This window comes from Ceratotherium simum, chromosome 15 (genome assembly GCF_057802395.1).
Source record: "Ceratotherium simum simum isolate JZ-2026a chromosome 15, ASM5780239v1, whole genome shotgun sequence".
Lineage (NCBI taxonomy): Eukaryota > Metazoa > Chordata > Mammalia > Perissodactyla > Rhinocerotidae > Ceratotherium > Ceratotherium simum.
Window position 1 is genome coordinate 42899033 of NC_141914.1, and position 144179 is coordinate 43043211.

The 144179-nt window shown below is 36.7% G+C and overlaps 2 protein-coding genes and 1 pseudogene across 2 annotated transcripts; 1 reads left to right on the top strand and 2 right to left on the bottom strand.

The window, feature by feature from the left end:
- Nucleotides 1-4776: 4776 nt before the first annotated feature.
- Nucleotides 4777-24157, top strand: KCNMB3 (potassium calcium-activated channel subfamily M regulatory beta subunit 3). Its single transcript, XM_004424711.3, has 4 exons — nucleotides 4777-4838; nucleotides 15018-15209; nucleotides 18863-19061; nucleotides 24032-24157. The coding sequence occupies exons 1-4, from the start codon at nucleotides 4777-4779 to the stop codon at nucleotides 24098-24100; spliced, it is 522 nt and encodes a 173-aa protein (XP_004424768.1). The 3' UTR covers nucleotides 24101-24157.
- Nucleotides 24158-29216: 5059 nt separating this feature from the next.
- PIK3CA (phosphatidylinositol-4,5-bisphosphate 3-kinase catalytic subunit alpha) lies at nucleotides 29217-101523 on the bottom strand. Its single transcript, XM_087439985.1, has 21 exons — nucleotides 101266-101523; nucleotides 57316-57743; nucleotides 56578-56787; nucleotides 54947-55197; nucleotides 53187-53432; nucleotides 52363-52448; nucleotides 48305-48410; nucleotides 47654-47806; nucleotides 47434-47568; nucleotides 42039-42163; nucleotides 41056-41137; nucleotides 40563-40727; nucleotides 40241-40344; nucleotides 38885-39056; nucleotides 37486-37592; nucleotides 36845-36966; nucleotides 35906-35984; nucleotides 32182-32352; nucleotides 31513-31630; nucleotides 31253-31404; nucleotides 29217-30113 (listed from the first exon to the last, which is right to left on the bottom strand). The coding sequence occupies exons 2-21, from the start codon at nucleotides 57665-57667 to the stop codon at nucleotides 29843-29845; spliced, it is 3207 nt and encodes a 1068-aa protein (XP_087296111.1). The 5' UTR covers nucleotides 57668-57743; nucleotides 101266-101523; the 3' UTR covers nucleotides 29217-29842.
- Nucleotides 69604-69701, bottom strand: LOC147915192 (U6 spliceosomal RNA; annotated as a pseudogene).
- Nucleotides 101524-144179: the final 42656 nt, after the last annotated feature.

Consider the following 144179-nt stretch of genomic DNA (forward strand, 5'->3'; position numbering starts at 1 on the left):
CCTTTACTGCCATATACAGAATAATTTTCAAGGTAGTATCCAGCTTATTCAATCATTTAGGAACTATTTTCCGAGTGTCTATGCTAGGCACTGTTCTAGGAGCTGGCGATACAGTCATGAATAAAACAGAGGCAGATTCAGGCCCTCACGGAGCTGAAATTTTGAGCTCAGAAAGAGCTGACATTAAAGTTGTCTGCCATGCAATCAGGAACCCACTAGCCACAAATTTGTCGAACCTGAAACAGGAGAGTTATCTGAATCACTACTAACCCAGGAAGTCTCCTGGAATTTTATTTTAAAAAATTAAGTTTCTGGGGGCCGTCCCGGTGGTGTAGTGGTTAAGTTCGCAGGCTCCGCTTCAGCGGCCTGGGGTTCACAGGTTAGGATCCCCGGAGCAGATCTACACACTGCTCATCAAGCCATGCTGTGGCAGGCGTCCCACATATAAAGTAGAGGAAGATGGACACAGATATTAACCCAGGGCCAATCTTCCTCAGCAAAAAGAGGAGGATTGGCCACAGATGTTAGCTCAGGGCTAACGTTCCTCACCAAAAAAAAAAATTAAGTTTCTGATATAGGTTCATTTTCCTATTGTTTGTCTTTTTCTCCTCAGAAAGAGAAATAGCACAAAACAAAACAACCAAACAACTTCTAGTTAATTGAGAATTCTGATTATTTGAGTTCTTGTTAACAGAGTTATTCTATAATTTGTAAGGATGTGTTAGAATTAATAACCAGCTATCACTTGCCAAGAAATGGAGACTTGATCAGGTCTGGAACAAGAATTTATCTAAAGGTAGTTAGGACACCCAGACTTAGCAAAATCTACGAACATCCTGTCTCTGTGAAGACTTGGCTACCAGCATTCCTGGGCAAACCCTGAGAATAAGACACATATCCTAAGCCACTGAGTGAGGAGGCAGAATATTATTGTCACTAAAAGCATGGGCTTTGAATCTGATCTGTTTTGGAGTCTGGGACCTGCCCGTAACTGCTGTGGTTTTGCAATTTGGGGTAAGTTACTCAGCCTCTCTAGGCCTCCGTGGCCTCCTCTGCAGAATGAGTGAAGTACCTACCTCCTCAGGTTATGTGGCTGATGGAAACAGTGGTCCCAAAGCACTGACTGCAGTGCCTGGCGCAGGGTTGCTCAGGGTGCCTAAGTTATCATTACTTGTCTAGGAGAAGTGAGGTGAGGGCGGGTTGTTGGGTTCTCTTCTTTCTAGGTGATCACCGCCACTCAGCGGCTGAGATGAGCAGTTCTTGCGTTATTGTAACTCTGGGAAAGGAGATAACTTTTCCTTGCAAACAAACTTATGGTTTCATAGAATACTTTATTGGATCTTAAAGGTGGGAAGTACATTAAATCATCTGCTCCAACCCCTGCGCTGCACAGAGGAATAAGCTGAGTTCCAGGGAGGTCGTGAGATCTGGGACTAGAAACAGTGTTAAGGTTCCCAAGGCCAAGTCTCCAAGACCTAGTTAAGCCAAAATGCAACCCAGGGTTTTCTAAAGTATGACTGTAGGACCACCTGTATTAGAATTTTATGAGGAGCTTTTTAAAATGCAGGTTCCTGAGTCCTACACCCAAACTATTTTATCAGAATCTCTAGAGTTGGGGCCTGGGAATCTGTATTTCATAGGTTACACTTGAAATCAAGTACCACTCAGGTAGTGATCAATGACCTTGACTTACAATATTATAAAATGTGTCCGTACCCAGTGTCACCTGTGGAGACTTGGTCACAGTGAATTTCAAACAGGACCATAAATCAAGGGCTGTTGAACTATCTAAAAATTTCAGCTATCATTTCTATTAATTTCTGCCTTAATTATCAAATGAGTTGTCTCTATGCCAAGATAGGCGCCATTCTGTGGTTCCTGTGAAGTTGTGTAACTCCGTGCAGCTCTCTGCTCTTGCAAAAGCCCAAGAAATGAATTAATATATGTAAAGCCTTAGAACAGTGCCTAGCTCAGAGCAAGTGCTGGATAAATGTTAGTCATTCATTTTATTACTCATCAGAGCAGGAGGAACATCTGCAGAGAGATGATGCTGGTTTCTCTGACATGAGCCTAGACCACAGGGTCAGTGTCCATTTGATTAACAAAGATGCCTGGAGAGAGTCATTAAGTTAAAGGAGAAGGAAGATCCCAGCCAGGACTCCATAAGTTCATGGCGCAAATCATACTCCCTTGTTTGTTTTTTTTTCTCCTGCAAAGAGAATGTAAGATCAGATATGACTTTACTTCTGACAGTTTAAATTGTTGCTTGCATCAGCAAAAACTACTCATACTGAAATGATGGTTCAGGTAGGGGTTTATTTGTTCTCCTACGCACAAATACATAGAGACAAAAAACATAGGCTGTTATATAGTTTTTAGGTTGTAAATGATTTGTGCATCTCTAAATCTGAAAAGAGAGATATAGTTCTCATGAACATGGAGAATTTCAGCTACAAAAGAATTCTTAGCTGTAATAGGTGGTGTGTAATTGAGAGAATGTGAAAAAGAATGAGGAAGTCGTTTCTCCAGCATGGTGAAAGGGAGAGATGAAAATGACTGTGAACTCTGGAGCCAGGAATCCATGATGGCAGCATTTTGCAATAACATCTCCTTTCATCTACAGATCTCACAACAGTTTATGGGCACTAATTAAGTTTCATCATACTCATACAGCTCACACTGAGTTTTATTTCCTCTCTTTTTATTGAGGAAAACCAGGGCAGGGAATGTTTAAAAGGTTACTTGAAATTACAAAGCTGGGATTTGAACCCAGTACCCAAAGCCTCTGTCCCAGAAAGGGAGGGGGCTCACATGGTGGGCTTGACAGTTGACTCATGGCTGATGTTTTGTGGGGCAGGAAGTGATCTCTAGCAACTCTGAGAGGAAAGAGTAAGCTGGGAGCTCACGAAGGGTCAGGGGACCAAGAGTGGGGAGGCATGTGTACCTGGCGTCTCTCACCATCACACTCCTTCTGTCTTAGCTTGCTGTGTTCCTGAACGGACACATTGGGATTGCAATTCATACTGACCCTCTATGTTCTTGAGAGATAGGGTGTGAGCCTTGAGTAGAGTATGTATGTGTAGGGGACTTGCTGTAGGGGCCAGAGGGGAGTGGTCTGGTATTGGTGGACAGAGAGGCTAGTCAGTTACCAAGGGAAGGGGCACCAGGAGGAAAATCAAAGGGCAACAGGTTATGTTACTCCTTCTCCATTGTCTTATTGGCCCTATTTGAAAAGGAAGAAAAGGCAAAGCACAGGTTGGTCTGAGATCAATCTCATATGGCCAACTGTGGCATCTACACCTAAGACATATCCAGTCCCAGACCTGTCCAGGCCCCAAGATCAACCTGTCTGGGCCTATCAGAACTCTTGAATTGAGACTAAAAGTAATTTGAAATAACTCACCTTCTCTCTTCATACCCTTTTAAGATGAATTTTTAAAGATTGTGCATGAGTATTTTCACATAAACGGAACTAGAATCAGAAGAGAGGAATGACCAGGAAGCCCCAGAAAAGGCAGGTGCAAATTCTGAGCTCCAAGTAGGGGTTTCACAGGCTCAAAAATTACCATATTTCTGAGATTGAATCAAACACATAAAACTAGTAACAAATTATTCACTTCTTCAAAGAGTTACATATGAAATTGGCAGGGGAATTTATTAGCACATCTAAATCTGAAAAAAAAATTATATATTTTCAAGGTTAAGTTACTGGTAGGCAGAAGGAAAAAATTCTGGTTGTTATCAGTTTTTAATCCAAATTACATCAGTTCATTAAAAACAAATGGTTTACGAAGGACCTAGTCCATAACTCATATAAAAAAATAATACAAATCAGAAGTATATAAATACATATTTTTCATTAAATAATATTAAAATAGCTGTAAGTAACAGTTATGGCTATATATACATGGATGCTTATAGACAACATTATGCTTACGTTCTTGCTCACACCAACGTTTTGGAAAATGTTCATACCTTTGTTAAAAAACATGGAGCCAAAGTGGGCTATCTGACATTCTATCATCCACATTTCAGTAAACTATGATTTAATGGTAATTGATGTTCAGGATTTGGGGGTATAGAAAAATCCCCAAATGTCTTGTAGGTTATCAAAGAGGGATAAAATGATATTTGATACAGTTTTTAAAAAAAACTTTGATATAGTTTTAATGGTGAGTTATTTTACGGACTTTGAAAACTAATTCTCTTAACTGGAACATGAAATTAACCAGAAAAAACCATTCTCTAAGCTTGCCCTCTAACAGACAATTTGTGAAAAAGGAAACGCAGTCAGTGCAAAACATTTCCTCTTTTTATAAACCTTGAACTGAGTACGGCCCTCACCAATTACACAGGGTCCCTTGGGGCTCAGAACTTTCCACAAGGGTTTAGGTCGCTAGGGCGATGCACCCGGCTGCTGAAGTGGAACACAGGTGACGGGGCGGCCGCAGGCGCTGGGCGACCATGGGGAGAAGTTCTAGCTGCAGAAAACCACGCAGGGTCTTCTTGAGCATCTAGGACTGACTGCTCCGCCTTGCCGGGAATCTGCAGAGCCACCCGGCTGGCCTGCCCCGACTTTCCATCTCTCCAGGAAAGCAGGCACCGCACACCACCAGGTGGCAGCTCTGCAGGTGCCGGTGCTTCTGATGGCTGCCTGCGCCGGGGACTGGTGGCTTCCTCTGGGACACCACTTCTGTTGATGCTTAAGCTTCATCTTGCGCCCTCAGAGGCCATGACTTAGGTGAAAGGAGACCATTTTCCCAGCCCCCTGGTCTCATGCAGCCATTCAGCATTCCCGTTCAGATTACACTCCCGGGTGGCCGGCGACGCCAGGGGAAGTAAGTCACCACCAGAATCTCTCAGCCTGTCATGGGCATCTCGCTGAACAAGAGGCCAGAAGAGCGGCCATAACAGAGTTTGGGGTAGAGTTTGGTCTTCATCCTCTAGGGTGCCCACTTGCCGTGCCTCCCAGGGGACCCTAGAGGCTTCCCCAGCAGCTCTGACATCTGGCGGTTTCATCCTTTTTTATTGGCTTCCTCCTCCAGGTTGCAAGTTCTTGGAGGCCAGGGACCTTTTTAAACTCACCCTTGACTCCCCAGCACGAGAACATGGCACAGCATATATATATGGTGCTCAATAAATATCTCTCGGTTGAATGAAGGAATGAGGAAATTACCACCAGCATTTGGTCCCACTGGTGAAGCATGCTTGGGCCTTGAAGTCACAGGCATGGGTTCAAATCCCAGCTCCACCAGTTAACTAGCTGTAGGACAGTGGGCAAGTTACTTAACCTCTCTCTGCCTCATCCCCTTGTCCATGAACTGGGGATGGTAACAGTCTCTACATGCCCTAGCATACTCGCTATGTACGACTCCCTATACTATGTCATTACACTCTCTACACATTTTAGCCATTGTTATTAACCACCCACCTCTACTCCTTAAGAGGGGAAGTGAGATAGTTAGGCTATCTTGAGGACCTCTTTTCTCCCCAGGGGAATGCAAAGCAGAGGGGCTGACAGCCTTAAGTGAAGCTGCACTCCTGCCTCCCACCCCTCTCGCCCCACCCCCGTTTGGAGCAGTGGAGCAGTCGGAAGTGGGCACCAAAATTGAGAGAAGAGCAGTGCCTGAGGGTGTTTGAGGAATGGGATGGTAAAATCTCACCAGCTGACTCCCAGAACAGGTACATTTCACAGCCAAGTTCCACAACCTGTCTGGAAACCTGGATGATTGGTAATGGCTCAGGTGGAGTCGGGAGCTGAGAAAGTGGAAACGGTAAAGGTCACAATGGTCATCATGTTACCCACTTCCATCATCCTTTAACTACAGTCACTGGTGTTTGAGAGAAAGAATGACAGAGGGAGACGCAGGGGTTTGGACAGAGGTGGGGGTTGGAGGAGGAAGGAACAGACAGACTAAAGAGGAAAGAGAGGCAGAAACACTTCTCTCCTGGAAATGAACTAATGCTTTTGTGAAAAGACAATTAAGTGAATCACTGTATGGCAGAAGATCAAATGACAAACAAGCAGGGGAACAGGTTTCAATGCCCCGTTCATGACATAATTAACTAGATAGAAGAGCCGTCGTGTTCTCCCCAAAGCATTACAGTATCCCATTTTCATTTCTGAAATGCACAATTGGATTTTTGCGCTTTTCTCTTGCCAAACTCAGTGAACCATGTTGACTTTACTCAGCCTCATTTGGTGTTTCAAAAGAAGTTGTTAAATAATTTTGTAATTAAAAAATAGAAGGATAAAAATAATTACCCAAATTTCCTCTGCAACACAAATTACAGGGAAATATTAATTTAACATCCCAATGTTTAGAAATTACATACACGTGAAACGAGTGTCAAATGAATTATCAAGCTTTGAAGAATGGCAGCATCTTCCTACGGAACACTTGCACAAGTTACAGTGTTGGGGGGAGAGGCTGCTGGCTTTGTCAGAGATCACACCCAGATGAGCGTGTTCTAGCTCTTTGAAATTGAGCTTGCCTCAGGTTAAGCCAGAAGGTGCCTGTAGCAATGTGTGGTAGTCAGAGATGGTGGGAAAGTCAGATCTGTCTGCAGGGGAGCAAAAGAAGGGGGTAGGTACTGCCTTGACTGTGAATAAAACATCTCCAGGTAACACATTGGTTAGAAGTGGAGATTTATCACTGGCAAAAAGGAATAAAAATGCTATTTACGCATCTCACTGGCTAGAGAGCAAAATTAGACCATTCTTAAGTGCTTTGAGGTCCTTGGATGAAAGGTGCTCTTAAATACAGTACCACAGAGTTAATTATAGGGATGTTTATGGTTGCAGAAAACTGGAAGCAACTTAATATTCAACAATAAGGAAATGATTAAACAAATTATGGGATATCCAGTTGATGGAATATTATGTAGCCAATAGAAGGGTTACAAAGATTTGTAAATGACATGGGAAAGTGCTTATTACGTTAAGTGAAAAAGACAAGACTTAAAAAAAAAAAACTATTTCCAGTGTGATCTCATTCTATTTAAAACTATATAGAGGAGGAGAATAACCCAGTAAGTGAATAGCAATTATCTCTAAGTAGTAGAATTGTGGGTGATTTTTGTTCTCTTCTCTAGACTTTCCCATATTTTCCAAGTTTCATAAAATGAGCATACAAAAAGTACGTTACTTTTTCAAATTCTCTGATATTTGTTGAGGCTTCTTTTTTTTTTTTTTTAAATTTTTTATTGCAGTAACATTGGTTTATGACATTGTAAAAATTTCAGGTGTACATCATTGTACTTCTATTTCTGCATAGATTACATCATGTTTACCACCAAAATACTAATTACAACCCATCACCACACACATGTACTGAATTATCCCTTTCACCCTCCTTTCTCCCCCCTTCCCCTCTGGTAACCACCAATCCAATCTCTGTCCCTATGTATTTGTTTATTGTTGTTATTATCTACTACTTAATGAAGGAAATCATACGGTATTTGACCTTCTCCCTCTGACTTATTTCACTTTGCATTATACCCTCAATGTCCATCCACATTGTCACAAATGGCTAGATTTCATTGTTTCTTATGGCTGAGTAGTATTCCATTGTGTATATATACCACAGCTTTTTTATCTATTCGTCCCTTGATGGGCACTTAGGTTGCTTCCAATTCTTGGCTATTGTGAATAACGCTGCAATGAACACACGGGTGCATGTACCTTTACAAATTGGTGTTTTCAAGTTCTTTGGATAAATACCCAACAGTGGAATAGCTGGATCATATGGTAGTTCTATCGTTGATTTTTTGAGGAATCTCCATACTGTTTTCCATAGTGGCTGCACCAGTTTGCACTCCCACGAGCAGTGTATGAGAGTTCCCTTCTCTCCACATCCTCTCCAACACATGTTGTTTCCTGTCTTGTTAATTATAGTCATTCTGACGGGTGTGAGGTTATATCTCATTGTAGTTTTGATTTGCATTTCCCTGATAGTTAGTGATTTTGAACATCTTTTCATGTGTCTGTTGGCCATCTGTATATCTTCTTTGGAGAAATGTCTGTTCAGGTCTTTTGCCCATTTTTTAATTGGGTTTGTAGTTTTTTTGTTGTTGAGATGCATGAGTTCTTTATATATTTTGGAGATTAAGCCCTTATCAGAAGTATGGTTTGCAAATATCTTCTCCCAATTGTTAGGTTGTCTTTTCGTTTTGTTGATGGTTTCCTTTGCTTTGCAGAAGGTTTTTAGTTTGATGTAGTCTCATTTGTTTATTTTTTCTATTGTTTCTCTTGCCCGGTCAGACGTGGTGTTTGAAAAGATGTTGCTAAGACCGATGTGGAAGAGCGTACTGCCTATGTTTTCTTCTAGAAGTTTCATAGTTTCAGGTCTTACATTCAAGTCTTTAATCCATTTGGAGTTAATTTTTGTGTATGGTGTAAGGTAAGGGTCTACTTTCATTTTTTTGCATGTGGCTATCCAGTTTTCCCAACACCATTTGTTGAAGAGACTTTCTTTTCCCCATTGTATGTTCTTGGCTCCTTTGTCAAAGATTAGCTGTCCATAGATGTGTGGGTTTATTTCTGGGCTTTCGATTCTATTCCATTGATCTGTGTGTCTGTTTTTGTGCCAGTACCATGCTGTTTTGGTTACTATAGCTTTGTAGTATATTTTGAAATCAGGGAGTGTGATACCTCCAGCTTTGTTCTTTTTTCTCAGGATTCCTTTAGCTATTCGGGGTCTTTTGTTGTTCCATATAAATTTTAGGATTCTTTGTTCTATTTCTGTGAAAAATGTTGTTGGAACTTTGATAGGGATTGCATTGAATCTATAGATTGCTTTAGGAAGTATGGACATCTTAACTATGTTAATTCTTCCAATCCAAGAGCACAGAATATCTTTCCATTTCTTTGTGTCTTCTTCAATTTCTTTCAGAAATGTTTTACAGTTTTCGGTGTACAGATCTTTCACCTCTTTGGTTAAGTTTATTCCTAGGTATTTTATTCTTTTTGTTGCAATTGTAAATGGGATGGTATTCTTAATTTCTCTTTCTGCTACTTCGTTGTTAGTGTACAGAAATGTAACTGATTTTTGTATGTTGATTTTGTATCCTGCAACTTGACCATATTCGTTTATTACTTCTAAAAGTTTTCTGGTGGATTCTTTAGGGTTTTCTATATATAAAATCATGTCATCTGCAAATAGTGACAGTTTCACTTCTTCCTTTCCAATTTGGATCCCTTTTATTTCTTTGTCTTGCCTGATTTCTCTGGCTAGGACTTCCAGTACTATGTTAAATAGGAGTGGTGACAGTGGGCATCCTTGTCTGGTTCCTGTTCTTAGAGGGATGGCTTTCAGTTTTTCACCATTGAGGATGATATTAGCTGTGGGTTTCTCATATATGGTCTTTATTATGTTGAGATACTTTCCTTCTATCCCCATTTTATTCAGAGTTTTTATCATAAATGGATGCTGTATCTTGTCAAATGCTTTCTCTGCATCTATTGAGATGATCATGTGATTTTTATTCTTCATTTTATTAATGTGGTGTATTACGTTGATTGATTTGCGAATGTTAAACCATCCCTGCATCCCTGGAATAAATCCCACTTGATCATGGTGTATAATCTTTTTAACATATTGTTGTATGCGATTTGCTAGTATTTTGTTGAGGATTTTCGCATCGATGTTCATCAGTGATATTGGCCTGTAATTTTCTTTTTTTGTGTTGTCCTTGTCTGGTTTTGGCATCAGGGTAATGTCAGCTTCGTAGAATGAGTTAGGGAGCTTCCCCCCTTCCTCAATTTTTTGGAAGAGTTTGAGAAGGATAGGTATTACGTCTTCTTTGAATGTTTGGTAGAATTCACCAGGGAAGCCGTCTGGTCCTGGACTTTTATTTTTGGGGAGGTTTGTGATTACTGTTTTGATCTCCTTACTGGTGATTGGTCTATTCAAATTCTCTACTTCTTCTTGATCCAGTTTTGAAAGGTTGTATGATTCTAAGAATTTATCCATTTCTTCCAGATTGTCGAATTGGTTGGCATATAGCTTTTCATAGTATTCTCTTATAATCTTTTGTATTTCTGAGGTGTCTGTTGTAACCTTTCCTCTTTCATTTCTGATTTTACTTATTTGTGCCTTCTCTGTGTTGAGGCTTCTTTATGGCTTAGTTTGTGGTTAGGTTTCATAAATGTTCCATCTATGTTTGAGAAGAATATATATTCTGCAGGGGACAGTATTCTATATTATCATTTAGATAAAGCTTGTTAATTGCTTTGCTTAAATTTATTTCCTTACTGATTTGTTTGGTTGAGCTATCAATTACTGAAGGAGTATGTAAAAATATCTCATAATCTGATGGTGAATTTTGTCTATTTCTCCCTATAATTTTCGGTCAATAGGGAAATGCTATTATATACATATAAATTAGTATTGTTAGATCATCCAGGTGAATTGAACCTTTAATCAATGTTATTACCTTCTTTACTCCTAATAAAACTTTTTAACCTTAAGGTTCATGTCAGCTTGCTTTTCGTTAGACTTTGCCTGACAAATTTCAACCTTTCTATATCTGTGTGTTTAGATGTATCTTTTGTAAAAACATATATGTTTAAATCCAGTCTGACAGGGCCGGCCCCGTGGCTTAGGGGTTAAGAGCGCGTGCTCCGCTACTGGCGACCCGGGTTCGGATCTCAGGCGCGCACTGACGCACTGCTTCTCTGGCCATGCTGAGGACGTGTCCCACATACAGCAACTAGAAGGATGTGCAACTATGACATACAACTGTCTACTGGGGCTTTGGGGAAAAAAAGCAAGGAGGAGGATTGGCGATAGATGTTAGCTCAGCGCCGGTCTTCCTCAGCAAAAAGAAGAGGATTAGCGTGGATGTTAGCTCAGGGCTGATCTTCCTCACAAAAAAATAAATAAATAAATAAATCCAGTCTGACAATCTTTATCTTTTAACTGGATCATTTAATCCATTTAGATTTATTGTAATTATACTTGTGATATACTTGGATTTATTGTATCATGTTTTTTTGCTTTCTATTTGTCCTGTCTTTTCCATGAGTTTTTTCCTCTTCTTTCTTGCTTTCTTTTGGATTGATTTTTTTTTCCCTTCCATTCTTTCTCCCGCTACTAGTTTGGAAGTTATATCACCTATTTGTATTCTTTTAGTAGATATTGTAGAAATTTGAGCACGCAGACTTGAACTTATTAAAGAGAAATCAGTGTCTTTATTTTCCTCTTAAAAAATATCAGGCATTTAGAACGCACTAACACTGTCACACTCTTTAAATTATAGGCTCTTGTCATGTATTTATCTTTTCTTTTAACCCCATAATAATAATAGTAATTTTAATTATTTAAAAATTAAAAAAATAATTTATATTTAAATATTTAATTATTATTATTATTTTATAAGGTTGATATCTTTACTTATCTATTTACCCCTGTACTTGCTCTTCATTTGTGGTTAAATCTCAGCTTTCTGTCTGGATTGTTTTCTCTCTGCCTGAAGTAAATACTTGACCTTTTCCTTTAGTGAAGGTCTATTGGGGGCAAACTCAGTTTTGTGTGTGTCTGAAATGTCTTTATTTCATACTTATTCTTGAGAGATTTTTGCAAGGTATAGAGTTCTGTGACTACTTTCTCTCAGCATATTGACAATATTCCTGTCTTCTGGCTTCCATTCTTGTTATAGTGAAGTAAGCTCTCAGCCTAACTGTCATTCCTTTGAAATTAATCTATCTTTTTCTGTGGCTACTTTTAAGATTTTCTCTTGTCGTGGTGTCTGTGCAGTCTCTCTGTGGTATGTCTAGTTGTGGGTTTCTTTTTATTTTATCCCACTGGGTTTCTAGAATCTGTGGACTGGGTCTTCATCAATTCTGAAATTTTATCATCTTTTTAAAATACTATTGCTTCTGACTTCTCTTCTCTTCTTCAATTTCAATTGTTTTTCATTTCTAGAAATTCTATTTGATTCTTTTTAATATTGGCTTGGTCATATTTTAAAGTCTTTTGTTCTTTCTGATATTTCCAATCCTTCCTTTATTTCTTCAAACATATTACAGATGCATTTTTATATACTGTCCAAATATCTGAAGTTTTTTGTGGATCTGATTCTGTTGTCTATTTTTTCTCACTCAAAGGCCCTTATTGTGTGTTTTATGACATTTGAGTGAGAGCACACACTCCTTGAAACTTTATAGGATTCTTTGAGGCTAGGTTGGAGGTGAGCTCCACCAGGGAAAGCCAGCTGCCAAAGAGCACTACCTACTTGAGATCATATTAAATGCAATTCTTAGGTTAAGGTTTTTGGATTTTCCAGCTAATGTGAATTCAGGCTAAAACTCTCTTGAAGATCACCTTAAGGTTACAAAATCTCAGGGGAGATTGTAATTTTCCTCCTCTATTCAGTGTCAAGGTTTGAGAAAGGCATTTTCCTTGCAATCTCCTATGGAGCTGTGTGTGGGAGATAGTTATTTCTAGTTCATCCTTATGCTGAGTATGGGGTCCTTTGTGGTTCCAGTTCTAGTTGAGTGGTATATTAAACCCCATACTTGGATAGGCCCTGGGCATTGTCTCCTGTCCCTGTGCCCTCCCCTCTAAACTGTGAAACTAAGGCTCAAGGTCACCAGGCTGTGCAAATGCCCTCCAGCTAAAAATTGACTTCAGTTCACTTTCCTCTCTGGGTTCCTACTTTCACATAGTGTTTGTCCTTTGAGTATTTCTAAGTTTTTTTAAGCTTTGACCAGAATTTTTAGTTATTTGCTGTTAGAGTGGGTGTCCAGTCCACCACGCTGGTGAAACATAAGCCTATTACTTTCACAATATAAAAATATATGTGTACTCATTTTTAGTGATTATTTTATATTATCCTTCTCCCTAAACTTGAAATAGCTTCTTCACAAGGGATCTATGAGGTTTTCAACTTTTCATAAAGCCTTGGAACAAAGTGGACAGAAATACTAGAAAGAGAAAATATAGTCTAGTAGACCACCAGGTCTGTCTTAATCCTAAATTAGATCAGAATTAGGTTATACCAGTTTTGTATATCATACCATTATAATTGAGTATGTTAAATCAATATATCAGGGCCGGCCCCGTGGCCTAGTGGTTAAGTGCTTGCGCTCCAATGCTGGTGGCCCGGGTTCGGATCCCGGGCGTGCATCGATGGGCTGCTTCTCTAGCCATGCTGAGGCCGTGTCCCACATACAGCAACTAGAAGGACGTGCAGCTATGACATACAACTATCTCCTGGGGCTTTGGGGGGGAAATAAATAAATAAATAAATAAATAAATAAAATTATTTTTAAAAAAATCAATATATCATAAATGTCAGAGGCCACATAATAAGCCTCTTCATGCATGGATATCTCACAATAACACTCCAGGATACTTTATAATACAAAGAAGCTAAAGTTCAGTTTCAGAGCATGAGGGAAAATACAGGGTAGAGGGTCTTGGAAACCTACACAATATCGAAACCTTACTTTAGGGCTAAAATTCTTTTCTTAATTAATCTATCACATTTGTTGAGCAATTACAAAATGCACTGGCTCAAATTTCATTAGATTCTTTTTCCTTGCCACTCTCTGAGGGTGGGATGATAGAGGGTGAGTAAAACATCAAAGGAGACTAAAAATCCCCAAACCAGGTCCTTGATTCCTAAAGTAGTGTTAACCAGAGAGTGCTGCCATCTTCTAAGGTTGACGCCTCCCCGTTCAGGCTCCTGGGACATCCTGGATTGCCTGACATTCTCCTCACTCTCTGTGGAGTCTGAAGACGTTGCCAGGGAGCTAGGGAGAAAAAGGGGGAAGGATGTGGGATAAAGTATAAAGTATGCTTTTGGAAGAAAGCAACTAGTAATTCCCTTGACAGGATTTTTGCTTGGCTTCAAAAATTAGTTAGCTTTTTACGCAGCTTGATGGAGCCTGAGTTTCTACCATTACAGCTACATTTGTTTGGCTTAAGTTTTCGTTAAACTCTTAAAATGGAAATACCTCTGAGACTCAAATGCCCACTAAGCAGAGAACAGCAAATCAGTGACATTGACTGTAGGAAGTGGTGGGACTGTGGCAAATTGGAGAATACACCCCTGTCCACAGAGGCAGCCTCTACTTGGCTCGGCCAGCTGTTCGTAGGCAGGAATGTGAGCCTTGTGATTTTTTCCAAAGTCAGCATCAGCATTTTTATGAGAAATTCCATGATTTTTAAAGTGTTAGCAACTAATCCCACATTTTAAAAAAACCGGAGAGAAGGCCAAACAAAACATATCTGTGGGCTGGATGCTGTCCACGGGTCACCAGTTAGCAACCTTTGTGTTGGACTTTGCTGTTCGCTGGACACCCCATTGTGAAAGAATTTATCACATCTTTTGCTGGAGCAGAGCAGAGAGAGGGAGAGAAGAAATGTAAGGCCATTCATGCAGAGCTGTGAGGACGGAGAGGAGGAGAAGTAGGGAGAGGGAGAGAAGACAGCAGGGAAGCCTTCACTATTCTGAATGGACTGGGCCATGGGCCAGAAAACCCTATGGTAGATGGGCTGCCTTTCCAACAGCTGGATTTGAAAGAACAAGTGAAATCCTACTATTTCAGGATGCTGTTAATTCCAAATGTGAACTTTTTGAGTCATTCTTTTTATATGGAAGTCATTAAAAAATGTACAAAATATTTTCAGGAGGAATGTGCAGGATCCCTGAGAGATAAGTGGGTTCATAACACTTATCCACATAAAACAAATGAAAACTACTTATAGGTAGTTCTTTTCTAGTCATTGATTAAACAGATCTCTAAAGACTTCCACCAGGCAAACATTCCTTAGTAGTGTTGGTTACTTAAAAAAAAATATTTTATAACACATTGTTTTAGCTTGTTTAGAGAGACTTTCCACCAGACTTTTCCCTCTGAATGTGGGACCTCATTGCGTTGCACTGAACCTGCCCACAGCCCTCAGGTGGGCAGCAAATAGGATCATGCCTCCACTCCCCATGGGTTGGTAAATGTCCCCACTTCTTTATGAGCTTATTGAGATCTCTCCTTCCCATTTCCCCTAAAGGGCGGCCTCTTCTGCCTCAGAGAGGAAGAGAAAGGTAGACCACAATGATGGAGACCCACCAGATGTGCACAAGAAGCTACCGTCCAGTGCTGGGGAGGACCGAGCCATGCTGCTAGGGTTTGCAATGATGGGCTTCTCAGTCCTGATGTTCTTCTTGCTTGGAATAACCATCCTAAAGCCCTTCCTGCTCAGGTAAGAAACAGAGAAAGGAGACCCAGAATTTGCAATTCAGATCAGACACAGGTACCATAGCAGAAGGGGGAGGCTGGCTCTGGTTTCTCCAGCCCTCCTGACCACTGTCTGGGACACGGAAGATGGAATCCTCTGTTCCTCTCTCAGTGCTGGGAGGCAGCTGGGTGTGGAGGTGCTGCTCCACCCCTCCAATCTCAAAAATACTTCCAACAACTAATCTACACATTCGATATTCATGTAGGTAATACATTCTTCCTTTGACAGCACATATTCCAGGGAAGGGTTAATTGAAGATATCACAAAAGTTTTTTAAGTCTGGGCTTTTTGAGGTTGACGATGCCTACCTGGCACATAGTAGTTGCACAATACGTGTTAGTTTCCTTCCTTTTCTTTTAATTAGTTTACTTATTAAATACGTGTAATAACAGTAACTATTTATTAAATATATACTATATGCGAGTATATACTATATTTTATCATATTTAAGCCTACAGCAAACCTATGATGGAAGCATTATTTTATTATTTTAATTTTCATTTTATAAATGAGAAAGCTCAGGGGCCGGCCCAGCGCTGTGGTGGTTAAGTGCGCGCGCTCCGCTTCTGGCGGCCTGGGGTTCGCAGGTTCGGATCCCAGGCGTGGACCTGCACACCGCTTATTAAGCCACCCTGTGGCGGCGTCCCACATAAAGTAGAGGAAGATGGGCACGGATGTTATTCCAGGACCAATCTTCTTCAGCAAAAAAGAGGAGGATTGGCAACAGGTGTTAGCTCAGGGCTAATCTTCTCACCAAAAAAAAAAAAAAAAAGAAAAAGCTCAAAAAGGCCAAGTAACTTGCCCAAGGTCACATAGCCAGTAAAGAATCTGCCTGTCATTCTGACATAAGACTCCTGGCCTGCTCATACTGACGTGAAGTTCGCTGCAGTGAGGAGGATGGGTTTTGATTAGGGCAGGGGAGAAGCTGTTTAATTTTGGAGGATGGCTCACACAACATGGGGTAGTTTGGGGGAGGGCAGTCTTGGGTAGGGGGACAGCAAGGGACATTTTCCCTTTGGTTAGCCAAAGAGCAACATCAGGCCCTCGGGGGAATCGGAAGAGGGAGGCCTAGGAGCTCAGTGAAGAAAAGGTGTCAGAGAAAAGGAAGTGAGTGGCCTGCTTTTGTTATTTATCAGGTTCATCTCCCACCATTCCTGGGTTACTATTGTTAGGGCAATAATGTGGAGGTCATCATCCACCACAGCACACAGTGCCACTATTAGAAGTGTCCCAGGGGAATTTTCTCTTGGGTACTAGCACCAGGAGAATCTGTTCTGCTCCTGATCAACCAGCTTACTTTTATTCAATGGACACCAGGAATCTTGTATCTGGTTGTGTTTCTTTCATTGCTTTGGCTGCTAGGAAGTTCAGAGCCAAGTTTGTGGCCCAGTTCTCATAACTGTAAGGGATCTTATAGTCCGCAGGTTACATGTTCGTATCTCACTTGACTTCGTTCTAGCTTTCTACCTTCCTTTTCCTGTTACTCCATTTTCCATATAAATATTTATAAATATATAATATATATTTATATATATTTATAAATATTTATTTTATTTTATTTATATTATATATTATATAATATATATTATAAATGTATAAATATATTTATAAATATTTTATATATAGATATAAATACCTGCATTACATATATCTACATAAGTTGAATAAATATGTGAGTGTCTGTGTTTGTGTGCAGGTCAAATTATTTTTAAAAACTGTGATATATTTGTGAGATATTCTGCAAGCTGGCACCAAACTGTTGTTCATATTTAAAATTTACTTTTCTAAGCGTTTCTGGAAATTATTTGCTTAAAGTAATTGAGTGCTTGAAAGTGGTGAGTTCTCATCTCTCTCTTGCCTTGCTATCTTGTGCCACCGGAGAGTAGTTTTGCTCCATGAAAGATGATGGTTAAGAGGCTTGGGCCACTTGTACTTATCTCCACTCCCTTAAACTCTCATCTCTCGATCAAATGATGCATTTTGTCTCTTTGTAGACGTATTGATACACAGTGATATTGCAAGAACATGCTCATTTTTTCAGCCCTAAATACAGCTCTGGTTCCACCTGAAAGGCTCTGGCCTGGCCCTTGTGCACAGGAAAGAACGTTCCACTCTCTGTAGTTTCCTGAAATCTGCAAGGTTCAAATCATACTCAGTGTGGCACTTGGTTAGGACTTAGAGAGCTTAAGTTCTAATTCAGATAAGCAGACAACTCTAAATGTTTTAAGGTGCCTAGTCTAAATAAGTATAGAAATTAATTTTGTGAAAAAGCAGGCCAATGCTAAACCTATGAAAAACCTTATTTTCGACTTTTGTATTTTTACTTGCCCAACATTTATTCTCCTAAGGCCATATCCAGTGATTTTTTTTTTATACTCTTGGTCTTGAGATTGTAATAAACTGCACTGTGTGTCTCAGGTTTGTTACAATAATAAAAAACGATGATTACTTATGGTCAAAGATCTTAATGAGTATGCAGTATGATGCCTTTCAAACATTCTAACTTTAGCATTTGCGAGTCTAACTTGTGTGTAAGGCACCAGGAAATAAACACAGGAACCCACCTAGATGTGAGTGAGGGTACATGAGGAGCTGGTCCTGTCCATTCCATCAGAGCATTTCCTCTCACCCTCATTTACTTTCCCTTGGGCTTGTTCTCCAATTATTTCATCCATATATGTCCTTTATCTTCAACATCGCCACAAAGTCTTCACGGGCAGGAATTTTGTCTACCACTTCTCATTGCACCCATGACTTTCCGTGTATGTAGTACAATGTGTGCAAATTCTCAAGGAATGTTTTCCAAGTAAAATTTAGTTCCGTACAACACTTATGGAGCCTCCACTATGTGAGGGCCATGGTGCTTGACGCTTTGAGGAATAAAAAGATGAACTGGATGTTGCTCCTGACCTCGAGGAACTTCCTAATAGCAAAACCATGGTAAGTTTGCTAATGAGAGAGTCCTTGTATGGTTTCCACTTGCCTCTCTGGAAGTAGAGTAGGTGAATGGAATTGTATGTACCTTGTTACCAGAACTTTTTGGAGACTACATTGACTAAGAGCCCTGTAGAAGGCTGCACTCCTTCCAAAGTCACATTTTCATCAGGACAAGCCAATGGTGCATCTGGAGATGATGAGGCATGAGAGATGATAAGATTTCTGAGTGTGTGTGAATCTCGGTAGTTATAGTATTTAGGGTAATATTGCTCAAAGTATGGTTCTCCAAATACCTACATTTTAATACTATTAATTATAGATTCCTGAGCCTCAATTCAGATCAACTGAAGCCAAATCTCTGGGCATGAAGCCATAGAATACACATTTTAATAAATTCTTCATTCTAACAAACTCCCTCAGGTGATTATAAAGTTTGAAAATCATTGATCTAAGGGTTGGTGTAGTTGAGAAATATGCCAGGAGGGTCATAATTGAGCTGGAACTTGGCAATTTGCTGCTGTTCATCCCGTTTCAATGTCCTCCATGCTCCCTACTCATAACATGCCTTCTGTAATGGTCCTACATTACCTTGAAATAGACAAATGCCTCAGGTTACCACACTAGAAATATAGAACTAAACTTTTTATAGAGTGAAACTCATTTATTTTTTCAAATTGAAGCACTCAGAGAGAAGAATCAAACTGCACTGTCGTCCACACGCATGTCACGGATGACTGGGTGGCCTGGGCTTTCACCTGTGGCGTGGACTGCCAAGGTCAGGGCCAGTACCCATGTCTTCAGGTATTTGTGACCCTCACCCATTCAGGCCAGAAAGCTCGCCTACATTATAACGAAGAGGCTGTCCAGATAAATTCCAAGGTAATGTAAAGTTCATGTAATTAAAGAGTTCTTTTTTTAGATTTTATTTATTTCTTTTTTCCCCCAAAGCCCCAGTAGATAGTTGTATGTCATAGCTGCACATCCTTCTAGTCGCTGTATGTGGGACGCGGCCTCAGCATGGCCGGAGAAGCGGTGTGTCGGTGCATGCCCGGGATCCGAACCCGGGCCTCCAGCAGCGGAGCGCGCGCACTTAACCGCTAAGCCACGGGGCCAGCCCTAAAGAGTTCTAATTACAGCAAACTTTCCACGCCAGACTGTCCCTAGCGGGGTGCAGTACCCACGGCCGTCTCTAGGGATAAATCTGTTTCCTTCCAGTGAACGTTTTGACAGTGGTCAAATCAGGATAAATGAAGCTAAAAGTATTCTTGGAGGAAAAATGGGGTATCTAGAAAGGAGAGGAATTATTCCAATTTCACAAATTGGTGTCTGGACTTTACGGGCTGAGCCAATGAACAGTCGTTTGTGGCCAGTATTACTTTTGGAGGTCCCACTCCCCATCATATCAAAAATGTTAAAATATACTCACAATCCACCTTAGATCAAGTAATTTTCCTTATCAAAGAAATTTAAAGGATTATAATTTTGATTTTAATAAGCTACTCAACTGGTTCATATGATTTGAAGTGTACATTTACACCTAACTATAAAAGTTGAGTTGTATTAGATCGGTTGACATGTTACATTTTGTTGTCTTTACTTAGGCAGTAATTTCAATCTGATGATTTCTGTTTTCTATTTTAGCTGCAATAGTTTTTAAGGTCTTAAACATTTTTGTAGGCCCTTGGGACAGTGCCTTGAGTGCCTAGTGGATATGATAATAAACCTCAAGATTTTTGAAAAAATCACCAGCTGATAGAGCTCCCTTCTCTCCACTGGTTCTGCCTCCCAGGAACCAAATCTCAGGTAGGGCTGCCGCTCTGTGGGCCTAGGGCAAAAGCCTCAATATGCTATCCTTTAGGGAAAGATTTTACTACAGGAAATCAAGACAGAGACAATAGAGGCATTAATAGGTATTGAAAGCACATAGAGGACTCAATAAATGACAAATGGATTTATTGAGTTGCTGCCCAGGAAGAGACTGATGACCTGCACGTGGGGAAGAGCATGGTCCTTATGAAGTTGGTCACTGCCTTTTCTGTAATGTCTTTATTCTAAGAATTCCTTCCCACATTCTTGCTTAGTGCCTGGAAATGGCCATTTCACTCTGTGCCCTCCTGCCACCCTTTTCCCCGTGAGCTATGTAATAGGATTCATCACCTTCTGAGATTGAAACTCCTCACTAATAGCTTCAGTTTGAAGCTATATTTCAGAATTAAAACCGTTGTTTAAGTGCTTGGTCTTGGGGACAGTGCCCTCTTCTTTCTTCCTCCTCCATATTCCTAGTGCTTCTATACACCTAAGTGCCACCGAGATAGGAATGATTTGCTCAGCAGTGCTCTCGACATAAAGGAATTCTTCGATCACAAAAATGGGACCCCCTTTCCATGCTTCTACAGTCCAGAGAGCCAATCCGAAGATGTCATTCTTATAAAAAAGTACGACCAAATGGTTATCTTCCACTGTTTATTTTGGCCTTCCTTGACTCTGCTAGGTGGTGCAGATTGTTGGCATGGTGAGATTAACACAGTACCTGTCCCTACTCTGTGAAAAATATAGCACTGCACTCAGACATGAAGCGGGTGGCAAAGTTCCTCATGTGGGACAGCATCAGTTCAAACTGGGGGGTGTAGGGAGGAGCAAGGGAAGGAGCGGAGAAGTCTTAAGATGGTGGCCAAATTCAAGTCCTGGCCTTCAGATACCTGCAATTTCTGCACTTGAGGACCTTGCAAACTAACCGTGTAGAAGCAAACTTAAACATGGTATTTCATGTGGGAAAGAAAATTAAAAAAAAAATTATGTATTCTATTTATTCTATAAATACATACAAATTCACTATCTTTTCTACTTCAAATCTCTTTCCACATGAGCCAAGGAAGCATTTTTTGCTTTTACGTAGCAAAATGAGCTCCAGGTAGTTGTGCTGTATCTAACTGCAGCTCTAGTTAGAACTTGTCAATGTGGAAATAAATGTTGAAGGTATCTAACCTATTGAGCACTGAACAGCCAGCCTAGTTCTACACAATATAGTTCATATGAAAACATTTCTCAAGAAAATTCTTAGTGAAGAACAGTTCATTCACTGTAGGAAGATAATAATCTGGTAGTTTCAGAAAATGTGGACCCACCATTCTACTTCACCATTCATGATAAAAGAAGAAAGCCGCTGCCTAGAAAATTCACTAAGCTTCGAGTTATTTGTATGTAACCTTGTCATGAACCATATAATTTTTCTTTCAGCAACATTTTTCTAGTTAATTATGCTTTCCGTAAGCTCATTTTATTCTTGTGCACGTTCTGGTGGGCGTGGGAGAGAGCGCTAGAAACGTGTTGTGAAGTAGAGAGAAGCTGTATTGGACGGAATTTAACATTCATCTCAGATAGTGCGCATTGTAGAGCAGTCCCAAGTGGATCGTCAGCAATTGTCCATACTTTAATTAATGAATCAACCATGGGTATTAAATAATGAATGTCACAACTCTCCCAACAAGTGCTTTCCAGATTAAGCTGAATATATGACTTGAAAACAGAGTTTGTTCTGAAAACCAGTGTGCCTCAAAGTATCTTTAAAATTGTATTAAAAAATTTTACATCATGGGTAATAGAAAGAACGAGACTTTTGAAGCAACTTTTATGTGTAGATGTAATCAAAACAGAAACTTTGATTCCAAGTCAATTCAATGCCTTGTAGCAAGTAATTTTGCCACAAATTATTAAATAAACTGAATAATTAAACAGAGCAACCTTGACTTGACTAGTAATGAATAATTTTGTTTTCTCCTCTTTCTAGTGTGAAATAGTGGCGAGAGCATCTCTGAGTAAGATTTATTTGAATTTGTAGGCCATAATTGTAACTTTTCAGATATGTATCCTTGGGCAATTCAGCTGACCTGTTCGAGCCTCTCTCTTCTCATCCAGAAAATGGGGATAATCTCTTCTTTCATGGGTTATTTTAAGGAATAAACAAGGCAGAGTATGTGAAACACCTAGCTTAGTTTCTGGCACCTAGTAGAGGTGCTCAAATATGTTAGTAAGATAAAAAAATCGTCGCTAAGTTTTAATATTCAGTCAGCCTTATCCCTCTTCTGGGTATATACCTGAAGGAAATGAAACCAGTATCTCCAAGCGATATCTGCACTCCCACATTCACTGCAGTATTATTCACAATAGCCAAGATATGGAAACAACCTAAGTGTCCACTGACATATGAATAAAGAAATTGTGGTGTGTGTGTATATATATATATATATAATATACATATATATATAATGTGTGTATACATACATACAATGGAATATTATTCAGCCTTAAAAAAAGGAGATCCTGCCATTTGCAACAACAGGGATGAACCTGGAGAGCATTATGCTAAGTAAAATAAGACAGACACAGAAAGGAAAAAACTGCATTTCACTTACATGTGGAATCTAAGAGTCAAAAACGTAGAAGCAGAGAGGAGAATGGTGGTTACCAGGGGTGGGGAGGCTGGGGAAATGGAGAGATGCTGGCTAAAGGGTACAAACTTTCAGTTATAAGACAAATAAGTCTAGAAATCTAATGTACAGCATGACGACTACAGTTAATACTGTATTGAATAACGGAAATTTGCTAAGAGTAGATTTCAGGTGCTCTCATCACACACACACACACACACAAGGTAACTGTGAGATATGTTAATTAGCTTGACTGTAGTATTCGTTTCACTGTGTATATCAAATCGTCATATTGTTAACCTTAAATACATACAGTTCTTATTAAAAAAAAAAAAATTCAGTCAGCCTTGGCACTTTTACTGGACAGCGGGTATAGGGATGAGGGTAGGGAGCTGTAGAGGAGGATTCCTCCCCACCTTCTCTTGGCTAAATATGATATGCATTTAAGGTCCAGAACATGCTGTTTAAAAGGTTGTGGTAAATTGTTTTGTATACCGAAGACTTCCCTGTAATAAAGTATATGTATGCATACACATTTTAAATCATTCTACAAATTGAGATTCTATAGATTTCTTAAATTAAAGGCACATCACTATTCCATTTCTTATAAAGTTTGACACCCATCTAACACTATGCAACTCTTGGGGTTTTTCTCGTAACAAATTCAAAACAATTAACTTGAAACCCAGAGTGTGTGAAAGTGTGAAACCGAAACTGTTTCAATTGCTACAGTTTTCCATTAATATAGTGGCTACTTGGTTCATCTCAGCAAAGAGTGACATTATGCTTGGAGAACAAAGTCAATTTAGAACAATGTTAATTCAAAGTCACTCAAAGCATTTGGCAGATAAACAAAATTTAAGTAATTATTTGCTGTTAATTGCTTAGAGGTACTAAGTATCATTGCCCATGTGCATTACTGCTCCAAGAAAAGCCCATACTTACCTTTTGCAAGCTTTACAATAACTGAAAGCAAAACCAGTTTGCTTCTAGCCTAAATTTGCTTTTAGGTTCTGGTATTAAACTGACTTGAAAAAAAGGCCATCTACACATACACATTCACACGTGTGTGTGTGTGTGTGTGTGTGTGTGTGTATATATTTCTACTTAAAATACAAGCATATAATTCTTTATGCTTAAAGGAAGTTAATATTTAAACAGATATTTCTCTAATATTCATCACTTTACCGGGGCAGAAAAACTGGCTTTTAAGGCATAATACTTTTATGTTTTCCATCAACTATTCTTAGTCATTATTGATAAGAAGTCAAATTCAGCTAAATTTTGATTATTAGCAACACTGGTTTGCTTTAAGTATTCATGACAAAATATAATTATCACAGTTTTTTCTTTGTATATATATAGTACACTAAGGATTGTTTGGACACAAGTCAAAGTAATTTTTTTTTTTTTAATAAACAGCATGATGTTACAGACTGCAAAGTTCAAGAAAAGCAGACATTGACAGTTTCCGATGAGCACAAACAGTAAGTGCAGTCACAGGCCAAACTTCTTGCTAGGAACAGCAAGACTGGGAGGTCGTCTTAAATTGAGTGACACTGGATTATTCTATATTCTCAGTACAGGAACACATGCATCTTGCTGTGTCAAATACTTTTTGGGCCATCATTAAAAGAACATTGAAAGACATTTTTCTCCTAATTAATGCAGTATACCACAGGACTTCAACTCACTGAATGACAAAATATAGAGAAATAGATCTGCTACAACAAATGGGGCTAAAAAGGGTGGTGGGAGCTCCTTTTTGAAGCTTCTGAAGTCAACATTTGATGTGTTAGTAGTCTTCTTTTGGTAGTGCCACATTCCTTAAGATATTAAAGTGTTATGTTCCAGAAGGATATATTCTTTTAGATTTTATTCAACCCAATTAAGTCTGAGGACTGAATCACATTGAAACTATTAGTGCATTTGAAACTTAGGTTCCATAGCCAAAAATATTTCTAGAAATCAGAGGAAGGCCAAGCTCTCCAACCACTCTTATGAGCATAAATTAAATCTGATAAGAGGCTTTTTCTTATAAAATCAATAGATGACCACATTTGGAAATTCATACTAGAATTAAGTAGTTTAGTCTTATTAAAGATATTTTGAGAAAATATAAAACAATGGTTTTCTGCCTCCTTGCTAACCTAGGATTAACAAAAATAAGAATCACCTAAAAATATACATGGCTCTTAGCATAACCACAAAATTATTGCAGTGACAGATTAAATAAGGTTTCAGATAGATTCATAGACTTAATTGGCTTACAAAACACATTAAAAAACTCTTTCCATACTTACCAACGTGAGGAATGGAGTCTACTGTTGGTAATAAAATTCAGTTACCCAACTACACTAAACGTGCAATGGATTGATTCTACTTTTTTTCTCCCTGCTAAAACTCTCTATGTAATTGTGTAAAAGTTAAGTCAGAAAATGTCCTTTCGGCTCCTGTCACTTTATGCTAACTAGCATGGCTGTAATATTAATATCTAAAACTAAGCAAGATGAATGGTGCTACACTGATAAAAAGGAAGTGCAAAACCTTCATCAAGTGGAATACTTGAATGAAATAAGCTTATTTAAAAACTAACATCCCAACTTGGGAAACTCCTAATAAATTCTCAACTCTTCTGAACTTTAGAACCTTGATGTTTACACCTTTTATGAAATATGCCTCTTGTCCAGGGCTAGCAAGCAGCATGTATACAAATAGAAATGTGTGGAAATATACACACATCTATTTCACTAATAAAGAAGAAAAGAGAACAAACCTAATTTCAAATGCCGAATTCAAGAATCTAGTACCATGAACCTCCTGGCACTATATAGCCTTTTCCAAATGGCTCGAGCAATGATTAAATTTTAACCAAAGAATTTTCTTAATGTCTTCAACACCATTAAAAACAAGGCATGCCAACTCTGACTTTATAAATCTAAAATACAGTTCTCTGCAAATTTCTGTAATATCAGAGCCTGAAGTATTAAATTGTGACTCATCTATTTTTTTCCGTACTAACCTTCTGAGGTAGAGTTACCAATCCAATTTTATCAGGACCATAGTTATCTTGAGCTAAACCCTATATATCTTTTCAGAAAGTGAAAATAACTTTTAAGAGAAAAGAAAAAACGCTTCCCAGGCCATAGCACGTAAGATACATTTACAACTTTTAATGTAATAGTTAAAAAATAAAAATGGTTTGTGTTTATATTTTAAAAAACAGCCCAGCTGTATTATTCTCTGTCACCAAGAATTATTATCTGAGGACCCTGTCAATGCTGAATTTTATGGTTCAGCCTTCACAATCCCGTCCTTGGTGAAGAGTTAACTCCCTCACGGTATGCACAATATACTCTCACAACTTTCAGTCTTCTCTTAGTGCCCCATCTGAGCAGGATGGATAAGAAGAATGTAATTCATTCAAACAACTCCTCCTTGTTCTGCCCCTCTCTCCACATTCCCCTCTTCTCAAAAACATCTGCAGTACGAAAGTTGTTTCTAAATAGTAGAAGCACCACAATCTATTAACACCACATATGGTCTTTAAAGTGAAATATTTTAGTGATGTCTTGGACATCAAAATCAATTTTTAAGGTGGATTCTGAGTGTGTGGGTCCAGCCCAGGTCTGCAGTTTATACAGACACACAAAAAGAACTTATTCAGAAAAAGTTAAACTGCTGGCTTTAAAATAATGCTGGAAATTAAATTTCTTCAAGAGTTGGAAAGCATGGGCTATTGGGCAGAATATGAATTAAATGGATTACAAAATCATTAAAAAACAAATCCCAGTTTATGTGCTATGAAATTTCCATGGTGCCCTTAAAATAGACAGGCTGCTCATAATTTTTTTATAATGCCAAATTACTCAATTTTTGATGGAAAAAAGAATACAGATGGACTGTGTTTTACCTATGTGAAAATCACCAATCAATTTAAAATAAAATCCAAGGTGGTATATACATTCTAATCAAGTCATTGATTATTTTCCTAGTTAATAAGAACTACACTTTACACAAAATACTTTATCAGCAGCTGTTTTCATCAAAAAACCAATAGTCATAGTTTCACAGTTGAAAAAGTTACACATTAAAATATTTTACAATTCATTATATATTCACCAGGTTCTCATTTTCTAAAGGGCTTGTAATATAAAGCAGATTAGAAGGGAAAACTTCAAAGTTGATTACTTTGACACTAAGTTTTACAGAGGACACTAAGAACCACAAAAAGCTTAGGGTCTATCGTAAAATAGTGACCGAATTCCATTCTTGTTTAAAAAATCCAATTAGAAACATCTTTTTTAAAAAACCAAATTCCACAATATGATTAACAGATTTCAAATTAACAGCAGTCTAAAAATCTTCAAAATAAACGATTTTCTATAGCTGAGAATATGATAAAAATTTAAAGCATGATTTTCAAAGTTATTTCTTGCTAGAATGTATTTAAAATTGTTTTATTTCCCTGCTTTTCTTTCTCTAAAATATTCATTGAAGGAAATATTGCTCAAATGACCAAATGAAATTGTAGAGCCAATAGTCAGTTAAACCATATTTAATGACAAGGATGGTTGGCCATAGGAACTGACCAATTTTGACCTCTGATACTGAAGTACTTGGAATCGGCTATATATATCACTAACTTGAAACATATCTTAGTCACCCCATGTAGATTTAATTCAAGTTTTGGTTCTTTGCCTTCTGAACACCACCTGTCCCTTTTTTCTTATTTTTAATGTGGTCTGCTTAAACTCTGCTTAGATTTGTTTAAAATTTACGTTGCTTTTAGCTAGATCATTTAATCCATATTCTTAATAAAATTTGTCTATACTTCTTCAAATAGAATTAACTTGGTTGTAACCTTTGAAAATAAACATAATGATGAAATAAGCTATGTGGCTCGTGTTTTAATGGTGGAACAGGGCCCAGCGGAAGGGGACTATATGGACTTGTGTGAAAAATGCAAAAGTTGTGTAAATTTTGTGCAAGAAAGCTCAAAGCTTTTTTGGCATTGGGTAAAACACGGTTCTCTGTTAAAACTTCAGTTACCATCAAAGTTTCAGATTTGTACCATTTCACTGAGTTTTCCTGTAATCAATCCCTGATATAGAAAAGACTGGGATGTTATTATGTATTAACTAAATATATCTAAAAGACACAAAATGTTAATCATGAAGTTTTAATAAGTTATGAAATCTTCTATATCTGCAAAAGAATCTATCTGGTTTCCTGCTTAAAACAGAGTTTAAATTCTTAACTATTCCCAAAGACAGTTTAGAGAAGTTCCCCTAATCTTCAAATTTATTTTTCTTGTTGGCAATATTATATACATGCTTTAGTGAAGTACCTAAATCTTCAATAATTATGCCCTTTAAGGGTTCTAAAATAGCCAAATATTAAGAGTATTTGTATTAGAGTCCCTTGTTCACTATTCAAGACTTCTACTAGAGGTAACTGATATTTCATAAATGAATATTTTTTAAGTGATGCTGTTTTTCTAGAATATACAATGTGCACTCTTTATAGAAAAGTTGAATTCCAACATATGCCTAATCTAGAAAACTGTCAGTAAATTATTGCACTTTTCCTGGTGTGGCACCTGGACATTTGCTAAAGCTATTTCCTAGGGCATTAATGATTCATTTCAAATACTGAGTAAAATACCAGATTCTAGAGTGATGACTAGCATTAGCCCCTACATCTTGGGTTAATGTTTTTCAAAATGTTTAAGAATGTATCCTTTGCTCAAATGCAATTTAATAAAGTTGGAGAGTGAACCCTGACCACTTGGAAATGGGACATGATCTTAAAATGGTTTAAGGTCCTACTTGTATTATTGCGATATTGGGTAAATAGCCTAAAAAGATAAAAAGTTCATGGTTTCTATTCCCCCATATTATAAAGTATTATTCATGAGCATACCTCGGTAGAGGGTTTAAGCAATCAGGAAGATACTCTAAGTTGTGTTAATTTTGGTAAATAATTTCATATGATTGAGGTATTCTCAACTATAAAAGAGGATAGAAGATGGGGGATTCACGTGAAATCAAAGAAATAAAAGGAAAGAGGATAAACTTAAATCTGTGTTCCGTAAGTAGTTACACACTAAGCATTGGTAGAAATGGGATAGTGCCTGAGCCTTGCCACAGACCAAGAGAAAAGCTGACCAAGCTGCTACGAACAATAAAAAATTTGGGGTGCAAAACAATGCATGACTATGGGACAGATCATGTAAATAAAGAATATATATTAATGATAGGTTCTATAATATAAATAGCCTTTAATAAAAAAAATAATCTTTTTAATAACATTAATACTCACTTCTATTTTCTGGAAAACATGCATGAAAAATGTATTCAATTCAGTTGCAAAAGGAGGAAAAAAAAAATCAACCTAAGGTGAATACTGTACAATTCTGGAGCAAGAATTATTCCTGCTCATACTTTCTCTATGATGATTATTTTACTTTGTGGGAGCCCAGATTTTCCCTGGGAAATAAGAATCAGATTCTTGTAAATACTGTCCAGAAAAAAACCTAAAAACACCACTTTATAACAGGTCTCATTTGTGACAGCTTCCAAAACTTTGCAGATATGACCCCAAATTGTCAAAAGGTTTGATTTATTAAAAAGGAAAAGTCTCTGGTGAAATCTCAAGAGTCCCTTCCACCCCAAGCATGTTTCTTCATTAAACAAGGAGTCAAAAAACCCACTTCAAACTATAAATTGAACAGCAATGGAAAAATAAGAAATTTTCATTATTTTCCAATCTTAATGTAATTTAACATTAAACTCCAGTTTACTTGGACCTAATGCAATAATAGACTTTGTTGTGTCCACATTTTAAAACATAGAACATTTGCAAGACAAAAAAAGAACATCATTCTTTTTCCTTCTCCATCATTTCTATATATTTTGGGGTTTTTTTGTTTCATTTTTTAAAAAAAGATACAAACAATCTTCAAAGTTTACCTTTTTGGACTTAAGGCATAACATGAAATTGCGCATTATTCTAAAGCTTAATTTTGAAATGAACTAGTTTAGTGCTATCAAACCCTGTTTGCGTTTACATTATTTAAATTATATAGTATTTTATTTCTGTTCTTGCTGTAAATTCTAATGCTGTTCATGGATTGTGCAATTCCTATGCAATCAGTCTTTGCCTGTTGACAGTTATTAACAGTGCAGTATAGAATCCAGATATTGAGCTTTCAGTTTCTTAGTTATCATTTCAGTTCAAAGCATGCTGCTTAATTGTGTGGAAGATCCAATCCATTTTTGTTGTCCATCCACCATGGTGTGCATCATTCATCTGTTTCATGAAATATTCCAAGGCCTCTTGCTCAGTTTTATCTAAAGCTAGGGTCTTTCGAATGTATGCAATATCATCAAAAGATTGTAGTTCTGGCATTCCAGAGCCAAGCATCATTGAGAAAAGATTTATGAAGAGATTGGCATGTTGCCGAATAGCTAGATAAGCCTTGTAACACATCTCCTGAAACCTATAAGTAATGAGAATAGCTTGGTCAGTATGGAGCAAATGGCATTAACACCTTCAGGTCTCTGCTCAAATCGCACATCAGGAGAGAGGCCTTCTTGGACAAACCTATAAAAAATAGCATTCCTCTCCCCACTCCCCTTACCAACACTTTCTATTCCCTTTACCCCACACTAGAATGTAAACTCTGTGAGTCCATAAGGACTTTGTTTACTGCCTTATCACCAGCACCTAGATTAATGCCTGGTACATTAGGAGTTTAATAAGGATTTATTAAATGTATGAATTGGTCCACACTAAAGCCATTAGGATTTAGGCAGGGCCAGGATTGAGTTACAGATAAAATGGAATTTTATAAAAGGTTTTTAAAAGTACTTTAAGGTTTAAGATAGACTAATGATATACCATAAGGTGGCAAGAAAAATTGTGAATAAACACGGTAATTATAGTTGACTGAATTCCTCAAATTAAAAAATGTTCTCTTAAGCACTATACATTATTTGTCAATAGAGAGAAGGTGGAGTCCAACTATTTAAACTGCACTAAATAAAAACTTTTAATGTATTATGAAGTTTAAGGATCACTTTCTTTTTAGGACTTAATTGACTAAATAAATTAAGTTGGTTTTTCTTTCCATTTTCTTCACAGCATTATACAATAAATAAATAAAAACAAATATATTAAAATATTCAGTTTATGCTATAATGTTAATACAACATGTATTATTTTATTTAATTAATTAATTAATTAATTTATTTTTTGTGAGGAAGATCAGCCCTGAGCTAAGATCCATGCTAATCCTCCTCTTTCTTTTGCTGAGGAAGACTGGCTCTGAGCTAACATCTATTGCCAATCCTCCTCCTTTTTTTTTCCCCCAAAGCCCCAGCAGATAGTTCTATGTCATAGTTGCACATCCTTCTAGTTGCTGTATGTGGGATGCGGCCTCAGCATGGCCAGAGAAGCGGTGCGTCGGTGCGCGCCCAGGATCCGAACCCGGGCCGCCAGTAGTGGAGCGCACGCACTTAACCGATAAGCCATGGGGCCGGCCCTCATGTATTATTTTAAATTGCTTGAAAAATATCAATTGTTTTTGATAGAGTAGCAAGAATTCTTTATTATGTACTTTTGATTTCTTGAGCTTACCTCTCAAATTCTCTTGTCTTTGTGCATTCTTGGGCTCCTTTACTAATCACTATTAAGAAATCTTGTGTCAAAACAAATGGTACACGCTCTCGTTTATAACCAAATTTTTTCTTCTTGTGATCCAAAAAGTGTCCAAAGTCTATATGAAACAGCTTTCAAAAATAAGAAATTATATTATAGTTTGACAAATGCAGAAATGCAATATCCTGAATTAATACATTGAAGAATGCCAAAACATTTTAAAAAGAGAAAGCTATTACTTGTCCATCATCTTTAACCATGATGTTACTATTGTGACGATCTCCAATTCCCAAAATGAAGGTAGCAACACAATACCCAGCACAAGAACGTGTAAACAGATCAATGGCTGCATCATATCTACAAAGAAGAAATAAACACCTTATCAGTAGTGTGGAAATAAAGAGTGATCCAGTCCAAACTGGGAAAAGATGGTCAAAGTCTGTATTAAAACAATGAAAACAATCACTGACATTAAGGGAAGGAAGTAATTATGTCCAAAGATCTGAGGAATTTTGAGATTCTGAACTTTTCAAGGGTTTCCAAGGAAATTTCTAGTTATTCTTTGACCAAAGCATAATTCTTATTATAGTGAAAAAATACTTATCATGTCATTAAAATAAATTTTTTTCTCATCAAGTAAAATTTTGAATGTGCAATGTTAATTTTTTAAAAAAGAATAAGCAATAATAAAAACACATTTTAATACCTACGTTGAATGTATATGATTTCACCAAATTATAAGCAATTCTGATCATTTAAACACAATAATCTCAAATATTTCAAAGGTTGAATACATTTCTTTCCAAAGTAAGTACAATTGTTTTCTCTAGTCTAACTCAGAGAAATACACACAACCATTAAAAGACTTGTCTAACAAAAACTTAGATTAACAGAGGAAGAAAACTCACATTTCTCCTTTGTTCTTGTCTTTGAGCCACTGATGTAGCGTGTGGCTGTTGAACTGAAGTGCACCTTTCAAGCCACCTTTGCACTGAATTTGCATAATAGTGTGAGAATTTCTCACCACCTCAATAAGTCCCACGCAGTCACCAATTGACAGACAACCATACGGTAACATTCTGAAAAAGGATCAAGACATTTGCGATTAAATGATGGAACTTTGTGAGGAAGATCAGCCCTGAGCCAACATCCACGCTAATCCTCTTTTTTTCTTTTTTTCTTCTTTGCTGAGGAAGACCAGCTCTGAGCTAACATCTATTGCCAGTCCCCCTCCTTTTTTTTCCCCAAAGCCCCAGAAGATAGCTGTATGTCATAGTTGCACATCCTTCAAGTTGCTGTGTGTGGGACGCGGCCTCAGCATGGCCGGAGAAGCAGCGCGTCGGTGTGCGCCCGGGATCCGAACCCCGGGCCGCCAGTAGCGGAGCATGCGCACTTAACCGCTAAGCCACGGGGCTGGCCCTAAATGATGGAACTTTGAAATAGCAAATATTTTAACAGGCTAACACAGGAATATTGTATTTGCAAATTTGTCATGCATGACCTTTACTCCCTTAACCTAATTTTAATTTTCTTTTATTATACTATGACAAATATTCCTAGAAAAATCCTCAAAATTATCTGCCATCATTTATTATAACCTTCAACTAATTTCAACCTTCAACCTAAACTATTTAATTGTATTTAGAAAAGCATTAAGAAATTTATTGTGGCAATTAAAATTTTATAAACACTTAGGACTTTAAAAATATGGGCGAATTTAAAGATGTTTAACTGACACTTAAATAATACTTTAGGGCAGCGGTTCTCAAATTTATGGTCTCAGGACACCTTTATAGTCTTAAAATTATTGAGGACACCAAAGAGCTTTTATTTTTATGTGGTTTATATCTATTGATATGAGAAATTAAAAGGGAGAAAGTAAAAAATTAAAGCATTTATTAATTCATTTAAAGATAATAAACTATTATATGGTAATATAAATAACATCATTTATGAAACAAAAAACCCTATATTTAAAAGAAAAACTTAGTGAGGTGTCTGGCTTAATAATACTGAGCAGGATTCTCATATATGTTTCTGTATTCAATCTAAGGCAATGTTTTAACTGAAGCGTATGAAGACAATCCGGCCTTACACAGACATGTAGGGAAAGAGGAGGAGTGCTGTAATCACTTTCTCAGTTAACTGTAGATATTTGCCTTGGACACTATTCCAAAATTTGACAAGAGAGAATTTCTCAAGTTGCAATATAGAATCTGAAACCATATAAATAAACTTTTCATCCTCTGTTACATTAAAATGCATTTGTCTATCTTGCCTCTGAATAGAACTTTACCCATATATGACTATAATATCCTGTATTGGTCATTTGGAAGGTATTATTTCACTGAGTTATGGTGATCTTTCAAATGTTGATATTTTTCATTATACCAACTAAAGAATCACAATTGTTAACAATACCACTGATCTCATCAGAAAAGTCTTTACTTTGGGAGAAGCTATTATGCTCACAGCAGTGGATACTAGTTTTTCAAAATTCTAATTTTTGCTTGAAAGCTCAAATTTTATCATTGACAACGAATACTGTCAGTTATTCTCCTTGAGCAGAGAGGCTCATATTGTTCATTTTCAAGAAAATGGCTGCCAAACAGCCATGTCTGGTTAACCATAGCTTGTCTATTATTTATTAAGTAAAAAAGATGTTCGCTGAAAAAAGCAGGTAGTTCACCTCACAACTCAAATAACCCACAAACGTTTTTCCTTGACACAACCAGACTTTGATATGCAGCAGAAGTGCTTTATGGGTACTTCCCATTCATCACAGAATATTAAGGAGGACATGTAGTCAAGGGTGGAGATGTGAGGATTCAGAGAGAATGAAAAAAAGAACCTACCACCCCAACTGGCACATAAGTACTAAAGGGTGGTTTTTCATGCTCTGTTGTTCTCATAAGCTACTGTCCATTCTTTCCACTTTTCCTTTACTTCTGAAATTCCTAAAAGAGTAACAGTCTACACTTATTTTCATTTTCTCACTTAATTCCTTGTAGCCTAATTTCTACGCCTACCACTCTACTGACTCAACTCTTCTTAAAGCTAATCATGAACCATCAAATCCAAGGGCTTTTCCATAGTCCTTATACCCTTAAACCCCCTGAAGCATCTGACACTATAAATTGTGAATCTCTCTTCCCTTTTGGGTTCTATGAATCATTTGCTCTGTGCCTCCTACGCTTTCAACCATTTCTCTTATGGAATCTTTTCTTCTACCTGCCCTGGTAAATACAGGAATTTCTTAAGGTTATACTCCTGCCCATTCTCTCATTTTACATTATAATTTTACTACTGTTGAACATGCTCATAGTTTAAAGAGTCACACAGTCCTAATAAGGCTTGTTATTAAAAAAAAAAAAACAAGCAGAGTTATAATAAACCTGAATCTAAGTTTTGCCAAGTATAAATAAAAATGCTATCATTTTACTTAACTTTTTATTTAAAATTAGACTTTAAATAAAAATTTTTACTTAAATTTATTTAAGTTAAAAGAAAAATATTTAGAAAATATTATAAGACTTAAGAACTTTCCAAAGATCCAACTTACTTTCCAATGACTTAGCTTAATTTTAGATGCTTTTTCGCACAGCCACTAATTTATAATTAAATATTGTAATTACCAGAGTTATATAGTTAAATCCTTTTCTCTCCTATGCCTGGTTCTGCATTCTCTTTTGTACTCTACTCCCCTAGGGGTGGTAATAGTAGTGGCACGTGATCTCTCACGACACAGGGAGTGATACCAAAAAGGGAAACTTGATTTGCATAACATTAATTGTTTTTGGAAAGCAGCAGGAATTAAGCAAAGAATCAGGTGTTAAGAATTTGAAGTTGATGACTTAATTTTATGCCTTAGTAGTTATTTGAGATGTTCATTTTTCTTCTTTGCAACAGAAGGGTTCTACAACATTTGTCACCGATACATTTTCATATACTGGCTGCTCTTAATCTTGAAAAGCCATACAAATAAGACCCTAATCCACTCTGCTGTTGCAGCTAGAGTTGACTCCTATGCTCACTTACAGACAAAAGTACCTTTGAATGAATCCGGATTTGCAAGGAGACGAGTAAGAGAAGGAAAAACTATTAGAAACAAAAATGACTAGAAGAAGATGAATCATAAGAGGAACCTTGGAGATAATACTGATAATTGTGGAAGGTTGGGCAGAAACCAAAAGAATGGCAAAAACCTTATTTAAGATTAGTTGCTGTCAAAAATTTTGCTGCAAAATTGATTCAAGATTAGAGGATTTATAAAGTCTTAGAATTAGAAAATTTATATTATGAAAGAAACTTTCTTTTTAAACTCTTAACTTCTGAATGAACACAGGGGCCTTTTGTGTCTCCTATGTCTTGTTCCTAAATAGTGACACTCTGGAGGCAGGAGCAGAGTCTTTGCCAGTTTATCAGAGATAGCTCTTCTTACCTAGCCGAATCTTATTAGCTATTCTAAGCCAAGGAAGAGGAGGACAAATGAAAGTACTACAGTGTAATCAACTAGTGTTAATTACTATTCCATACATTCTTTATAGATATATGTTTCTATAAATTAATATTTACTAATAGTTTATTTTCAGAATAACTTGCAACATACAGGTTGCTTTATTGGTTACCTACCGAAGATCAAGACCTTGATTTTGCCAGATGTTTTCCATAATGCGAATAATCTGAAGTGTTAGCATATCTTGCCGTAAATCTGAAATTCAAATAATACATACCACCACTTAATGCCACAAATGCAAATTTGGGTACCATGTCATCACATTGTTTTCACACAGAAAATAAATAGAGCTATATTTACTCTTCCAAATAATCTATAAGGAAGCAATATTCTGATTCTTTAACCCATTTCTAAAGTATCTGCATAAACACATCTGTAGAACAATGTAGGATAAGGTAGCATGTTATTTCATAAAAATTTTATATTAAAATATTTAGAGTACTTATTTTTCTGAATCCTTAAATTTGAACGTTTATATTAAAATATTGGGATTAACAGAATTTAGTGCTAAGATGTCATTTCCCAATGGAAACCCATCAATGATACATTTTTTAGTATATAAAGTGTACTTTATATACTAGCCATAGCCTGTTCTCCAAGTAAATTAGGACCTTCTTTTATATGATTCCTTAGCAGACTACACTTTTCCTTTGTACCACGGTTGTAATTTTATTTTTGTAATTATTTGTTTAATGTCTCCCTTTTCCCTGTTAGACTGTAAGCTCCAAGAGGGCAGGGATTCTGTTTTTGTGTATTCTTACAACCCCAGGGCCTAGCACATCAAATATTCATGGAATAAATGGATACTCACACAGCTAAGCAAATAAGAGTTAGAAACTGATTTCAGATCTTCTGATTCTAAACCTAGTACTTCTTTTCTTTTCAATAATTATACATACATATTCTAAAGGTTAAGACATTTGCTTAATATTGTATATTTTACTGCATGTGTATTCCTTAAATGGCTTCCAACAGTCTTCATGGTTCATAAATATCCTGTGTTTAAAAAGATAGCTAAATTCATGCATCATAAGTTCATTAATACTCTTTCTTACCATCCCCATTTTTAAAGATGATCTCATTGTTCTGAAAGAGTAACTCTGACATGATGTCTGGGTTCTCCCAATTCAACCATAGTGGCCTTTTTGCAGAGGACATAATTCGACACTCTTCAAGCCTTTAAAATAGTTAAAAACTTTACTAGGTACCTTAGCTTTGTTATTCTTTTTGCCCTCAAATTTATTTTATATATACATATACAGTATAGCTTTTTGAAGTGTTATAAAAATTTTAAACTTTCTACTCAATTTTATTTATGAATTCATTTCTAGGGGAGTATAAAGAGAAAATAAATATTAAGCTTAAAAATTTCTTATATAATAGCATATGATTTTTCAACAAATATAGGGACAAATCATTAGTTTTATAGATATTACATTCCATTTCTTATCCTGTGATTCCAGAAGTTCTGGCCATAGAAACTATTATTAAAGTAGTAAAAACTCATTCTGAATAAATACAGTTCTGAACTTAAAATTTTACTACTCTTATTTTGCAGGGTAGGAGAATGGGAGAGGGAAGCATATATAACTTAACATTCTAATTATAACAGACATTTTGACTTTTCTCAAGATTTTCTCCAGAAAGAATCTTGTTTAAATATATCAATAAAACTTCCAATAATAAAGTACCTTACCTGAGATTTCCTAGTTGATGAGCAGGGTTTAGAGGAGATAGAAAGCCCTGTAGAGCATCCATGAAATCTGGTCGCCGCATTTGCTCAACTAAAAACTTCATCTGTACCTGATAAATAAGCATAATCATGGTTGAAATTGATTTCATAAAAGGTAAAACTAACTGGTAATCTCTTTTACACACTGGGAACTTAGTGTTTTGTAGTCTTGGAATCCATATCTTGGATTGGCTGTATTCTAATTAGAAGGGTTTCTGTAACACAGAGCAGCACAACTCGGGCAGAGAGGCAAGAGTGACAGCACTGTGCACCTTCCTGTGAGAACTCTGCATGCTGACAGAGGCAATGTTTTGGCTCTAGAGCAAGGCTCCGCCAACTATGGCCTGCAGGTCAGCTGCCAGTTTTTGTAAATCAAATTGTGCTGCAATGCAGGCATGCCCATTCCTTTAGATATTGGTTGCTTTCACACTAGAATAGCAGAGTTGAGGAGTTACAACAGAGATCACAAAACTTGCAAAGTCTAAAATATTTACTATCTGGCATTTTAAGAAAAAGTTTGCTGACCTTTGTTGTAGAGGAAAAACTGTGGAGACATCATGTTAGCTTAGCTTAATAACCTTACCTTTAAGCTTTTCAGAAAACACATTTACTCTTTCTCTGTTGGGATTTTACCTTTTTCAAGGTCTAGTGAGGCTAAAAGAAATTGTTGGGAAAAGGACTTGTAAGGACATTTGTTACACTAAGTTTCAGACTAAACTCAGGTTCTAGTCTATAGTGAAGAAACATCCTTTTTAAATCAATTCAAACCAGAGCCAGACTGCTGAGCTATGAGGCAATAACTGCCACTTCATTCTAGGAAACCTCCATCTAGCGAAAATATAAAATGTGAGTCAGGAAAGTTAGCCACTAGGAATTCATAATAAATTAATTTTCATGTTGGAATTTGAATAACAAAGTTTTGTGGTTTTTTTTCTTACTATGTATATAAGTGAGCAGCTAGAAAATCTAGTCATCACTGACTAGGGCAGCTCTTGCTCATGTAAAGGCATTTCTTTTTCTATCACTATCAACCTTAATGTTAGCACACTACTTCCTACACTTTATCATTGTTATGATAAAACATGAAACCACTCAAAGTAACTGCCTTTGTTCCTACAACTGCAATTTTTGTTTCCTATCAGAATCCTATTTAAGCCAATAGTGATCTCAGTAATGAATTTCATGTTTCTAATTCATCCATTGTATCATAGCCAACCTGTGATATGAAAACTCCAGCTTAGAAGTTGGATGAGAGCTTGGATTCAAATCCTAATCTGCTTGATTCTAAGGCCCATAATCTCTCAAATAACCCTGCCCCATTGCAATGAAGAGAGTCTCAAAAACAAACCAAAGAGTCACATACCTTTTGTGTTTCATCCTTCTTCTCTTGCTTGAGAATGTCAGTTAAGTTAATGAGCTTTTCCATAGCCTCAACTTGCCTATTCAGGTGCTTTAAATACATTCCGCATGCACGACAATAGGACTCCAAAAGCAGGCCAAACCTCTGACTAACTGTTTTATTGTGCATTTCAGATCTAAAAGAACAGTGCAAGATTAAAACATAAATAAATATATAGCCTTAAATGAGTTATACATAGAATCTTTTTAAGAAAATAAGAAAACCTATTTTCTAAATCCAATGAATGTTATAATCATACTAACAATAAAATGATTTAAAACCTATCATTTAGAAGTAAAACAATCAAGAGTTTCAGGTAGTTCCTGGAAACGTAAATTTAATAAACTAGATTTTAGGTTTATTTCAACTACTTTTCATTTACTAATCTCAGCACAAGATATATGTACATGAAAAAAGGGAAATTAGGCACAAAAATAATAAAATGAATATGGAGGGAGCAAAGAGTTCAGTGAGTACTATTTGACTCTTCTGGCATACCTGTCCCTTTTCTATGCTGTCTCTGAATTCAAGTTATTTTAAACCTAGCTTCTAGATTCCATTTTTGACTTATTTTAACATTTCAAAAATCATATTAGAGATCTGTTTCTAAATTTAGAAAAAATGCATAGTTTATGACCTCTAACTTTGAGCATTAGACAGATCATATTCTGCAAAATACTTTTTATTTTTTACTTTTTTTAATTTTTATTTATTTATTTTTCCCCCAAAGCCCCAGTAGATAGTTGTATGTCATAGCTGCACATCCTTCTAGTTGCTGTATGTGGGACGCAGCCTCAGCATGGCCGGAGAAGCAGTACGTCGGTGCGCACCCAGGATCCGAACCCGGGCCGCCGGCAGCGGAGCGCACGCACTTAACTGCTAAGCCACAGGGCCGGCCCATACTTTTTATTTTTAATTAGCTTTTTTTCTAGTAGGAAACTTGGGATTTTATTATTATTGTTCTGAATTCCAAGGCAAGATTTTTTTTCTTTATTTTGGGGTATTTTAATCCACACATACAGTGAAACCAACAGCAACATTTATCTAGATCTAGCAAATTTTACTTTGCTTAAAGTAGATTCAAAATCTTTAAAAGTATTTCAGCTCTCATTCCTGCATAAAATTCAGTTTTGAATTTTACTGCTTATTTAATGTTAAAGAGAAAAAGCTGAGGGAGGCTCATCACTGGTACAATATACTTTCAGAATGGAAAACTTCCAAACAAAAACAACAGTTTATAAGTAACACATATTTATACATCTGTAAAGAAAGTAAGTAATACATATCTAAATAATTAAATGGGAAAATAATTTGACTTACTTTAAATGCCAAAAGAAGAAGTGCCCAATCCTTTGATTAGTCAATGCTTTCTTGAGTAAAAATCTCACAAGCAGGTTATCCAAATACTGTTCATATTTTAGGACCTATGTGATTAAAAACAAACAAACATAAAAAAAAACTCTACATCAACTGGGGTCAGTTTCTGCATGGCTGGATTTAAAGAAATTTTTTAGAAAGAAAGTAGATACGACTGGTAATAAAACTGATTTTTAAAAAAGCATAAAACCAGTTAATACAGTAGGCTTTGGAAGTTGCAAGGATTTAAAATAAAACACCATTTTTTTACTTTACATTATTTTACCTGCACTAGCTGAATTAGGTACTGAGAAAGTTTGTCATCTGTTAAATATTTTTCCAAGCATCGAACAGCAAAACTTCGAACCATAGGATCTGGGTAATTGCAGTCCAGAAGCTCCATAGCCTGTTCAGGTTTGATGGGAGGCCAATCTTTTACCAAGCAGTACATCTGTGTTTGAAAAAGATAATAAATCATATTTAAAAAGCAAAGATAGTTGTGAATGAACCCTCTAAGACACTGTTTTAATTTCTTATTTTAAAATTAGTTTAGATAAAAGTTCCCCCTTATGAATTCAGTGCTTAATATTTTTAGTTCTAATTAATTTTATCAGTGGAAGTGGTGTGAACAATATTTTTCTCTACTATATTACCATTATTAATTAGTTTAAAACATACTATTTCATCTCTTATACTTATGCAGACTTTCTGAGAGAAAACAATTTGAGCGACACACCAAATCTGTGCCACAGTTACTCAGAAATCTCAAACGCATTTACCTGAGCTACTTCATCTCTCGAATTCCATTTAACGGACAGAAGCAATTTGGGTAGAATTTCAGGGATAGTTACACAATAGTGTCTGTGTGGAAAAGACAAAACAAAATAAAAAACATTCTTGTGTGTTATTCAAAAGGCCTAGATGTCTAAATTTTCAACTGCAATCTTTAAGAGGTTCCAAATATTTTTAAAACTTCTTACCATTACTAGCCTTCTGAAAAATCAAAAGAAATCAGTGTTTAACACTACAGTTGTATATACATGTACATATATACTTAAGACACAGTTGAAATGGCATGAAAGACAAAAGGAAAATCCAAACGGAGGTCAGATACTTAGGAAAAATTATGAATTTATGTTATAATACTCTTTTATATAGCTCCTATTATTCACCTACTTATTCAACATGAACCACGAGAAGAGTTACAACCTCTACTGTGGTTACTGGGTAAAATTTATGTTTTAATGAACTTTCTGCAGAAATGTACTGCAACTGCTTTATTTAAATAAACTAGTGTACACTTACAAGTTGTAGGATAATTTCTTCATAAGTGAAAATAAGGTATTACATTATTACTTTGAGGAAATGTAAGAAAAACAAATGAAAGGAACTCCTAAAACTTGAAATATCTAGACCAAGTAAACCACAACTAAATTGATCTAAAGCTACTGGGTACTTTTTTTGGATCTTGTATTTAAAAACACAAACAAAAAACAACCAAATCCTAAAAAAAAGTCGTATGAGGGATTTAGAATTTAAAAAAAAGCTTGCAACAAGCAAGGTTAGTCCCGATGAAGCATGATTTTCTAGAAATATTGATCCACATTCACATTTTTGAAAAGGATAATGTTTATAACAAAAAAGTCATGTAAATTATGCTTTCTTTACTCTAAAAGGTACGGCAGAAACATGGCAAGATCAGCCAAAGTCAGTTCTTTCCTCTGTAATAGAAGAAAGAAAGATTCTCCGCCTTAAAACTTACCTGTGGCTCCACAGAAAATCTTTCTCTTGCTCAGTGATTTCAGATAGAGGATCTCGTGTACAAATTGCTCGGAGCTGTTCTTTATCATTTTCTCTTAATTCGTTGTCTCTAGCTAGTCTGTTACTCTGTAAAATAAAGTAATATCTTATATGATTTTCTTTGCCATATTTCCCCCCCTGGATTCATGAGTGATCTATGAAAAAAGAAAATTAATTGTCAGTAAACCTTATATTGCTTAACTGTTGTGAAACAGCTTATTCTCATGGCAAGACTTTATTTTTGGGGATAGGGAAGAACCAACTTAAGATAAATCCAATAACCACCAACCACAGAACAGTAACTGCCAAAGTCAGTCAGGGATAAGACCAGACTGGGACACTAAGGGGTAGCAGTGAATAATTTACTTTTCTTCCTGATGAGCCCCTTCCTAGTATCCTATTAACTAATCTGCTAATGTATCTGGAATAAGAGAATGAGAAATAATAAAATAATAAAATAAAAATGTAAATTCTTTCATAATCTTTGCCTGCGTACATCCTTATAATCACTGCAAAGCTTTCAAATTTGAAAAGTAAAATTAAGGGGAAAAAGGAAAAGAAACACCCCCATTAAAACACTGTACCCTGAATGTTAGGAAACTAAAAAGAAAACATCATCACTTTTGGTATAATCTCAAGATTCCAAGTAATGTATTTATTCCCTTTAAATATAGATATATTAACTGCATAATGAATAATTATGAATGCATATTAATGTATTATGCAAAACAAATACACACCTCTTAGAATAGGTTACACATATTCCTAATGGTTAAAAGCAGACATCCATGCTACTTGGTTTCTATACATTAAAACATTGTTAATTTATTCAACAGCATAAAGAAATATTACTGGCACATATTCATTCAACAAATATTTATTAAAACATGTACTTAGTGCCTTGTCCTATTCTTACTGTTGGGGTCATAAAATAGTAAAACACCCTGCACTAACAGGGCCTCCATTATAGTGGGAAATTAAATGAACAAATAAGAAAAATATTGGAGAGTCGACATAAATACGCTGGGTGATGTGACAGAGAATGACTGAGTGGCTACTTTAGACTGGGTGTTCAGAAATGGCCTCTGAGAAGGTAATATTTAATTTGTGACCCAAATGACAAGAAAGAACCATCCACACTAAGCTCAGAGAAGACTGCTGCAGATGGAGGAAACAGTGTGAGTGAGTGCCCCAAGGAGAAAACAAGTTTGGTGTGAAGGAGGAGCAGGAGGAAGCCAGTGAGTCTGGAGCCCAGTAGGTGAGGGAGGAGTGACAGCAGGTCATGTTCAGAGCATGTCAAATCTGCAGGTCAAGGGAAAAGGTTTGAATTTTATTTTTAGTGAAAAGTATTTAAAGGATGAATACCATGATTTAATTTATGTTTCATAAAGATTATTCTGGCTCCTCTGTGGAAGGAGGGAGACCAGTTAGTGAGGAGGCTATTGCAATAGTTCATGTAAGAGATAATAAATACTTAATCCTCAATTCACCAGAAAAAGTAGTCATTACCATCATCTGGGCCCAATGGACTCTTTTTTTTCTGAGGAAGATTCGCCCTGAACTAACAACTGCTACCAATCTTCCTCTTTTTGTATGTGAGCTGCCACCACAGCATGGCCGCTGACAGACCAGTGGCATAGGTCCACACCTGGGAATGGAATCTGGGCCGCTAAAGCAGACTGTGCCAAACTTAACCACTAGGCCACCAGGCTGGCCCACCAATGGACTCTTAATTCTTTTATATTATTTACTTATTTTTGTTTATATTATTAATATAAAATAATCTAGAGAATAAAGCGATGATAAAAAATAATTTTAGCAGACATGTTAATAAGAATTTAAACATACTAAAACCAAATTTATAATCCAAAATGGACAACATCCTTTGAAGGCCACTAACAGCTTGCTCATCAACTGTCATGTCTGAGCCAGAAACATATCCACCTTGTAAATACTGACTCCAGATTTCAAATACATATCTAATAAGTTCTAGCTTATCCTTACTTCTGGTTTTTGTTCTTGCACTTATATTGTCAAAATGCAATGCTTTTGAAAACTTTGATGGCTCGTAATTTGGTTGAAGAGAAGACAGCCATCTCCTTTGCTTCATAATTGCAGAACATTTCTATTTTTATACTTATAGATATCAATCAGAATAATCAATCCAAGGATTTTTAAAATTTCTACATCACCTTTTGCCTTCCAGTTATCTTTGTATAAACACCTGCCTTCAGCATTTATCAGCTTAGAAAGTGTATCAAGTAAATTTTGGTGCACAACATCATAAAAGATGGAAAGAACACAGCAAAAGATAAGGTGTGGTCCAGAGTCTTATCAAAAAATATTGTGTGATGAAGTCATTCCTGTTGAATGACTAACTGAATGTGAATATCATATTTTCTTTTTGTCCTTGCAAATGTATTGTTCACTCATTGTTTCTTGAGTTTAAGGAAATTCGCACAGGATATTTCCATCTTATATTCCACTTACATGATCAATTTCACCATCACCATTAGAGTCTGGAGTAGTAGTTCTCAACTGTGGTGATTCTGTCCTCTCTACCTCCCAGGGACCTTTGATATTTTTTGGATACACTTTTGACTGTCACAACTTTGGTGGTGGTGCTACTGGAATCTAGTGGATAGAGGCCAGAAATGCTGCTAAACATCCTGTAATGCACAGGATAGCCCCTACAAACAAAGAATTATTTGGCCCAAAATGGCAATAGTGTTAAGGTTTATAAGCTTAAAAAATAATGACAACAACAAAAAACTACAAAGATGGTGTTTGCAGACTTCTTTATGCCTCTGGAAAGATGATGCAAGACACTGGGCAATGCAATAAGAAGAATGAAGGATGATATAATAGTGATGATTTATTTCCTATTGCATCATTCTTCTAGGCTATTTTATTCTTTTATATTTTCATATTATTTTAGTCTTCTAGCATAGTTGGAAGTAACTGACGAATAATGATAAAATAGTGAAATGCTTTAAGATACAGGAAAGCTAAGATCCCATAATGTATCTCAGATTTATAAAAGTTTTCAACAGACCCAATGGTAATTGAAAGAATCAGTTTTATTCTATTATAAGAATAAACAATTTTTCCTTTTTCTTTGGAAGAAAAAAATTCTTCTAAGGAAGAAAAAAAGTCATAAACTATCAATCCTTACAAAGAGTTAGCTCAAAAAAGAAACTCAAAAGCTAAAATTGGCTTCAACAGACTCTGATGGCAAACTGAGTTCCATGACTGAATGTATGAATAAAATAGGAGATAAATGAGTTTTCAAGTCACTTGACTCTGGTAACTCAGTTAGTTCATAGGTATAACTAATTGGATAGGGTTATGGACATTTCATGGGAATGCTCACCAGTATTTTTGTATGTGGATGTGAGGAAGACTGGCCCTGTGCTAACATCCGTTGCCAGTCTTCCTCTTTTTGTTGAAGAAGATGAGCCCTGAGCTAACAGCTGTGCCAATCTTCCTCTATTTTCTATCTGGGATGCCACCACAGCATGGCTTGATGAGTGGTGTGTATGTCTGTGCCCAGGATCTGAACCTGCAAACCCTGGGCCACCGAAGTGGAGCACGCAGACTTAACCACTACACCACTGGGCCGGCCCCCGCACCAGTATTTTAATCCCAATTTCAAAATTAAGGAATTCTTATTCAGTTATAACAGAATGGTAGAGAGTAACAGGCTCAATACTTATTAAACAGTGACACTGGATAAGTTATTTATACTCTTTAAGCCTGTTTCCCTACTGGTAAAATAGGGATCATAAAAGTACCTACTCTCATAGAGATTGCTTTTAGGATTAAATGAGAAAATGTGAAAAGTGATTGGTATGGCATTTGATATACAGTAAGAACTTGATAAATATTAGCAATATCATCATCAAGGAATTAAACTTACAGAACAGTGGCTACATTTTTCAAGAAAGAGAATGCCTTTTTAATGTCAAAAAAGTTAATTGTAAAAAAAAAGTTAATTGTACTTTTAGTATCTGATAGAATTTGATAATGTTTTAAATTAATTTTTACTCATCACAATATCTTCTATATATCTTTGAAAGTACATAAGCAGGAAGGTTATTATTATTCAGTTTACAAAAGGGATTGGTAGACTCCTTACTGAGAACACAGCTGTAAAGTGAGCTGTAATAAAGTTCCTTGCTGCAGGCTTCCAGGCTGCCCCTGGAGCTGCTCTTACTGCTGCTGGGGTGGGCATATTTCAGGACCTCTTGCCCCACATTCATTGGATGGTCTATCTACAACCTACAACCAGGCCAAAGAAAAAGTGATAAATTTGGAAATTGGGGAAAGAGACACCAAAGAACCAAAATATCCTCTTCTCTTAGCAATGACATCTTTGCCCTTGAGAAATAAGGGAGAGTTAATGGTCTTTGAACCCAGTTATATTGTGGTTCCAAAGTTATGGCCATGATCAGACAACTAGATCAATATTTAAACTCCATTTCATATATACTCTTTTCTAGGGGATCTGGACTATGGTGGTAAAGCTATTTCTTCTGCTTCCAAGTTCAACTAACAATATATTTATACTTTGGTTTCAACTTCAAGGTTACTATCTCAGAGAGGTCTTTCCTGAACCCAATATATTAGCCTTTCCCCCCAACCCTCAGCCAGTCATTCTTGGCACACTATTGTTTTTTCCTTCACAGCACTTACCATGACCTAAAATCTTATATTTCTGCTTTTACCAGTTTAATATCTATTTTCACCATGAGATTGTACACTTAATGGAGGTCTCTTTAGGTCACAACTTTATTTCCTAGTACCTATCATACAATAAATACATATATGTAGACAGCATTCAATAAATATTTGTTAGATGAAGGCAGGCTAGGGCTCTGAATAAACTAAAAATAAGCAGAGCTGCAGTAAAAATATTAGCATATAGAGGGGGCCAGCCCGGTGGCGCAAGCGGTTAAGTGCGCACGTTCCGCTGCGGCGGCCCGGGGTTCGCCGGTTCGGATCCTGGGTGCGCACCGACGCACTGCTTGTTAAGCCATGCGGTGGCGGCGTCCCATATAAAGTGGAGGAAGACGGGCATGGATGTTAGCCCAGGGCCAGTCTTCCTCAGCAAAAAAGAGGAGGATCGGCATTGGATGTTAGTTCAGGGCTGGTCCTCCTCACAAAAAAAAAAAAAAAAAAAAAAAAAAAAAAATATTAGCATATAGAGAATTTTATAATATTGCAATACTGTCCTAGAGCCTACAGTATCTATGCTAGTGTAACTAAAACACATGAAACCTTTTCCATACAAAGAGCATATACCCAAATCCACTGATTATGACTCATACTTAAGAAAACTCAGTGATTTGCCTTACCAGTCCTGCATGGGAATAACTAAATCCTGCTTCTCGGGATACAGACCAATTGGCATGCTCTTCAATCACTGACATATCTGGAAACTTTACCACACTGCTGAACCAGTCAAACTCCAACTCTAAGCATGGAGTTTCCTAAGAGATGGAATAAAAGTTATTATATATATTTGCTTGACTGTCATAAAAAAAAAAATCTAACTTATGATAATAAAAAGCTTACTTTATTTGGATTTGACCCAGTAACACCAATAGGGTTCAGCAAATCTTCTAAACCATGAGGTACTGGCCAAAGATTCAAAGCCATTTTTCCAGATACTAGAGTAGCTGTATAATCAAACAAGTTTATATTTCCCCAGGCCAATGGACAGTGTTCCTTAAAAACGAACATAAAAATATTCACCACTCTATGGATTAAATTATAAAATGCATTTCAAAACCCTTTTCTTTCCCAGAAAGGAGAATTCAACAACCGTCTCTATAATGACATCTATAACAAGCCACATTAATTTTTTCAAAGTATAAGTACTTTCTTTCCTTTTTCTTATTTGAAATTACATGTATTTTCTTTAATTATAAGTAGGAAATATGAACCAAAGCAAGCAAGACAGATATTTGCATGGAGTCACTTAACAGATATTTGTGTGTAGTCACTTTGCATGTATCAACTGTATCAATATGAACTGAGGACATACTTACTGATCATAAATAAATTCCAGAAGCTCTCCCAAGGTATTCTTCTATGATATATTATTCATTAAATTTTTTTTAAATAAAGAAAAGAATAATATCCCTTTCTTGATAAAAATTCAATCAGCAGTATAATTAGGAGTTTTTAGAGATGAATATAATTGTTCCTTCTGAAACACTTTACCTCTTTAGCACCCTTTCGGCCTTTAACAGAACAAATGGAAAGGCAAAGTCGAGCAGCACGAGGAAGATCAGGAATGTATATATCGTAATTCAGCCATTCATTCCATCTACGTAAAATTTTAAAGAAAAAAGAATTTACAAAAAAGAAGCTTTATCCAGATTATATAAATGTCTCCTACAAATCATCAAGAAAAAGATAAATCAAATGAAAACCAGGCCATAGATTGACAGGAACAGATACTTCACAAGATCATAACCAAATGACTAATAGACATGAAAAACTAGTCAATATCATTTGTCATCCAGAAAATGCAAAATAAAATCTCACGGAGGTATCACTATACAGGAGAATGGCTAAAACTATAAAGACTGATGATACCAAGGGGTGGTAAGGATGTGTAGTAACAGGAAATCTCATATACTGTTAGCGGAGGTGTAATTTGTACAACCAATTTGGAAAGCATAATCTACTAAAACTGACCTATGACTCAGCTCCACCTCTAGGTATAAAACCACAAATATGTGCACATTTGTGCACAGAAGGTTAACAGAATTATTTATAGTATCCCCAAACTGCAAATAATCCAGACGTCCAACAGCAGAATAGATAAGCTGTGGTATAGTCATATAATGGAATACTACACAGCAATGGGAATGAACACCAGTTACTTACAATATGGATGAAATCTTACAAACACAACATTGAGTGAAAGAAGCTAGACACAAAACACTATCTACTCCTTGAGTCCATTTATATAAAATTCAAAAGCAGTCAAACCTATCCAATAGTGTTAGAAGTCAGGATAGTAGTTACCTTTGGGGAGGACCGAAGGTTAACAGGATTGGGAAGGGGGCATGAGGGAGGGCTTTCGGAATGCTGGTAGATGTTCTATTTCTTGACCAGCATAGTGGTTATATGGGTATTCACTGTGTGATAATTCACTGAACTGTACAACTATGATTTGTATACTTTTATGCATTTGTGCAGTACTTCAGTAAAAAAAATTAAAAACAAATTAGCTTATAGAAAAGGCAAATAGAAAAGGGAAACTAAACAAGATAAAATAAGATTTCCTATTATGATTACAACTATATTTAATTACATTTAAATATGATGTAGTTTTATTCAGAAGAACCCATTAATTTACATAAGTCAGTATGTAAATAAAATGAAGGATATGTAAGGAGAAAGTAAATTTCAGAATAACTACTTCACAAGAGGTAATAAAACTTGACATTCATAATAAAAATAAAAAGTTGCTACAAAAAGTGACAATAAAAATTTTTTTATGATAAATTGCCTTCAATTTACTGGATGATACATGTGAAATTATGTCTATATTGGTGGATATATTTGTAAAGAGCCAAGTACACTAAATAGTCTTTTTTAAAAAAATTACAGCAATGGTTAAGAGTATGGACTCAGAAGTCAGACTACCTGGAGTAGAATCTTGTTTCTACTATTTTACTAAATATGTGACCCTTGCTTTGTCTGTGTTCTTATCTGTGAAATGGGACTAATAACAGTTCCTACTCTCATAAAGTTGATGTGACGATTAAATGAGATAACATAAGTAAAGCAATTAGAGAAATAATTGGTCCACAGTAAAAGTTCAAGTGCTAGATGCTAACTTTGAAAACTTTTCAAATGGCTTCTTCATAATTCGATTCTATTTTTTTATTATAAATAAAACAAGACAACAATAAAATGGTATAAAAGTTCTATTTTTAATTAGCTAAATTAAGGTATAAAACTTCACCAGTAAAATAAGTTCTACTTATTCTAGTATCTTTGATTATAGACAAAGATAAAAAGAAATATATGGCCCATTTATACAGAGAAGACTTACATTTAAAATGGGAGAACTTAGCAAGAAGGAATTATAAAGAGAAAAGAAACAATTAATGCAAGGAGAAGAAATACTGTGGGACTAGATATACATTTACTTAAATGTACTTATGACTTTTTTTTTTTGTAAGGAAGATCAGCCCTGAGCTAACATCCGTGCTAACCCTCCTCTTTTGCTGAGGAAGACCAGCTCTGAGCTAACATCTATTGCCAATCTTCCTCCTTTTTTTTCCCCCCAAAGCCCTAGTAGATAGTTGTATGTCATAGTTGCACATCCTTCTAGTTGCTGTATGTGGGACGCGGCCTCAGCATGGCCGGAGAAGCGGTGCATCAGTGCACGCCCGGGGTCGGAACCTGGGCCGCCAACAGCGGAGCGCGAGCACTTAACCGCTAAGCCACCGGGCGGCCCCAGGACTTTTTATTACTTCTAAATCTTTAGAATAGCTCTAATTAGTGGGAAGTTTTCTACACATTTTCTAGGAGAGCTATGTCCTATGAATGTAGTTGTTCAGTACTATGCTAACCGAATAAGGCATTTTTCTCTCTTCTTCTAAAAAGTCCATACATACAGACACACACAACTAAGTTCTTTATTTTTATGCAATGGTTTTATACCTATAGTCCAAACTGGTTCTGAGTTGGGAAGGTAACTGGTAACATTCTTATGAAGAAATCATAAAGTATGTAATTTATCTAGCATATGGAAAGCACAGATTTATGGAAAGCACAGATTCAGAAAAATCTATCTCAGCAAGAATTTTTAAAATCTACTTCTCTATCTTTCTAATAATTTCATATTCTTTTATCTATGACTTTTTTTGGTAAATACAGAAAAGTTAAACATTTACTTAAATCCTCATACTACTACCATAGAGATTTTACCTTTTAGACTAGAGAATTCTTGAAAAGATAATCAAATATAAGTCCTTTCTAAATAGCTACTTTAATTTACTAAAATTTTGCCATTTTAATCTTATATTATTAAATAAATTTACCTCTTACTTTTATAAAGCTAGTTTACTTTTAGTACTTGAAACAACTAGGATAAATCTACCCAATATTATTTTGAGGTCTTTGCTTGGGGCTTGTCGAACTCCTAGCTGGTTTTATAGTTTTCACCAAATCTGTAAGATTTTTGGCCATTATTTCCTCAAATTTTGTTTTTCTGTTCCCTGCACAACCACCCCATCCAACCTGTGACAGATAGGCAGTATGAGTGGGGAATAAACTTCTGTTGTTCTAACAAAAATTTAAAAGATCCTGGGGTTGTTTGTCGCCACAACATAACTTCTAACCCGAATGATGTACTTTCTGACCTACAATGGTTCAGGTAGGGTGAGGAACTATTATTTCCCTTCCTCTTGGTAGAGAAGGCCACCATCTCTTTGAACTTTACCCAGGCTCTAGATGGGCAGCCACCTCTAGTAAGTAACTTAATTACAAGACCAGAAGTATTTCCTGACTCTCCTAGAACTCAGTCTAAATTCATTATGAAATTTTCTTCCGGAGGATTCACTAGTTAGCTCTATTGCTAGCCTACAAAGTCTATCTTTAATACCAATTTGAATTCTCTTTAAAATTTTACTATTATATTTAGGGTTAGACTCTTATTCCCAAATGATCCTACAGAGAGAGGCAAAGAAATGGCAAGATGACAAGCTGTTGAATTACACTACCTTTTATTTCTTCATTGTATCTAGCTAGTAATAATTTAAAATGCTCCCAATAACTCCCCCTCCCCCTAAGAAATTGATTTGTTCCCAGAGACTCTTTATTTGAATGTCATAAATATCTATTCTTGGGAGTGATGTAAGGGAAACTGCTTCAGAGTAGTCTGGCTCTGCAGCTGTTTGCCAACTCTCACTTCCTAATGTAAATGAAAATGGAGATAAGAAAAGAATAAAACGCTAGGTTTATGGATCTAATGTGGGGACTCACTGGCACAAAACTGTAACCATATTCTGTTCTCTCCTTGATAAAATGGGAAGAGAGAACCAGAAAAACCCTTCCAATAAAATTTGAGAGAGAATCAATAAAGTGATCCTGTGACTGATACTCATTTGACAGGAAGTCCTTATATTCTATATGTAAATGTCTAGTAATTTATATGACTTGTATAAAATTAATGATGTAAAATATACTACTTTTATTGATTACATTGCTAAACACTAATATGACTTTTGGAAACATAAATCCATATACCTGCTTACCTGGGATTGGAACAAGGTACTCTTTGAGTGTTCACATTATCACATAAGGGCTCTCCTCCATGGTAGATACCTGTTCGAACGTAGATCTAAAAAAAAAAAAAGTATGTGTATATAAATATATACACACATACATATACACACGCACACACACATACTAGATAAAACCAGTATTAAACAATATCAAAATAACGTAACTGATATGAATGAGAGAATAATTAAAAGTTTTTCTTTAGAGGTAGCTTTTCCGTTCTTCTTTTCTTCACATATATAATAAGTTAACACCGATGCAGATTCTTCACCAAGATCCGCTGCTGCTTTCAGGGGGACATCAGACTATTAAAGATCAACATAAGCCTACAATCCCTTTAGGCTAGGTGTATGTGTGTTAATTCAGAGTTTTTCATATTTTAGAAAGAAAAATTGCCACATATACTAAATATTACTTAATATTCTTAGCAGTTAGAGTAGCACTCCATAAATATTTCTGCAACAAAACTCATGAATATTTACACTAAGTGGGGTAAATAAAGACTATAAAAAACCTTATTACAGGTCGGGTCAGGTTTTGCTGCCAAATAAATTCTGTAAAACTTTTGGTTTTAAGAGCTTAGAATTATGGATATTAGAATTATTAGAATATTAGAATTAGGGATATTAGAATTACAGACAGAAGACTGTAAGCTGTGTAACAGCTAAGGTAGATGGGTGGTTTTCTAGCCATCTGAAAACACACTGCAGGTCAACAAATTATTATATAGTTCAATAAAAAAAGGTTTATATAAAATAATTTATACAAAATAGTAAGTATCAACACTTGACCTTACCTTATCAATGTCTCGAATATTTACATTCACATAGGTTGCACAAAGAATTTTTATTCTGAGTGCACTATTTATAACCCAAAGGGATTTTGTAGATGTTTCTCCATTCATATATGGTGTAGCTGTGGAGATGCGTCTCGAATAAGATGGCATTGTAAAACAGTCCATTGGCAGTTGCGAGTACAGGCTTTCTTTAGCCATCAACATCAAATTGGGCATCCTCCCAAGCATTATGCAGCTTCTTATATACTGTAAGAGATTAAGGCGGCAGGGGAGAAGCCATTTCTTGTAAGGTTTTTCATTTTAAAAGCAACGTATGAGTATGATGAGAGAATTTTCAAACTAATTTGCAAAGGTGATAAAAACAATCAAACAGAGACCCCATCTCTTAGCAGTTGCTATAGTCATAATATTTAAAATACGAAGATTTGGGAGTTAGTTATAGCAAAGGATCAATCAAGCACCTCTTGGAATATAAACTGTATGAAAGAAAAAAAAAAATAAGGTCTGCTTTTGACACTATAGTTCTACCTTTAACTAGAAGCAAAGAAAAAAAGGGAATTAAAAACAAAGATCAGAGGATACTCATGATAACACTGTACTTGTTAAAGGAAAAATAACAGTGTTTAAGTCATTCAATCTATTAAGTCAGATTGATGTCAAATCCAAGGGGTTCTGCCCACTTGCTTTTCTGTCCCAACATTTTTGAGAAATATTTGTTTTCTTAAAAAACAAAACAAAACAAACAAAACACAAAGAGAGGAGACTGATAAAATTATGAGATATATTTTTATAAATATATTAAAATGCATTGGTTTCAACTTAGAAATGGTAGTTAGGATAGAGATTTTTAATATAAGTGCTACTGTATACAAATTTTAATAGCCTATTTTCCTACCCATAAACCCCACTAGCCTGTAAGCAACCAAAGGCCAAAACCATGTCTTGCTTGGTATTGTAAAATCAGTACTTGGCATATGCTTGGTACAAATATAGTTGCTTCTTCTAGGTATTTATTTAATGAATAGAAATAGAGAGTAGGAAGTATTAACAGTACATATTAATTAACAGTAGATCACGGATTTTTTGAAATGTCTGTTTTAATTCCTTCTAGTACCATTGCTTGAGAGGGAATAAAAATTATGAAATACCCCATATTTTGGGGTTAGTGTAACTGCCAACATGGCTTTTTTTTTTTGACAAGGGGCACGATGACTTGATTGCTTATGTTGCATATTCAAATGAATACAAAAACTCCCTTTTAAAAAAGTAAGGCACATGAGAAGCCATCTGTGCAAGATCCATATTATTTAAAATTCCTATGGGCTAATAAAAGTATTTCCACTATAGAATTGAAACTATCCAGAAAAGCACATGATGCATTTTTTGCATGAAGAATACCTGAAACATCATTATCTCTTACCTTATGGCACAATTAAACAGACACCATATCAAATGTTTGTATCTCAACAATGATATAACTATTGTTACACTGCAAAAACATTAATCAGCTTATCAGCATATGTACAATTAGGTCCCTAAATATTAATTATATAAAATCTAAAGGAAGAACAGCATCTGTTCTCTCAAATTAAATTCATCATCAGTCTCTCAAATTAAATATAATATAAAAAACAAACTTATGAATGCTATTTACTAATATTATTTAATTTTCAGAAAGTATGTCCTAAAAATATAGATACTAGTCCTCAATGTAATTACTTTTTAAATTTAAAATTAATATGTCTGAAACTTTTACTCACCTTATACTGACTCAGAGGATATTTTTCTAAGAAGTATTCATCACATCCACACACTTTTAAAATATACTTGCCCTGATATTCTAAAACACAGAGTTTCAGTTGTTCAGATGATAGCAACATACTTCGAGTTTTTTTCCTGATTGCTTCAGCAATTACTTGTTCTGGCACACAGTCATGGTTGATTTTCAGAGTATACTTTTGCTTGTCATTATTTGGAGAAACTATTACCCAAATCACCACTATTATTTGCCCTATAACAGGAAAACAATATAGGATGCAATCACCACATATATTTCATTTTTCAAGAGCCAAATTTCAAAAAGCATGCACTACTATTACTCTAACCATAATCAGAAATGACTTATAATCAATCTAATTAAATATAGATAAATATCAGGTAGAAATAGCAAATCTTCAAATCTGATAGGGCTGCCAGACTATGACCAAATCTCATGTTTTATGGCAAGCACGCAAAACTGTGACTAGGGGGTCACAAGTACCTGAGACCAAGCTAATTTCCATTCTAAACTGCATGACATGCTTCATGGATACAACCCCTGTGAAGAGTGACTCATGATGGTACCAGAGATTCAACAGCACCAAAGTAGAGGAGTTTCTGGTAACTATGGGAAAGAATCATGGAGACTTAAAGATGCTGAATCAGAATGAGAAAAGACGGGGGAGGAAGGGCAAAATGAATTTTCCAATCTTTTCCTTTTAAGATTAATTAAGCCAGGGGACAACTAAAAAGGTGATGAAAATGGAAAGATTAAAAGTATGTTAGTGTGGTCTGGATGTTCACAGCACAATTCTTTTAACTTTTCTATGTGCTGGAAAATTTTCATAAAGAATGTTAGGGAAAAATGAAAAGAGCATTCCATTTTAAAAAGTATGCTAGAGTAGAAAAGAATTTCAAATAAAGATCTTATGTTATATTGCATCAAACTACTTTGAATAATATGAATGAAATAGTAATAAGAAGTCTTAACTTGTCTACTAACAGAATTTTATATTTAACAGTGTGTAAGAGTTAATCTATTCTGTAACTTTGAATTGAAACCTTCACTTTGTTATTCTGAATAAAACAGATATTTATCTGATGCAATGATATTTTCATTTCCAAAACAATATAGTTTATTTATTTTCATGTTAACTTAATTCTAGAAATTGATATATTGTCAAAAGTCAACCTATATATTATCACTCATTATGATCAGATTTAATTATTGCATTTAAGATGAAGATATTTATTTTTTCTTTGTATATAACAAGAATGTGTAAAGTTTTTCCAAAATTTCCTAAAATGTTTCTATTTATACTTGTTTTTATTTGTAAAAAAATAATCAGCTGTAATTCTGTAATAGTGAATTTCAAACTCCAAGTTCTTTAGTTTTATTCTGAGATAATTCACCAAGCGATCAGCACCATATGCACACAATTCATTCAATCAATAAATGTTGATTGCAACAAGTTGTGTATTTGGCACTCAACTATATCTTGTCAGTATAAGCAGTCCCTGCCTTCAAGAAGCTTTATCATCTAGCTGGGATAGAAAGACTGTACAAAAATATAGGCAGAGACAGAAGTTTTCAGTACAGCAACCAACTATGGTAGACTAACAATTTTCTTACCTTTATCTAATTTATTATATATGTGCTTTGGCAGTTCTGGCGAAGACTCTACATTTGGAGGATAGACATACATTGCTCTACTATGAGGTGAATTAAGATCCCTAAGATCCACAGCTTCTTTACAAACATTGAGAATATTTCTTCGGAAGTCCTGCACTTCTGGATCTTTAACCATATCAAATTCACACACTGGCATGCCAATAGCAAAACCTTAAAAAAATTACATACAGAATATAATATTCTATTAAACACACAGTATGAACATGTTTCTTACAAATAGGGAACTTGGTAGATTCAGAAGATCACAATAGAGTAAAGAAGTTTTTCTAGGTTAAAAAATTTTTGATGAATACATATAGTAAGAGTTGACAAGGACTCAAATATTTTTAATACATAAAATATATTCAGCAATTTGGAGCAAAGGCATCAAACTTTATCCATATTAATTATTTTTTTAAATAATAACAGGACTGGGATATAACAAATCTAAGTCATCTCTATAAACGACACTTCTTAAAGAAAACTTTATAGAATACCAAAGTGTTAAAAATAGTTCCTTGGTCCCACAGTCAAAAAATACTTAGATTTGTAATGATTTTTATTTTGAAATCTATTTAAGATTACAAAGGTAATTGATGCAGAGAGAAATATTTTAGTAATGAGAAAATAGTTAAGTTTCATAGTTATTTGCATTTAGAATAGGACGACAATGCCATTTAGTCAAAAATTGTACCATACCAATTTCTCGATTGAGGATCTTTTCTTCACGGTTGCCTACTGGTTCAATTACTTTTAAAAAGGGTTGAAAAAGCCGAAGGTCACAAAGTCGTCTTGTTTCATCAAAAAATTCTTCCCTTTCTGCTTCTTGGGTAACACTTACGAAAATGTAAGAAGATTCATCTTGAAGAAGTTGATGGAGAGGGTACTTTCTTGCTTCTTTAAATAGTTCATGCTTTATAGTTATTAATGTAGCCTCACGGAGGCATTCTAAAGTCACTATCATTCCATTTGGTAGTAAACATTCTACTAGAATTCTTGGGGGCATCAAGTGGATGCCCCACAGTTCACCTGATGATGGTCTTGGAGGCATTGTTCTGATCCTTTACAAGTCTTACACATAAAACTACTTTAAGGAATTAGATGTGTGGCTGTCCCAAGGCACAAATCTAAACCAAAGAGAGAAAACACATGTTAAAAGAGAAACAACTATAGAAGAATACATTTATGGCAATACTAAACGTAAAAATTCATTTTCTGGAGTTTGAATTGATTAAGGTAGGTAATAGTAATTCATCTTAAATATTTTGAAAGAGATTGTTGCTCCAAATTAGGCTGAAAAAATTGATTCCAAAGTCATTTAATTAAAAAAAAAAAAATCCATTCAAATAAAATTTTTTTTAAGTCAGGTCTTATCAAGACTGAGCTGAGGCTTTGCTAAGAATAAACTGTAAGTTGTATTGAAACCAAAATTCCCATCACATATCATCTTTGTCATTCTCTTCTATTTTATAGAGCAACAGAATTTGGGCTGGAAAGGATCTTTTAGATCATGGGTCTATTGCTCTCATTTTAAAGATGAATAAAGGCTAGAGAAGTCAAATCCTTTTCCTTACCTACCTACCTGTGGTAATGAGAAATTACATGGCTTAGTCTTTTTTTTCTTTCTTAAATCAATCTTTGTAATTTCCTTTTTTGTACTGATTACTGTCTACGTGATATCTTAGACCATTCTGTTTTTAAGTATAATTTATGCATATATTCACTATAGTATAAAGTGTTATCAATACATTTTCCTTGAGATATGATGAATTTGCAATGATTCATCCACTTTATCGAATAACCCAGTCCTAATACTTCTGATTGAAATGAATTGATCTACATACCCATTGACTCTCTTTGTAAGTACAATGTTCCAACCAACTATGTTAAGCACTTGTGATATTTTAAAATATATTAAGTACGATTACAATTTGAAGCCCTCATTTTTTTAGGCAACTATCTTGGGGGTTCTTTTGGAAGATACTGTCAAAACCCACAAAGCACAAGTTTATTTCTTGCTGTTTATGTTTACATATTCTTTTATTCAGTAAGTAAAACTGTAAAGGTATAAGAAAAGCTAAAGTGAGAGATATTAAAGAAATAAAAAAGAAATGAAAGTTAAGCTAGAGAAATGAATCAAAAAGGCCCAGATAAGTTACTATATTTGATTACTCTAACAGGCACCGTGGACAATAGCAATAAATGACACTTTGTTTATTCACCAAAAATGTATTGCTGTTCCTAAGACCATGTTAGGTGGGAATATAATGATGAATAAGACAGACGTGGCCCTTGCCCTCACAAGACAAAGTCAAGAGTATGAAGATTATGTGTATGATGGATGTGAGGTAGTTATAGTCACAGGTATAAAACAGAAAAAATGCTCTCATGGAGAAGTGCCAGGTGCCATGAAAGCATCAAGGGTGGTCACCTAAGTCAATGGAAGTTGGAGTGGGAAGGTTTTCCACAGGGGGTAACATATACACTGAATTCTTTAAGGTTAAGCAGGAGTTGAACAAACACAATGAGAAAGAGGTGAGGAGCACGATGCACCTCATCCAGAAACCTGCTGTCTCTGACTCGTCTATGTCATACCCGTCAATATCTAATCTATCAACAAATTTTGTTAATTCTCTCTCTTGAATCTGTCTACACTCTTTCACTACCACTCTTAGTACCTTGGGTCAGGTCACTACTATTTCTTGTCTGGACCACTGCAAAGGCCTGAATGGTCTCCCTGCATCTATGTTTTCCCCCTGCAATCCATCTTTCACCTCATGGCCAGTGTGACCTACAGAAAACAATAGGGCCTACCTACTTTGATCAGACATTTCTCCTGTACCAAATCTCAGTTGCAAACAAGTGTTTATCGTATGCTTCAGAGTTATAACATACGAAGGAGGTAAGAAGTAGAAATAGCAGAAATTTCAAGCCCTCCCTCTATCTCTGGAAATATAGAAATCAACTGGAAGATAAAGTATATAAAATTATTTTTTAATAGTTGAAAATATTTTTCCTCAAATTTATAAAAAGAGACTCACTAAAGTTATAGGATTTAAAACACAATAATCCTATTTCCTATACTTTTAAAAGAAAATTCATTGGCTGGTAAAAAGACCAGATGGATCAACCTGTGTGCATAATTATAGAAGTGACTTGAGCTAAACTTTTAAAAACACACACAAAAATTTAAAGAACGCAAGGGAAAATGCCAAATGACTACTTTTAAATGATGATCTGCCTGCATAAAAAAGTTCAAATGAAAACAAAACCAAACCACAAGCCACACCAAAACAGCAGCTGTGTTTACAGTTTTCTTTGTTGAATGGCACTAACAGGTCTATTTTATAGAATCATGGGGGCAACTATTTTATATAATAAATAACAACCCCCAGAGTCTCACATGTTCCCTAAGAATTCACAAAAGAGAAGTCTAGTACAGCAGACAGATCACTGATGCCAATCCTTATTCTACTATAGGATATTTATGGGCAATTAATAACTATTAAATACTCAAGGCAACCCTTCTCATTAAGAGAATAAATGCACTCATAGCCATAAAACACTTGGAGATCCCAGAAGGCAGGCACTGGTTGACATTATGGTAGTACTACACAAAAGAGAAAGGATGCTAACTTGCTTATTTGTCTTCTGTACAAACCATTACTTCAGAGCTCACATGAACAGACGTGTAGAAGAGGTGAACGGAGCTAACATTTACTATTTAGTATATATCATGCGCTTAGGCAGGCAATAACCCTTCTGGGGTAGGTACTACTATTTTACATATGAGGAAACCGAAGGTCAGAGAAGTAAAGTTTATTCGCCAGCAGTAAATGTTAGATATGGATTTTGAATCCACGTCTAGATGATTTCAAAGTGCCTATCACAGTCATGCTGCTATTTGGGCTTCAGTTATGGCCAGGTAATACTCATTGGTGGTGAATAAGAGAATGGATTCAAATTCTGGCTGCCTTAGTTTAAAGTTGTGTGGCCTTGAGCAGTTTAATTCATCTCACTGAACCTCATTTTTCCCCCATTTGTTAAGCTGGGATAATGACATATACGTACTTCATCAGATTGTTGTTTTAGATGAGGTAATACACGAAAAACACGCAAGCAAAGAGATTGGCACGCAGTAAGCACTCAATATATGTTAAATATTAATAATAAACCTGTAAAGTATACCCATATTATCCTTTCAAGCTATTAGGAATTATCCAGGACTGGCACCAGAGAGTGATGGGAAAAGGGGTTTGGGTTCTTTTACAGAGGGAGGTAAGTAAACAAGGAGCTTCATAAAGTAGTGCCAGTTTCAAGCGCTGAAACTTGAAGGTAGCCTTGGTAACGCAAGGCTCACAAACTCTGGAAAGTACTGAGTGCTCAGATGTTGACTCTTTTGCAGTTGCTTCTAGTTCTCCAGACTCCTAATACTCCTATTTAAATGGTACAGGTATCTACTGCTTAGGTGTGAGGAATCCCTTGCTATTCCTTTTTTTTGGAGAAATATCTGCTGCTGCCAGGCTCTAGGTTAAATATGTTATGAAAACAAAGGTAAATAAGATGCTTTCCCTTCAGTTGTTGAGGGACTCACAGTTAACCCGGGAAAGACAAGATACAGCAACAACTTTAACAATGGAAAACTGTTATAAGACAGAATAGAAACTTGAGAAAAGTCACAGGAAATCTCCAACTGCCTGAGAAGTTAGGGAAGGCATCAGAGAGGTAAAGTTTCAGTAGACTAGTATAGAGTAGTAGGGATTTCACAGAGAAGGGGTAGCTTGGACATGGGAGAGCTGGATGAGTAGGGCGGTTTAGACTGCCACACGAGTATGTGTGTAAAGTCACAGACCAACCATGAAAGAACAAAGCCTGTTACCAGCAATACAAGGTATTTTTTATTACTTGAGTCTGAAGTACATGGGAACAGGTAGGGTGTGTGATAATGAAGGAGGGTGAGAGGCAGGCAGGAGCCAGAAAGGTGGGCAGACTCCAAGTTAGGGAGTTTGAATTTTATGTAGCACATTATAAATAAAAGAGAGTCTGAAGTATTTTGAGCAAAAGAACGAGATGACATTTTTTCATGATTTTTAAATTCAGATTTCTTAAAAAATTTGCTTTTCAAATATAGGATATAATCAGGGGCCGGCCCAGCGGCACAAGCAGTTACGTGCTCGCGCTCCGCTGCGGTGGCCCGGGGTTCGCCGGTTCGGATCCCGGGCATGCACCGACGCACCGCTTGTCAAGCCATGCTGTGGCAGCGTCCCATATAAAGTGGAGGAAGATGGGCATGGATGTTAGCCCAGGGCCAGTCTTCCTCAGTGAAAAAGAGGAGGATTGGCAGATGTTAGCTCAGGGCCGGTCTTTCTCACACACACAAATATATATATATAGAGGATATAATCCAACAGTAACCAAAGTATAAAAACTATATCTTCTCAAATCCCTGAATTTGGAGAAAAATCCCTAAAAGTTAAGAAATCAGAGTACATAACATTTTAAATAAAAGTGCCTTTACACTACAGAAAAAATTAAATGTTGATAAAGAAGGTAGAATTATCCAAAATTAAGTGCATAATCTATTTACAAAGAAACAGAAGTTATTTGAAAGGCAACAGAGGGGAATAGATCACTTTAAAGTTAATATTTAAAATACAAATCTCTGCAATTTAGAGGTTTGAGGTCACAAAAATATATTTGCTAAAAAATAAAACACTTTAAGAGTCAAGGAACTACTCTATTGGGTTTTTGAGTTTAGAATGCCAGGACTAAATATTCATCTAATGACAAATCACAGCTATTCAGAAGTCTTAGGAAGTAAATTGGCTTTGCTTATCCTAATTTTTTATATATTTAATGATAAGTTATTTTAATTGGGCAGTCCTGGTTTCTTAAAAGAGTATATAAAATTCACAATTTACCCTTTTCTTGATGAGCTACAGTCCTCATTATAAAACCAATTACTGTGCTATACTAAAACACAATATAGAAGGCTCTTCAGTATTACTGAGGAGTCTGAGGGTATTTTTGGCCCTAAAACCAATGACCCCAGGTTGGAGATGGTGCTTTTTACAATGCTCCATTCCCCTTGTTTTCTAGCAGTCAATGGTCACTTCTCAGCTGTGGCCAGTCTGCCTGATGACAGTAGCCTCCTCTTCCTCTGCTATTCATTTCTAGTCAGCAACAACACTTGACCACCATTTTATAATAGTCTATAAACTAAAGGCCAAGAAACCAACGATGATGTGAGAACCTCTGCTGTATGAGCTTAGGAACACAAAATATGGAACCTTGCTGATTGGAGATTTTTGTTTACTTCCCTTGTTCTGGTATGAAAATTACTGTTAAAATTTACTGTCTTTGGGCAGGAGGCACTGAGAGCCTTTCAGTTCGTAGAAGGCCTGAGCCTGCATTTACTTCCTGCTAAAGGGTTGGGTCTGCATTAGCAGTCCAAGGGGGTAGATGGTATTGCTCAGCAGGAGTAAAGACACCTTTCAGAACAAAATCAGCAGCAGAAATGAACAGTAGAAAGTAGCCTCAGACTCTCCATTGTCGCTTGACTTTTATAGTGGAAGGTTTCTCAATTCTTTGGGCAATTCTTTATTTTTAATACTTGATATGCACTCTTTCAGTCTAAGAAGACAATGACGTGTTTTTCAATTCATAAGTTGAAAGCCTTTCTCCACTTACATTAATTAGAATGGTATTTCCACATTTCATCATTTAAGGCAAGGGTAGTCAAACTATGGCCCACAGGCCAAATCCAGCTCACCACTTGCTTTCGTAAATAAAATTTAATTGGAACACAGCCAATAAACTGTCTTTACATATTGTTAATGATGCTTTCGCAGTACAACAGCAGAGTTGAGCAGGTGCTATAGAGACCATGTGGCCCGCAAAACCTAAAATATTTACTATCTAGCTCTTTACAGAATGCTGACCTCTGATAAGGTATCAGAATTACTTCATATCAACTGGAGAATTTTCTAAATGAACATTGGCTAATAAGTCATCCCCAATCCTGTCTTCGCAACCAGAATCTTAGACACTAAGTCCTTTGAAAAAAAAAAAGCATTCATTTTAAGCCAGTTAAGTTAAAATCTTGAATAGGAAAGTATCTCAGAAGTCACTTAATTGGATATTTTCAGTGTTGGGAACTCACTACCTGATACAGAAGTTTTTGTGGAGCACTTCTAAAGTTATCCCTCAACTTCTTCATTCCATGCATTCTGCCCTCTCCATCTCTTCACACACTTGCAGCTATTAGAATTTTCCCTAGGTCTTTTTACCCCAAAACCCTTTAACCATAATTCAAGCGAGATAGTTTACTGTCATGTTCTTTGGGCTATAGTTTGACTACCCTTGCCTTAAATGATGAAATCTGGAAATACTGTTCTAATTAATATAAGTGGGGAAAGGCTTTCAGTTTAGGAATTGAAAAACAAATTGTCAAAATGTCATTGTCTTCTTGGGCTGAAAGAGTGCACATCAAATATTAAAAATATTGAATTGCCCAAAGAATTAAGAAACCTTCCACTATAAAAGTCAAGCAACAATGGAGAGTCTGAGGCTACTTTCTACTGTTCATTTCTGCTGCTGATTTTGTTCTGAAAGGTGTCTTTACTCCTGCTGAGCAATACCATCTACCCCCTTGGACTGCTAATGCAGACCCAACCCTTTAGCAGGAAGTAAATGCAGGCTCAGGCCTTCTATGAACTGAAAGGCTTTCAGTGCCTCCTGCCCAAAGACAGTAAATTTTTTTTTTGTTTTTTTTTTTTGTGAGGAGATCAGCCCTGTGCTAACATCCGCCAATCCTCCTCTTTTTTTGCTGAGGAAGATGGCCCTGGGCTAACATCTGTGCCCATCTTCCTCCACTTTATATGGGACGCCGCCACAGCATGGCTTGCCAAGCAGTGCGTCGGTGCACGCCCGGGATCCGAACCAGCGAACCCCGGGCCGCCACAGCGGAGCGCGCGCACTTAACCGCTTGCGCCACCGGGCCGGCCCCCAAAGACAGTAAATTTTAACAGTAATTTTCATACCAGAACAAGGAAGTAAACAAAAAACGATGGATTTCTACAACTGTACCTTGATACATTCTTATTAAAATTATCTACATCCAACTTTGACTTCCTGCTAGACTGTGAACTTTTCTAGGATAGGGTCTTCTTTTGGGTCACTACAGTCCTAGAGCACAGAGGAGTAAGTAGGAAAACTAAATTGTTGAAATTATCCCAGAGAAAATGTAACAAAGGCCTGAACAAAGAGAGGCAGCAATAGTAATAGCAAGAAAGAGATGGCTGAAGATACCTTACAAAGGAAAATCAAAAGCACTGAGAGACCGATTGACCTTGAGGTGTAAGAAGTTTTAAACAAACTGCACTGCAGTGGATGTGCATGGGAAGCAAGTGTCTTTCAGTACCATTTTTTTGAGCCCCAGTTAGGGCCTCTAAAATTTTCTTCCTGTAAGAGTCACTGAGCTGTTGGAGTGAGTCCAAAGGGACAGCTGTAATATACACTAGCTCTGGAAGGATGCATATTATCCATTTCTTTCAAAGTGCTGTCCTTCACTGACCTTTACAAGCTGCCCATGAGAAAACAGATTTAACTCACTCCTTTAGTCATTCAGAGACCTTCACTCCAGGGTGGAAAATCAAGTTCTCATGACCAGTATGTAGAAAATTCAAATTCCTTTGGTAGGGGATGCAATTCAATTTCAATATTAAATTCACAGTGCGATGAAAGGTGTTATGAAACTACGTTTCAGAGATTTAATGCATTATTCAAGACAAGGGTTCCCTAATATGAGGTCCACCGATGGGCTTAGGAAGGGTCTGTGCTAATGGGTTTTTAAAAATAATGACAAACAGTTAAGGTCTAGGTCAGTAATGTCTATACGAATGTAGACTTCTGTTTATCAATAAATGTGAACAACGACTTTATTAAGCTGGGTTAAAAGAATCTAGTGTGAGTAGCAGAAATGTGGTAAACAAACAAAAGAGCCATTAATGAAGTGCAGATTAATAAATACTTGATCTTAGATTGTTAAATTATGAATTTAAATTCTATATCTTAGATATATAAAGAAACTGTACCAAATATCAAAATATCTAATCACTAATTTTCCCAATTTGAAGTTTAAAAATTCAAATTTTAGTGTGTGATAGGATAAATTAAATTTTTTAAAATTTAAGCTGAAAAGGAGACTATTAATAGGTAGAGGTGAAGGTTAGAGAAATAGAATTATGAGGAAAGGTAAATGTAGTTAATATGGAAAATACAAGAGATATTTCATAATATCATACAATTTAACAAGACAAATACTTCCACAGTGACACAGAGTTTTCCGGGAAATATTTCTTTTCTCATCTTTGTGAGGGAGTCAAGGCAGATTTTCATAGCTTCACATAAAACAAGCAGCAGGGAGTCAGAAGTAAATTGTAAATCAGGCAACTCTAGAAACTCCATTTACTTTTTCAGATCAAGATGGTAGTATTTGATAAATTAAGATTTCAAAATACAGAACTAAAAGAATGACTACTTCCAATGAAAAAATACATTAATATTTTGCCTTGTTTTTTTAGTAGTAGATAAGAGTAGTAGCTCTAATTCTTTGATTCCTCTTTATTAACCAGCCCACCCGGTGACTAATGGCATGCATTGTATTACAAGTGGACAGGATTAAGGGTGCCTCCTTTTGCCCAAAGAAAAGGACAAAGTTAACCATTCCATAAAAAGAATCTAATCCAGTGACTTGAGGTTTAACATTTTAATGCCTGTAGCAAATGAACAACTAAGGGACCTGAAAACATTTTGGAAACCTCTACATTTTTTCAACTATGGTATTATTCATTATTTAGTAGCAAAGAGAACAACATATACGAGCCCAGTCTAGTTCTAAGGGTAAAGCAGAAATTGTCTAACCAGAGTGTTTTTGCTTTGGTTCAGATCACGGCTCCATCATCCTCAGTTCTACTGACTCTAGGGAGGACTCTGCAACTCTTAAGACTTCCTCAGGAGGGGAAGTTTCAAGGAGTTTCCTTATTTGCACAAGGTGAATAAAAAGAGTTACTACCTCATAGTGATGTTATAAGAATTAAATGAGATATACATGTAAATCCTTAGCATAGTGCTTGGAGCATGGAAATTCAATAAAGCTTCCCTCTCTCTTATCTATTGGATCAATGCTATCTAGATCCATGTGTCCAGAAAGGGGCCAGAACTTTATTGTTTCAGGCTTGCTGTAAGGAGATGGTAGATACTAGTATTTTAAAAATATTTATATATATTTTTTGATGTAGAATATTTTATTTATGTATTTGATATCTGTACCGATATCTCTGTCTTCATCTTTATACATGTCTCTGTATTCTTATTGAACCACAAAATTCCCAAAGGATGTGGCCTTTATCTGTTTAACTCAGTTTGTACACTCTCAGCAGAGCATAAGCATCAAATGGACATCTGCCATATGTCAATAATCATAAAACACAAGAGGAAACAATCAAATATAAGTCAACAAGAGACATAAACAAAAAGCAGATGGAAATACACACAAAAATTCTTATTTTAGAATTATGCCGTAAGTAATGTGTAAAATCTACTTCCTTAAGTTTACATGTGAGATTATATTGGTTTTCTTATTTAAAGAAAAAGGGGAAAAACTGCAATGAGTAATATAACTAAAAATGCAAAGTCATGGTTACAAATATTTTTGGCTCTTGGATTGAAAAAAATAATGACCAGTGAGAAAAAGCTAGCAGTGAAGGGAAACGAAATAGACCATACTACTGATTTTCTCTTCATGTTAAAATAATGCCTTTTAATTATATTTGAATTGACTGGAAGTAAGCAGGAATGATCTTTCTGGGCTAAAAACCAATGACACAGTTCTCTTCTACATTCAGTAAGACATTATTTAGTTCACTGAAGCAATACTTAAAGGAAACTTGGTATAATGTGGAGGATAATTTTTCAAGGAGAAAAGAGATAAATTTCCCTGTAAAATGGTAACAAAGTAGTATCTTTTATATAAAGAGAGAAACAACCCTAAGGTATTTAAGGGTTGTTTAAGGACCAAGAGTATACTTCAACAGACAGTGAAAATAGAAGCCTCGTTATATACCTGATTGCCTCTGGGAAAATTTAATCAATATGAGATCAATGAAGAGACCAGCCCAGCAAGGAAGCATGGCTTGCTATAAAGGAAATGCAAAATATGGAGGGGTTCCTGAAATGTTACTCTAATTCCCTGCTAAGCAAAAATTTTAGCTCCCATGGAACATAAAGAGAAAAGGTCCTGAAAGCTTCACTTTTTACAAGTAAAAGTTTATAACCAAAGTTAGTAATGATGATAACTAAAAAATGGGGATCACAGTCCTTTGTAATTCCCCTGTACAAATGAGACTCATGTCCCATATACTTCAGGAAGAAAATCCATTTATTACTTGGAATTACAGAGATGATGCCAACCATTCATTGTTCCTTTCACTATTGATGGGTTCACTTAAGAAAAATTACAAAAGGGCTCTCCTTTTCTGCTTAAAGTCAGTATTAAAACTAACTCTTTTTCTTTCAAAAACCTAGGGGTTTCACCAAAAATAATTTCCTGCCCTAATGAAGCTAACACCATCCTGGACTTGGCTGATTTCTAAAACAGTTATTTCCTGGCTGCTAGTGATCTAAGGAGATTTGAGACAGAAGAGTACCTCACTCTGGGCCCAGACAGATAAATTCATTAAAGAGCTTAAGGACATCTAGATTCAACATCTTAATTAAATTAAGAACATCTAGAAAATGGTAACAATGTGTCTTCCAGCTCACTTGATTTGGTTCTTTTCAAGACCTATAATAAACCAGCTGAAGGCACAAGCTGAAGGCAAGATGTTTCCATAAGGCATCAGGAACGAGAACTTCTCTCCCTGAAGGTTATCAAATGGCTTTTCCTCTTTTATTTTTGTTTCTTTCTGGTATAGCGTAATGCCTTCATAAGCCTTTCTACGGCTCTGAACACCTCACCAGTCTTCTTTCACGTTTTCCCGCTACTACAGGTGAGGGTGGATGACTTTCTGGAAAACACTTCACACTGTTCCCCTTTGTCTTTTTCTCTCTTCATCAAGAATGAACAGCTACCTTATTTCTTTATGTCATAGGATGAAGATATAATTTAGTCACTATTGGGACTTCTAGTCAAGTATTATTCCTTCTGGTGGGACCCCTCTAGTGTCTGGATGCTTAAAACTTGTCTGTACCCCACTGATTAACGTTATGGTCTTTCCTGACAATGACGAAAATATGAGTCTTGCATACCAACTTTATACTGGCATTATAAACAAAGCAAAACTTGGGTCAGCTACAGGTTTCTCAGTAGAACCAGCTTCTCAGTTTCTGTCCATAGAGAAAGGAAAAAAAAACCCCAAATGCCAAAATAGTAAATTTTCAGTCTGATCAGGTCTAATCAAGATGGAGCTAGCAACTCTGATTGAGGGCACTAGCAGATACAATATATTCACCTTATTGCATACAGATATATTTCATAGAGGGTCTCTTTGCTTTGGAGTATTATTTTCATTTTTGGCCAACTGAACATTCCAAACTTAACAAATATGTACTATCTGCCAGAAGGCCAAATTGAATCAGGGACCAATCAGAAACCTCCATCAATGGTCTACAGTATCCAATAGATTTCCCTATTTCCTGAGGCCAAGTGCCATAAACCTGCAACTGTGGTGCCTGTGCCTAGGATTACATAGTACCGTGCACCAATAATGAACAATGCAGATATTCATATATCATTGCTGTAATTGGCTGTTACAAGTACAATATTTTCAAAATGGAATGATAAGGTCTGGACTGTGCTGCAGTGATCCTGGCGGTGATTCTGCCAATACTGACAGGCTAAGGAGGAAGTGGAAATGAACTCCACCAATTTGCTTTGCAGCAGGAAAACAGCCTGCTGGCAAGTGAATCAAACAAAAACATTAGCTTAAAAATATGGAGTACTTTCTCAATGTGTGTATCAACCTTGCACAGGGGCCATGCTATCTGTTGTCATTCCAATTTTAGTAGTATGTTCTGTGGGAACAGGTACTCTCCAATGAACTTTTACCAAAAATACTAGGAGTGTGCTTTTAGCTTCATTCATCCCAAGGGATAGTCCCTAACGGCTGTACTACATAATTAAGCATCAGTGTAATACAGTGTTATGAAAACACATTTCAGTTTACCAAGTATTTAATATAGCACCACAATTAGGTTAGACTGGGAAAATCTGGCTCGAGATGTATTGAGTATCCTTGGTTACCATATCAATACTTAGGTCCCTGACATTTTTGTCTAGTTATTTATCCACTGTTGCTATTTTTATCCTTTTGCCCCAATATCACAATCTCAGCCTTTGTCCTTGAACTGATTTCCTTTCTTAGAGGCCATTATTGTAATCTCTTCAAGTATTTCCTCTTATTCCCTATCTATTGATATGTTACTGGTATTCTTACAAACAGATACAAAGCATAGAATGTATAGTGCATTAAGATGTTATTTCACTTAAGCTGATCACTTAACGTCTATTCTTAATCCGCTCATTTCACATGCCAAATTTATTGGCCAAAACAAATATTCCCCAGTTTTACTTCATCAGATAAACCCATAAAGAACTAGTTGCAAGCATGTTCCATTTTCTTCAAACTATACTCTAAGAATGTAAGATACTGTATTATTTGTTCAGTGACTATTACCCAAGTCTATCCATAGGTAACAATACATTTCATGAGGGATGCTACAACACTGGATGAAAGACACGAAATACAGTAGAAACTTGATTTAAAAAAATTGCTTTTTCAATGATAAAGATCAAACAATAACATTATATTCTGATGTAATCACATCATCTGTTTCATTTTCTGGCAATAACAGAATACTTTAGTATTACACTAGTAATAGTGAAAAACTCCATTGCAAGCAATTGCTGACCAACTTTAATAGTGATTTATCATACTTCTGTATTTGATCTCTGGTAAAAGGCCTATTTCACTAAAGCAAAATTTGAAGCCATGCAGGATAGCTGTTTGGCAATCAAAGGAACACAGATCTCCCAGAAGTGCAATCAGAGAAAGGGTAGCTTAATTTCAGCACAAGCATCACCTAGCCAAAATGGAAAGAGGAGCAGTCCTACAAATGATAGCAACAACAATGTGGAGTCATGTAAGCACAAATATTAAAAAAAAAAAAAAATCAATCTTTTCAGACAATACAATATGGGCAAGGTATTTCAGAATCCATTTAATGATGGGAGAGAAATATTAGTAGATGGTCTTTGCCGTTTCAAACATTTACGGTTCACTTACACTTGATATAGTATAATGTAGCAAGTATCCGAGAAATTACAGTTACTATATCTTAAAATGAGAGCAATGAGAATGACAAATTGAAATGGGTATAACTGTAAAAACAGCAACAGGAGTGATTAGTAAGTTGAATATTTCCATTTTTATTCACTGATGCTCAAAATGACATGAGTTAACCACCTAAAGCATAGTTAAACAATAAATTACCCGATAATAATTCAATGAGTTCAAGCGCTTCCTTATAAAATGTATCTACTGACAAAAAACTTGTAAACTGGTTAAGTCAGTGAATTGTCTGTTATCCCAATGCTTCACACATTATGATTCATTAGCTAATTTTGCTGAAATTAAAATAAAGGCACAGAAGGAGTTATAAGAAAGTTTGAAAAAGGGAACTGAGATAAAATTCTAAACCTTCACTAGGGAGTAGTACCTCAAGACAGGGAATGACTGCAAAGATTAGAGAGAAGAGATAAGGGAAAGCTCCTAGGTTGGAGAGAGACGGCGGGGACATGAACAGAGACTTTTGTGTACGTGCCGAATAATGGTTATCACAGGGATGGATACAGGATGGAGAATCCCCATGTGGTGAAAATTCAGAGTGAGAGCATCTAGTATGATACATAACGGGAACATTCAAACCTCTATTTCCTTCTTTCTTTTTTTTTTTTTTTTTTATAATTTTATTTATTTACTTCTTTTTCCCCAAAGCCCCAGTAGATAGTTGTATGTCATAGCTGCACATCCTTCTAGTTGCTGTATGTGGGACACGGCCTCAGCATGGCCGGAGAAGCGGTGTGTCGGTGCGCGCCCGGGTGCGCCTGGGATCCGAACCCGGGCCGCCAGCAGCGGAGCGCGCCCTGTTTTTTTTTTTTAAACTAATCATTTTAAACTAACCTTTTGATATCAGAAGCTAGATTTGACTTGCTTTTTTTTTTTTTTTTTTTTTAAATGGGTAGGCCACTGCTTTAATGCTGACACTTTTTTGTTGCTGGGAAAAATTTGCTCTGAACTAACATCTGTTGCCAATCTGCTTCTTTTTTTTTTTCCCCCCCTTCCCATATCCCAGTACATAGTTGTATATTCTAGTTGTAGGTCCCTCTAGTTCTTCTATGTGAGCTGCTGCTATAGCATGGCTACTGACAGACGAGCAGTGTGATCCTGCACCCATGAACCAAACCTGGGCCGCTGAAGTGGAGCGCACCAAACTTTAATAACCGCTAGGCCATCAGGGCTGGCTCTCAAACCTTTATTTCTTAAATTGCAAGATTAAGGTTAAACTAAAACTGAAACATAAACTTTTAACTTCATATAGTCAATACTAATAACCTCTATTATTTGATAGTTACTTTATAGTCTATGTGATTATAATTTGATAGTTTCATGCCAATTTTGGGGGGTATAAGAAAAAAGGCACAGAAAAAATTCTTTAAAATATCTCCACTGTCAATGTTGGAAGTCAGAAATTTACCTTCTGTCACAAAGACCTCAAAATGATGAAGTATTTTTTAAAAAAGATGCAAGTATGAGTTCTATTTTTATAGCATAATTAACAAAATCACAATAATTAGCTTATTAGTTTTAAAAAAAAATCTATCACGTCTCTAGAAACCTGCTAATTAAAACCTGTGCTTGGTCCTTTGTTACAACTGGCTTTACAATACTAGTGTTCTTACCCATCACTAGTCTACTCACAATAGTATTAGCACTAAAATCCAAATAACAGTGCTGTATTTATGACTGCACTTTAGTTTCCACAAAAGCAAAATTCTGAGAAAAGCATGAGTCATTACTCCCAGGGTAAAAAAATAATGTTTCTTTGGTCAGAATATAAAACCTATTACTGAAACCAGTAATTTAGCCTAGAAATTCCTTTTCTGAATAAAAGGAACAGAATGTTTCTTTATTCGAACATTCCAAAACTAGTAGAACTGTCCATCTGTCTGCTTCTACTACTCTCCATATCTGGTGTGTGGTGACAGAAAAACAACCTTTAGTCTAGCTATTTTCAGCACTGCTCTTTTGTTCTGTCCTGTCAGGATGTCATTTTCCCAGGACAAAATACAGACACATACACACACACAGGGGCTCACATACCCCTACTTCTCCCTCACTATTTGAGCATCTATTACAAAGTCACTACAATATATAGAGAGAACATTTTAAAAGTGGATATTTTCATAACGTTAAAAATTTCTCAGGTTCATATGTTATATCATCTTAAAAATCTTCATAATTAAAAGTTAAAAGTTACAAAGGAAAGAAACTATTCATGTTATAAATGATTTAAAGTTTGTCCCCAATAAAAAGTCAAAATAATCTGTGATATTTTTCTGGCCTCTTTTAATTGCTTCTCTTGTTGGTACCTCTGACTCTGCTTATTACTCAAATGGGGACATTTTTCATGACATCACCACTCTCTCAATCTCCAAGGTTAGAATCTTTGGAGTTCTCAACTCCTCTTGCATGATGTCACTTCTATTCATTAAATCGCCCTCAAATTCATCACTTGTTTTTTTTTGCCATCTTCTCTATCACTATTAGACCCTAAAGAGTTCTCACATGGGACACTGATTTGTCTCTAATTCAACAAGCATTCATTAAGCACTGCTATCTATAAGACACTGGCAATTAAAGTGAAGGAATAGGGTGATGGAAAAGAGGAAAAAAGTCATTCATACACACGTGTATATATATATATAAACGAAAGTGAGAATGACAGAGTTCTGACCTTTATTACTTTACAATCTACAAGGCTGACTGTAGTAATTATAGGAGAAAGTGTGTGCGTGTGTTTAAGGGAGAGGGACTTAATAAATGGAAAGGACTTGTGACAGGTACAGAATGAGGAGAAGGGCAGAGCAGGTTAAGAGCGCAGTAGGAACTAAGGCAAAAAGCCCTGAAAGCACACACTGTTGCATTTCTCCCCTCCCCAATTCATTACCCACAGTGTCACTAGAAATGGCCACCTAAAACACACATCTAATCACATCCCTATTCAATTAAAATAATATGGTGAATCTCTAGAATCTACAGAATATAGCTCAAACTCAAAGCCTTGCCAACCAGTAAAACTATGCTCCGCCCTTACTCTCTTTTTCCCCCAACTCCAAGCTCTAATCTTATTTTGGATCAATCTTTTCCCTTTACAGTTTTCTTTGCCTTTGTAAATAGGGTCCATGATCTTTCTTCTACCTCTATTCTCATTCATTGCCATTTCAATCATACTTATCCTTTAAATTCAGCCCAAATGCTTTCCCTACAGTACCTTCACAGTCTCATTAAACTTGGCTTCTAATTCCAGATGAACTTTAGAATCATTCTGTTAAGTTCAAAAACAAAGATCAAAGCAAAACCTGGTATTTTGATTGAGAACACTTTGATGTATTCTAATTTAGGGAGAACTGCCATTTTTACAAGATATTCTTCCTATCCAAGTATGTATTTCCACTTATCTAAGCATATTTTTCAGTGTTCCTCAGTAGGTATTTTTTCATTGAACTATAATTAACATACAAGGAACTGTACATCTTAATTTTGATTAAGTGTTAAGTTTGATGATTTCTGACAACTTTTTACATCCATATAACCACCACACAAGATATAGAACATTTCTATTATCCCAGAACATTCCCTCATGCTCTTTTCCAATGAACTTCTTTCTCTGCCCCCAATCACATTTTGATTTCTCTAACTGTAGATTAGTTTTGCTGGTTCTTGACTTCATATAAATCAAATCACACAGTGTGTACTCTTTTGTGATTGGCTTCTTTTGCTTAACTTACTGTTTTCTGCTTTATCTATGTTGTTAATATATCAGTAACTAGTTCTTTTTAATCACTAAGTAGTATTTCAAAATATACAACTTGTTTGTCCATTCTTCAGTTGTTCAATATATGGGATGTTTCCAATTTTGGCTGTGAACATTCTTATATCAGTTCTTTTGTTTTTGTTTTAGTGGACATGTACTTTTATTTCTCTTGGTAAATACTCAGGAGTAAAATGCTGGGTTGTATGGTGTGCAGACTGACTGCTTATCCCTAAAAAGGCCTGCTTGCAAAGCTGGCCCTTGGTTAGTGCCTGGGAACTTGGATCTTAAATTCTGAGAGGACTCCTACCCCCTAACTGATAAGAGTGGCTCACTGTGGCTAAACTGTTTATGAAAACAATATGATTCATGTTGAATACCTGTTTTCCTTCTGGAATCTGGGTATGTGCTGGGCCGAGGGATCAGCCTCTACTATAATACTTGTCCACTTGTGCACTGAATGTCTAACAAGCTTTCCTGGTTGGCTACACATGTCACAACTCCATGCTGGGGAAATTAAGTGTACTTGTGTGACTCCACTGCGAGAGGACCCTTGGAAGCTTGCACCTAGGCTCCTCTGGATTTCTCCCGGTGCACCTTGTCCTTTGCTGACTGTGCTTTGTAGCCTTTAGTTGTAATAAATCACAGCCATGAGCATGACTACATGCTGAGTCCTGTGAGTCCTCCTAGCAACCATCAAACCTGGTCTTGGTGAATTCCCGACACATAAGGTAAATGTTATGTTTAACTCTATAAGAAACTGTCTACCAGTTCTGCAAAGCGGTTGACAATTCTGCATTACCACCAGCAATAAATAAGAGTTCCAGTTGCTCTATGTTCTCACAACTAGTGAGTAGTATCAGTTTTTTTATTTTAGCTATGTAGGTATGTAGTGGTATCTCTACAAATTAAAACATTTTATGCAAAATGCATACGCAAAAAACAAATCAAACATTTAATTTGTATTTACTGATGACTAATAATATTGAAAACCTTTTCATGTGCTTATCGGTGATTTGTATATCTTCTGTGAAATGTCTGAGTCTTTGACCCATGTTTATATTAGGTAGTTGATTTTTGTAAATGTTGACTTCAGAGGTTCTTTATATACTCTGGATGTAAGTTTTCTGTCGCTTATAATTACTGAGAATATTGGCATGTCTATTCATTTTCCTGGTGTTGTCTTTTTTTTTTTCTTTGGTGAGGAAGACTAGCCCTGAGCTAACCTCCATTGCCAATCCTCCTCTTTTTCCTGAGGAAGATTCGCCCTGAGCTAACATCTGTGCCCATCTTCCTCTATTTTATATGTGGGATGCCTGCGACAGCATAGCTTGATAAGCGGTACACAGGTCCACCCCTGGGATCTGAACCTGCAAACCTGGGGTTGCCAAAGTGGAGCATGCGAACTTAGTCACTATGCCACCAGGCCAGCCCCTTCCTGGTATTGTCTTTTGATGAGCAAAAAATTTTAATTTTGATAAAGTTCTATTTATCTAATTTTCTTTTATGATTAGGGCTTTTGTGTCCTGTCCAAGAAATCTTTGCCTTCTCAGTAGAGTTTTAAAAGATTTCTTCATGTAAGTTCTGCTATGGTTATATTAAGTTTATTTCTAGATAACCGATCTTTTTGTTAATCTTGTGAATGGTTTCTTCTCTTCCATTATATAATTGATTATTGTTCACATGAAGGAAAACTATAGTTTATTTACATGTTAATGCTCTGATACCAAGAAGCCATACAGAAAAAAGATAGATAAATATGACTAACAGTCAAAGATTTTGGTCTGGCAAAAGTACTATAAACCAAATTGTAAGACAGTGGCAAACTGGGAAGATATATTTGCAACACCTTTGACAGAGGACTAATTTTTTTTTTTTAATTTACAAATAGATACATCAGTAAGAAAAAGATGAATAAGAAAGCCTTAGAAATACAGAGTCTGTAGAAAAAAATTTAAATAGATAATAAACAATAAAATAATTAAAAAATGCAAATAAAAATGATACATTCCCATTTTTTACTTATCAGGTTGAAAAAATTTAAGCTTGATGAAACCCACTATTACTAAGATAGCACTCTCAGATTGTTGGTGTGTTTGTAAACTTTCCAGAAGACAGTCTGACAATATAATTCAAAATTTAAAATGACATTCTTAGACTAGGCAATCCCATGACGAGGAACTTATTATATGGATATGTTTGTAAAAATTCACCATAAAGTAGGTTAAAGAATATTCATTGCAGCACTGTTCATGAAAGCAAAAACTAGAAACAACCAAAATATTCATTAAGGGGAATGATTACATATTACTATAGTAAAGCATTCTGTGAAATACTATACACCTGTTAAAACGAATGATGCAGATCTGCAGGTACTGATATGAAAAGACAGCAAGGAGAAGGGGGAAGAGCTGCAGAATAGTGTGATTATTAAAAGGCAGAGGGGATAACTTCTGAATTCAAAATATCAGAATAAAGACCTTTGTGCCCTCAATCACTCCTAAATAAGGAGAACAAGAAAAACAAACACCTTCTTTGATGAAGCTAGAAAACTGTAACCCTAAACCATAATATATAAAGAGAGGGGAAAAAAAGAATGACAAATGAGGTGAGGAATATTAAATTTAAGTGCCTATAGATAAGAAGCAAGCCAATTCTCACAGAACCTCAGAAAGGTTCAGGACTAGAAGATACCTGGAACTATTAGAATTCCAGGTCTCCAACTCCACTTAGTGTAGTCAAGGACTTCCTAATCCTTCCGAAATCAGAAGGCATAGTTTCTGAAAAAACTACACCCAAGAGGCTTTGGACTTAAATAGACACAGAAGTAGATAAACGTAAAGTTGCAACTAAAACCAGAGGATTATATGAAAGTCTAACAAGACCCAAAGCCCCTTTGTTTGGTAAAGCTCTAGAACATAAGCAGACCCATACAGGAGATGGTAGATTTTCTCCAGAAAAGGATCCAAAACTGACTAACCTAGAGAAAGACTGTGACATTTAGGAATTTCCTACAGTGTAGTCCACCAACAGACCAGAGCTTTTAATCAGCTTTTAATGCCTTTTAAATACGAATGATAGCCAAGGATCTTGATGCATTTGAGGAAAGTCTCCAATATTAAAGACAGAGACCAAAACACAACAGGAGTGCTAAGGAAGAGAATGATGGAACAGAATAAAATGTCAAAGAAACTAATTAAAATATTCTAAGATAAGAGAAAATATTGTATCAGTGACCAAAAAAGGAACCAATAAGAAAAGAACAATTAGAGAATAAGAGCTGAAGAAAAATCAATAAAGGTCAAGGCAGTTTTCCAGAAGGCAGAATAAAAAGAAAGAGATGAGGAATAGGAGGGAAAGGTAAAAAATTAGAAAAGGGAACCCAGGAAGTCTAATGTATGACTTGTAGGAATTCCAGAAAGAGCAAGGAAAATAGAGAAAAAAATATCAAAAAGGTAAGGCAAGAAAATTTCCAAGAATTGAAGGATGTGAGCCTCTAGAAAGCAAGGACCCACTGAGTGCACAGTACAATAAATGAAAAATGACCCACACCAAGGTACAGCCATAAAATTTCACAACACCAGGCATGAAGAGAAGATAATAATCATTTCCAAAGAAAAAATAAAATAAAATAAAAGATCAGGAACCAGAATGGCACTGGACCACTCAAAGCAAAACTGGAAGCTAAAAGATATTAAAGCAATATTTTAAAAATTCTGAGTAAAAATGATTTTCAACCTAGAATTCTACACTCACCTAAAATATCACATACTTGTAGGAGTAGAATACGACATATTTAGGTATGTAAAATCTCAAAAAATTTACCTCTCAGTTACCTCTTTTCAGGAAGGCACTAGAGGATATGCTCCTGTAAATGAGGGAGTAAACCATGGAGGAGGTATGGGGCACAGGAAATCAAGGCTCCAACACAGGAAGCAGGTGTAGGGAATTTCCAGGATGAGAGCAAAGAGAAGTCTTACAACAACAGCTGTGAAACAGACTGAGGGAGCAGTTAAGATTAAATAAGAAAAACTGAAGGCTCTAGGAAGGATATCTTAAGAAAATAACCAAACCAATGATCTCACAGGTGAAAGTTCTTACAAAGATGGATTGAAGCCTATGGGAAGACAAACTCAGATACAACGGTAACTAAGCAAATTTCTAAAATGAGGCAATTACTTAATTAAAACAACAACAACAAAGTTTTACCAGAAAAGATATAACCATATGCACTATTTGCCTCTTCATTGAACAATATTTATATGGGCATAATAATGGACTCACTAAGTGTGAATTTAACCAGTAAAAATTAAATATATCAGGATGATGAGAAGGTGAAGGAAAGTATTGAGAGTTAAAAATCATATGTTATAGGAAGAAATTAATGGATGTTAACTATTGGTGGGCCAAAGGACAGCAGTATACCCCATTATTATAAGGTGGTAAATAAGAGTAGTAGCTAAAATAGTCGAAAGTGGTTTTCCTGAAGAACAACACGGGACAAGACAAGTTAGGGGGAGAGGATGGGAGGAAGGACGAGTAGTACCCGGCTGTTTTTATTAACCTTTCAGTAGTAATTTAAAACTACATGATTGTATTATTTTTATTTCAGCTTTATTTGGGGTATAATTTAAAATTCAGTTTGATGAGTCTTGGTAAAAGTATACAGTTGTGAAGACTACCACTACAACCAAGTTTAAAACACTTCAATTACCCACCCCTAAAAGTTTTCTCCCTTTGCAATCAATCTCCACTCCCACCCCAGGTCCTAGGTAATTACTAATCTGGTTTCTGTTACTATATAGTTTTGCTTATTGTAGAATTTCATATAAAAGGCGTCATACAGTATGTAATCTTTTGTGTCTGGCTCCCTTCATTTAGCATGATGTTTTTAGCATTTATGTTTAGGTCTAGGATCCATTTTGAACGAATTTTGGGGTTTAGTGTGAAGACACTGTTAAGATTTTTTTTTTATTCCTTCATATGGATATCTAGTTATTCTACTATCGTTTTTTGAAAGATTATTCTTTCCCTCTTGAATTACCTTGGTGCCTTCGTAAAAAATCAATTATCATATTAAGTATGGTTCTTTCTAGACTCTCAAATTTCCTCCATTCATCTATATGTCTATCCTTATGCTAATACTGTACTATTTTGACCAGTGTAGCTTTAGAGCAAGTCTAAAAGTCAGGTACTGTAAGTCCTCAGATTTTGTACCTAAAAAAATTTTTTTTTGCTATTTTATGTCTTTGCATTTCCATATAAATTTTAGAGCCTGCTTGTCAATTTCTATGAAGAAAACTGACAAGATTTTGATTAGAACTGCACTGACTCCATAGATCAATTTCATGAGAATTGCCATCCTAACAATATTCAGTCTTCCAATTCAAGAACATGCTGTATCTCTCAATTAATTTAAGTCTTCTTTAATTTCTGTCAGCAATATCTTGTAGTTTTCAGTGTACAGGTTTTGCATATCTTTTTTAAAATTTATTTCTAAGTAATTATATAATGCTATTGTGGTTTTGTTTTTTAATTTCATTTTGGATTGTTCATTGTTAGTATATAAAAATACAATTAATTCTTATTTATATCTTGTATCCTTCAGCCTTGCTAAATTCACGCATTAGTTCTATTAGTTTTTTAATGCAGATTCCTTTATGCAGAACTTTCTACGTACATGCCACCTGTGAATAAAACAGTTTTACTTCTTCCTTTCTATTCTATATGTCCTTTCTTTTTCTTGTCATACTGTACTGGCTACAACTTCCAGTATAATGTTGAATAAAACTGGTGAGAGCAAACATCTTTGCCTTGTTCTTGATCTTAAGTAGAAAAGTATAAAATCATTCACTGAAGTATGATTTTAGTTGTTTTTTCATAGATATCCTTTATCAAGTTGAGGAAGTTGCCTTCAATTCCTAGTTTGCTGCGAGTTTTTGAGTTTGTGTTGAATTTTGTCAAATACCTTTTCTGCGTCTATTGAGATGATCATATGGTTTTTCAACTTTATTACCTTCAACATCAATACAATGGTGTATTACACTGAATTGATTTTTGGAAGTTAAGCCAGCTTTTCCTTGCTGGGATAAATCCCATGTAGCCATGATGTATTATCCTTTTTATATATTGCTAGATTTAATATGCCAATATATTGTTAAGGATTTTTGTGTCTATGTTCATCAGGAGTATTGGCTGCTAGTTTTCTTTTCTTCTGATGTCTTTGTTTGGCTTTGGTATCTGGGTAATACTGGCCTCATAAAATAAGTTGTGATATTCTCTTCACTCCTGTATTTTCTGAAAATTTGGGTAGGACTGGTCTTTTTTCTTCCTTCAGTGTTTAAAAGAATTACCAGCTATGCCATTGGGGGCTGGGTTTTTTTGGTTGTTGGAAGGTTTTCAATTAGTAATTGAATTTCTTTACTCTATATAGGTCTCTCTAGATTTTCTATTTCTTCTTGAGTCAGTTTTGGTCATTTGTATTTTTCAAGGAATATGTCCATTTCATCTAAGTTGTCAAATTGGTTGGTATAAAGTTGTTCATAATATTCCTTTATTATCTTTTTAAGTATCTATACTATCTGTAATAATATCCATTCTTTCATTCCTAATATTGTTAATTTATATCTCCCTTTTTTCTTGATCATTCTAGTTAAAGGTTTACCAATTTTATTGAATGTTTTAAAGAACCAGATTTTCATTTCATTGATTTTCTCTATTTTCTATTTTCTTGATTTCTGCTCTAATCTTTATTATTTCCTTTTTTAAATTTACTTTGGGTTTAATTTACTCTTTCTTTTCTAACTTCTTACGGCCGCAGCTTAGATAACTGATTTTAGACCTTCCTTCTTTTCTAAAAGTATAAGCATTTAAAGCTATAAATTTTTTTCTTATAACTACTTTAGCTACACACCAAATATTATATGTTGTATTTTTATTTTCATTCAGTTAAAAATATTTTCTAATTTTCCCTGTGAATCCTTCTTTCACCCATGGGTTACTTAGAATATGTCATTTAATTTCCACATATTTGGGGATTTTCTTTCTTTCTTTCTGTATTGATTTTTAATTTAATTTCTTTGTGGTTGCATGACACATTGCATAATTTCAATCCTTTCACACTATTAACACATTTTATGTTTGTGGGCCAGTATATGGCTCATCTTGATGAATTCTTCAAATGCACTTTGAATGTGTTGCTGAGTGTGGTATTCTGTAGATGTCAATTAGGTCAAGTTGGTTGATTGCCTTATTCAAGTCTTCTATATCTTGTTTTTCTGTCTACTTATTCTATCAACTGTTGGGAGAAGAGTACTGAACTCTCCAACCCTAAATGTTGAATTGCCTATTTCTCCTTTCAATTTTATCAGTTTTTGCTTCATGTATTTTGTGCCTGTTATTAAGTGCATATATATTTAGACTGTTTATATTTTCTGCTGTATTCTTTCCTTTATAGTTTTGAAATGTCCTTCTTTGTCTCTAGTATTACTTTTTTAATAACTATATATTTTAGCTGATATTAATATGGTCACTCCAGCATTCTTATGCTTGTTTTCTATGGAGGGGAATCACCTAACCTCCTCACACTGTCATTACTGGAAGATGCATTTATTTTCATGATGAAAATTAAATAAAAATTTAAAAGGGGAATATAATGATAGACTCAGAAGATATTTAAGCAAAGAAGTGTTGATTATAATTCTATACTAATAAAATTAAAAATATGGATTACAAAGTACATATAAATAAATATATATTCCTATATCCCTCCCATTTTCCCCCTACGATTAATCACTTTATTAACACTGGTTACACTTTGAGAGGCAGGATATGAATGGGCAGTTAGGAGAGACAGAAATGGATATGGAAAGTGAAATTTGCAAATAATAATCTGTCTCCTCCTTTCCTATTATATTTGTTTTCTTTCCCTTATCTAAGTGTACAAGTATTGTACACCAACACAAAAAAGGTGAGAAAATAGCCACTGATTGTTCCTTGTATTATTCATAACATGAATGGAATGTGAATCTTTCATTATTAAGCCCGACTGAAGCTTCTAGCTTGAGATAGCTATTATTTAATATGTCAAGGAATAGCTTTCTATTCCTCCCATCCAAGTACTAACCAGGCCCAACCCTGCTTAGCTTCTGAGATCAGATGAGATCGTGTGCATTCAGGGTGGTATGGCCGTAGAATAGCTTTCTATTCCTATTTTACTAAGATTGTGGTGAGGGCAGGGGCAGAGAGAGAGAGAGAGAGAAAATATGTGTGTATATGTGTGTTACAGATTTCCTAACATTAAAATGACCCTTGTATTTCTGGAATAAATGCCATTTGATTGTGACGTGTGCATGCTTGCACGAGTGTGTGTCCTGAACATATAGAAAAAAAAATCCAATCCTAGTACTCCACTTGGTTGTGGAAACATTTTTACTTAATCATATTAATGTAAATACTATTAGTTTCAACTATTAAAATCTATCTATAGTCAAAACATCATAGGATTTAAGTATGGTTATAAAATAGAATGTCAATGTTACCATTACTTCATAATCTAAAAAGTAATTGTATATATAACAGGTTGTGGAAGGGTGGGAGAAGACTTGGAAGGAAAAATAGGGTACTATTATCATTGTCTAACATAGTGGGGAATCAGGAATACTATTGAAAGTTGATGTGCTAGAAAATGGAGATTTGAGTAAATTAAAAGAAAGCTAACTAAAGCTAAAGAAAGGGAGAATGGAAGGACAGTGCGATGCTGATTAAACATGGTAACAAAATAAAGAAATAGAAAATTTCAAAAATGATATTAAAATGCTCAAATTTACTTTAATAAGCAAGTCCAGTGCTATTAATAGAGGCAATTCTTCAATTTCTCAAATGCTCCTATTATTTACTAATGTATATATTTCAGCTTAATATTAGAGAGGGTTATTATAGATATTTGATTTTTACAAAAATCTTTTGAGACACTGACTGAGAAACTATTTGGAAATCTTTACAAGATATAACAGTTTTCCAAGTGTTTAGTGTATTTCAAAGTGTGGTACCCTAATTTCCATTTTCTTGATTTCAGTTCCAGAAATATTGGCAGAAAAAGTAAAAAGCTGACAGCTGGGTGTAAGGATATTACAAGATGACTCTAATTATCTAAAATGTTTCTTTTAAAAGAACAGTTGCTACTAAATATTTCATCGCTAACATTTGGTTTAAGACATAGCTAGATGTATTCTATGGCATACTGGCTCTGAACTCTGCAGCTGGTGGTTGATTTCCATCAACACCTAAGATTGAAGTCTATGGCAAAGCGAAACACATCTAAACTTTGGAAATGGAGCTTTAAAAAATACAAGGAAACCCATTTGAATACTTATATATATAGATTTTTGTCTTAAAGGTTGCAGAATAAAATGCTACCTACATAAATGTCAACTGCATTTAATTAAACAAGTATTTGTGACACCCCATTAGGTACTATAATAGGGTTTCTGCAAGGTATACAGATAAGCATCACAAAACAGAGTATAGGAGGCTGGATATGAAACAGAGACAAATAGCTTAATATCTAGTATTCAGTTCTTGCCCAAGAGGAATGGATATTATTTTATAAAGTGTGAATATGATAGAAAAGTTTATTAAAACACCTTCTCCCCCAAACATGATAAAAGATCAACTAATATGTAAGCAGGAAAAAAAAAAAAAAGGCTTAAAAACGGGTGTGTGTGTAATTTTACTGTGGCAGTCTAGCTTTCTGGAAAGACCAAAACCAGAAAAGAAGCCAGATATCTTGGATGTGAATCTCAAGTCTAGACTTAACAAGCTGGGTAACTGCAAGCAAAGACTTTACTTCTTAAGATCTCATTTTCCTCATTGAAAAACGGGACTAAACACTCCTTCTCTGCCATCTTTACTGGACTGTTAATCATATGACAAACATTTATCAAGCAAATATTGTGTGCCAGGCTTATGCTAGAGTTATAAGATAAATAAAATGACATGCCTGACCTCAAGAGGCTCATAGTCTCTACTGAGGAAGAGAGAGATGTAAAAAAGTAAGCAAAACGTAGGATGTGTGTGTTGTAATAAATAGAGGCTGTGGAAATATGGAGGAGGGAGAGACCGACTCTGCCTAGGAGCGTGAACCCAGGAATACTTGACACAGATTACAGAGAAGCTGAAGACAGTGTGCCAGGTCAGCAAGTTACTGGGCAGGAGCAGCCCAGCAAAAGGGGCTCTGAGCGGCAGGAACAGCATGAGCACAAGCACAGCAGTCCAGAGGGGCCTAGGTGAGTGTGAGCCGCTTCAGAATGGCTAGATTGCAAGGTGTTTGGTGAGGCAAAGTATAGAAAATGTGTACAGCAAAATGGGCTAGTGCCAAATTGTGAGGAGAATTATAGTACCTTAGAGACTGCACTTGATTCCAAGGTCAGTGTTCCTCAAAACTTTGTCCTGTGATCACATGCATGAGGCTCAAGAGCAGGAAACTTTGTTAAATGCATGTTCCCAGGCCCACAGATCCACTTAACCAGGATTTCTAGGGTCTGGGTAATTCACAGTTTAACAAGTTCCCCAAGTGATTCTCATGAAGCAGCAATGTAGGTCACAAGGAATTACTCAGCTTTAAGCAGATCAACTTTGTATTTTAGGGTGCTATTTTGGCAGGAGTGTGAAAGCAGTGTCAATCTCTCCCCTGCTTTCTTTCATAGAGCCTATTTATTACAGCACACACACAAAATTCTGCTAGTTATTTACATGTGTCGTAATTCTGGCAGCAGTGTGGAAAGTAAAGGAGACAGGAGGAGAAAAGTGGTGAGGCTAGCTGGGATACTTCAGTGGTACAGGAAAGGATTCAACTAAGGCAGTGACCATGAGAAAAGATGTAGGTGAAATCAAGAGACATTTCTAAGAAAGGATACCCAAGATTTTGTGATCAGCTGGATTTGGCAGGTCAGAGATGACAGAGTCAAGGTTAACAGATATTTCTCACTTAGGCAAGTAGTGATGTTATTAATAGAAAAGGATCACATGAAATAGAAATGTGAAAACATTTAAAAACTGGAAATCTAAGTGTAAGGTATTATTAACCAGGTTCCTTTCCAGAGTGCTTCCCACACTTCTTAACTTAGATGTGGATTGTATTCATATTTCTTTCAAAGTAAAAGTAACTCATGCTTATTATAGAAATTCATTCACTTAAATACTGACTGAAGTGTCTAAGGTCCTGGGACTGTGGTCTGTACCTACACAAAATACAGTGGTGCATGGATGAATGAGGAAAACAAAACAGTAGAAAATGCACCTGAGACAACCATTATTACCATTTTTTGATGTATTCTCTTACGGCTGTTTTTTTCCTATGTATATTTTTTAGCTTATTTCTTTGGTTTATATAGTTGTGCTCATAGAGTATAATAACTTTGTGTCTTGCTTTTTTCACCTCAAAAACATTTCCTCAAGGGGCCGGCCCTGTGGCATAGTGATTAAGTTTGCCCGCTCTGCTTTGGCGGCCCAGGGTTCGCAGGTTGGGATCCCAGGCGTGGACCTACGCACCACTTATCAAGCCATGCTGTGGCAGGCGTCCCACACATAAAGTAGAACAGATGTTAGCCCAGGGCCAATCTTCCTCAGCAAAGAGAGGAGGATTGGCAACAGATGTTAGCTCAGGGCTAATCTTCCTCTTCAAAAAAAAAAAAAAAAAAGAAAAATTTCCTCAAAACTGTAAATTATTCATAAACAATAATCTTTTATGTCTACCTATTTCTATGGAAGATACAGCACAGTTTACTTGTTGAATACTTAAGCTGTTTTAAAATTTCCATTATTATACATAATGCTGTAAATGGAATTATGGGGTCAAAAAGTTTAATTTTAAAGGCAAAAAAAGATTCCTGACTTGCTTTCCAAAAGAGTTGAATCAATTTAGACTGCCAATACAAATACACGAGCAAGCCCATTTCATGGCACCTTCACCACAATACCACCATTAGAAAAACTTTGCTAACTCAAAAAGTAAAAATATATCACTGCATCTTTTTTTTTTTTTTTTTTGTGAGGAAGATCAGCCCTGAGCTAACATCCATGCCAATCCTCCTCTTTTTGCTGAGGAAGACTGGCCCTGGGCTAACATCCGCGCCCATCTTCCTCCACTTTATATGGGACGCCGCCACAGCATGGCCTGACAAGCGGTGCATTGGCCCGAGCCCAGGATCCAAACCCGGGCTGCCAGCAGCAGAGCACACGCACTTAACCGCTACGCCATGGGGCCAGCCCCTATCACTGCATCTTAAAGTTTCTTTTCTTTGATGATCTGCCAGGGAAAAACATTTTCCCATATATTTTTATTTTCCCTTTAGTAAATGAACATGTTTTCTCAAGTTCTTTGCTCATTCATCTACATGAATATTGGTGTTTTTGAAAGTATTTGTATGAATACCTTAAAATTTAAAGATAAATATCTGTTACATTTTTGCAAATTTCTAATTCTGGTTTGCACATCTTTTAATTTGTTCATTTGTATGGGGGGGAGGTGAGAGAAAAAGACAGAATAAATGTCAATGTTTTATTTAAGAGTCAAATGTAATGAACTTTCCCCTTGTGAGTCCTTCCAATTCTTTAATGTTTAGAAGGTATTTCCCCATCCAGATAAATACCTTTCTTAAATGAGACTAGCATAACGATATTTACTCTATTTCACTTTACTCTTCAATTTACCCAGAATTTATTTCAGTATATAAGATGAGATAAAGATTCAAATTGACTTTGTTATTCTATTTAACACTCTCAAAAACATTTACTGAATGTCTTCCTTTTTCTACTGATTTCTGATGACTCCATTATTGTATTTAGGATGTCTGTTTCTGGGATCTCTATTCCCTTTTACTGACTTTACTATCAATGCTTATGCCAGTATCCACCTCTTTACTATAATTTTATGGTATGTTTTGATATCTGATAGGGCTATAGGGTTAGCTCTCCATCACTGTTCTTGGTTTTTTTACTTAAAAGTTATCTCATTTTTACCTGTTTAGTCACTTGGACAAAATTAAGAATTATCTTGTTAATTTCTCAAACACATTTTTAAGAAATTAGGATTATGCTAAATCTGTAAGTTAACTTGAGAAAAACTGGTATTTGTAATAGCTGGACTTCCCGTTCAGGAACATGTTATTCTTCTCCCCGCACCCCTGCCCCCTCCACCCTCCCACCCCTATCTCAGTAGTTTTTGGTTTTTTTCACAAGGGCTCACACATTTCTTATTCACATAATTTTAAATTTTCTGTTATTATTAAAAATGATTTTTTCTATTATATTTTCTAAACAATTATTTCTACCATAAAGGAGAACTATTGATTTTAAAGTATTTGTCTTACATCTAGCTATTCTATATATATATATATATTTTTTTTTTTTGTGAGGAAGATCAGCCCTGAGCTAACATCCATGCTAATCCTCCTCTTTTTGCTGAGGAAGACCGGCCCTGGGCTAACATCTGTGCCCATCTTCCTCCACTTTATATGGGACGCCGGCACAGCATGGCTTGACAAGCAGTGCCTCGGTGCGCACCCGGGATCCGAACCTGGGCCGCCAGCAGCGGAGGGCACGCGCTTAAACACTACACCACGGGCCGGCCCCTCTATATTCTTATTAGTTCTAATAATTTCTCCGTTGATCTTGGTTTTCCTAGGAATGCAATAATATCACACCAAAAATGGGGTTGTACAGCTTCTTTTTCAGCATTTACTCCTTTCTAATTCATGTCTTATTATATTGGCCAGAACTTCCAAAACAATGTTATATAATAACGTAGTGATAATGGGTTTCCAAGTTTTTAAAAATGGTTACTTCTCTTATGTTTCATTATTAACTATTATTTTAGCTTTTAGGTTGATGTATTTTGTTACATAAATTTCTTCTCATTCCTGTTTTTAAAGAGAAGAAAGGAAATTATTAATTTCTTTTCCATATTTACTGATATGATCTTTATTTCCCTTATCAGATTTATTGACCTACGCATTACAAAATTTCGTATTAAGCCAATTTTACATTCTTAGAATAATTCCTACTTGGTAATCATAAAATAGACTTAATATACTGTTGAATTACCTTTGCTTCTATTTTATTTAAAGTTGCTATTTTATTTGGGTTCTGCATTCTTAAATTTTGTTTGCACAAGCTCATTTCTGGAACGTAGCACCCTGGAAACATCTCTTTCAGTCACTAGCCATCCAGTAACAACATTTCAGGCTCTTACAACATAAGTGGTTTATTCAGTGTAATGTAGTTAACAGGCAGGTTAGATTATCTGGTTCTGACCTGGAATTATATGCAAATGTCCCATTTCACTGCATGAAACCTTTCCTTCTCCCCCAGTGTAAGAGAGAAATCATGTCTTCTTGGCCCAGTAATGATGTCTTCTGGACAGCTAGAAAGAATGGCTCATGGCAGCTCAGGGTACACTTTTCCCCTTCCAAGGTCCCCACACAGATCAGATAGGACATTCAAAAACTGTTTGTACAAATGGAATGAATATTACATAAGGGAGTGAAAGTAACATGTACATTTGTCACTTAGTTACATTTTCTATCCTCTAGTCTTTCCACTTCTCTCGGCAATAGCAGAAATCCACTCAGAGTTTTCATAAAATAAATTCTGCCTAGTATAGCTGAGTTTCCTTTAGCAAGTCCACATACATATAAAAGAATAGATGGGAGAAAGGAAACAAACATAAATCATGGCAAGTCCAACAGTCACATTAGGATCAGATGTTGTGAGATAGTTGTAATTTCTAATATTCTATTTTCCATATTATTCTAATACGACTTAAGAGTAATCTATCTGGGAAACGAAGCACATTTTTCAAAAGTGCCTTCAAAATTTGGGCTTTGAAAATATGATCACCATATAAGTAGCTGAGTGATTAAACATTTTTTTTCCATTTATCCAATAACACTTGCACTTGGCAATGTGCTAGACCCTGGGTATATAGCGGCAAACAACACAAACACAGTCTTTGGATGTAAAGAGTCAACATTTTCCTTGAAAAATCTCTTAAATTACCCATAAATTACATTGTACATTTTTTTGTATACCACCTTGTACAGAAATATGTTTTGTATAAAGATATTATATATATACAGCAATCTAGAACACAGTAAAATTATATTTGCAATATATAAAACACATGTAGTATTTCAAAGGGTGTGGGCTTATGCATGTGCATGCATGTATCAGAGAGAATGCACACGCACAGGTAATAGTTTGTTGTGGCCACATCTGCAGGCCACCTTAGAAATCAACACAACTGCTCTGCAAGTCTAAACAAATTGCTATTTTGTTTCAGCACTAGAAGGAAGTGCTGTTTCTTTGCTTGAGCACTAGAGGCTTGCTATTAGAAGCCATGTTGTAAAAACATTCATATGTCTGAATAACAGAATCACACTCAACACAGGGAGATGTCCATTCCTACCTAAGTGACCAGTTGAGGCGACAGCACATTTATATCTTTAATCTCGTATCTACTTTGAAGCAAAAGCTCAGTAGTGGGATATGACTGCAATATTTAAATGATTACTTTTGTCATGTTTCTACTTTTGGCTGAATTCATGTAAATTAAATGTGATGAGGCTCCACTGTACTGATTAAATGTGGAACATCAGTTTCCTAATTTGTGAAATGGAGAGACTACATGTGTAATGAAGTGCTATTGTGGGGACTAAGGGAGATAATATATACAAAGTCCATAATATTCCCCTTTCCCAGATTCCTGATATTAAAGTTTGGGTTTGGGGTAACTCAAAATATACATACTGATGCGTACATTTAGAAAATCAAGGGAATTTTCTCCCACAGGTTGTCAGCTCTAATTCTTTGTGATGCCATTTTAAAATAAGTAGTTAATTCTTAACCTCAATGCCTAGGTTAGTCACAACCACACAGTATGGCAATAAACTCAAGGGCAGTCCACTGTCATTTTTTTTTCATTGTGCATACAACCCCCAAGAGGCCAAATTCTATACAGCTTTACAGGCACAAAAAATGTTTGAAAGTATGCTTAATAATTCTTTAAAAGTAACAATGAAAAGTGTTGAACAATTATGCCAAAAATTACAGATACTTTCTAAAGCAATCTCCATATAAATTAATAACAATATATGTAGTGTGGGTTTTATTATTATTATTAACCTGGTGTATAAGAAATACAGACTATAGGATCACCATCTTGAGAAAAATAAGTTACCTTGTGTGACTATCAAGAGCAGTCTAATCAAAACTGTGGAAAAGTAAGAGGTAAGAAAACATAAACTCACATATATTTACCAAAAACTTAAATATGAAGTAACAGTCTCATTTACATAAGGTGTCAACACCTGAAACCACATAGATGATGCCACAGAAACTTGTATCAATGATGCCAGGTAGCTACTTTAGTGATTAAAGGCAAACACTTAGAGACTGAACTGATGGAAACAATCAAGACACATAGTTGCTTTCCCTATTTTGACATAAAAGACTCGTAAGGTTTACACAATGTCCAGTCAGTGTAAACTAGGTAACAAACAGAATGACATACAACAAGTTCAGTACTGTCTTCATTAAAGACCTCACAGCAAGTATAATGGGTAAGTGAGATACAAGCAGCTTTAAAACATGACATGAGAATTCTATAAAAGCGATGTAACATAGGGACTAGGTGACTATATTGACACAACTACTGTCTAGTGCATAAAGAAAGACAGGGAAAGAAAATACCTAGTAGCATGAAGAGGTACTGCTTCAATGGCAGAGTGCTACTGAGATATCTGCCAGGGATTTTGAGATTCCAGGAATGGACAGGGAAAATCAACCCATAAGAAGCTCAGACTAGATGTAAAAAATGTACATCCATTTACTTAATACCTTCTGTCCTTGAATTCCTCAGTCCTATCAAGCTAAATCTCCATATGCTAACTTCTCCTAGGACTAGGTATGAAATAGAATTCATATTCCTAGAGCTAGAATGAAACTTAAAAAGTTGTAATAGAACAAAAAGCAAGTGGTAATGTCAAGAAGCTTGTCAGAAGGCAACCTTCTTCACTCTCCAGAGACTGGATCCATTAGCAAATCCTCAGAGTGGATAGAATTCAATTCACTAAATAATGTTAAAGCCCCCAAATAAACTGATGAATATGACATGGTTCATACTCTCAAGGAGCTTACAGATATTGAGTGCTTACTATGTGTTAGGCACTGTTCTAAATTCTTTCATGTATTAGTCATTTAATTCTCATGACAATATTATGATGTAGGTACTGTTATTATCCCTCTTCTTACAAATGAGGAAATATGTATTAACCCAGAGAATATTTAACCCCAACAGTTCAATAACTTGCCCTAAGTTACAAAACTAGTAATTTTGATAGTCTAGCTTCAGCGTACATGCTCTTAACCATTATAGCATACATTTAGAAGGCAAGTTAAATTAAAGAAGCCTAAGTACACTGACCATATTTTGTGGATTTTCTAAGACTGTCCTGACTTCAAAACTTCAGTCCTTCGGTCTGATTACTTGCCCCCATTTTGGTTGGGAAAAAGTTATTTGCATGAGGAATGTACTCAACAAATTTATATTCAACAAAAAAGACCAGAGCATGATACGTTTAGCAGTGCTTTAACAGTTGTACATTAGTAGGTACATTTAGCCGTACATTAGTAGTGTCTGTGAACAGCACACAGCTGTAAAAAGAGCTGGCTTTCATTGCATAGAAATAGTCAAAATTATTCAAAGTGATTCTGAGGAAATCTGGAGTCTCATAATATCACTAAGAAGCTGAAAGGTGGTCATTTCTAGTGAAGAGAAAACAAAAAAACCACCAGTCTCCATACTATAAAATTAGTAATAGTCTAAATTGCTTTGAGATATACTATCGTGATTACCAAGACAAGTACAGAAACTGCTTTGCTAAAGTCATGTTCAACTTTTACAACTGGTATATAGTTAGATAAAAAGAATACAAATATCATTGTCATAAATATTTTAAGATGCTGCCTATCAGGGTTTCAACTGCAAATAATAATAGCCATTAGATTTTAAGGAATCTTCATATGGAAAATAACTTTATTTCATTTTATTTATTTATTTTTTTAAAATTTTATTTATTTTTTTCCCCCAAAGCCCCAGTAGATAGTTGTATGTCATAGTTGCACATCCTTCTAGTTGCTGTATGTGGGACATGGCCTCAGCACGGCTGGAGAAGCGGTGGGTCGGCGCGCGCGTGGGATCCGCACACGGGCCGCCAGCAGCGGAGTGCGCGCACTTAACCGCTAAGCCACGGGGCCGGCCCAGAAAATAACTTTAAAATGATGTTACTATTAATATTCATGATAAGTATAAAAATGACAGTTTGAATATGTAATTTTTCCTTTCTTTGCTGTCATGTATGGTTTGATTTCAGATTGGACTTTATAGTAGTGCCTAATGTCAGTCTTTTTTCCCACAATTTTTCCCATTAATGCTGCCTTACATTTGATGACATGCTCCATAAATCTATAATCACAGAATAGTAGCTTATTTAGCAAAAAACTCTAAGGTTTTTCCACTTGCCAAGAAGTTAACTTCCTAAGGAAAAAGAAACCACAGTTCACTTGCTTTTAGGCTAAAGGCAGTCAATTCTTTCAAAATGCAATGGTACTTTCAGGTCTAGACCTACAATAAGTCCACCAGAAAAGTACTTGGAAAAGCACAATTTGTCAAAGAAAAACAAGCCACAGAAATCTACTTAGCTTGTTGAAAAATGAGTACAGACTCAAAATAACTCTAAATAATATCTCATTGCCAGAACAGTTTGATGGTTAAAAAATATTCAAAAGTTGAAGGTAACTTGAACATTTATAGAAAGAACAAATCAATAACGTAAACACCATTGCTTTCCGATCAAGGACAATGATTTTCGTCATCTTTCCATATACTTGTCTGCGCAGCACAGGATACATCTAGAAAAAAAAGGCTTACTATGCCTCTGGAATTATGTTTCTAAGATTAGAACACATTTTCTGAAAACCATCTTAGTGGGATGGGTTACCAAGGGAAATTATGGAACATATTTTCCTAGAAGTCTTTAACAAGTGAGGACGGTGGCCAGTGGCTATTAAGGGTGCTGTGACAGGTTTGCTGGCCTTCATAACCCTGGCAACTGGTACACAATGGATGATCTACTCTCAATGCCTGTCAGTCATGTAAGTGCTCTCTCAGTGCCAGTAACCAAAATGGCCATGCCTGCAGTAAGTTTGATTCTCCCAAGTCACTGATGGTTTCATAAAGAAAAAAAAAATCTTTCCATCTTTTCTGATGACAGTTTTTCTCTACCACATAACTTCACACAAAGGCCTTCTAATATGTGCAAATTTATAAACAGGCAGACAAAACGATTTTAGCTTCTGAAAATACAACAAACTAAGATAAACTCTCCTCTCTCTAGGGAGTGGCTTACATACTCTTCCCTGAAATCAGAAATAGACTTGAAAATACTAGGAGTCGCATAGAATTCTGGAATTGTAAAGAACCTTAGAAATTTTGCAGGTGAAGAGACAAGAGCTGACAGGCCAAGATCTAAGGCCAACAGCTACTTAGTAGCTCAACTCAGAGCCCAGATTCTCAGATTTCTGATCCAGTGTTCTTTCCACCCTAGGACACAGCCTCTCCTTAACCTAGCAATCTTTGTTAAAAATGTCTCCAAATATCAATAGAAATATGCAACCAGTTAACTAACAACTTACAGAAAAGTGTTTCTTATATACTTCAAATCTGTACTCAATAAATGACCAACTGAGACTGGCACATAACGATTTTACCTACTTTTCAGATAAAGTATACAGCTACTAACTGACAGAAAGATAAGTATTTTGATTCCCAATTATGATTCTACTGCAAAAATATCAAGGCTTACTGGTCACCTACATTCGGGCACTACGCTAGGTGCTGAGGATACAAGAATGAACATAAACATGGTCTCCTTCTGTTAAAAAACTTATGCTTAAAATTATCTTCATAATATTGCCTTAAATTTCTGCAGTACTTTATAAGATGCATCTGTCCAATGACTCTTACTAACTCCTGGTGAGTCTGACAAGAGAGTTATGATCAGAGCAGAATGAGTCTATCCTGATGCAGCTTTTTTCACATTACAACACTAACTTCTTGGCTTGTACTACACAAATATTTAAAATCTGAAGTGTACTAGATAAGCATGGTCTGTAGGAATTCTTACTATTTTTTTTAATCCCACATTTATTTCAAATGGCAATGCTGGCCCTGATACAAAGACTCCTTTGTAACAATTGCAATTATAGCTAAAAGTTACTAAAACTTAACCTCTTATAAATGAGTGTAATTTAGATAAATTATCAAGCTAACTACTAAAATGACACAGAATAAATGAGTATTTAATTGCAGGCCAAACGTGAAACATGTTATTCTTGTATTAGATATAAGTTTAAAATAATGATTAGTACGTATACATTTTTCCTTAAATAATTTTATGCAATTTGGGATTTTTTTTGAAGAAGAAGAAGATTGGCCCTGAGCTAACATCTGTTGCCAATCTTCCTCTTTTTTCTCCCCAAAGCCCCAGTACATAGTTGTATATCATAGCTGTAGGTCCTTCTAGTTCTTCTATATGGGATGCCACCACAGCATGGCTTGATGAGTGGTGAGTAGGTCCGCGCCCAGGATCCCAACCAGTGAACCCTGGGCCGCCAAAGCGGGACGCCCGAACTTAACTGCTACGCCACCAGGCCAGCCTCAATTTGGGATCATTTAAATTATCTCATTAATTATGAGTTACGAAGCAAGCAACATATTACAATTCCTATTGTATCAATGCAGAAAAAGAGTCAAAGATGTGATAAAATCTGCCTCCTGTCCCTCATACACAAATACAAAATAGTAGTTTGGGATTGGAATTTAGTGCCTCAGCCATTTAGACCAGAGCTCTATAATCCATACTAAAAACAGCTTCACTTGAAGAAAAAGCTCTAAGACATCACTTTTATTACAAACTTACAAACTCTTTATTGGAGCATTTTAATCTTAAACTCCCCAAACTATATAGTTGGGGAGAGGGAAAAAGAACACCTAAGAATTCCTTAACCAGGATCAATTGATTCGTATAATAAAGGATTACATGTGAATAAGATATACAGCTATAAAACATTATCAGTATATCTCAAGTTGGGTGACCTTTTTTGTGTGTGTGTGTGAAGAGATCAGCCCTGTGCTAACATCTGCCCATCCTCCTCATTTTTTTTGCTGAGGAAGACTGGCCCTGGGCTAACATCCGTGCCCATCTTCCTCCACTTTATATGGGATGCCGCCACAGCATGGCCTGACAAACAGTGCGTTGGTGTGCGCCCGGAAGCCGAACCTGCGAACCCCGGGGCCGCGCAGCGGAGGGCACGCACTCAACCGCTTGTGCCACCGGGCTGGCCCGGGTAACCTTTTTGAATGATGGAAATCTCGAGCCCTTCAAGTTGAATCCTTAGACTTCACTGTGCGTTGCCTCATATTTCTTTCTTACGCTCTAAGACTTCAGTTTCTCCTACCCACGGTTTTTAAATTTTTATTACAGTATTTTTTCCAAAAAGATCATTAATACAATACACTTTAAACATAAACTTAAGGGAAAACTCAGGCAAGTCAACTTGATTTATACAAAAATAAGATTAGTATCAAGCAACTTCAGCACAGAGATATTATTACATTGTGTGTAAGGTTAGTCTCTATTACTAAATAAATAAAGGCTAAGATAACTATATAAAATTAAGAAACATGGCTCCCAAATAGAGAAAAATAATAACTCAGTCTGCTAACTGATATCTGTAACTGCTAATCTGATATTGAGAACAATCTTATTTTCTGGAATTGGTCTTGACCAGAGGTATATGTATTTCCTATATCTCCTGGAAATCACTAAATAATGGTCCCTGAATTTTAAGCTTTGGTTAAGAGAGATTTTACCAAAATCTCTGGGTCTTCTTTTATAAATCATCCTTGGTTTTAATTTGTTCCCTTCTTTTAGAATGGTCAAGTCTGATTTTATTTATCTTTGGAGATGGTGTAAGGTCATCAGATTGGACTCTCCTCTCCTCCATATTATGTACTATGGATGTAGTGATAGCTTGGCACTTGCTATCCTGTCATAGTTCAAACTTCCAGGCATAATTATCTCCCAAGCAGGTTGACTAAGACCTGGGTGTTTGACAGTGGAATGGGGTTCTAAGAAAATGAAACTAAAAGCCACAGTGGTTTTTGATCCCTTTGGGACCAAAGCAGTCAGCAAAGTGGAAAATAGGATTTATTACATGAACTGTGTCTTTCTCTTATCTCAGACAAGTCCACTCATGAGATTTAACACCTTCTAAGAGGAAAACAAATGAACATTTATCAAGCACTTGATCTAGGACAAAAACTCTCTTGACTCCACATTATCTCATTTAGTTCAACAATAACAACAAAAACAACAATAACTCTATTGAGCAGTAATTACTCCTATTATACAGATTAGGAAATATGTCCAAAGTAATCCTGCCAGTAAGTATAAGAGCCAGGTTTTGAACCAAGGCGCTTCAGGTTCCAAAGCCACTGTTTTTAGTACTCATAGGATTTTAATGCTAGATCACTGAGCACCACGTAGAGCACCCAGTATAACTCCTCTATTTACAGATGAGGAAACTGAGGTCCAAAGAGATTGAGACTTACCCAAGGACACAGACTTGTGGTGAAACAGGGCTTTGAACTCACAGCTCCTGATTTCCAGGTGCAGTTCTATGTATAACAATGATCCTTATTTTTGCACACGCGTGTGTGTGTGTTTGGGGTTAAGTGTCACTCTTGATACAACTTATGGTTTATAACATCTCAACTGTCTCTAAATGAAATTCGTATGTGTGGCAAATTCAGAGATGTACATTTTTAGTGACCAAAAGTATTAAATGTTTTTTGGAAAGAATAAAAACTTGATTGGGATTTATAAATTATTACATATTGTAAGGAAGTCTGTTGCTAATATATTTATTTATTCAGTCAATAAGTGCCTATTATGTACTGGCTACTGTGCTTGGCAATAAGAATACAACCGTATATAAAACAGAAAGAGTCCCTATCCTTCTCATGGAATTTACATCTTGGAGGACACAAATAAACAGGCAACTATAACGCAGTGGGTCAATGCTGTGACAGTGGGAGCACAAGATGCCATGGGAACAGGAAGCAGGGACACCTAACCCAGACTAGACTTCTCAAAGGAGGTGATATGTAAGATGAGTAGGAGTCAGCCAGTTAAGGAAGGGATATGGAGTGCGCAAATGTTTCAGAAAGAGCAAACAGCATTTGCACATGAAGCAGGGAAAGGTCAAGGGAGCCGTGGGAGGAGGGAGGAGAGATGGAGCTAGAGAGAGAAGCAAGGTCCTTGAAAACAAGGGCTTTACAATCTTGTCTATTAAAATTACCTGGGGAACGTTAAGACAAACAAACAGATGTCTAGGCTCCATCTCAGACCAATTAAATCAGAATCTCTGGGAATGAGACCCTGGCACTAGTATTTTTAAAAAGCTAACTGGATGATTCTAATATGTAGTGAGGATTGAAAACCACTGTTTACACTATATACGGAATTAAATATACATATTCATTACTGCAAATAAGAAAAAAGGTGATCTTAAGTAATTAAACTTCTCTAGATTCTAGTTTCTATATTAAAAAGCAAGCTGGAGCACGTTAGAGGGAGCATGACATAATGAAAGGAGTCAGAAAACACTGGTTTTGTCAATGAGTCTGTCACCTGACAGCTGTCTAACCTCAGATTAAAACGTCATTTCTCAGAGATAGTAATACAGCCTTGTCTACAGGATTGTTGTGTAGCTCAAGATAAACAACACTTAATAAAACAGCTTGATAACTGTGCTAATAAAATATAAATCATGATATTCCAAGACAGCTTCTAAAATTGCACCATTTTTATGATCATAAATATTTTTACCAGAGATGAAATCTTTCATAATGCTTAAGAAACATATTTCATTTAAAGAATCACCCCTACCTTGGAATTCAAGATACTTATAGAGAACTGATCCTTTTAATGCTACTCTAGTTGCTGAAGAGATCAAATGGGATTAAGTTAGCTCTTTTCAAACAAACAGATCAACAGAGCAAATGCCCCTTAAATGGTAATAGCAAATGTTAAAAACACTTTATTCAGTAAAGAGCACTAAATAAGGAAAGCTACACACAAAGTAAACTGTCTTCGGAAAAAAGTTATTATGATCTACCTTATTATATAAGTATTTTATTTATAAATTTAGTTGTTTTTTTTTTTAGGGAAAACTTATTTGGGATGGAGAGGATCTTATCCTGACAGGAAGGAAGCTCTGCCTCCAGAAGGGCTGTTCCATGCACAGAGCCAGGCAAAGCCACTGCTCTTTTACAGTCTCCCTTTTAGATATATCTAGCCCCATGAGAATATACATTTTCATGCAGTACCTTTTCAGTTAAATATAGTATCTGTATTTAGTGACATTTCTTTAATGCTATATCCAATTTACTTAAAATTAAGAAAAAACTTTAGATATATAAAAACACTGTTCAGTATTTATATGCAGCTCATGTTTAATTCTTCACCTAAAACTATAGCAATACTTTTCAAACATTATACTCACAGTCAATGATAAAATATTAAGTTAATATTCATTTACTTTCTCATTATTTCCCCCATGATGCTATTACTATTATGATGTGCTATCATTTCTTTCAATCACCTATTTTGTGATTTTAACAGGAAAGAACTCTATTTTACAATGATGAAAAATACATTAGAAACTTTTGAAAAAAGTCATGAATGAAATTTTATTTAATTTTATCCCAAAACATGAGAAGAGAAAACTTAAAAAACAAAACACCAACACACACACACACACACACACACACACACCCCCTACTGGGCCCTCTTCAGATAATTTTGGCTGATGACACTGCAGAACAGTTAATCTGATAATTAAAATTTTCCAGAACATGTGATGTTTAGATAGAGATCTATGCTGTCAACCAGAATTCAACGCTTCAGTTCAAAAACCTTACAACTTGAATACATAAACATATTAACAAATTCTTACACTGCAGTTGCTTCGAGAGCCCATTAATAAAAACACAAAGTGTTCGGATTTATCCAAATTAAATTAGCGACATGGTATCAAGTATTTTCCAGGTCTTTTCCTAACAACACGCAATACAACACGTAAATTTTGTACGGTGCAATGTAAGCAAATACCCGGAGAACCTAGTTTCTAAGCAGGAAAACATGCGACCAGTATTGCCTGCAGTGGTTCAAATGTGGCCGTAGAAATCACCCGACGACCTGAGTTACCAGGAGCTTACCTACCCAAGTTTCCTAAGGATTCTCCCAGGCCTCACAAACTAAGATTCAAAACATCATCTCGCAAAACCATGTCCTGCATGTGCACAAAGGCGCAGTGCTGGAATGAGGAAGCTTCACCAAAACGAAATCACAACTCGAACTCATCAAAGAATACGAAGGCTGTTTTTTTTTTTTTTTTTTTACAAAGCCCCCTCTTGTTGCGCTCCCCTTACCCTTTAAATAACTATGTAAACAGCTCCCCAACTACTGACATCTAAGAAAACAGCTTTCGATTCCTAAGTCTGGTAACTAGCCACCATCACCACTATTCCTTTAGCATCCTAAAATAAACCCCTCCAGCCGCGGTCAAAACACACTGGCCGAACGTCTGCTGTTTACACAGCCCAATCCTGGGCGCTACCCTGCCTTTCCGAACCACTTGGAGCTATGAAACAGGCATCACATAATAGACTTAGGAAAGACCCAAATCACAAGACAACGTCTCAGGGCTATGAATGAAAGATCCAACACGTTTGATTGTCTCGGTTAAACGGAGAAAAACAACCTCGAGAGGAAGGGTGGGAGGGGAGCTGCAGGGTAGGGGGAGCGGTTTTCCTTCCAAGCCCTAGCCGGGCGATTTAAACCCAGGACGAGCCCAACGCAGGGTCGCCGGGCCGGCGTCCTCGGGCGTGACAGCCCCTCAGGGACAGCCGCGGCTCCGCGCCGGCAGCCCGGCCACCCGCGGGCCGGGTGGGTGTGCAAGGGCGCGGGGGACCGCGCCACCGCGGCCGGGGCGGCGGCCCGGGGCGCACTTCCTCAGTCTCCAGCCGCCCCATCCCCAAAAATGGGAGAGGAAGGAAGCGAGGAGCGCGGCGGCGGCCAGACGGAGAAGAGAGAGGGAGCGGCGAGCCCTCGCCTGTGCATCGGGGTGAGGCCAGCGGCAGGCGGGGGACAGGGAGAGGCGATCGCGGGCGAACTCCGCGGCGGGCCGACGCTGCGAGAGACGACCGGCGGGTGGCCCCCGCCCAAGACGGCGGGCGCGCCCGCCAGCCCGCGGCACCCACCCGGCCCCATCCCGACCGCGCCCGCTCCCGCCGGTGCGCGCTCTACTCACGCTCGGGGCTCCTCCAGGCTCCGCGGCTCCAACCGCATCGGGTCCCAGCCCCGCGGGCGGCGGCGGCGGCGGCGGCGGCGCCGAGGGAGAGGAGAGCGGGCGGCACGGCCCCCGCCTCCCGGCCCCTCTCCCCCGCCGCTCCGGAGCTGCCCGGCCGGGCCCGAGCCCTGCCTCGCCGGCGGCCCCAGCCCCAGCGGCCCCGGCAGCAGCAGCCCGAGACCTCAGCGGCCGCAGCGGCGGCACCGGAACTGCCGCTTTCTCCTTCTCGCTCCCTCTCCTCGCTAGCCCCCGCCACACGCCCCCGCCCCCGTCTCCTTTCTCTGTCACCCCTGTTTTTTTTCCTTTTGTTTCCAGAATAAACTTTATTGGTCTCTTTTTCCGCTCACATCGTGTAAACAAACAACGAACTCTTCCCCACCCCCTCGACTCCCCCCTCCTCGGGCAGAGGAGGGTAAGAGCTGAGCAGGGGCCGAGCCTACAGTGCCCCGGAAGCAGACGTGCAAAGGAAGGGAAGTGAAATTGCAGAGACCAGGAGGGGCAAGTGGGCAAATCGGGTGACAGTGTGCCAGTACGCCTGCGCTCTGCTTTTCCGCCCGAAGTTTGGGTGGCGTTGGTGCTGTTTTTCTGGCGCGCGCGTGTTCAGTGTTCCGTCTTTTGCAGTAGTGAGGATGTGGTGTCATCCTAGGGCAGTGGAGGTGTCGCATATCTGTTTCTACGAGCAGCAGGCGGGCTGGGGTAGAGATATAGAAAGGGGTATTGGGAGCAAGAGAGTTCATTCACTTTTATGCCCGTAGAGGAAATGAGATTCCTTTGGGGGCGAGAGAAGGGGGCGCGGTGGCTAACCGCCGCTGTCAGTGGCTAACCAGAAGTGGTTATGGATACTAGAAAGGAGACGTTTTACGAAGCGTTGCTGCGCGTCTTTCAGCCAACGTCAGGTTAAGTTGTAGCCCATCCCGAAAGAGGAATGCACTGCCACAGCCCTCTGCAATCCTTTGACTCATTGCGGGGAGACCTTTTGTAATGCTCTTTTTTTTCGGATTTGAATCAGCTTGTAGGATTTAATTCTGACTGTTCAGAAGACGGGCTTTTTTCGAGTAGTGCCCGCGGAGACTTCAGAAAAGCCATCTTGGCTATAGATTAGATTCAAGGTAGTGCTTTGCTGCTGCGTACCGTAGAAGCCTCTCTTTTTGCTGGAGGGTAATGGGATCTGTTGCCCTTTGAGATCACTACTGAAAAGGGTCCGGTTTTCTGCGTGTTTCTCCCTCTAGTGGTCCTTCTTTGTATTTGAGAAGGCGTAGCAGTGATTAGTAGAAGTCTGCGATAGAAATCGGCTCTCTCTGGAATTTTTAAGGAGTGGAGGACTTAGAAGTGACCCACCCTGGAGATGTTACAGTCCAACTTGTCATCCACACCAAAAACCTGATCAATAACCAGTTTTTGCTTGAACACCACACATCCGTGCTCAATCGTAAATGAGATCCATTCCTCTATGTGGTCATAGTTTCGTGTGACTGTATTTCCTGTGTTTTCTTTCTTTTCTTAAGCTCTGGTTTTCATCTCACATTCCAGGGATCTGTGTTTCTAAATATTTTTCTTGAACCAGTGTTTTTCAGCATTTTCAGAACATTATGTTACTCCAGAGCAGGGAATTAAAAAAAAAAGCAATAACATTGAATTACTAGTAAAAGTAAACATTAAGTCAGCATTTCCCAAATTGTGTTTCCAGGCACAGAGTTTTGTGAGATATTCATAGGTAGTCCTTGGAGAGAAAAAATTATGCTAGTTATATTTTTCCTTCTAAAATTTATTTTTTAATAAGAAAATGCTAATTATATGATTTTTGTTATGCGATAATCTGCCTTTAAGAAATCCTGCGTTATGGCAGAAAATACCATACGTGGTACTTGAATGTATGATTATTCACTGGTGCAGGAGTAGCATTTACTGCCCAATTCACAGTTGATGCATTCGGTTTATTTGTTGACCATTGATCTATCATTTGTCTTATCTTGCTTCCGAAGGTGTTTGCACTATTATTCAGTGTTTAGAGTAGACAGTGTTAGACATTTGTATGACAAAACTCATTGTTCCAGGACCTGTGGCTGAAAGAATGTTTTAAAGGAAATATTGAAAGAACAATTGTCAGACTGTAAATCAAACAAAAAATGGAATACTTCAGAATTAAAGAATTGCATCCTAATTTTTCGAAGTCAAGAGGTGAAATGTCCAAAATGAAACCATTGTTTCATTCTAAGATATTGGAAATGTAACAATTACTTGCCTTTTGGATTTATTTCCATTGAAAATAAAGATAAGTGATACTCAAACGTGCATTGTCCGTCAAAATGTTCTCCAATAGCACTTAAGTCACTACTAAGCTTTGATATCATTTGGAAACGAGTCAACTTGATTATGTAGCTGTATACTCTGGATGTATAAAATCGCCAGGTCAAACTGAGAACACACCAAGGGATAAGAAAGTGAGCTCCCATATAGCACTTTTTAATTTAGTTATGGTCAGAAAACATACTTTTTTTTCTTTTTTTGTAGTTACTAAGATAATTAATATAATTAAGTTAAGATAATTAATAATTATTATATTTTACATTTAGTCATATTTCTGAATTGAAAAAGATTTCCATATCACTGTTATGTGCACTATAGGCTCTACTATTTTTTTTTTTCATTGTAAACTAAAGCTAGAGTTTTTCTTTTTTTTTTTTTTATTTGTTTATAACATTGTAAAAATTTCAGGTGTACATCATTGTACTTCTATTTCTGCATGGACTACATCATGTTCACCACCCAAATACTAATTACAACCCATCACCACACACATGTACCAAATTATCCCTTTCACCCTCCTCCCTCCCCCCTTCCCCTCTGGTAACCACCAATCCAATCTCTGTCGCTATGTGTTTGTTTATTGTTGTTATTATCTACTACTTAATGAAGGAAATCATACGGTATTTGACCTTCTCCCTCTGACTTATTTCACTTTGCATTATACCCTCAATGTCCATCCATGTTGTCACAAATGCCTGGATTTCATCGTTTCTTATGGCTGAGTAGTATTCCATTGTGTATATATACCACATCTTCTTTATCCATTCGTCCCTTGATGGGCACTTAGGTTGCTTCCAAGTCTTGGCTATTGTGAATAATGCTGCAATGAACACAGGGGTGCATGTACCTTTGCAAATTGGTGTTTTCAAGTTCTTTGGATAAATACCCAACAGTGGAATAGCTGGATCATATGGTAGTTCTATCCTTGATTTTTTGAGGAATCTCCATACTGTTTTCCATAGTGGCTGCACCAAACATACTTTTTTTTTAAATTTAATTTATTTATTTTATTTCCCCCCAAAGCCCCAGTAGATAGTTGTATGTCATAGCTGCACATCCTTCTAGTTGCTGTATGTGGGACACGGCCTCAGCATGGCCGGAGAAGCGGTGCATCAGGGTGCGCCCGGGATCCGAACCCGGGCCGCCAGCAGCGGAGCGCACACACTTAACTGCTAAGCCACAGGGCCGGCCCCAGAAAACATACTTTTAATATTTCAGTTCTTTTCAATTTGTTAAGGTTTGTTTTGCCCCAGACTATCTTGGTGAATATAGTAATAATTTTCTGTATAGTAATACCTATTATAATTGGAGAGTTTGCAAACTGACTAGTCCCTATGTGCACTTATAAAAGAACATTTCATGTGCATTGCTGGGTGGAATATTGTATATATCGATATACCAAAGTCAATTATATCAAGTTGGCTGATAATGTTGTCAGGTCTTTTATATCCTCACTGGTTTTCTCTACTAGTTCTATCAGTTTCTAGGAGAGGAGCATTGATGTCTCCAACTGTAATTGTGGATTTGTCTATTTCTCCTTTCACTTCTGTTTATTTTTGCTTTATGTGTTTCAAACGTCTATTCTTAGGTGCACACACATTTAGAATTATGTGTTTTTGATGAGTTGACTCTTTTTATCATTATGTACTCTCTCTCTTTGTTTCTTGTAATATCCTTGTTGTGAAATCTGTTTTGTCTTGTATTCATATAGTCACTCCAGCTTTCTTTTGATTTGTGTTTGCATAATATATCTTTTCCTATCTTTTTATTTTTCTATCTATGTTGTTATCTACCTATGTTGTTTAAAATGGGTTACTTGGAGACAACACATAGTTAGGTCTTTTTTTTTAAATACAATCTGACAATCTCTTCTTTTAATTGCTGTGTTTAGATGACATATTTAATGTAATTATTAATACGGTTGGATTTAGGCCTACCATTTTATTATTTGTTTTCTGTTTGTTCCTTATATTTTTTCTGTTCCTACTTTCCCACCTTCTTTTGGATTCTGTGAATTTTTTTTAATATTACATTTTAATTTATATATTGTCTTTTTGGATATACTTCTTTGCGTTTGTTTTTTGTAATTGCTCTGTGGCTTACAATATACATACCTAAACTTTCATAGTCTACTAAGTATTAATATTACATGACTTGAAGTAAAATGTAGAAAGACGCCATACAACCGTATAAGTCCCTCCCCCCCCACTCACTGATATTTAGGTCATAGTTGGTATATATATTATTTTTATATATATGTATGAAAACCCCATCACATAATTTTATACTTTTTGCTTTCAACAGTTATACATATTTTAGCAAACTTAAGTGGAAAATATAGTCTTTTATATTTACCCATCCATTTCTATTTCTTTTCTGTCATTCCTGAAAATCCATGTTTCCTTCTGGTATCATTGCCCTTTGACCTGAAGAGCTTCCTTTAGTATTTCTTTTACAGCAGGTCTGCTGGTGACAAATTATTTTAGTTTTTCTTCATTTGAGAATATTTTTATTTTGTTTTCATTCCTGAGGGGTGTATTAGCTGGTTATAGAATTCTGTGTTAACAGAGGGTTTTCTCCCCCTATGATTTTAAAGACGTTGTTCCACTCTCTTCAGGCTCCATCTGTGGTCATTCAAATAAGTTTTTGCCTGTATGTAATTTGTCATTTTTCTCTAGATTATTTCAAGATTTAACATTTTTTGTTTCAATGGTTTGAATATGATGTGTCTAGGTGCTTTTTTCTTTGAGTTTATTCTGTTTGGGTTTGCTGAGTTCTTGAATTTGAAAATATATGTATTTCACTGAACTTGGGAAGTTTTCAGCAATTATTTCTTCAAATATTTTCTTGCCCCAATTTCTTTCTCCTCTTCTGGGAATCAATGACAAGAATGTTAGAGATTTTGATACTGTCCTACACATCTCTAAGATCTGTTCATTGTTTTCACTCTTTTTTCTCTCTCTTGTTCATACTGGATAATTTCTATTGATCTACATTCCAGTTCACTTACTTTTGTCTTTTATATCTGTTTCTGCTGTTGAGCCCAAGGGAGTTTTTAAATTTCAGATATTGTATTTTTCCATTCTCAACTTTCTAATTGGCTCTTTTTTTATGGTTTCTATTTCTGTACTGAGAACTTGTATTTTCCCATTCATTTCAAGTTTGTTTGTCTTTACCTCAGGGAGCATAGTTAGTAATATCCCTTGCAGATATTTTTATAAAGTTCAATGGGGAAAAACAACTCTTATGGGAAGAATATTCAGTTTTATTGCATTAAAGAAAATTCAACATTGTTAGGAAAATAAGTTTTGCACCTTAACCACAGGAGAGAACAATTTTCTTATACTCAATGGCTATGGTTAAAATGAATTCTGCAGCTGCTAAAGATATTTGCAATGCCACTGTATAGTGTAAGGATTTGCACACTACTCTGTTAAAATATTTGTACCTAAAAAACAACAAGAATATTTGTATTTGTATCTCCTTATAGTTAGTCAAACCAGTTGTGTTAGAAGAGTAGGATCATGAGGTTCTGATAGAAGGGACATTTCAATGTCAAGTAAAACAAATCTTTTAATTTAGCCAAGTGATTTTTAGTGCACCCTATCTCAAAAATATCTGAATATTGAAAAACGTGTGGTTCATTTTCTTCTTCCCTTTGGTGTAGCTCTTATGTGAAACAGAATTTTTACACTGTGCTGCAATAAAAACACTCTATAGAAATAGACTTAATTTTGCAGTAAGAGTATTCATTTCAACAACATCATTCCTGATAGTTAGTGGGTGTTATATGATAAGGCAGAAACCACTGGGTTTTTTTTTTGGTGAGGAAGATTTGCCCTGAGCTAACGTCTGTTGCCAATCTTACTCTTTTTGCTTGAGGAAGATTGTTGCTGAGCTAACATCTGTGCCAATCTTCCTCTATTTTGTATGTGAGATGCTGCCACAGCATGGCTTGATGAGCGGTGTGTAGGTCTGTAGCTGGGATCTGAACCAGTGAACCCCAGGCTGCTGAAGCGGAGCATGCAAACTTAACCACTACGCCACCAGGCCAGCGCCAGAAACCACTGTTCTCATCTAAATGTTGGGTTTTGACAAATATAATTTTATAAAAGCTTCTTCACTCAAATGTTATTTTTATTATTTTAAAAATAATACATAACAATAAAGAAATGTTTAAAGGAAAAAAAGTCTCCCTAAAAGATAAAAGATGGTTATTTTTACTTTGGTATACATCTTCCTAGTCTTTTTTCCTCAGTGTATATGCACAAAAATTGTTTTACAAAATAAATAGCCAAAAATTGCAACCAACTTAGATGTCCTTCAATAAGTGAATAGTTAAACAAACTGGTACATCCATGCCTTGGAATATTAGTTGGCAATAAAAGGAACAAACTGCTAATACAAAGATTTGGATGAATTTCTAGAAATTCATCTTTTTTGGTAAATGACTTAGCTTGCCTCTTTACCATTTTCCTGGTCTCTTCACTTATTTGAAATGCCATATTTATCATATAATAAATTCCTGTATACATCTGAATCTGTTTTAGGACTTTGTTCCATTAACCTCTCTGTCTATGCTAGCATGGCAGTATTTGAATTATGGTAGCTTTATTATTCATTTTTATATCCGGTAAGCCAATTCTGCTCTCCCTGTTCTTTTCAAAAATATATTAGCTAATCTTTTGGAGAAATTTTAAATTCAAAAAAGTACAAAAAATAATATAACAGACACCTATTTTCCTACTATCCAGAATTAACAATTATTTAACAGTCTGTCATGCTTGAGTAACTTATTCATGGGAATAATATCTCATCGTATGTACTAGTATCACCCACACTTATTTCAAAGAAATAAAACGTTTCAATAAAGCTGAAGTATCCTTTGACCCCCTACCCAAGCCCCATGCCGATTCCCTCTTCCCCAGAACCAACCACTACTTCTGACTTGATATTTTTCTGTCTTAGTTTTACCTGCATTTTTTATACTTTTACCTACCTATATCTAGGAACATGAAATAGTGTTATTATTTTTAAATTATTTTTCAAAATAGTGTCATGTGTATGTTTACCTTCACAGCCTTTTTTACTCGACATGTTTTTTAAGATCTATCCATGTTGATATATGTTGATCTATTTTGTTTATTTTAATGACCTGGCACATTCTTCTCCCCTATATTTACTTGGGCTGCTTACTCACTTTTTTCAAGTCTTTATTCAAATGTCAGTATGGATTTCCCTGACCATCCTTTTAAAAATTACACACACACTCTCTCCCAGGGCTCCTGCTATCCCTTCCCAGCTTTGTTTTTCTCCATAGCTCTTATTACCACCTAACATTTCATGTACTTTTTTATTTATTATATGTCTCCTTCTACAAGAATGTAAGCCACATGAAGGCAAGGATTTTTGGCTGTATTAGTAAATGTTATGTCCAGTTTTCAGAACAGTGCTTGGCACATAGCAGCCGTTCAATAAATATTTATTGACTGAACAAATGAATATAGTGATATGTCAATCAATAGATGATTATTTTCAATTTTTCCACCTCACAGGCAATGCTGCATAGGATATCCTTCTAGGTCTCATGCATGAATGTGAATTTCTAGGTAGTAGTGTATGCTCATGTTCAATTTTACTAGACTGCTAACTTGCTTTGCACAGTTGCTATACAAATTTTGCATCATACCAGTTGTGAATTTTCTTTTATCTTTCTTAACTCTTGATAATGTCAGAATTTTTAACTTTTGCTAATCTATTGAATAAAAACTGACATTCCATTATCAATTTATTTTCTTTTAATATTATTACCCGTGAATTTCCTTTTGTTCTCATTTTTTTTAACTTTTAACACAGTAACATATGCACATAGTTAAAAAGAATATAATACTAAAAAGATTGTATAAAAAACAGTAGTTCCCCACTCCTTCGATCCTATTTTTGAGCCAAACACATTAAGCTCTTCTATTATTTCAAGAATTAGTATTATAGCACTATTTTGCAATTTCTTTATTTAGCTCTTTTACATAGACACACTATACTCTTGCTTTCCCCATCCTATACTCTCAGGATAATTATAATTTTCGGTTAAGAATCAATATTTACGTTATGACTATATTAGTATTTTTAACTGCATAGCCAAGTAGTGCATGCTTTTCTGTCTTGAAAATCTTTTAATTTTTCTGCAAGAAAATAATTGCATTATTTATCACATGTATAATTTTTCTGTGTACCTATTCTCTACTTTTTTCCAATTACATATCAATTGTGTCATATGCCTAATACTAGTTCTCTTCCCCCAGTGCTCAGATGCATCAGATAATCCATTAATTCCACTTGTTTTTTCCTCAGATACCTCATCCTAGAGCCCTTCATCCTCCTGCTGCAGTCTGGACTGGTTACTTTCTAAGCTCCTGCTCTCTGTCATCTGGGACTTCCCTTTGCTATTTCCTATTTTAGAGTCCTTGTTTCCTGGATCCTGTGCTTTACTCTTTCTTGATTACTTCCTTGTTTCAAAGAAGTACTCCTTTAGTAGCTTCCTGAGAAAGGATGAATAGGAAGTAAATTCTCTGAGATCGTGGATATCTGAAAAGGTTTTTATTCTATTCCAGTGGTTTTCAACCCTGGTTGCATATTGGAATTACATGGGAAAGCCTTAAAAACAAAAGCCTTCTCAGGCCCTGCCTCAGAATGACTAAATGAGAATTCTGATACTAGGATTTAATAGTTCCCCAGGAGATTCTAATGTGATACCAGGGTTGAGAACCAGATTGTCTCAAATGCGAAATGAAAGTTTGGCTAGATGTGACAGGCAGAGTTCTAAGATGACCCTTAAGATTTCCTCTCCCTGATGTACACAACTTGCATAACACCCTTCTATTGAGTGTGGGTGATACTAGTACATACGATGAGATATTATTCCTATAAATAAGTTACTAATCAGTTGACTTTGCATTTATCAAAAGAACAATTATTCTGGTTGAGGCTTAACTTAATTAGGTGAATCCTTCAAGAGAAGGTAAAGCATCAGAGAGACATTCTCCTGCTGGCCTTGAAGATGAAGCAAACTGCTATGTTCTGAGAGGAGGGGGCCATATGGCGAGGACCTGAGAGGAAGCCACTAGGAGCTGAGAGCAGTCCCAGGCTAACAGCTAGCAAGAAAATAAGGACTGCAGTCATACAACCTCAACGAACTAACTTCTGTAAACAACTCAAATGAGACTGGAAGAGGACTTGGAGTTCCAGATGAGAGCACAGCTTCAGCTGACACCTTGAGTACAGCCTTGAAGACCCTGAGCAAGGAACCCAACTACTCTGTGTGGAGACTTCAAACCCACAGAAACCGTGAGATAATAAACGGGTTACTGAGATTATGGTAATTTGCTATAGCATAGGAATCTAATCATACAGCCGGGTATAGAATTCTGGGTGGGAAATCATTTTCACTATGAATTTTAGAGGCACTGCTCTATTGGCTTATAGCTTCCTAGGTTGCTATCATGGAATTAGATGCCATTCTAATCCTCATTTTTTTGAGCCATTTATGAGTAAATTTCACAGAACATATCCCTTTACCTTTAAATATTAAAGTGTGTATATCATAAGAACACAGACTTTCACTTAAATAGCTACAGTGTAGTTATGAAAGTCTGGAAATTTAACATTGTTACAGTACTTTCATCTACAAACTACATCAAAATTTCACCAATTACCCTAATAATGTCCTTTGTAATATTTAAAAAATGATCCAGGATCCAATCCAGGATCATGCATTGCATTTAATTCCCAGTTTTTATGTCTCTTTAATATTGAACAGTTCCTCCAACTTTCTTTGTCTTTTGAGACATTGACATTTTTGAAAACAACAGGCCAGTCATTTTGTAGAATGTCCCTCAATTTGAAGTTGTCTGATACTTCCTCAAGCTTAGATTCAGTTTATGTATTTTTGGCAGGAATACTACTACATAAATGTTAATGTGTTCTTTTCAGTACATCTCATCAGAAGGCACATGATGTCAGTTTGCCCCATTATTTGTAGTATTAAGTTTGGTCACTTGGTCAAAATGGTATCTGCCAAATTACCCCACTATGGGTTACTATTTTTCCTTTTATAATTAATAAATAACATATGGAGAAATTCTTGACTATGTAATTATTCTGTTCTTCAATTACTTTCACCTACTACTTTTAGAATTCTTTGATGATTGTTGCCTGATTCAATTGTCACCATTTTAAATGATCTGAATTAATTATTTCATTTACTTTTAAGTGATCTGCTTTTTCTCTCTGGAAGCTTCTAGACTCTCTATTTTAAGTGTACCATAATTTCATGATTTTGATACTAGAATTTAATGATACAGGTGTAGTTTTTCTTTATTCATACTCCTGGGTACTCAGTAACTCAGTAGATTCTTTTTTTTTTTCTTTTTTGTGAGGAAGATCAGCCCTAAGCTAACATCTACCAATCCTTCTCTTTTTGCTGAGGAAGGCTGGCCCTGGGCTGACATCTGTGCCCATCTTCCTCCACTTTATATGGGACGCCACCAAAGATGGCTTGACAAGCGGTGTGTTGGTGCGCGCCTGGGATCCGAACCTCGGGGCGCCGCAGTGGATTGCACACAGTTAACTGCTATGCCACCGGGCCGGCCCCTCAGTAGATTCTTTTAATCTGAAATTCTTCTCCCTTGAAAAAATTTGTTTTGATTATTTTCTTCCTTCCATTTTCTCTTTTTCGGAATTCTTATTAGTCAGATATTATACCTCCTGTATAATAATTCTTTTTGTTAATATTATCTGTGCTATAATCTGTCTCTTTTATCTTCTCTATGCTGTACCATATGGAATTATCAATTTGATCCCTCTATTGAATTTATAATTTTTATGATAATGTTTTAAATTTTCTAGAACTATTTCTTGTTCTCTGATTGTTACTTAAAAAAAATAACATCCTGTTCTTACATCACGTATCATATATGCAGTGTCTTTCATTTTCCCTCCAAGGAGCATAACAAAAAGTCTGGATGTTTTCTTTTATTCCTTTTCTTGCATCTGGGTTGGGGTTCCTTCTCCCTCACCCACCCCCCAGCCCTGTTTTGTTTATTTCAGTATTATATATTAGAGACTTTCCTCAAATCTTTGGTGACCCAGACTATCCATTTATATTTTAGAATGAGGTGCTAAAAAAGCTGAATGGTAGGCTTCACTGTAGGGTGATTCAGCTGTTAGGATCCCTAGATATTAGTATTAGATATTAATAAGTAATTGTCTTGGGGCCATTCAGTTTCTTTAAGAAAAGATCCTCTAGACTTCTGCTGGTGAGACATGTGTCTGATCCCTGGAATTCCTAGGATAAAGGAAAGATCCTGGCTTCTCACTACTCAGGATGCAGGTTTTTACCATGTACTTCTCTCCTACTTTGCTGTGCTTGTTATGTCTAAGCATTGAGCCTTCTGATTTCAGTTTCTTCAGAAAGGATAGTAATTTGGCTGTGCTGGATTGAGGAGAGGACCTATTGTTCCAGTCATTTTGTAGATAGACATTTGACTAATTTCTCTGTTTTCGTCTCTGTCTCTCATCCCCACATGTGGGGCACCTGGTTCATCCACATTTTGAACCTCTCAGGGGTTCAGTGAGGTGAATGAGCATGCTTCTCTTCGGTAGTCATCTTAACTTACAGCATCCTCTTCTTTTCTGTTATCATCTCTCTGTTTTGCATCTTCCAAAAATTTGTTGATATCATTTGCCAGTTGGTGTCCCTTGTTGTCCTCTTTTTCCTTATGAGTTTATTTTTCTTTTTCAAGAATCCATTTAACATCATTTAGGTGAGACTTTGGAGGGAGAGAAATTAAACTTCTATGGTCAATGTGCCATCTTTCTGCCTATTTTAATGTATTTATTCTTCTTGATGAATTTATAATCAGTTTTCCATGTTATATCAACTCACCTACCCATCTACACACATGAGAATTTATTTAGAATTGCATTAAATCTATAGGTTAATTAGAGAGGAACAAATATCTTTATAATACTGAGTCTTCCATTGTGGAAATTCTCTTTATTCAAGAGTTCTTTGATATATTTCAGTAAATTACTACAGGATTCTTCATATAGATCATGTAAGTTTCCTGTAATCTTATTGATAGATATTTCATCTCTTTGTTTGAGGGAATAGACCCCTACTCCAACTCCCTCGTTAAATTTTCTAACTGATTATAGAAAAAAAAAGATTAATGTATTTATCTTGTATCTGATTACCTTGATGAATTCCTGCAAGTTCTGAAAAAGTATAGTTGATTCTTTTAGATAAATGTATATAAACATAATTTGTGAATGTGTATCATATTTTATAACAAAAAATGAGAAGAAAGCTATTTTACTAAGCTTGGTATATTTTGTTAATAAATATTATTTTTTATTTCCTTGCAATTAATCTGTGAGGCTTTTTTTTCTATTGTATTTTTATGCAAATAACCATCATATGTTAGAGGTTCCTCTTGATACAGATCTATTCATACATTTTCATTTGAGAAGTATTCCATGATCAAATAAATTTGAAAAATACTGTCTTAAAATACCCAATACCTAGCACAGTACTAGGCTCTTAGTAGCTCAACAAGAACTTATTGAATGAATGGATGTAATCAGTCTTCCCAGCCGTCTTCTTTCCTTCGGGCTTATTCTCTAAACTCAGACAGATGGGAAATGTCTTCTAAAAACTCCCCAAGGTGAATATTTCATAACATCTCTAGAAACTCATGTTAACGTTTTACAAATCTCAATGTCAGGAAACTTCCTTACCCTAAGGCTATTTTGCTGTAGTTTAAGTCATTTCCTTTTATTCTTTCTTTAGTGCCATTAGAGAGCAGGTTACATTCCTTGTATATAAATCTAAGAAGAACTTGACATGGGACTAAAATTTTGTTTAAGGTGTGCTTTAGAAATTCTTTTTTCCTCCCTCCACCACAATTCTATAAAATGAGGATAATTCTGCCATCCATGAAAAAAAGTGGATTTATTTATAGCAGAATATTGGAAAAATATGTCCAACAATTTTAGAGCAAGGTGATACTTAAATTTGAAGATGTGTATCTCACTTTCCTCAGAACTCTTTAAACCAATGGTTTTCAAACATGACTAATCTTTAAAAACACCTGGGGCGGGGCCGGCCCGTGGCATAGCGGTTGAGTGCACGCGCTCTGCTGCCTACGGCCCGGGGTTCGGATCCTGGATGTGCACAGACACACCGCTTGTCAGGCCAGGCTGTGCCGGTGTCCCATATTAAAAAAAAAAGTGGAGGAAGATGGGCACGGGTGTTAGCTCAGGGCCAGTCTTCCTCAGCAAAAAGAGGAGGATTGGCATGGATGTTAGCTCAGGGCTGATCTTCCTCTCACACACACACACGCACACACACACACACACACACACACACAATAAATAAATAAATAAATTTTAAAAACACCTGGGAAACTTAACAGATATAAAGATTTTTAGTTCGCACTGCAAATATATTGAATTTGATACCAGATGGGTGGTGTTTGGGAACTTGTAATTAAAAAAAAATTCCACTCTGGAAGCTTTTAGGATCTCCTTTTTATTTCTAGTGTTATCATGTTTTGGTTTGGGTCATTTTTCATACTTTGTGGTAGGCAATAAGGGAGCTCTTTTTTGAAGTTGGAGATTTGTGTCCTTTGATTCTGGGAAAATTTTTCCTTTAATTATTTCCTCTCTTTTATTTTCTATGTTTTATCTTCCAAAATGCCCAAAATTAGTTGGGAATTTGAGCTTCTGGATTAAAGCTCTATTTTTCTTACCATTTTTCTTTTAGTAGCCATCTCTGACTTTTTGTCAACTTTTCTCATTACCTTTTAATGCTTCTATTGAATTTTTATTTTCATGGTCATGATTTGATCATATTTGTGATTTCCTAAAGCTACTTTTATTCTTGTGTGATAGTTTAATGTATGTCTACAAATTCTCTGATGCTCCCATCAAAAAGTGAAGCCTAATAACCCTCCCTTTGTGTATGGGCTGGATTTAGTGACTTGCTTCAAATGAATAGAAAAATAGATGCAAGTGATAATGTGTGACTTTGGGATACTAAGTTATAATGGATATTGTGGCTTTCTTATTGCTCTTTCTTTGGATTACTTGGTCTGGGGGAGACCAGTTGCCGTGTTGTGAAAATAAACAGTAGTGTTATGGAGAGTTCCATGTAGTGAGAAACTGAGATCTCCTGCCACCAGGCATATAATGAGCCATCTTAAAGAGGATCCTCCAGCCCCTGTCAAGTCTTCAGAAAACTGCAACCCCAGCTAACAGCTTGACTGAAATTTCGTGGGAGACCCTGAGCCAGAACCATCCAGCTAAGCTGCTCCCAGATTCTTGACCTGCAGAAACTGTGTGAGACAATAAATGTTTGTTGTGAGTTGCTAAGTTTTGGGCTAATTTGTCATGCAGCAATAGATAACTAACATATCTTGCCTCCAAATGTTCCTTTTTATGGCATTCTGTTCTTGTTTCATAAATGCCCTATCTTCTGTAATTTCACAGGCCCTTAATAATTTTTACTTGTTTATTTTAAGTTTTCTTTTCCTCACTGCATTGTCTCTAATTCCTTTGAGTTTCATTTTTTGGATTCAGGATAGCTGACAAAAAGCCAAAGATATGGAAGGGGATACAGATTCTAGGAGTGAGGTGGGGGAGAGGAGGCAAATGGCAAATGTCCACTATAGGAATCAGGAAAAGTAAAGTGAGAGGAAAAGATTAAATATCCTATAAGAGAAAGAAATCTATGAATATGCTCTAGAGGCCTTTCTGTTTGTTTTACTCATGATTTCATCAACTATCATCGGCACTCAATTCCTTAATCTACACCATCTTTGGCAAAGATTTCTAGTATAGTGTAAGTTAGAAGTACTCAGTGGTGATTCTACCCTGTTTTACTTGCATTCTCCTGTTCCTAAAGCTGTGTGATGGAGAAACCAAGAAGCTATGAGGCTGCATTAAGAAAACCTACATATTGTCTGTATAACAAGTGGATTGAGTGTTGAATTAGCCTGACAGTAGTTTTCAGACAAAGCTAAAGGTCAATGGAATCACTGTAGACCCCATCACCTACCCTCTGTGACTTTGAGTAAGTTTCTCAAATTTTAAGAGCCTCTTTTGTAAAATGGGAATATTAATAGCATCTACCCTAGGGTTGTTATAAAGACTTAATGAGATAAGGTACTTAGAGTAGTGCCTGGCACAGTGTTGCCTGTCTGTTTTCCTCTTTTTCTCCCTCTGCATCTTCTTCTTCTCTCCTTTCTTCTCTTCCTTATTTTCATTCTTTTTCTTTTCTGCTTCTCCTCCTCCTCATATTTCTCCTTAGTATTAGTATTATATAACAATGTATTATTGTGACCCTTGAATCTGTCTTGGAGGGACTTCTGGCTTATTGGCCACTTTCACAAGTCTTATCCATATGCTAGCACACGAAATTTAAAAGATATTGGCACCTACATTTGTAAGTCATGATCAGACCTCTAACATAGAAGCTTAATTTCCTGTAACACACCTAAATCACACAACAAAATTTTACAGAAGGCCTACTCTCTGAGAGAAACTGTGCTGGATAGTGGCTATATAAAAATATGACACGCTGCTCATAGTCTAATGGAGGAGACAGTCAAATATAACACAGAACTCCTCACTATGATAGGCAATCTCAGAATGCTGTGGGATGCTTATGATATACTTATGATGGTCACTGACGTCTTGGCAAAGAGAAAGCACTTGAAAGGAGTGGTGTGTGTGTGTGTGTGTGTGTGTGTGTGGTGGGGAGTTGGGCATAATTCCAGATATAGAGAACAACATATGCAAAACTACAGAGTTGGGGGGGCGTGTTATGATTGGAAACTACCAAGTAACTGATGTAAAATCTGAGGACCTACTGTGTATCAAAGCTGTATAGTACATACGGAGCCTTCAAAGACCAAAACATAGTTCTTGCCTGTACAAGAGCAATGAATTAAGTCCTCATGTGGTATCTAAGAATTATAAAATCAGCAAGGAAGTACTCCCTATGTAATAATCTAAGTATTTTGTTTAATAATTTATTAATGTTTGTTGAACGAAGGAATAAATAAATGATAAATCTTAAAGAATGTTCAGGAGTCAGCCAGGTAGAAGTTTTGTTTTTCTTTCTCAAATATTATCATTATCTCTCTACTCACTCCAGGGCTTCAATATTTATGTGATTCTCAAATGTTTTCTTTTATTTGGTCCTTCTAATTATTTGCTGCCATCTAGTGTAATAAAGTTGATGTGGTCATGTTTTTTTCCCCAGTTTTATGGAAAAATAATTGACATACATCACTGTATAAGTTTAAGGTGTACAGCATGACGGTTTGATTTACACATATTGTGAAATGATTACACAATATGTTCAGCTAGCATCCATTTTCTCATATACGTTCATTAAAAGAAAAAAGAGAAAAGAAAAAAGGAAAAAAAATTTCTTCTTGTGATGAGAACTCTTACGATTTACTCTCTTAACAAGTTTCCTCTTTATCATATGGCAATGTTAGCTATAGTCATCATGTTATGCATCACATACCTAATACTTATTTATCTTATAACTGGAAGTTTGTATCTTTTGACCACTTTCCTCTATTTCCTCTTACCCCCCATCCTCCACCTCTGGTAACCACAAGTCTGATCTCTTTATCTATGAGTTTGGTTTGTTTTTCTTTTTTTAGATTCCACATATAAGTGAGATCATACAGTATTTGTCTTTCTCTGTCTGATATTTCACTTAGCATAATGCCTTCAAGGTCCATCCATGTTTTTGCAAATGGTAGGATTTCCTTGTTGTTGGTTTTTTTTTTGTGGCTGTATATATATAACACAACTTCATCATCTATTCTTCTGTCTATGGACACATAGGTTGTTTTCCATGTCTTGGCTATTGTAAATAATGCTGCAAGGAACATGGGGGTGCAGATATCTTTTCAAGTTAGTGGTTTTTTTTCCTTTGGATATATTCCCAGAAGTGGAATTGCCGGATCATATGGTAGTTCAATTTTTAACTTTTTGAGGATCCTCCATATTGTTTTCCATACCAATTTACAATCCTACCAACAGTGCACAAGTGGTCCCTTTCCTCCACAACTACATCAGCATTTGTTATCTTTTGTCTTTTTGGTGATGGCCATTCCAACAGGTGTGAGGTGATATCTCATTGTGGTTTTAATTTGCATTTCCCTAATGACCAGAGATGTTGAGCATCTTTTCATATACCTATTGGCCTTTTGTATATCTTCTTTGTAATGTTGTTTTTAATTAACATGATACTCTGTTGGTTTTTTAGAAATAATACCCTTCATAATTCATTTTAAAATTTAAGCCATATTTAAAATTTGAATAAAAAGTGGGAAGGTGTCATAATGATGTTACTATTTAATAGTGTATAATGATGATTTTTCAGATTAGATTCTATGTATTAAAGCGAAGTCAGTGAAAGAACCTGATATAAAATTCAAGGGATGGTCAATACAGAAAAGGTAACTAGTATAATTTTAAAAATTAAGAACACTCTAAGGTAATGCAATGGAATGTGATGCAACTTGGAATACCCTCTGTCCCGTGTTTCTCTCTCCTGGGTTTCTGTTCTCCATCTGCTCAAAGTTCATTAATGTTTTCTGATGATAATTTTTAATGTTTAGAAATGAAGTAGATCATATCATTTCTTGATAATGTAAAAAAAGCTCTAAGTAAATTAAGGTCGGAAAATACCATTTCATTTATTCACTGGCTTTCATTGTCAAGTACCTGTCCTGATGTCATTCTCTCTTTCTCCCTCCACCCCCTCTCCTTTCTTTTTTCATTCTGTGGAAAGGAAAATACTGTTTTGGTTTTTATTTCAATTTTAGAAAACTTGTGGCCTTGAAGGAAATGTTGGCTGGGTAGGTCTGCCATGATATCATTACTAGACTTTCAAGGCAAATGTAAAATTAAGTTGTTTTTGAAGCCAGCACTTGCTGCAATGGAAGAGACTCCGGAAGGAGGACTTCCTGCCTTTCCAGGCTGAGGGCCCCTCAGAGTTTCCTCTGAGAGGTACCAATTTAGAATTGGAATGCTTTATTAGAATATTTCAGCTTTCTTTTTTCCCAATTCTCCATCCAGTTGTATCATGAACACTATGAATTATTACCTAGAAGAAACTCTAATCTGGTTCCAGGAGACCTGAATTCTAATCCTGGCTCCTGTTGGAAGTGGTGGTATGACATTAGTCAAGACACATAGGCCCCTCTGGGCCTCACTTCCCTGTTTTATAAATTCAAGCATTGAATTTAGATTTTTTAAATTCTTTCCATCTCTAAAATGCGGTGATTTATCTTCCTGTTTGCTGTGCTGGGCTTTATTTGTTCTCCAGATTTGAGGAGAATGCAAACCTTGATGAGAAAACAATTCCTGAAGAGGAAGGGAAACAGTAGTGCAAGAATTGTTGGAGAAATTAGGAAAGTTAACTGGCTGCTGGTCTCCTGTTAGGTCCATTTGCTATAAGGTAGCAGAATAGTTTCAGACCTGTCCCTTATCCTCTCACAATTTAAAAAAACTGACTAGATTAAGTCTGAAAATGTGTTTCTGTTACTAAAAGCATACAGTATCCAATATTGGGAAGATGGAAGTTCACAATATGCAGTTTATTACAAGTGAACCTAAAGCTTAGGTTGAGATAAAATGGAAGGGAAAGTATGGGAAAGTACTGGAGGCATGTTTAAATATTCAACACACCACAGGAGACGCAGAATATCTTGACTCTTCATTGATAAGTTGCAGGCTGTAACCATCTACTTACATTACTTGTGGAAATTGGAGATATTTTTTATGAAGTAATTACTGATTTTCTAGAGTGCTTTATGACAATTGGTCTTATTATTGTCTCATAAATAAAATATTAGCCCTAATGAACGCATTTTTTGAGTAATCTGAAAAAAGAAAGAATTTCACCTTTAAAAGTGAGGCAATTTTACTTTATTTGGAGATAGCAGCAAGGAACGATTTAACCTTATAAAGAAAATAAGAAGAGTTATGTATCAGATTGAGAGTCTATCACTGTTAAGAATCTTTTCCAGAATCCATCAGAAACTTATTAGAAATTATCAACTACAGCAAAGTTGCAAGGTACAAAATCAAGTTACAAAAATCAATTGCATTTCTATACACTAATAACAAACCAGCAGAACTCAAGAATACAATTCCATTTAGAATCTCAACAAAAAGAATGAAATATCTAGGAATAAATTTAACCAAGGAGGTGAAAGACCTATACAATGAAAACTATAAGACATTATTGAAAGAAATTGAAGAAGATATAAAGAAATGGAAAGATATACCGTGCTCATGGATTGGAAGAATAAACATAGTTAAAATGTCCAAATTACTGAAAGCAATCTACAGATTCAATGAATCCCAATGACATTCTTCACAGAAATAGAACAAAGAATCCAAAAATTTATATGGAACAACAAATGACCCTGAATACCACAGCAATCCTGGGAAAAAAGAACAAAGCTGGAGGCATCGCAACCCCTGACTTCAAAATATATTACAAAGCTATAGTATTCAAAACAGCATAGCACTGGCACAAAAACAGACACACAGATCAGTGGAACAGAATTGAAAGCCCAGAAATAAAGCCACATGTCTATGGACGACTAATCTTCAACAAAATAGCCAAGAACATGCAATGGAGAAAAGAAATCTCTTCCATAAATGGTGTTGGGAAAACTGGACAGCCACATGCAAAAGAATAAAAGTAGACCATTATCTTACACCATACACAAAAATTAACTCAAAGTGGATTAAAGACTTGAATGTAAGATCTGAAACCATAAAACTCCTAGAAGAAAATATAGGCAGTACATTCTTTGACATCAGTCTTAGCAGCATCTTTTCGAATACCATGTCTATTCAGGCAAAGGAAACAAAAGAAAAAATAAACAATTGAGACTACATCAGACTAAAAAGCTTCTGCAAGGCAAAAGAAACAATGAAAAAACCAAAAAGACAACCCACAAACTGGGAGAAAATATTTGCACACCATATATTCGACAAGGAGTTAATCTCCAAAATATGTAGAGAACTCATACAACTCAACAACAAAAAACAAACAACCCAATCAAAAAATGGGCAGAGGATATGAACAGACATTTTTCCAAAGAAGATAAAAAGATGGCCAACAGGCACATGAAAAGATGTCCAACATCACTAATTATTAGGGAAATGCAAATCATATCACCTTATGTGTGTCAGAATAGCTATAATTACCAAGACAAAAGGTAACAAATATTGGAGAGGATATAGAGAAAAGAGAATCCTCTTACACTGCTGGTGAGAATGCAAACTGGTGCAGCCACTATAGAAAATGGTATGGAGATTTCTCAAAAAATTAAAAATAAAAATACCAAGATGGTGTCAAGATGGCAGCATAGGCAGACTCTGAACTCACCTCCTCCCACAGACATAATGAATTTACAACTACTCTTGGAACAATTACCCCTAAGAGAGAAGTGAAAACTGGATAAAAAGAACCCCCACAAAAAGGGACAGTGCTGACTGAGGTGGAAGAGGCAGAAATTCCTTTCTGCAGAGGAAAAAACCATGTTCTAGCCATGATGCTTCATGGCTGGCCAGGAGCAATCTTAAGATAAGATGCTTTCCATGGAGGAGTGGGGGATCTGAGTGGGGGAACGTTACCACAATAAGCAGCTTTTGGACTCAGAACAACTGAGACAAATGTCATAATGCCTGGCTGTTAACTACAATGGGGAATACCCCCAGAAAAGCTGTTGGATATAAGGGGAAAAAAAACTTGCTCTTAAATGGCCCTCAAACAAATGCACTCATTTCAGAAAGCAACCTAAAATCACCAGAAAGAAAGGTGCACGGTCCTTTGGTGAAAAGAGACTCACCTGATAGACTCTGGGTGCATCTTGGTGAGAGGTGAGACCTCTCTAGGGACTGAGACATTGGCAGCAGCCATTATTGTGACCTAGTACAGGCATGCTGACACAGATGCTGGCAGATGCCATTGGAGTTCTTCCCCTGGCCTGTTAGCGCAGGGGTCTGCCCCACCCACTATGGCAACGACTTAATCCAGCTCAGCCAAGGCAGGCACCCCACCCTAGGAACTGCCCCACCCAACAGCAAGCCCTCAGGCAACTTGTGGGCCCTCATAGGTGGGGTGCCTGGAGCCTCTGCAACTGGCAAGTGGGCCCACCTCTGCAGGGCAGGGTGTGCATGAGGGTCAAGCCTGCATTGGTGGAGTGTGTGGGGCCTCTGCAGTGGGGAGACTGAGTCCACTTCAGTGGGTCAGGGCATGCGCATGGAGCAGGACTGTGCTGACAGGGTGTGTGGCCCTGCAGGCAGTGGAGCTTGTCAGCTACAGAAGACTTGTGCTTCTCAAATAGCAACATAGGGGATTGGCCCCACCTTCTAAAGCCTGAAACAACTGGGTGCTCCCATGCCTGGGGCTGGGCCCACTCAGCTGCAATCCTGAGAGAGCTGACAATGGCCTTGCAGGCTGAAGACCTACAGCAATTGTAAGCCCCCAAGCGGAGCAACCAGCCACACTGGGGGTCTACTCACTGAACAGAAAAACTGCAACAGGAATGTGCTATTAGACCTTGCAGCCAACTGTGCTGGGGCTCCCCACAGCTGATAAAGTGACTGAAAAGACCATAGCAGCCACACACAGCTGAGCATTACAACCAGCCAGCCAGGGGGACAGCCTAGCCTCCTTGGGCACTTGCAGCAAGAGTAACCCTGTCATAACAGAAGGACACATGTAGCCCACATAAGGGACACTCCTGGAATGCCGGAACTGGTGATGAGTGGGAAGCACACTGCTGGACCTCATAAGGCATCTCTTACATTAGGTCACCCCTCCAAGATCGGGAGACATAGCTGACCTACATAATACATAGATATAAGCACAGAGAAAGAGGCAAAATGAGGAGGCAAAGGAATATGTTCCAAGTAAGGGACTAGGACAAAACCCCAGAAGCAGAACTAAACGAAATAGAAATAAACTATCGACCTGACAAAGAGTTCAAACAAGGAGTCATAAGGATGCTCACTGATCTTGGGAGAAGAATGGGTGAACTCACTGAGAACTTCAACAAAGAACTAGAAAATATAAAAAAGAACCAATCAGAAATGAAGAATACAATAAAGGAAATGAAAAATTCACTAGAGGGACTCAATAGCAGAATAGATGATACAGAAGAATGAATCAGCAAGCTGGACAAAAGACTAGAGAAAATCACCCAAGTTGAACAGATAAAAGAAAAAAGAATGAAAAAGAATGAGGACAGTCTAAGGGACCTCTGGGGCAATCAAGTGCATTAACATCCATATTATAGGTGTCCCAAAAGGAGAAAAGAGACAAAGGGGAAAGAATCTATTTAGAGAAATAATAGCTGAAAGCTTTCCGAACCTAAGGAAGGAAACAGACATCCAGGTACAGGAAGCACAGAGAACACCAAACAAGATAAACCCAAAGAGGCCCACACTGAGACACGTTATAATTAAAATGTCGACAATTAAAGGTAAAGAGAGAATCCTAAAAGCTGCAAGAGAAAGGCAACAAGTTACATACAAAGGAAACCCCATAAGGCTATTAGCTGACTTTTCAACAGAAACATTACAGGCTAGAAGGGAGTGGCATGATATATTTATAGTCCTGAAAGGAAAACACCTACAGCCAAGAATACTCTACCCGGTGAGGTTATCATTCAGAATGGAATGAGAGATAAAGAGTTTCCCAGACAAGCAAAAACTAAAGGAGTTTATCACCAAGCAATCAGCTTTACAAGAAATACTAAAGAAACTTATTTAAGTGGAAAAGAGAAGGCCACAAATAAGAATAAGAAAATTATTTTTAAAAAAATCACTGGTAAAGGCAAATATACAGTAAAGGTAGCAGATCAACCACCTATGAAGCTAATATGAAGGTCAAAAGGCAGAAGTACTAAAATTATCTATTTCTATGATAAGAGGGTAATGGATACACATGCACAAAAAAAGAGGTTAGATATGCTATCAAAAAACATAAAATGTCAGAGGAGAGGAGTAAAAGAGTAGAACTTTTAGCAAGAGGTCAAACTAAAGAGACCATCAATTTAATATAGATTGCTATATACATAGGTTATTATATATGAACCTCATGATAATCACAAATCAGAAACCTATAATAAATACACAAAAAATTAAGAGAAAGGAACCCAAACATAATACTGAAGAAAGCCATCAAACCACAAGGGAAGAGACCAAGAGAAGAAGAAAGGAACAGAGAAGAACTACTAAAACACCCAGAAACAAAGTAACAAAATGGCAGTAAGTACATTCTTATCAATAGTTACTTGAAATGTCAATGGACTAAATGCTACAATCAAAAGGAATAGGGTGGCCAATTGGTTAAAAAGAAAAGACCCACATAAATGCTGCATACAAGAGACACACTTCAGACCTAAAGACACTCACAAACTGAAAGTGAAGGGATGGGAAAAGATACTTCATGCAAATGACAATGAAAAGAAAGCTGGAGTAGCAATACTTATATCAGACAAAATACACTTTAAAATAAAAACTATAACAAGAGACAAAGAAGGGCACTACATAATGGTAAAGGGAACAATCGAACAAAAGTATATAACAGTTGTAAATATCTATGCACCCAACATAGGAGCACCTAAATATATAAAGCAATTATTAACAGACATAAAAGGAGAAATAGACAGCAAAACAGTAATAGTAGGGGACTTTAACACTCCACTTACACCAATGGATAGATCATCCAAACAGAAGATCAATAAGGAAACGGCCTTAAATGACACATTAGACCAGTTGGACTTATAGTAGACATATTCAGAACATTCCATCCAAAAACCACAGAATACACATTCTTTTCAAATGCACATGGAACATTCTCCAGTATAGATCATATATTAGGCCACAAAACAAGACTCAATAAATTTTTAAGAAGATTGAAATAACACCAAGCATCTTTTCAAACCACAATGGTAGGAAACAAATCAACTACAGGAAGAAAATCAGAAAGGCCACAAATATGTGGAGATTAAACAAAATGCTACTGAACAACGATTGGGTTAATGAAGAAATCAAAGGAGAAATCAAAAAATACCTGGAGACAAATGAAAATGAAAATAGGACATGCCAAAATTTATGGGATATGGCAAAATTTATGGGATATGGTTCTAAGAGGGAAGTTTATAGCAATACAGGCCTTCCTCAACAAACAAGACAATCTCAAATAAACAAGCTAACAGTCCACCTAAAGGAACTGGAAAAATAAGAACAAACAAAGTCCCAAATCACTAGAAGGAAGGAAATAATAAAAATCAGAGCAGAAATAAATGAAATAGAGACTAAAAAAATAATAGAAAAAGTCAATAAAACCAAGAGCTGGTTCTTTGAAAAGATAAACAAAATTGATAAGCCTTTAGCTACACTCACCAAGAAAAAAAAAAGAAGCCTCGAATAAATAAAATTAGAAATGAAAGAGAAGAAATTACAATGGATACCTCAGAAATACACAAGATTATAAGAGAAAACTACAAAAAGCTATACACCAACAAATTGGATACTCTAGAAGAAATGGATAAATTCTTAGAATTATATAACCTTCCAAAACTGAATTAAGAAGAAATAGACAATTTGAATAGACCAATCACCAGTAAAGAGATCGAAACTGTAATCAAAAACCTCCCCAGGGGGGCCGGCCTGGTAGTGGTTAAGTTCTCATGCTCCCCTTCAGTGGCCCAGGGTTCATGGGTTCAGATCCTGGGTGCAGACCTATGTGCTGCTTATCAGGCCATGCTGTGGTGGCATCCAATGTAAAGTGGAGGAAGATGGGCATAGATGTTAGCCCAGGGACATTCTTATTCAGCAAGGAAACAGGAGGATTGGCAACAGATGTTGTCTCAGGGCTAATCTTCCTGGAAAAAAAAAAAACTACTCCCCAGAAATAAAAGTCCAGGACCATATGGCTTCCCTGGTGAATTCTACCAAGCATGCAAAGAAGACTAAATACCTGTCCTTCTCAAACTCTTCCAAAAAATTGAAGAATAGGGGAAGCTTCCTAACTCATTCTACAAAGCCAAAATTACCCTGATACCAAAACCAGACAAGGATAACATAAGAAAAGAAAATTACAGGCCAATATCACTGATGAACGTTGATGCAAAAATCCTCAAAAGATACTAGCAAATTGAATACAATAATACATTAAAAAGATCATACACCATGATCAGGTGGGATTTATTCCAGGGATGCAGGTATGGTTCAACATCTGCAAATTAATCAGTGTGATACACCACATTAACAAAATGAAGAATAAAAGTCACCTGATCATCTCAATAGATGTAGAGAAAGCATTTGACAAGATACAGCATCCATTTATGATAAAAACCCTGAATAAAATGGGTATAGAAGGAAAGTACCTCAACATAATCAAGGCCATATACGATAAACGCACAGCTAATATCATTCTCAGTGGAGAAAAACTGAAAGCTACCCCTCTAAGAACAGGAACCAGACAAGGATGCCCACTGTCACCACTCTTATTTAACATAGTATTGGAAGTCCCAGCCAGAGCAATGGGGCAAGAAAAAGAAATAAAATGTATCCAATTGGAAAGGAAGAAGTGAAACTGTCACTATTTGCAAATGACATGATTTTATATATAGAAAACCCTAAAGAACCCACCAAAAAACTTTTAGAAATAATAAATGAATATGGTAAATTTGCAGGATGCAAAATCAACATACAAAAATCAGTTGCATTTCTATACACTAACAACAAAGTAGCAGAAAGAGAAATTAAGAATACAATCCCATTTACAATTGCACAAAAAGAATAAAATACCCAGGAATAAACTTAACCAAAGAGGCGAAAGACCTATACATTGAAAACTGTAAAACATTGTTGAAAGAAATTGAAGATGACACAAAGAAATGGAAAGATAGTCCATGCTCTTGGATTGGAAGAATTAACATAGTTAAAGTGTCCATATTTCCTAAGGCAATCTACAGATTCAATGCAATCCATATCAAAGTTATAATGACATTTTTCACTGAATAGAACAAATAATCTCAAAATTTATATGAACCAGCAAAAGACTCCAAATTGCCAAAGGAATCCTGAGAAAAAAGAATGAAGCTGGAGGTATCACACTCCCTGACTTCAAAATATACTACAAAGCTACAGTGATCGAAACAACATGGTACTGGCACAAAAACAAACACACAGATCAATGGAACAGAATCGAGAACCCAGAAATAAACCCACACATCTATGGACAGCTAATCTTCGACAAGGGAGTACGTTGTAAGAACATATAATGGAGAAAGGAAAGTCTCTTCAATAAATGGTGTTGGGAAAACTGGACAGCCACGTGCAAAAGAATGAAAGTTAGACCATTACCTTACACCATACACAAAAATTAACTCACAGTGGATTAAAGACTTGAATGTAAGACCTGAAACCATGAAACTTCTAGAAGAAAACATAGGCAGTATGCTTTTCTACATCAGTCTTGGCAGTATATTTTCAAGTACGATGTCTGACCAGGCAAGGGAAACAATAGAAAAAATAAACAAATTGGACTACATCAAACTAAAAAGCTTCTGCACAGCAAAGGACACCATCAGCAAAACAAAAAGACAACCTAACAATTAAGGGAAGATATTTGCAAACCATATATGTGATAAGGGGTTAATCTCCAAGATACATAAAGAACACATACATCTCAACAACAAAAAAACTGACAACCCAATTAAAAAATGGGGAAAAGATCTGAACAGACATTTCTGCAAAGAAAATATACACGTGGGCAACAGGCGCATGAAAAGATGGTCAACATCCTTAATTATCAGGGAAATGCAAATCAAAACTACAATGAGATATCACCTCATGCCCGTTAGAATGGCTATAATTAACAAGACAGGAAATAACAAGTGTTGGAGAGGACATGGAGAGAAGGGAACCCTCATACGCTGCTGGTGGGAGTGCAAACTGGTGCAGCCCCTATGGAAAACAGTATGGAGATTCCTCAAAAAATTAAGAATAGAACTACCATGTGATCCAGCTATTCTACTGCTGGGTATTTATCCAAAGAACATGAAATTAATAATTCAAAGAGATTTATGCACCCCTATGTTCATTGCAGCATTATTCACAATAGCCAAGACTTGGAAGCAACACAAGTGCCCATCAACTGATGAATGGATAAAGAAGATGTGGGATATATATACAATGGAATACTACTCAGCCATAGAAAAGACAAAGTTGTCCCATTTGCAACAACATGGATGGACTTTGAGGGTATTATGTTAAGCAAAATAAGCTAGACAGAGATAGACAAACGCCATATGATTTCACTCATATGTGGAAGACAAATAAACTCATGGATAAAGAGAATAGATTAGTGGTAACCAGAGTGGAGGGGGGTTGGGGGGGTTGGGGAAAGGGATAAAGGGGCACATGTCTATGATGATGGATAAAAATTAGACTATTGGTGGTGAGCATGATGCAGTCTATACAGAAACTGATATATAATAATGTACACCTCAAATCACACAATGTTATAAACCAATATGACCTCAAGAAAATAACTGGAAAAAAAAAAAAAGAATCCTTCCCAGGAGCTTGTATTATGGGAAAGAAGATTCAAGCATTTCATTCTTTCTTTTCTATTTTTTCTTCCAGCCCCTATAATTGATCCCAAAACGTTTATTTAGCACTAGTGGTTCCCACTATATCAAGGGCTCCTTTTTAAAAATGTAAAAAAATTTATAAGATGCCCATCTCACAGTAATATTTTATATTACTTATAAACCTTATATTACTTATATATATACATATATACACTTTATATACTTTATATTATTTACTATTATATATATAATAGTAAAATATTTTTGTGTCTACTAATTAGATGATGGATAATCTCTTGTGTGATCTGCACAGGACCCAAGGTCCAAAGGTAGGAACCTGTCTACTGTTCTGGAACAATGAAACTCAACCAGGTTGGGGAGGGGAGGACCTGAGATGCAAGTTGGTTGAGCTTTTCCTTCTGTAGTTAGTGTTATGAAAACAAAGGGTATATTGAAAATATGTATATTTTTCCCCCTCAAACATTCCCAACATTTGCCTGCCTTAAGATTTGTGCATGGCCCTGCCACCTACCCCACCATCCCACAATAAATCTCTAGGAATAGTGGTTCTCATACTTAGTGGTTTCATGCACAGGGAATATTTAATAAGACAAAACCAAACAAAAACACATAATTGCTGAGGGAAACGGGGGAAATTGTGTGATTAAGAACATTAAAAAAAGAAAACCAGGGGCTGGCCCAGTTGCATAGCAGTTAGTTTGTGCGTTCTGCTTCAGCGGCCAAGGGTTTGCAGGTTTGAAACTTGGGTGCGGACCAATGCCATCAAGCCATCTGCGGCGGCATCCCATATACAAAACAGAGGAAGATGGGCACAGATGTTAGCTCAGAGCCAATCTTCCTCAGCAAAAAGAGGAGGATTGGCAACAGATGTTAGCTCAAAGCCAATCTTCCTCACACACACACCCAAAAACAAAAACAAAAAACCACAATACAATATCTTATTCCAAAGGAAGACACATCAAGATCAGAAAGAACATAATCTCAACATCAACAGCCAAATTTAAGTTGAATAAATTTAATTTAATGGAAAATTGACTGCATTGTCCTTGTTTTTCTTGTTTTCTAGCAGCCTGGAGAAATCATCTTTATGGACTGGTGATTTGGAATTACTACTCAGAAGATAAAAGTATAATCTTCATTTCAAATAACTTGTAATTTTGTTAAATATTTTTATTTTTTACTACTTAGAACTTATGTTCAAATACCTTAAGAAAGCCTCAGACAATAACTTTGTTTCTTCAATATTGAAGAAAGCTTCAAACTTACATCTAGTATGCAATGTTTATTTCTTTGCTTATATCTTGTTATCTTCCTCTGATTGTATTTCTTCATTTTGTCATAAAAAATACTTTGCCTCATTCCCAAAAAACTATTTGAAGTGGCTTATAGCATATATTGTAATAAAATTAAATAAATACAAGAGGAAATTGAAATAAGAGAAAAAGAATAAGGAAATAGTGTTAGAACACAAAAATACATGCTGGGAGTCCTGTATAAATTTTAGAGGTGAGCGTCATATTGGAATCTAGTATTCCTAACAGTCAAAAGAAAGAAGGAAGCAGATTGACAAATTATCTATTACTGTATAACAAATTACCTCTAAACTGCTTAAAATGACAAATATTTATTATCTCTGAATCTTTGGCTGTTGGCTGAGGCTGATGGCTTCAATTCCTCACTGGCTGTTGGCAGAAGGCATTAATTCCTCACCATGACTGCCTACAGGGCTGCCTGGGTGTCCTTACAACATGGCAGCTGGATTTCCCAGAGGGTGATTTAAGAGTCAAGGCAAGAGAGGAATCCTTATTGCCTTTTATAATCTAGTCTTGGAAATGACATATAATCACTTCTATAGTATTCCGTTGGTCACACAGACCAACTCTATTACGTTGTGGGATGCAACTACACAAGAATGTGAATATCAGGAGATGGGAATCATTGGGGGCCGTCTTGGCAGATGGTTCTACAATGATCAAATTAAAAGATTTAGTGTTATTAATTGGAAAAACAAAGCAGTTTCATGGGAAAAGAGTTTCTTCCCCCCTGGACTGAGATATGAAAGAAACTTATTTTTTCATTGAACTCCATAAAGGAGCCATTATAGAAAATGTTCTCAACAATATATGCCTAAAAGAACTCTAGTATGAGTTATATACGAATGTTTTTTTATGTTACCTTTTGTTATGAACTGAATGGTTGTGTCCTCTCAAAATTCATATGTTGGAGTCCTAACCCCCTATGTGATGATGTTAGGAGGTGGGGCTTTGGGGAGGTAATTAGGTTTAGATGAGGTCACGGGGGTGGGGTCCTCGTGATGGGAGTTGTGCCCTAATAAGAAGAAACCAGAGAGCTTGCTTTCTCTCAGCCAAGTGAGGATACAGCAAGAAGATGGCCATCTGCCAACCAGGATGAGGGCTTCACCAGACACTGAATCTGCCGGCACCTTGATCTTGGACTTCCCAGCCTCTAGAACAGTGAGAAATAAATTCTGTTGTTTATGCCACCCAGTCTATGGTATTCTGTTATAGCAACTTGAGACTAAGACACCCCTTAATGCAAACTGATGGCATAAAAAGAAAATATCACTAAGTGAAAGCATTTGATGTGAGGAATCTACACAGTCAGTCCAAATTCAAAGTGCTCAGATGTACTAGCACGAAAAAAGGATAATCTTCAGGGAAACTGGAGTGATGCTTCTCAAATTGGAGTAATTTTATCCCTGGAATTATACATATCAGTGTGCTAAGGATACTTAAAACCAAAAAATTAACATACCCCATCTTTCTGAAGCATTAAATTTACATGAAGATTTTAGAGGAAATTTGCGAATATTTTTTATTAAAACGTTTTGCTATATAAATCCACAAGAAAAATCAGCAGTTATCTTGTTTTATGTTTTTTTGTTACCAATTTTATGTTTTACATTTGCTAAAGTTTTGTATGTTTTAATATTTTTATACACCAGGAATTACTGGGAAATTTGGACTTTTGTATCATCGAAGAAACCTCGTTTATTTGCCCTGTCCCCCTCCTCCCGAGTGGTTGCACTATTACTGTGAGCCCACGTCCTCCTGTTACCCACCCCCGCCGCTGCCTCCAGAGCAGTGCTTAGAGCTGGACCACATGATTTCTCAGTCACCTGAGGAGGCTTACACATTTAGTATTTTGAAGAATGAGGTGGCCTCTTTTCATACCCCAGCATGTATTTGTTTGTATATTCATTTATTTATGATTTTGATTATAGAAAATAATTTTCTCACAAATCAGTTCAACTTCCTAACATAATTTCCCATAATCAAATCTTTTGTTTACAATGTGAAATTTCACTTAGTTTTACTTCCCATGGCAGTGAGTTTCCTTGTAATACAAATATACCTGAAATTCTGCTTTAAAAATTACTGTAGAGCCTCTCTTTGTGAGACATTACATTCTTAAAAATGTAATGTCACGCGTTTAAAATTGTATTTTCAATTAGGGCCACCCACTGGTGGTGGCAAATGAAGATTTTGATGTATAAGCTTAAAACCTATGAATATGTAAACTATTCATACTCAAATAAAGAAAATAACTGAAATAATCAAAGGTTGTGAGCAAGTGGTAGTGTCCCTGAAGACTGCTTCACTGGCGGAAAGAAAAGAATTAGCATTACTCCAATTGTAGGAGTGCAAGTCAGCAGTAAGAAGCAGCAGTTAATCAGAAAATGTAGAATATACTCAGAGGCTAGGTTATGCGTGGTAGCAAATTAACCTCAAAATCTTAGTGGCTTAACAGTACGATGGCTATTTCTCTCTTGACCAGTCTATTGTGGATCCAGTGACTCTCCGGGGCAGCTCTGTTCCAAATAGGGACTCCAAAACCTAGTCCGCTTCCATATTGGACTGTCATCTTAAAACTTGACTTACAGACTGGAAGATCCCATGCTGGCTCTTAAATGCTTTGAGTTAGAAATGACATACATTATTTTCTTTTCCAGCCCAAGACTAGTCACACGGGCTTATCTAACTGCAAGTGTATAAAGAAATGCGGAGGAGCACATGGATGTTTGGTGAACAGTATATGTCTCTGCCATGGATGCTTCTCCAAGCATGAGTCTTATTGTTATGGAGGTGCAAAATAGCTTGAACCTTTGTATGACTTACAGGGGTAAACTTAGAATACTATCACGTAAAACTATCCACCTTTCAGTGGCTTTTAAAAAGCAACCACACAAATTATGAAGAAAAATCAGTAAAAAATTTAAACAAAAATGAAATAATTAAAACTGCCCTTAAAATCAATTTCAGAATTCTTGTGGACAATGAAGCTTCTGAGTAGGAAAAAATCTGGTGAAGATTTGGTACTGTAGACTTGGCCGGAATATTTTTTCTCTCAAAAATTAGTATCCAAACTGAAACGATTGACCTTTTTGAACTATACCGTTGAAGGACACATTTTCATATGCTCAAGACATGTACTCAAACAAATATAACATATTATGTCGAAGACAAATATCATTGATCTAGCTTTCTGTTGATTTTTGTTTATTATTGCTTACAATGAGAATATTTGTGAAGTCATGTTTATTTGCAAAGTGAAAACAAAAATATTTTCAATAAGGTGTCTGAGTTTTTAATGAAGAGAATAGCAACTGAAAAAATTAATAAATGGGGTCAAATCTGTCACATATAAAGCTGTGGGGGTGGTTATCTCCTGAATTTATTAGCTATACTGCACCATTTACTGACAATATTTCATCTGAAAAAATTTGCCTCTTTACTTAATATGTTTAACAGGATGGTAAAAAAGATAAACTGTGAATGTTTTTACTGAAAACAATAGCATTGCTTCAGTGAAAAATGAATTTTTAGGGTATGCGAAGAAACTTGATCTAGAGGATCATGAAGCATTTGAGACTTTTAAATTTACATGGGATAAAAATTATAGCTTTAATGGTAAAATCTCACTTTCTTTATTGAACCTGTCTTTTGACAAGTATTCCCAAAACTATAAAATATCTTGACCCTGGATTAAGGAGCCTATCAGTTTTCTTATGTCACTAGTGACTTGTTCTCACAGAATGTCTGACATGAGCCTGCAATTCCTGCTTGTGCCCCCTTGTCTTTGTAGCTGCATTCTGAGAGTCTCCTCTTGATGATTTCCCTTCATAGCTTGTAATGTAGTAAAAACAAATAAACAAACATGCAAACAGGCCTCTTGTCATCTCTATCCACACATTTATGAGATTCTGGGGTCTCCAAAATATTGTTACCTCAAGAGAGAAGGGAAAATTGACAAGAAATTGAAAACATGTTTGGGAGGAGCTTGCTTCAAGCCAATTTTGCAAAATTGATACATTTGCTGCAATAGCATTTTGTTCCTTTACCACAAGACATGCTCTAACTCATCCCCCCCCCCCCCCCCCGCCCAGTAACTAATTTAAAACATTGTTTCTACATTAAAACAAACATATCGGGAAATACGATGCAAGAGTTCTAATATGCAGTTTTTATCCTGCAGTTCCCGGTTGAGTTGGCCAAGACTGTCAGACCTGCAGTCTGCAGATTGTTTTTTGAAGGCTTTTCTCGCCCAATCCTGCTTCATTCCCTTTAATTTTCAGATGTCACCCTCCAATAAACCTCTTGCACTCCTAATACCACCTTAGTGTCTGCCTACTCAAACACCTGTGGTGATGTAGTAAGATACCAGCAGTGAACATTGGGGACTGGACCATTGACCATTTGGCTGGCAGTGACAGCCCCATCCTAGATGGTACGTGAGGCAAAGATAGTTTCTAACACAAGATGACAGCCAAACAGCTAGCACTTTCGCCAGGGGTGAGTTGGGAAAATGTTCTGGTAGAGGAGAACACTGTGGCTGGTACAGTAATTCAGGCTTTTGAAAGTACTGAGGTGGTGGTGGGCGGCCAATGCAAACAAGGATGTGAAATTGGCTGGCTGTTATTAAGTTGCATTGATGCCCTACAGAGGGATAGAGAAATGTTGAAGGCTTTTAATAAACACTTGAAAACCAAGTATGAAGGTCATGGGGCCTCCTTGATAACTACGAAAGCCCTTTATCTCCTGCAATGAGAGAGCAGAAATTGCTGAAAACTATACCCAGGACTTAACAGTTTGAGTCACCAAGCTTCAAAGGCTACTGACCGCTCAGCTGAGGCAGGACTGCTATGCCAAGGTCAGTGCTCTGGTTGGAAAACTTGGGTCCCTGACATATGGAATGAGGACATTAACCCCAAAGATTTTGAATCCCCAGATTCCTCTGAATCCTCAGAGCCTGCAGAGGTGGCCCAGCCTTCCCTACTAAAAGCTAGCACACCCATCTCCTATTCCCCACGGGGGAAGACACTACAGAGGCCTCTCCTTTGCAAGGCAACAAAGGCTCCCTCAAAGTCTGTCTTTGCTTCCTCTCCTGGCTTCTGGGCCAATAACTAAGATTAAATTACAGTATAACTTGTCCAAGAACAAGCTGGACTTGACATGGGAAGAAAGAGACTACACCCCAAAGAATCTGCAAGAATTAGTCAGTATGTACTGGCAAGAAGCAGGGAAGTTTCTTGATCAAAATGGCTAAAATTTAAGACTAGATAAAGAACAGGTTCTTGACATGGATCCATTCTCTTGTGATATGAGATTTAACATCTTGACAAAGACTCCAGAGTATGGTGCAATTCATTGCTAGAGTGACTCTTAGAAGCTTGAAGAAGGCAAATGGCCCAGGTTGAATGAAATTGAAATGCCTGAATTACCATGGCTGATGAGGAAGGATGGAGGAAGGAATTAAAAGGCTTAGGGATTGGGAATGCCAGAATGTTTATATTATATGCAGCCAGAAAAACCACAGGAGAATTATGGTCCAAGATGGGGAGGACACACCATTCATAAAGGCCATCATAAATGCACTAGTGAGGAGGGCATCACTAACAAGGTCAGTCGTGGCTCTCCTTTGCAGGCTATGGCTGATGGTAGGAGAGGTTGTCACTGAGCTTGGCTCGTAATAGCAATGGGGACAGTGGAGCTCCAAAGCTATAGAGGCCAGGGGGTGATGCTTAACTGCCAGAAGCCAAGGGGTTGCAATTATTGTAACGTCCAGAGAGGTTGGAATGGCAGCTGTCTTTGTCAGCTTGGGCTGCTCTAAAAAATACCATACACAGGGTGGCTTAAACAGCAGAAATTTATTTCTCACAGTTCTGGAGGCTGAAACTCAGAGATCAGGGTGCCAGCATGGGTGGTGGTTTCTGGGTGGAAACTTCTTCCTGGTTTATAGATGGCCACCTTCTTGCTGTATCCTCACATGGCAGAGACAGGAAGCTCTGGTTCCCTCCTCTTCTTACAAGGACATTAATCCCATCACGGGGGCTCCATCCTCGTGATCTCATCTAACCCTAAAGGCTCCGCCTCCAAGTACCATCACATTGGTGATTAAGGCTTTCAACATAGGGATTTTGGGGTACACAAACATTCAGTTCGTAGCAGCAGCCAGAGAGGCTTGACCCACAGCGAGTTGTGGATATAGTTAATAGAGCTTGTTATCCTAGTGACAAAATTGATGAACAGACAATGAGGGTGCTGTTTAATACATATAATAAAAAAAAAGTGGCAATGGATGAGCAGGAGGCTGAGGGTTATCTCCCATTAAAAAATAATGATCAAAGGTGACATATTATATGATTTCATTTAAATGAAATGTCTGGAATAGGCAAATCCGTCGAGATTAGTGGTTGTCAGGGGCTGGTGAGGGGGATGAAGAATAGTCATTACTGCTTAATGGGTAAGGGGTTTCTTTTTAGAGGTAATGAAAATGTTTAGGAATTAGTTGGTGGTAATAATTGTACAGCGTTGTGAATATGCTAAAAATCACTGAATTTTATACTTTAAAATGGTTAAAATGATGAATTTTATGTTAAGTGAATTTTATGTCAATTTAAAAAGAAGAGATAATCCCTTGCCCAGGCCTGAGTCAGTTTTCAGGTCCAGAACCCACTGACTGAAAAGGTGGCCAGATCCCTAAGAGGAAGGACCCTGAAATACCACGGCAAGCACATGCTCTGATGATAGGCTTAGTCCTTCCCAAAGGGACCTATGGCCATTTACTCAAGTGATTGTTCACTGAAGAAAGGAAACTAACCAGACATGTTGAGGACTTTTGGACATGGGAAATAAGTTGACACTGATAACCAGAAACCCAAAGTATCACCATGCCCCCTGTATTAGTGTGTTTGGGCTGCCATAACAAATACCACAGACTGGGTGGTTGAAACAACAATTTATTTCTCACAGATCTGAAGACTGGGAAGCCTAAGATCAAGGTGCTGTCAAGCTAGGTTTCATTCTGAGGCCTTTTCTCTTGACTTGCAGGTGGTTGCCATCTCCCTGTGTGCTCACATGACCTCTTCTATGTGCACATGTGAAGAGAGAGAGCACGAGCTCTCTGGTGTCTCTTCTTATAAGGGCACTAATCCTGTTGGATCAAGGCCCCAACTTTATGATCTCATTTAACCTTAATTACTTCCTTATAGGCCCCATCTCCAAATACAGCTACACTTGGGGTTAGGGCTTCAACATATGAATTTGGGGGGACACAAACATTCAGTCCATAATACCCCCATTAGAGTGAGGGCACATGGGGACCAGGTAATAAATTGAGTCCTGACCAAAGTTTGGCCTCCCATGGATCCATTAGACTGCAGAGCCACTTGGTGTTCATTTTCACGTCTCTGAATTGGGAAGGACATATTGGATATGTAAAGTATGTCATAGCCCCAAGTTGGGTGCCTGGTTTCTGAGGTAAGAACTGTCATACTGGGGAAAACCAAGTGGAAGCCTTTGAAACTTCCCACCCTTACCTATAGCCAAAAAGGTAAATCAAAAACAATGTTGCATCCCAGGGAAAGACAGTGGAGATTAGTGCCTTGCTTAAATATCTAAAGGATGCAAAGATGATGCTATTTAAGGTCTCCATTTAATCCACCAGTTTGGCCTCTGAAGAAACCAGATAGATTCTGGGGAATAACTGTAGCCTACCTCGAGTAGTAGCTTGATTGCAGCAGTCATGCTGGGTGTAGTATCTTTGCTATAACATAGCATCCTTAGGTACATAATTTGTGCCCATTGACTTGGTAAATGCAATTCTTTTCCATCCCAGTGAGAAAAGAGGATCATGAACAATTTGCATTCACATGAAATGGATAACAAAACACAACTTTAGGGCTCAGGGTTATATTAACTCTTCTATTCCCTGTCATTGGGAAGAAGGACATGGCCACCCACTTCCAAAAACATCAGCCATGAAAACCCTATGAATAGCAGTAGAGCATTGTCTGATATAGCGCTGGAAGATGAGAAGATGGTGCAAAAAGACCGGGCAGGCTTCCACTCTTCTGTACACAGGGTCACTAGGGGTGAAAGTCTACTCGATGGCACTAACAACAAAATTCTCTGTCATAATATAGTCAATAGAGATCTGGATCATCTAGCATCTCATAGAATTTCACATTCATCTGTTGCATCAATGACATCATGCTGATTGAGCAGGGTGAACAGGAAGTGGCTAGCATGCTGAAGGTCTTGTTAAGACACACACACTCTAGGATCACTGTGACAATTCAGGGGCTTACCACTTCAGTAAAATTTTTAGGGGTCCAGTTTCAGGGGCTTCCCAAGACATTTCCATCAAAGTATAGATTTGCTTTTCTTGCATTTCTTAGCACAAAGAGGGAAACAAAATGCCTGATAGGACTCTTTGGGTTCTGGAGGCATCACGTTCCACACCTGGAAATACTCTTCTGCCCAAGGAAGGAATGTATACAGACACATGAGTGATGGTGAATGGCTTGGCACACTACTCAGGAATCTGGAAAGAGAAAATGCTGGAAGATCAGAGAAAAGAAAGTCTGAGGAAGAGACATGTGGATGGACACAATGAAAGTAGTCAGGAAGCATAAAGATCTCTGAATCACATGTTTATAACACCCACAAGAGAGCATTCACCTTAGAAGAGGTACTGAATATAACTGGGCATACTGGCCAGCCTTTGTCATTGGCCATTTGAAACTGGAATGACGACACAAATGGAATTGTCATGGTGGGAGAGATGGAGTCTACATATGGGCCTGACAGCCCCACTTACCAAAGCTGATCCAGCTATTGCTGACTGCGAATGTCCAAACTGACAGCAACGGAGACCAATGTTGAGCCCCTGATATGATTCTATTCCTTGATGGACCAATCAACCAGTTGGTGGCAAATTGACTATATTGGACCTCTTCCATTCTGGAGAGTCCAGTAATTGATTTTCCTACAAATAGATACATTGCTCAAATGCAACATCCTGTGAGCTTAAAGTATCATCTTGTAGGATACCAAGTGTGCATATGATTTAGAGACCCCTTATGGTACTGTGTTCCCAGTAGGAAGAATACATAGGTCCAGGAAGCAAGGGGTTGAGATAGGAGTAGCCTCACTTATTGTTATTCATAATGATCCATTGGAGGAAATAGTGTTTCCTATCCCTGCACTCCCCCTGAAACTGTAGCATAGAGGCCCTTGACCTAAAGGGGATGCACTCTCCAGGGGACGCAGCCACAATCCCATTGAACTACAAGATATGGCTGTGGCCTAGGCACTTTAGACTTTGTGTGTCTAGGAATCTTCAGGTGAGGAGTCACCATTTTGGCAAGGGTAATTATCTCTGACAGTAGAAGGCTATTCTACAATGGGGGCAGGGAAGAACAATGTGGAACTCAAGTGATCCATTTGGGTGCTTCTTGGTCCTCCCTTGCCCAATTGGAACTGTGAATGAAGAAGTACAGCAACCATGGCTTGAAAACTGAATGGGGCTCAGACCCCTCGGGAATGAGGGTTTAGGTCACACCTAACGGTAAGCCATCAAGACCTGCAGAGATGATATTTGAGGGTGGGGAATGTAAAGCGGATAGTGGAGGAGGTTAGAGGCGGAGTACCAGTTGCAGACTTGAGATCATCTGCAGGGATGGGACTGTAGTTTGTCCCACTAACCTTCCTCTTCTAAGTTTCTCCATTAGTAAGAGAGTAGAAGCTGCTTCCTAAGTGAGTGTGGAATAGTGGATCCATTTGGTGCAAGGGACGTACCGTGGCAGCCTTGGAGGTGTGCCACTCAGATCTCTCTTTAAGAAAGTACTTGCCGTTCAACTGTGAGGAGTGCAGTTAGCTGACAGCCTCCACCTGCAGCACCTTTAGCATCTACTGCAGCATTTGAGTCAAAGCTACACCTCTTAGCCTATGACTGTGGAGGTACTAAAGCCTAGTCTTTTCTGCCCAACACTAGCCTCCACTGGGCAATCTCTGCCTTGGAGTTTCCCATTGGGTTGGATGAGACTTACTAGATCTGCGTTGTTTTCTGAAGGCTTTCCCTACCAACTCCTGCTTTTCCCTTCCTCCTTTCCTCCTTTCCTTTCCACCTCCTTTTCATCTTTCATAGGTGTTTTTACTCCAAAATCCATCTCTTTTTACTGGAGGATGTGAACTGATATATCCAGTCTCATGACTTGATGCATCATCTATATCTTTACGACTCCTAGGTTTATATCTCCAGCCCAGACCTTCCTCTGAAATCTATCTGCCTACTTGACATCTCTTGGATGTCTAATAGGGTTCAGGGAATAGCAAGTTCATCTTTCCAGTTGTTCAGGCCAAAAGCTTTGGAATCATCATAGATTTTTCCCTTTCTTGCATAGCCCACATCTGATCAGTCAGCAAATACTATTGGCTCTACTTTAAATATAGACACAACCTGACCACTTCTCACTATCCCCAATGATACTATCCTGAGCTGAGCCACCATTATCTCTCACTTGGGTTTTTAAAATAGCCTTTGACCTGGTCTCCCTGCTTTTGCCTTTTTTTGATATTCAGCTAGCACGCCCTGCAGACGATACCAAGGAGAGTCCGTCTGTTCTGGTTAGTCACTGCTTGCGCCATCCTGCTCTTTAAGTATTTTGAATTTTATTTTTGCCTTGCTTTCCTTCAATCTAATCTTAACACAGCAACCAAAATGAACCTGTTAAAACCCAAGTTAGATCATGTCATTCCTCTGCTCAAATTATCCCAGTGGCGTCTTTTTTCAGTCATTAGACTGGCCTCAAGCCCCTGCTCCCATGATATCACTCTCCCCCTCACTCACTATGCTTCATCTACACTGACTTTCTTGCCATTCTTTGAACATACCAAGCATGAGACTTTGCTTTTGCTGTTCCATTTGCTGGAATGCTCTTCCCTGGCTATCTTCATGATGTGTCTCCCTCATTTCCTTTAGCTTTTTATTCATATGTCGTCTCACCAAGATCTTTTCTGTCCCCCCTCCCTCCATTTAAACTTTCACCCCTCGAAATGTGTTTAGTTTTTTTTGATACTATGTCATCTATAATATTTTTACTTTTTAATCTTATTAATTGTCTACATTCTCCTACTAGGATGTAAGCTACATGAGGTAGGAATTTGTTTCTATTTCATTCACTGCAATATCTCCAGTGCTTAGAGAGTAGCTGGCATACAGCAGATGCTCAAAAATATTTGTTGAATAAACGAAGGTTGAAACTTAGTTCAGCTTTATGTATAGTTCATATCTCTAAGGTTTCCCTGAGTTTTTTTTTTAATTTTTATTTATTTATTTATTTTTTCCCCCCAAAGCCCCAGTAGATAGTTGTATGTCATAGTTGCACAGCCTTCTAGTTGCTGTATGTGGGACGCTGCCTCAGCATGGCCAGAGAAGCAGTGCGTCAGTGCGCGCCCGGGATCCGAACCCGGGCCGCCAGCAGCGGACCGCGCGCACTTAACCACTAAGCCACTGGGCCGGCCCTGGGTTACCCTGAGTTTTACTTAGGGGTCCTAGTTCTGTTATTTTGGGGGCATACAAGCTACGTCGAACCGCCTCTTCCCACTCCACCCCTTCCCACAAAGCTTGCTTCACTATCATAGTTCTCCTGCTTCAGGGATAGCTCCAGGTATATAGTGTCTCACAGGACATTAATAAATCTTTATGTAGTTTAACATACTCTTTCCTTTTCAAAAGAATAAATGTTTCTAAAGAATCAGCTGATATTCTTCCTCTAAAGACAATAAGAACAAAGTTATATGTACAGATGGCATCCTGCTAACTAAAAGCAGAAGAGTTTGAATTGCTGGAAAGCATTTGATATCGATTTTTTTTAAAGGGGAGAAAATAAGCCCTATTTTCCCCAAATGAAAATCCATGAACAAGCCATAGGATGAAAGAGAAGGCATAGCTAGAAATAACGCTAGGACAACACTAACAGGAAAAATTACACCAACTTCATAACAAGCAGTTCTAACAACAGGAATCATATTACTAATAAAACACTTAGTGGGAAAGCTTTGATTTTTCTCACCATTAAGTATGATGTTAGCTATAGGTTTTTTGTAGATATTCTTCAACAAGTTGAGAAAGTTCCTAGTTTATTGAGAATTTTTATTGTGAATGGGTGTTGGATTTTGTCAAATACTTTTTCTGCATCTATTAATATGATCATGTGATTTTTCTTCTTTAGCCTGTTGATGTGATGGAGTACATTAATTGATTTTCAAATGTTGAACCAGCCTTGCATACCTTGGATAAATCCCACTTGGTCATGGTATATAATTCTTTTCATACTTGTTGGATTCAATTTGCTAATGTCTTGTTGAGCATTTCTGCATTTATATTCCTGAGAGCTATTGCTCTGTAGTTTTCTTTTCTTGTAATGTCTTTGTCTGCTTTTGGCATTAGGGTAATTTTAACCTTATAGAATGAGCTAGAAAGTATTCCCTCTGCTTCTGTCTTCTGAAAGAGATTGTATAGAATTGGTATAATTTCTTCGTTAAATGTTTAGTAGAATTCATCAGTGAACCCATCTGGGCAAAGTGTTTTCTTTTCTGGAAGCTTATTAATTATTGATTCAGTTTCTTTAACAGATATAGGCCTATTCAGATTGTCTCTTTCTTCATCCTGTGTTTTGGCAGATTGTTTCCTTTCAAGAATTGGTCCATTTTATCTAGGTTATCACATTTGTGTTCATAGTATTCCTTGATTATCCTTTTAACATCCATGGGATCTGAAGTTATGTCTCTTCTTTCATTTCTGATACAGTCATGTGTTGCTTAGTGACAGGGATACATTCTGAGAAATGCACCACTAGGTGATTTCATTGTTATGCAAACATTATAGAGTATACTTGTACAAATCTAGGTGGTATAGCCTACTACACACCTAGGCTCTATAGTACTAATCTTATGGGACCACCATTGACTGAAACATCATTATGTGGCGCATGATCTATTAGTAATTGGTGTCCTCTTTCTTTTTTTCTCAGTTAGCCTGGCTAGAAGGTTATCAATTTTATTTTTATCAATCTTTTCAAAGAATTATTTTTGGTTTTGTTGATTTTCTCTATAGATGTCCTGTTTTCAATTTCATTGATTTCTGCTCTAATTCTTTATTTCTTTTCTTCAGCTCATTTTGGATTTAATGTTCTCTTCTTTTTGTAGTTTCCTAAGGTGGAAGCTTAGATTATTTATATTAGATCTTTCTTCTTTTCTAATATAGGCTTTCAATGCTATAAATTTCCCTCTAAGTACTGCTTTTGCTGTAACCCACAAAATTTGATAAGTTGTGTTTTCATTTTCATTTAGTTCAAAACAATTTAAATTTCTCTTGAGATTTCTTCTTTGACCCATGTATTATTTAGAAGTATGTTGTTTAATCTCAAAGTATTTTGGGATTTTCCAGCTATCTCTCTATTATTAATTTGTAGTTTAATTTCACTGTGGTCTGAGATCAAACATTGTGTGATTTCTATTC

Excerpts from the sequence above, each read along its gene's own strand:
- KCNMB3 (XM_004424711.3), top strand. The coding sequence starts at position 4,777 with ATGCAGCCATTCAGCATTCCCGTTCAGATTACACTCCCGGGTGGCCGG. Across the intron at positions 4,839-15,017 it reads GGCCGGCGACGCCAGGGGAA|GGCGGCCTCTTCTGCCTCAG; the intron begins GTAAGTCACCAC and ends TTTCCCCTAAAG. Across the intron at positions 15,210-18,862 it reads CTAAAGCCCTTCCTGCTCAG|CACTCAGAGAGAAGAATCAA; the intron begins GTAAGAAACAGA and ends TTCAAATTGAAG.
- PIK3CA (XM_087439985.1), bottom strand. The coding sequence starts at position 57,667 with ATGCCTCCAAGACCATCATCAGGTGAACTGTGGGGCATCCACTTGATG. Across the intron at positions 48,411-52,362 it reads GTACCTTGTTCCAATCCCAG|ATGGAATGAATGGCTGAATT; the intron begins GTAAGCAGGTAT and ends AATTTTACGTAG. Across the intron at positions 40,345-40,562 it reads ACCTAATTCAGCTAGTGCAG|GTCCTAAAATATGAACAGTA; the intron begins GTAAAATAATGT and ends TTAATCACATAG.